General features: G+C 44.1%; 1 protein-coding gene across 1 annotated transcript; it reads right to left on the bottom strand.

Moving 5' to 3' along the window:
* Positions 1–16089: 16089 nt before the first annotated feature.
* Positions 16090–73792, bottom strand: RPS6KA6 (ribosomal protein S6 kinase A6). The gene is made up of 22 exons (XM_053274276.1): positions 73107–73792; positions 59150–59209; positions 53313–53429; positions 50659–50740; positions 48490–48570; positions 44918–44997; positions 43482–43588; positions 43181–43218; positions 38490–38632; positions 37153–37223; positions 35677–35765; positions 33989–34053; positions 31240–31342; positions 30635–30759; positions 26960–27085; positions 24990–25079; positions 24275–24433; positions 23454–23615; positions 22711–22787; positions 19084–19201; positions 17554–17694; positions 16090–17452 (listed from the first exon to the last, which is right to left on the bottom strand). The coding sequence occupies exons 1-22, from the start codon at positions 73257–73259 to the stop codon at positions 17327–17329; spliced, it is 2313 nt and encodes a 770-aa protein (XP_053130251.1). The 5' UTR covers positions 73260–73792; the 3' UTR covers positions 16090–17326.
* Positions 73793–110177: the final 36385 nt, after the last annotated feature.

Genomic DNA, 110177 nt, shown 5'->3' with positions numbered 1-110177 from the left:
GACTAGATGGACCAAGGTTCTATTACAGCTTCCTATGCTTCTATGTCCCTCCAAGGAGCTCTGGCCTCTGTGTGTGTGTGATATTATCCATCAGGCAATGACATAACTTTCCTAAATGCCTGCCTTGAAGCAGTAATGGGCTGGATGAGGAATAACAAACTAAGACTGAATCCAGACAAGAGGGAAGTGCTTACTGTAGGAAGCAGCAGTTCAGGAAATGGGATAAATCTGCTGTTCTGGATGGGGTTACATTCTCCCAGAAGGAACAGGTTCACAGTTTGGGAATACTTCTGGACCCAACCTTCTCTCTGATACCTCAGGTGGAGGCGGTGGCTAGGAATGCTTTCTATCAGCTTTGGCTGGTTTGCCAACCTCACCCTTTCCTGGACGTAAGCGACCTTAAAGGGCAGTGGTGCACATGTTGGCTGCACATGTGTCTGGTGGCGACTCAATGGCGCACCTTCTCTGTAGTTGCCCCAGGACTGGAATGCACTTCCTTCTGAGATTAGAGTTGCCCCATTCCTGTTGACTTTTATTTATTTAGTTTGTTTATTTGATTTATTTTATTTTATTGTGTATTTAAGGAAACAACTCCAGGCTTGACTACTGCAATGCACTCTACATGGGGCTGCCTTTGTATGTAATCCAGAAGCTGCAATTGGTGCAGAATGCTGCTGCCAGATTGGTCTCCAAGGCATCCTGTAGAGACCATATTACTCCAATTCTAAAAGGTCTACTCTAGCTACCAATAGGTTTCTGGGCAAAATTATTCATTCATTCACTCGATTTCATACAAAGTGCTGGTTATTACCTATAAAGCCCTTAATGGCTTGGGCCCAGAGTATTTCATTACAAACCCTGCTGCCTATTAAGATCTTCAGAGGAGGTTTGTCTGAGGGTGCCACCAGTTCATCTGGTGGCGACCCAAAGGCGTGCCTTCTCTGTGGTTGCCCCAGGATTGTGGAATGCTCTTCCTGCTGAGATTACAGCTGCTCCATCACTGTTGGCTTTTAGGAAACAACTGGAAATGCTTCTCTTCTGCCAAGCTTTTTAGTTAGTTGTGTGTTTATGGATATTTTAAATCCCCACGGCCTAGGGGGGGCCCCAGAGGCAAGTCACATGACTGACTCCCCCAGCCACGCAGCCGCCCGGGCTTCCTTCAGTTGTATTCATCCTCCAAAATTGATGTGAGTGTTAAGACCTGGAGCTACCAGAACAGCATGTCTTTCTCTAGTACCATTAAATGACTTGCATAATCCACAATTTACAAAACCTTTAAAAAAATAATTTAGGATGATGTTCTATAAATATATATGATTTCTTTACTTCATGAGCTGAGCTTCAGTGTCTCTGAGTCCACTCCAACCTTGCTATGCCCGTGTGTGTGTGTGTGTGTGTGTGTGTGTGACTCCCTGTAGGGATGTGTGAACCAGTTCAAATTCAAACCTGTTCAAATTTGAACTAGGGTGGTTCGAAGGTTCGAATTCGAACCAGACCAGCCATTAGGTTCGAGCTGCAGGTTCGAATTCGAACCAAACGGGGTGGTTCTATTCAAACTGGTTCAAACCTCCAAAAGTGGGTGGGGTGGTAGCAGGCACCCATGGGTACCTACTACCCAAGCCCCAAAGCAATCAGACACTTGTAAGATTTTTTAATGAATTTTTGAAGTATATATATTTTTTTCTCATAGGTTATAATGGGACTTGAACCAGCCCATTATTACCTATTGTGTAACATCCATGGGTGCCAATAACCACCCAAACGCCAAAGCAATTGGACACTCCTATGATTTTTTATGAATATTTGAAATATTTTTAATTATTTTTCTCATAGGGTATAATGGGACCTGAACCAGCCCATTATCCCCTATTGTGGAGCACCTAGGGGCACAAAAGTGAGTTAGGTGGTAGGCACTCAGGGGTTCTTTGGGTGGCAGGTACCCATGGGTGCCAGTTGCCACCCCACCTACTTTTCAAGGTTCAAACCAGTTCAAATTTGAACCGAACCAGGGGGTGGTTCGATTCAAACCAAAATCAAACCACCACCCCCTAGCTCGAACCTGGTTCGAATTCGAACCGAACCAGGTGAACTGGTTCTATGCACATCCCTAACTCCCTGTCCTCAAAGGGCTCACAATCTAAAAAGAAACATCAACCACTGGAGGGATGCTGTGCTGTGGATGGATAGGGCCAGTTGCTTTCCCCCTGCTCAATAAAGAGAATCACCACTTTTAAAAGGTGCCTCCTTGCTCTGTTAGTTAGTAGGGAACGACCTAGGATCCTGCCCTATTTAGCTTGAAGGCAGAGTGGACAGGCTGCGTTTCTTTCCCACATGCCTCTGTTGACTCAGCATTTCTGCAAGCTGTTCTTTGCACATTTTGAGTGCTGCTCCAGTGCCTCCATCATGAGTGCAGATGTGCACTGCATCCAGTGCACACTAACAAGCAGGCAGCACTTGTTAAGAAGCCCGCATCTGCAAATACTCGTAGAATAGATGGCTAGGCTGCATCAGAAATATGTCACGTTGGCATGCCTGCAAAATGATCCTTTCCAGTATTCTTTGGCCAGTTCAGTTTACACACAGCTCAGCAACAGTGATCATCTTGATTCTAGGGGTCCACTTTAGCTCTAGTGGTGCAAGTAATGATTTGTATCATGGCACCTGCAGATGCATGCCTTCTCTTCTATAAAGAGTGGCACAGAGAGATGATGTTTGCCAGGGAAGCACCTCCAGGAGTTCAGCTACAAGATCTGAAGTTTGGTCAAAACCATGGGCAGGGTACTACTGCTGTGAGGCTACCAGCAATCACCTATGGGCCTATTAGCCATGCTCACTCTCTGGCAAGCACATCATAGGAGAACAGGAAGCAGCCTTATACCGTTAGGCCATCGGTTCATCCAGCTTAGTATTGTCTACTGTCAAGCTCCCAAGTGCCCAGGTCACAGGACCACAACAAACACCGGCTTCTTCTCACAAGCCTCAGAGGTTTCAGGGTTACACCACAAGAAAGGGGTTCGTTTCAATCACACAACCCTGACTAGCACTCCCTTCTAGTTATTCTGAGTCATAGGGGAAGAGAGCTGGTCTTGTGGTAGCAAGCATGACTTGTCCCCATAGCTAAGCAGGGTCTGCCCTGGTTGCATTTGAATGGGAGACTTGATGTGTGAGCACTGTAAGATATTCCCCTCAGGGGAGGGAGCCGCTCTGGGAAGAGCAGAAGGTTTCAAGTTCCCTCCCTGGTTTCTCCAAGATAGGGCTGAGAGAGATTCCTGCCTGCAACCTTGGAGAAGCCACTGCCAGTCTGTGAAGACAATACTGAGCTAGATAGACCAATGATCTGACTCAGTATATGGCAGCTTCCTATGTTCCTAACACTCCCAGCACAGCCCTCCACGGTTACTGGGCCCTCCCTCATCACTGGCCTGTTCACTCTTATATAGTTCCTGACAGCTCTGTCAATTCTCTTGGGATTTCAGCCAAAAATGAGATCTCATTCTGAAATCTCATGAGACCTCAATACTTTCTGACAGTCTAGCTACTGCTCTCAGACAGGGCAGTTCTGGAGGTTGGCTGACTGCAGCCTCATGGCCACTGCTATCCAATCGGGCAGCTACACACGGTGAGCAGCATTATGGCTGGGCTCTTCCCTGTACCAGGGTAAATTTTTCCACATTTCTCCACCCCACGCCTGTCATGTCTTGACATCTACACTGACTGGCAGTAGGTCTTCAGAGTTTCAGTGGTAGCTCTACTATTCCCAATTCATTAGCACGTGAATTGATTCCTCCAACAGAGTGCTACAGCCTGCAACTCAGTAATCTTGAGACAGAACCTTCCAGGGAATGTTGTTTTTGTCTTGTAGGGTGTACTATAGCAGAGCACTCTCGACTGCTGGATGGCTTGCCCAAATGGTTGGGTACCAAACATAATGTAATAATAAATAAATCGCTCCAACATGGTATGTATAAAATGCTTGCCTATGGCATGTCGTTCAGCAATCTTAAGGACAGCAGCTCAGAAAACATTCAGAGGATCATGAAAAATGGGATCCTTCCCATTCTTGAGAAGACACGGAAGTCATAGATTCTGTGACATGGTCTCACACCAAGGGGTTTTACATGCAGTAGACTTACAGGTAGACCACCTTAAGTGGCGCAGCAGGGAAATGCTTGACTAACAAGATTGCCGGTTCAAATCCCCGCTGGTACTATATCGGGCAGCAGCAATATAGGAAGATGCTGAAAGGCATCATCTCAGACTGCGCGGGAGGAGGCAATGGTAAACCACTCCTGTATTCTACCAAAAGAAAACCACAGGGCTCTGTGGGCGCCCGGAGACGAAATTGTCTTGACAGCACACTTTACCTTAGGCTTACAACATGAATCAGAATCAAAACAAATTAAATAATCTCCTGTGGTTTGAATGTTCTCAGGTACAGCACCTGTTTTAGACCTACATGCATACTCATATTTACTCTTTAATTAGCAGGGTATTTACTCACATTTATTCTTTAAGTAACTATCCAGCCCCAGCACAGCATCCCTGCAGTGGCTGTTGCTGGTGTCAATCTTATGTTTCTTTTTTAGAGTGTGAACCCTTTGGAGACGGGTGCTATCCAGATTGTGAGCTTTACACCGTAAAAAATGGTGTAAGCTGTGACATTTGCAGGGTCGTCAAACCACAGTCAAAATCATGTTGATGGCGTGGTAGGGCAGGGCGGGCCATCATATACCTCCGTCCATTGCAATGCGTTTTCCAAGAAAGGACTATTCATATATGCCTCTCAGACCATATATGCCTCTCTCAGCTCCCTCCTCCTGCCCCGTTTTGGCCAATGGGGTTGCGTGGGCGGGAGGCAGGAGGAACATTTTATTTATTTTTTAAATCGGCAGAGTTTTTCACAAAACCACCAGCAGGGGGAAGCACTGCTTCTCTCCAGGGAAAGAAATATAATCAGTGAAATAAAGGTGGGATTGGTAAAATACAAAAGCCAAAAGCACAAAGCAAATAAAAAGGAGGTTGCACCCCAGCGCAAGATTCTGTGGGGGAAAACAATCTCATAAATGGAGAAGGGCTTTAGAAATCCACAAACCCTTGAACTGAGGAATGAGCCCACCACACCGCATTTGATCGCAGAAACTGGAGTAGCCGAAAAACAAATCTGATAAAAAGCAGGAAGGAAATAAGAAGGAGATTGCACCATTGCGCAAGACTCCCAAGTGTGTGTGTGTGGGGGGGGGGGAATAAAAAATGATGATGGGCTCTATCTGCAAAGCCTTGCACCATGATTTTAAACATCCAGACAACACCGCATTGCTACGCATGAACAACATGGCAGCCCTCCAACAACAGGAAAATAGTCATTTTTCTGCAACGGACTTGCAACTTTGTAGTACTACAACGCAGCAAAAACATCTGAAAGAAGGCATCAGAAATGTGAATGGCACCTTCCTGTCAGTGCAGGGACTTCCATATCACAACACAGGAAGTACGGAAGCACTCTTAGCAGATGCGTAGTGACATCGTGGCAACATGTAATCCGGAAAATGCCAAGGAGCCCATTTAATTTAATTTAAATTTAATTTAATTATTTATATCTGTGTAAACCGCTTTGGGAACTTTTGTTGGAAAAAGGTATATAAATATTCTTCGTATTCCTACCCAAATCAAATATGACTCTGAATTTAAGACAGCCCCTTTAAAAAATACAGGTTAAATAGAGGTTACACCAATACTTACCTGAAGGGGAGTGGACTCAAAATTTAAGATGATCCCCGATTTCTAACATCAGAGAACTGGGGGGGGGGAGGGACTAGTTTTGTTCAGGTAAATAGGGTATCTTTAATCTTATTTGGGGTCACTTAGGCTTATTTTGAGTAATTTAAAAGTAAATGAATGTCATATTTTAAAAGGGATGATTTCAAAACATCTTGGTTCTGTAACATGGGTGAAGGAACCTTTGTATATTACTAAGTGGACCAAAGATATAGGCTGCTTAGCTAGCACAGTTAAATGGGCCCAGTTATTTTCCCCATATGCTTCTACGTCCCTTAATATTAAACAACTCACTCTTAAGATGAAATGTTATTTTGGAAAATGGGATATGGTCACTGGCTTCTCTCTGCTAGCAGAAATATTTTATCTGATGCCAACAAGTTTGTACTTTTTAGTAGTTGTATCAGTTGCGTAACTAGGTGTATTTAAGAATATAAGGGGGGGGGAATAGACACACACATCAGGAGATAAACAGCATTACAATCTGAACAAAGAGTTAAGAAGTCCTTTACCATTTTGTATCATTTTTCGAAGATCAGAACACATTCTTGGAAGTTTAATTTCAATTTAGGGTTATTTTAATTTAGGGTTATTTTAAAAGAAGCATCTTTTTATTTTTACAGAGAAGTTGGCTGAAAACCAAGAGGGAGTTATCAACTGCTACTTTATAACATGCCCTAGGGACTTATCCTGACACCATGAATACAGCAGCAATCATAAAAGCTAGGCAATGGCTCCATCTCCTGACCAAAGGAGGAAATATTGAAAGAGAAAATACAGAGAGATTTTGGCATGAGGGCAAATATGGGAGGGAGGTTTTCAAACTCCTTTGCTTTAGAGACTTTTCATCATCAGCTCAACAGTGCCCAAGGAATATGTACAGGCACAAATGAGCAGATGAGCCAAGAGGCTGTGCCACAGCTCAGCAAAGGTTTTTTGCTTTGGAACACTTCAGAACCATACATGAGATCTGGTCACTCTGAAAGCCTTATGGATTGACATTTTAAATTCTAGTACCCATGGATTGGTTTCTTTTGGTTTTGAAACACTTCATGTTTTAAAGTGGCTCCTCTTGAACTTTCAAGAAAAAATAATAGATACAGATTTCTGAAGTTGTCTTTGGCATATGTCATGATTCAAGGAGGGAGGGCAGGTCGGTGAGCACACACACGCTCTTTGGACACAAACAACCTATCATGTAATACAATACAGGATACACCCTGAAGGAGAGTGCATAACAATGCAAATTTTAATGTCAATATATACAGTCTTCAAAGAAAATCTTTAAAAAAACCTGAATGGAATAAATACAATATGATACAAATCCACAATATGTTTTGAGAATGATAATTAACATTATTGACAACAAGGTTGGGGAAGACAACTTTTAGACCATTTTACCTTTAGACATTGTACCCCAAAATAGAACGCAATTGAGTTATACAACTGGGTTTCACACAATGCTTTTTTTGTGGTTTGAGATCCATGGGCAGTTTTGTGTCAGGACAGACGTAAATGTCAACCAGTCCATCAGTGCAAGAATGCCAAAGTGCTTGGGAAGTTGGAACAATGCAACATTGAAAATTGAAGATTGCCAAAAAGAAAAACAGAAACCCCACACCATAATATGAACAATTCTCACTTTTGCGTCTCTTCAGCAACCTCACCACATACAGTTACAGCTTCATAAATCTCTCAAGAGAACTATTTTTTTAAAAACCTATTTTAAAAAGGGAGCTGATCATTTGAATTGTAAAACTGCATTCTTACACATCCTTAAGAGACAGGCTCTAGACATTTTCGGTTTAATAAGATTATTTAGAAGTTTCAGCTACTCAGTATCTCTATCTCCACCTTACGTCAACGAATATAAATAACTAGTTTTATAATTATTTTCTACCAATATTGCAATGTAAGAGCAATGGTCAATTATGAAAGCCATGGAGACATATTCTTGTGTGCGCTCCATGGAAATGAGCAGCAACTGTGCAAGGTCTTTGAAAAGTATTCCCACGCAACGGCCATTCATTTTAGGAGACTTGTATTGGAGACATTCCTAGCTAGCTAGGATCAGAAGTCATTCCCCTTAGAATCTAAGCACTGAAAAAGCTGCACACCGCCAAGCACAGGCTGGATATAGAACTGTATAGGCAGGCACCACCCTGTAGATACAGACTGACCAACAGGACTATTCTAAATACAGCTAAGTTGGTGTGCCTAGAACTATACCTACAATTGGATAGTACAAGAAAAATAACCCCTGAATTCAATACTAAAATGAGAAACTATTTTGTTTAGGAGGTATTTATACATGCAGAGCTCCCATTATTGAGAACAGGTTTTATTAGGGCTGTAACACAAAAAGCTTGGTCCATTTTAGCTCAATTTAGTTTATTCAAGCCATCTCAGCATTACTTGTTACTTCTGTTTATAGAGCATCTGAGAGCATTCCCTCCTCAAATTGCTTACATTTGGGGAGATTTCACTCACACACACATCCCTACCTGTCTGTTGGTGCCCTTGTGGCACAGTCTGTTTGCTGGATTTGCAGATTTACTGGATTTGCAAGAAAACTGTTTCTACTTGGTTGTCAGGTAATCCCATTAGTGTTAAATGGACTTACAGTTTAGTTATATTAATTTACTTTAAAAAACAACAATTGAGCCAAAACCAAAGATTCTATACTGATATGGATAAAATGGCTAAGCTCCATTCCGGATATTTGCAGGGCTACCTAGATTTTCCAGCTTTCCACCAAAATTATGCCTGCCATTGTAGCAGGAGGCAAGAAAAGTGGGCAAGGGTGGGGCAGAAGAAGTTACTACTGGTGGAAAGAACAATACAGTCCTTTCCAGGTTCTGCCCTGATCTCACTTTGCTTCCGTTACTTCAGCTCCCATTATCCCAGAAGAATATGAGGGAATATAAGGCTGGAATAAGGTCAGTGCTCAATTTTTATCAGTGCAAACAGGCCAGTAAGACAAATACTTTTAGCAGTCCTTCAGCTCCCTGGCCTATAATTGGACAAAAAAGTTCACAGAGATCTCTAGTGTTTTACCTAGGAACAGGGCTCTTGGATCATCATAGTCCATTCCATCACGTAGCTTATATGTTTGTGAGGAACTGCTATTTCTCAGTGGGAGGGCTCTTTATCTCCAAATGAAGTTGGGGGTATTTTCAACCTCCACACTGCTTCTCTTTTGAAATTAGAATAGTGGGCTGGAGAGGTGGAGAATCTTCTCTTCCAACCTGTAATTTCTTCATGTGATTAAGTTAGTGAGGCACAGATGAGAATTCCCTGCATTCTAATACCACAAGAGAATGCTGCAGGATTTTGTCTACGGTTCCATAGACAAAATGGGCCAAGGCAGCAACTCTAACATGTCTGTCATTCTGCATTGGTGGTTTGAGTGCTGGAGCCTTCCCTTAAAACTAGGACCTCCAAGCAAGCTGGTCTAAATTCTGTACAAAGAAGAGTTTCGAGAAAGCATATTTCTAGACAAGCAACACCTTTAAGTAACAAGATTCAACAGGTTATAACTATTGTTGCATTTAAGGTTTTGTAGAATTGCAAAGAAATGCAAGGTAGTAAGAACAAACAGTGATGTATAGATGGGAATAAAGAAAAATCTAGGACAGAAATAATGAGCAACACAAACACTAATGGGCCACAGAGCACATAACCAAAAGCGCCGAAATGGGACTAGTTGGCCTGAAACACACTATCAATGCCCAATTTGTGCTGGCTAGTGGCCTACTAGCTAGTGGCCCTCATGCATGTCTCTTGAGAGTATACAAGGCCACCTCCAAGCCTGCAGCAAAGATATGAAGTGATATTTCCATGTATGAGCTCTGTATGTGGCTGGTACAACTTCCACAAAGGCCCCGATTCAAAACAAGACCACCATGATGGTTGAGACCATGACCTCTATACATGCACCCCCAATATGGAGGTGGCAGTTCATACAAATGGTATATTTTCAATTTGAGTAGCTCCCAACACTAGGCTCCTAAGGTGCTTGCATATAGGCCACTAGCTAGCGTGAACTAGCTTAGTATCACAAAATGTACACTTAAGGATAGAATGAGGATGGGAACCAGGTATGAGCTTTCAGATTGGTTAGTGCAAGGTAATGAATTGCCAATATGAATCCTCTGCATGTGTTGCCAGCTGACTTTCCTTTGTAGTAATTTTCAGAACTGCCTGCCAAGCTTTTGAATAAGGCACTTCACACATAGGCATCAGAATGGAAGGTAACAGAATTTTATTCAGCTCAGATGTACGGTTCATTCAGTGTTTCCTTGGGGTCCTGGAAAAGCCATGAAATCTGGATACACTAGTAAGAGCATAGATTCCACTCCCTGGCATTCAGCTCCCACGGAAGGTCAGAGGATTAAGGGTAATGTAATGTGTTTGGATTGAAACCCTGTTCGCCTATCCTAAACAAGAAAGTTTTTAATGCCATAATGTGCTGGATGGAGAGATTCTGGGATAGCCACGTTAGTTTGTTGTATCAAAACAAAAACACAAGAACCTCTCTCACAAAAGTCTTGGGGTACCCTAAAAGGCTAACATATATTGTACAATACACTATCTTGGGCAGAACCATTTCACACACAACAGTTTTGTGTTGGTTGGGTGTGTCTTTCTTTGGGTAAAAAAAAGATTTCTTTGGGTAAAATCTTAGACAACATCTAGATTTAATTTTCATGGAAGGTACTCTGCACCTTTTCCTGTTCTTCTATCTCCCGTCTCCCCCAAAAAGTAGTATGTTAAGAACTATATAGAGAGGTCATTCACAAAATCAAAACTGTGTTCTATCTGGGTTTGGGAGCTGTGTGTGCTCTCAAATTTCAGTTGTGTGGAAGCAAGGTAGGAGAAAAACCTGGGTAGAAGTGATTGTGTGGAAGCAAGGTAGGAAAAAAATCTACCCAGGTTTTCCTCCTACCTTGCTTCCACACAACTGAAAATTAGGAGCACACAGAGCTTCCAAACTTGGGTAGATCACAGGAAAAGGTCATTGTGTGAATGACTTTATAGAGTACTCAAGCTCTACGAATGCACCACCAATTTAGGATCTGCTTTATGTCTGAAGTAGTACTCGTCTTATTAACGGCCCTTGAAACTAAATGACTTTCCCATTCTACATTATTAGGAATTGCATAGCTCTAAACACTAACTTAAGAGTTGCACAGAACATGCTCTTAAACCAGAAGAAGTTTGCTTACTAAACTTATTTTGTATATTCTTATTCTCAGGAACCAAAAATGCCACTTGGCTACACCCACACTGAAATAATCAACCCAACGTCCAACGAGCCTTTGTGGGGATATGACACATTAAGCTGTTATTTTCATATCTACAAATGGCCAAGATTCTTTCCTCCATAAAGCCAATTCTGCACTGGACACTGCGTAATGAATGACCAATGTGAATCATGTTGCCCTGAACAAACCATTTTATCTGCAGTCCTATTCTTTCATTTTTCAGTTACCTTGTAGTCTCCCACAGACTTTGAAATGAATTCATTCACTCAGAGGCAGTATGCTGTAGTGGTTAGCATGTTGGACTTCAGACTGAGGAGATCCAAATCTATATCTCCATACCCAACCATGGCTTATTTGGTGACCTGGCCAAGTCACAGACTCCCTCAGCCAAACCTCCCTCTCAGAGCTGGTGGGGATAACCTAAGGAAAGGACTCCAAAAACATTGTCCTGTGTAACTTGAAGTGCAAGATTAAACACAAAATTGAAAGTGTAGTTCACTTATTAAATAAGAACGGAAAAAACAGCCCTGCTGGATCAGGCCCAAAGCCTATCTAGTCCAGGATCCTGTTTCACACCAGATGCCTCTGGGAAGTCCACAGTCAAGAGCTGAGAGCATGCGATGATTAGCTGGAAATGGGAGGATACTGAGGAACAGATGGCTTATTTCTTTCACACCTTTTATGCTCAAAAGCTAGAACTGTGCATGTGTGTTCAAGCTTGAGCCACCTTTTTTAATTCAAAGCTGCTCAACTTTGGCCCTCCTGCAGATGTTGGCCTACCATTCCCATAATCCCTGGCTATTGGCCACTGTGGCTGAGGATTATGGGAGTTGTAGTTCAACACCCACCCACTCCAAAGTCCTACTATGCTGCCTCATCATGATGGGGTGTGCATGTGTTCCTGGGAGGGATGAACAAAGTACGCCAGGAGGTATACTCCCAGACGTTGACATCTTGGGCATCAGTGAATTGGACTGGAATAGGACACTTTCTGTCAGAAAATCATACCATTTACTACTCAGGAGACTAAAAACAAAGAAGGAACGGTGTTGCTTTCATAATCAGGAAGAATATAGCCATGACAGTACTTGGGTACAATGAGGTCAGTGACCAACTAATATCAATTAGATTTTGTGGACAACCCTTTAACATGACAGTTTGTGAAGTCTATGCCTCAATGATTGATGCAGAAGAAGAGGAAGTTGATGAGTTTTATGCTCAAGTTCAGTCTGAAATTGACTGAACATGCAAGCAAGATCAGCTGGTGGTGGTTGGAGACTGGAATGCCAAAGTTGGAAATGGTAAGGAGGAAAACACAATCAGACAGTATGGCCTAAGAAACAGAAATGAAGCAGGAGAATGACTTATTAGGTGATTCTCTTTATTTGGCAGGGGGAAAGTAAATGGCCCTATTCACCCAAGCACAGTACCTCCAGTGACTGTTGCTGGTGTCTATCTTATGTGTTTCTTTTTAGATTGTGAGCCCTTTGGGGATAGGGATCCATCTTATTTATTCATTATTTCTCTGTGTAAGAGAAGCCAGGTCCCTTGATAAGTCCATAATGCTGGGGAAAGTTGAAGGAAAGAGAAGAAGAGGACGACCAGCAGCAAGGTGAGTGAATTCAATTACGACAGCAATGAATAAACCACTGAGAGACTTTAAAGGCCAAGCTGAAGACTGATCATCCTGGAGAGAATCTATCTATGTGGTCGCTAAGACTTGGGGTTGACACCGACTTGACAGCACTTAATCAATCAATTAGTTCAAACACAGTGGGGGGCCTTGAGCAGGCCTTCTCTAACTGAAGCACCAACGCTTAACACACACACACCAAAACCCCGATAAGCCCCGCATATTTAAACACTAGAAAGTTCTTCATATTTAGTCAGATGTATTCAACACATTTCCTCATCCTCTCACATTAGGGGATGTTCCAGGGACTCAATATCAGAAGGGCAATTATATGTTTTTAACAGGAGGATTTGGATTCGCAACCATAATTTGATATCACTTTGCAGTAAAGTAATTCTGAAGGCAGGAGTAGTTTCTCCTCTTTGGATGTAGGACATATATCGCAATCCCAAAACTAGCCAGTCATTATTGGGGTGGAATTCAGGGTGGGCCCAGCCTAGTTACTATGACTGCACTGCCCTGTTTTCCTGCATGAAGTTTTGAACCTTGAAAGAAGCACCATTGCGGAGCTTTACTGAGTGTGTTCCTCAAGCATTTTGGTTTTAAGAAACCTATCAAGGCTTCCAAGCTGTGATACAGTAAAGTCTTGGCAGTGGAGACTGATGGGAAGCTCAGATGGTCCTATAAGCATGCCAATTTCTGAACATGCTCCAGAGCAAATATTCTTTCAGAATGGCATTTCTTTGTATCCCATACTTTCTGCTGTGCCTCTCTTTAAACACCAGCACCCCCTCTCAAGTGCTTTTGCAGGATGGCACATGCTGTCCAAACTGCTTCCACTGCCCACTCGATACCATCCACAAAGTGTCCAAAGTTTCCCAACTTTTCTCAGAGTGGCTTGGACTTCCTCAGGACATCAATTCACACTGGATTCTGGCTGAGGCAAGAACTACAAAGTTCTTCCCAGGAAACACAAAAGTGAAACACTTTAGTGACTGTGCTACCAACAGCAAGCTGAAATCTATGTGGGGAACAGTGCCTTACGGCCCTCTCGAAGTTTTTCATGAGGGTTCTTGCACAGACATTTGGGGGCCCACGCAGACTGTGCGTGCACACAAGCTACACATCCTGGCTCCAAATGAAGGGTCTACCTTCTTCTCAAGTACAAATTACACCCCTGGCCTTACTAAGCCTCAGTGAAATCAATGCGACAAGTCAATAATGACTAACTTCAGTCCCATTAATTTCAGTGGGACTGAGCCATGATGCATTTAATCCAGATGCTGTCCATGCAGTTTCAGATGTATGTCTGCAGGGGTGCACAACTCCAATGCCTTCGTGGGCCGGAACAATTCATGACTTGGTGTGTAGGGGCCCAGGTCAATTTTCAGTCATTAGATTTACTATTAATGAAAGTAATTATTAGCTACAGGTGAAACTCGGAAAATTAGAATATCGTGCAAAAGTCCATTAATTTCAGTAATGCAAATTAAAAGGTGAAACTGATATATGAGACAGACGCATTACATGCAAAGTGAGATAAGTCAAGCCTTAATTCGTTATAATTGTGATGATCATGGCGTACAGCTCATGAAAACCCCAAATCCACAATCTCAGAAAATTAGAATATTACATGGAACCAAGAAGACAAGGATTGAAGAATAGAACAATATCGGACCTCTGAAAAGTATAAGCATGCATATGTATACAGTACTCGGTTTGGGCCCCTTTTGCAGCAATTACTGCCTCAATGCGGCGTGGCATGGATGCTATCAGCCTGTGGCACTGATGAGGTATTATGGAAGACCAGGATGCTTCATTAGCGGCCTTCAGCAATTCTGCATTGTTTGGTCTCATGTCTCTCATCCTTCTCTTGGCAATGCCCCATAGATCCTCTATGGGGTCAGGTCAGGTGAGTTTGCTGGCCAATCAAGCACAGTACACTGTATACTTTTCAGAGGTCCGATATTGTTCTGTTCTTCAATCCTTGTCTTCTTGGTTCCATGTAATATTCTAATTTTCTGAGATTGTGGATTTGGGGTTTTCATGAGCTGTACGCCATGATCATCACAATTATAACAAATTAAGGCTTGACTTATCTCGCTTTGCATGTAATGCGTCTGTCTCATATATCAGTTTCACCTTTTAATTTACATTACTGAAATTAATGGACTTTTGCACGATATTCTAATTTTCTGAGTTTCACCTGTACTTGTGGCTCTTTACCCCCATCCTGGGACCTACAATTTTAACCAAAGATAGTGGTGAGGTCCCTGCCCTGTCAGAGGGGCATCTGGAGTGCATGCCAGCCCCAAACAAATGCCAAATCCTCTCCTCTCCCTAAATTGCAGCTGCGTTCAGGCTGCAATGCTTACTAGTAAGCCATGCTGGGTGCACCATGGGATGTATTTCTCAGTAAACATGTATAGGATGGCACTGTAATTCAGTTTCCAGAGAGGACAGAGGATGGTCCCCCTTGGAGAAGAAGCAGCAGACCAAAGAGTGAGCTCTACCTGTGCTCGCCTGATGTTGCCACCACCATAGCTTCTGCCCCCTCCATCACTGCTGCGGCTGCAGTAGCATCAGCCTCCCTCCCTCATCAGTCCATCACTGCCACATGAATGTCATCTGGTCTCAAGGGCCCAACTGCACAGAGCCACTGTTGCTCATCAGGGGGACAAGCTAAGAGCTCTTCACGGCTTCTCTCTAGGGCTACCTGGGGGCCTGCAGAAAAGCCCCCACTGGCTGGATTCAGCCTCCGGGCCTTATGTTGTGCAGGCCTGATATACTGTAACTAAATATCAACGTCACTATGTGGTCCAAGCTGAAGGTTACTACAATGTGCTGCTTTTAAGAACTAGATCAGCTTGCAATCCATCCATAAGTTAAGTTGAACAGCTCCTGATTTTCCCAGGAACACAGGAAGCTCGCCAGGAGTCAGGCTCTTGGTCCACCTGGCTCAGTCTTGTCTACACTGATTGACAGCAGCTCTCCAAGGTCAGAGGAAGGAGTCTCTCCTAGCCCTACCTGGAGATGCTGCCAGGGATGGAACCTGGGCCCTTCTGATGCCACTGAGCTTATGGCTTAAAGTGAGTATCTTACAACATGCTGTGCTTACATGTAGTCACCCAGCCCAATGCAAAGAGGACAATTCACACTCACTACTGCAAGACCAGCTCTCCTCTAAGCCAGCTTTCTCCATAAGAAATACCGCAGCATTTCCAAGCTGCTATGCCACTTGAGCTAGATTTGGAAGCAGGATATTTTTCCTCAATGGGAGACATTCTCCAGCTGAGATCAGAAAAGGTTTAGGAAACATTTCAAAGCTTAGACATTGCCCTGCAGCTAGAGGAGTTTAAAGTAAAATGTGGAGATTAGCTTTGGACTTTTAAAAAAACAACACATTTCAAAACATGACATAACAGAATTTTCTATTAAGTTTGAATAAATAAAGCCATTGTGAAATATGCTATGTGATAAAAACATCTGTATCTTACAATGCTAGGTTAACAGCTATCCCAGCATGAGAAAGACCTACTAAATGGTAACTAAATCACAGAGGAAAGAGGAAAGCAAGAGCACAACACAGTGGGTCACCAAGACAGCTCAACAGGCAATCAAAAGAAATACCAGGTGCTCTTCAGGTTCCCACTCTGAAGGGTTTGTTTTCAGACCTCAGTGAGGATACAAGGTCAGCCCTTCTATGGTAAATGGAAAAGGCACAGCCCATTTTACAGACATGTACATAGCACAACACACCAACTCCCTTGTTGCAGAAGAATCATATTGTCGGAGGGACTCTCTGGGTCATCTAGATCTACCCCTGGCCCACGGATATTCTATAGCTAGATGTTTTCGTCTATACCTCAAAAATACCCAAAAGATGCCTACTCACCCTTCTCTTCAAATCCTCCAAAGATTGAGACAGCATGTACATGTTCAAATACAATACATCATCATCATCTTAACCAACTTCTAACAACCTTGCATGAAGGCACTCCAAAACCAAGCAACCCTATAGCTCAAACAATGGCTTTCACACTGTAACTGAAGTGCAGGTTCTCAGACCCCCGTCACCACTTCTCTTTGTGCCCTCTATCCAATGTCTAGGGCTCCCATATCAGCACTCTTGCACTGATAGAGTATTTGAGTGGGACTGCCTTGTTGTACCAATGGGTTAAGTCAATGGAGTCTATGGGTGAATTGACCAATTTACAAAACTAGAGAGCTTACAAGTTTCAACTTTTTACACAATAGGGCCAGGTAGCAAACATACTAAACAATATTTCCTTTTCTTTTTTTAATTTACAACTTGAGCATTGTCAGTGGTCCCCTAATTTTTCTTTATGAACTGGGCAAAAACTATACAGTATTTAGAAGTATTAACATAATGCAACAGATCTTGGTAAAAAGACAGCATACAGAAAATTCCTCATGATGTACCCTGATGTTTTGCTTCAATGAACCACTAACTCTTCCTACAAAAACGTCATGAATCCCCCTGAATCTGTGGACATGTTTTCTTCAACAGAATTCAAGTAGTGTAGGAGGAACTTGTATATGCCTTTTCAATCACAGGCCAGGCAGATACAGAGACGTTTATTGGAGTTCTTTCCCCTTATTCCACTTTGGCTGACGTGCCCCAGTGGAACTATAAGTCTGTTGATGTTAGCTTTTTCATGCTCCGCCGTTGAGCTAAGCTTGAAGCTGCGACAGGCTCTAATACAGGTTGAAAAGTCTTGTTATTCAGTGCAGAATATGTGGCAGCCATGGCCCCCTAGAAAACAACCAAATTAAAAAGAAAACATCATATCCGCAGCCAAAATACCACAAGCTGAACTTCCACAAGTGCTGAAAAATGGGGTTGAACTGTTTTACCTTGACTAGATGTGGCGCGTCTTGCCTGTTAAGTTGGTAATGTGGCAACTGGTCCCTGCAGGCTATCCACGAGTGCTTGAGAACTTGCTCTGCAGTATATCGTTGATGTGGATCCACATGCAGCATATGAGATAGCAAGTCCTGGATTAAAGTGAAGTTAAAGAGATGCAGCTGTTACAACCAAGTTTCTGTTGCTATTTTGGAGGAGTAAAGTTGGGCGTAATGGGTTGGACTTCCCCTTCCAGTCTCATCTAACTCAGAAGATACCATGACCACTGTTCCTTCTAACAAGGATTCCCAGATGTTGTTCACTACAACTCCCAGCACCCCAGCTGCAATGGCCTTTGGCTGGGGATTATGGGAGTTGTAGTCAACAACATCTGGAAATCCCTGTTAGAGGGAACACTGACCATGCCATAGGAACACAGGAAGCTGTCTTATACTAAGTCAGACCATTGGTCCAACTAGCTCAGTACTGTCTATGCTGATTGGCAGCAACTTCTCCAAGGGTGCAGGCAGGAGTCTTTCCTAGGCCTACCAGCAGATGCTGCCAGAGACTGGACCTGGAACCTTCTACATGCAAAGCAGATGCACTGAGCTATGGCCTCATCCCTAATATAGGGAACTGCCTTTTACTGATTTAGCTCAGTATTGTCATGGCTGGACGACTGAGGCCCTAGGTGTTTGACAACTCCCATCATCCCTCACAGCTGGCCACAGTGGATGGAGATGATGAGGAGTTGTAGTCTAACATCTGCAGGAGGGCAGAGGTTGTGCAGCCCTGGTCGACCCTGACTGGCAGCAGCTCCTCCAAAAGTTTCAGGCAGGTTCTTTCCCAGCCTCACCTGGAGATGTTGTCTGAGAGTGAACATTGAACCTCTGCATGCAAAAGCAGATGTTCTACCACTGAGCTATGCACAAGCTACTTACACTATGATATTCCAAAAGAAAAGGGGAGAGGGAAGAAGCAGGTGACGAAGAAGATAATCTGATCCTACCCCAACTGATTTCTTCCTGGTGGAAACAAGAGCTCCTAGGCTTGCAGAGACCCCACTACTGATTTCAGAGTGGAGTTTATTTTATTGATTTATTTATTACATTTTACATCCCGCTCTTCCTCCAAAGAGCCCAGAGCGGTGCACTACATACTGAAGTTTCTCCTCACAACAACCCTGTGAAGTAGGTTAGGCTGAGAGAGAAGTGACTGGCCCAGAATCACCCAGCAAGTATCATGGCTGAATGGGGATTTGAACTCAGGTCTCCCTAGTCCTAGTCTAGCACTCTAGCCACTACATCACGCTGGCTCTCACAGTTGCTTGTAAAGGAATATGCAGAGATCTGCTTGCCTCCTCTGATGTGAATAGAGAAGCCCAATTTACAAAGCACAACCTTGTACATATGGGATTTGCAATTTCGTATCACAAAGTCTAAATGCAACCCAATGCGGCATCGAGACTAGTGACGTGTTACCCCATTGTGTCTGCACAATTGCCCACCCCTTTAAAAGTACAAAATAAAATATATTTACACCTTTGCTGCATCTGAAACAGTATCCCAGTTGCCTCCGCTTAAAGAGAACTTCCCACTGCCTATTCGTAGGAGGATTTCTTCGGGGGTATCATTGGGACCGTTGGCAAAAGGAGTATACCTAGGTTTCAGGAGAAAAGAGAAAACAAGTGACCTCTGCCTCGGCTGTCTTTATGCTGCACGAGTGGTGCTTTGGGGTCTATTCACTCTTAAGGCGGGGGGGGGGGGGGAGAGACACGGAACTGACAGGTGTGGCAGTGTCCTCTCTAATTTTTTCTTCTTCTATGTGTGGAATGAGTTTTGTTTTGGGTGGCAGTATCAAGGCAGTGTGCAGACATCAAATGAACGGACATCAGAAATGTGAGTGCACGCATGTGCACACGCCTTAGAGGTAACACTGAGGTGTGGGTGTGCAATTCCTGAATGTTTTCTGCCCCAGAAAGTGAGCCCTTTCTCATTAGCAGTGAGAAAGGGCTACAAGGTTTGTGGAGAGGAAGTCCTAAAGCGCTTACCTCCCACAGATGATCATTCCGCCTTCCCTGGGAAGGTGGATCGCCTGCCCAGACAAGCACTGGCTGCTAGGGATGTGCACGGACTGCGGAGGCACGGTCCGACGCCGGTGTGTGTGTGTTGCTTTAAGGGGGGGTGGGATTGTACTTATGTCTCCCCTCGCTTCCCCCCTCCGGCGCTCCAGTTTTTAGGGAAATCTTCGGGGCGACAGCGTTCCTCACTGCCGCCCTGCCCCCTTGTTGCCTTCTAAAAGTGGAAGTAACTTCCGCGCATGCGCCTGCCACCGCCACGCGCGCACACATCACAGTGAAGTGCGTGATGGGTGCATGCGGTGGGTGCATGCACAGAAGTTACTTCTGCTTTTAGCAGGCAACAAGAGGGCAAGGGCGGCAGGGAGGAACGCTGCCGCCTCGAAGATTTCCCTAAAAACTGGAGAGCCGGAGGGGGAAAGGTGGCAGGAGGGGTATAAGTACAACCCCCCTGCCCTTAAAGCAACACACACACACCCGTGTCGGACCGGGCCAGCTGTGAACCAGTTCGCAGGCCTCTAACATGGTCTGCGAACCGGTTCGTGCACATCCCTACTGGCTGCTGCCAGCAGCTCTGCGGGTCGGGATGCCAGGATGTGTCGTCCTGCCCCCTAGAGCTCCAATCATGCACTGTGCCAGTGTGCGGTGCATTGTGGGGATCCCCCCTCCCCGAGTCTGCTAGCCGCGGCTGATTTCAGATGGTTGTCTGCTGACGGACAATCGTAAAAATGAGGCTAAGGGAGTGCTTGCTTCCTTAACCTCATTTTAAAGGGAGGCTTCATCAGCTTCATTTGCCACCATGGTGCCGCTGGGATCAGGCCCGATCCTGGCAGCACACGTGCATGTGCAAAACCGGGCTGAGCTCCATGAGCCCAGTTTTGCATGTGCATGTCAATAGCCTCAATGTGTGCTCATTTTCAATGGCTTTGGGGAGCTTTCCCAGAATTTTTTTCCAAGAGTCCTTCCTAGCAGACATTCTAACAACCTCCTCACTATCTGACATTTAGGCATCCAGGACAGTAGCAGCAGCCCCAGAACTCCACTGTGCACTGCCCCCTTTACAGCCCCCACTGCCTGAAATGTTAGCACCCTTTTGTTTGAAAAATAGACCCCTTCCTTGTGAAAAATCATGGGGTGTCATCAGATTTGACTACAAGAGGTTGTCAAGTCAAGTCAAGTTTCAAGAGGTTGTCAAGTCAAGTCAAGTCAAGTTTACGGTCCTAGACCAAACAATCCATACACGCAAAAGGCAAAATAAATTTATAAGAAACTCTATAGATTCTCATTATACATCTTAAAAGCAATATAGCAAAATTTAGGTACGGAGTTAAAAATTAAAACATCCTCATGACTACACAAGGTAGTTGCTGCATTAAAGAGAGTTGAAACCCTCAGTCTGAACTAGCTCTCTTTCTCCTCAGTGATGTTATAATGTAATGAGATCTGACAGGCTGCATGACATCAGAATAGAAGTGGCTACTATTCAAACAAAAAATGAGATTGAAGCTTAAAGTTTAAGTTTAAGTTTTGGGGGGTGAGGAATTTTTTTAAACCCCACCCCCACCCCCCATTTTATATCCCGCTTTTCCTCCAAGGAGCCCAGAGCGGTGTACTACATACTTAAGTTCCTCCTCACAACAAACCTGTGAAGTAACTTAGGCTGAGAGAGAAGTGACTGGCCCAGAGTCACCCAGCAAGTCTCATGGCTGAATGGGATAGCAAAACTCGTTGTTGCCCTGTTTTGTACTCTGAACGTTGCAGGGGCACTATCTACCAAAACAATTAGTTCACTTCAAATTATGTAATTGCTCTACGGATCTATAAGCCTTTTGCTTCTTTTTATAAACAAATAAGAACAGGAACCCTTTTGTTGTATTTATGTTCCATTTTCCTTTGGAAAACCCAACTGGTTAATTAGGACATTCATGCTACATCCCATAGTTTATTAAATCCCTCTCCTAACGAGTCAGTACATACCTCTTAATGATCTCTGACATACACTAGCTACTTTCTGTTACAATAACAAAGTGTTAATTCCTTCTGTTCTCTGTATCAGAAAGGCACATTTTGGGTATCTTCACATTTGATATCTCACCACCATGTATTCCTCCCGCCTCCAAGTATTATTTAGCATGTCTAAATTTTCATCACAAAAGTAAAAATCCTGTTTTCTTACATTATTGATGTATTAAAATATTTCAGTGTTAATTTTGTTTGTGCAGTTTTCCTAATCTATTTCCAGGAACTGCATATTTCTAATTTCTCCAGTAAACAGGATGACCTAGTTATTCGACTCTAACTGCATTGAGCAAAGATGCTGAAGAAGTCATAAGAATAAAGGATCTAGAGTTTGGGTGGAATAGTCTTCACACCCTGAATTATGGCATCCCAAAGTCCTCTCCTCACACTGACTACACCTTAGCTTATGCCTAAGCACCATATCCAACTGGATGCCAAGTTTAACATACATTGTACCTCTGTGCACTGCATCACATATCTGTACTGCATTATCCTAAGACCTACAACAGCTTGAAGCTATTGTTCACTCAGAGCAATTGAGTGGTGGTCATTTCTACTAGATTAGTAACTATTTAACTTGCATGGTTAATGCACTTTTCTTTTTAGATTTTATTTTAAAGAACATACATTACAGTCCAAGACACTCCCCAAAATGAAACATTTTCACATAAAGTTTTAAAAGAAAAAGAGATGGTTAATGCACTTAATAAACCTCCATATCGCAATCATTGTCTTGCTAATGGCAATTAGAGCTTCCAGATCCGGAAGCACAGGTTTACAGGTTATCCCAGAGGTCAACAGGCCCATGGCAGGTGTTGTCTAGAAGTGGCACCATCCATTATGAAACGGACAAGTGGAAAGCAAAGTTCGGACAAAGGATAGAATAAGGAGGGGTTAACTGAGAGCTCAGCTAAGGTGCGCACACAAACACAGGATGCGTTGGTTGCTTTAAACAACTTCTGATCACAAGCATAAGGTTAATGAGTTCAGTCTCACACTGCTGAAGGTATCATGCACAGTTATCCACACCTCTGAACAACAATGCTATAACCAGATGAGAAATGCTTCTTACCCAGCCAACATTGTATACAGGAGGACACCCAGGCTCCAGATATCACAAGCAGCATCATAGCCCTGTCTCATGAGAACCTATGAAAAAATAGATAAGAACATCTTGCTGCCTGAAGTACTATCAATGCAAAGCCCAACCTTTGCTGATTTAAGATAAATGTCACTGACACACATTTAACTGTGGTGGCCATCCTTTCTGAAGTGTTCCACCTCTTCAGGTGACAACAGTCACTGTTGAACTGGAATCTGGCTGTATGAGGCTGCTTAAAGAATCTTCTATCTGTTTCCAAAAGGGTTGGAAATGTTATGATCCTTATGGATACATAAGCAGAGCATCTGTGGGCAGGCGGGGGGTGGGTGGGACTGGCACAATCATGGTAACCTGCAGATGTGTCAGCTTCACAAAAATATGAAGAGAAAACCTAAGGGGGTCCTAAAGCCCCCAGACTGCTCCACTGTAACTCAATGCAACAAAATGTTTACAGGCTCAAAAGGGCAGTTAGCAGACAATCAGGTGGGCAGAGTTAATGGAACTCCGTGGTGACGAAGGAGAGCTTGAACAAGATGAGCAGGAAATTTCTCAGCTTGAAAAATATTCTCAAGATCATCACAATCGCTTCTGCTTCTGAGGTGGAAAGGTGCCCAAAACTTGCACCATCCTCAGGTACAGGCTCAGGTAACACATGTGGTGTTACTTGAGGTGTGTAAATATTGTGCAAGAATATGCAGGAAGTTCCAACCTACCTCTGGTGCTACAAAGTTGGCGGTGTAGCATGGGGTTAAAAGAAGCCCATTCTCCCCCCGAAGCTGTTTTGCAAAACCAAAATCGCAAATCCTGATGGAGTCGGCATTATTAGAGTCATCCATATACAAAATATTACTAGGTTTAAGATCTCGGTGCACTACCTTAAAAAGAAAAGAAATCCCCAAGTGTTTAAACTGAAGTTTGAAGAAGCAGAAACTACTAAAAACGGCTAGCAAAAGAGCAGGAGAGACAGAGGCAGTGCAAGTAACACAACAGTACACACACAGGTGAACTACAAATGTTTACAATGCAGGTGCAGCCTAAGCATTATGAATGGGCAACTCATTTAATTTGTTCAGCTGCATTAAATCACTTTTAAGAATGGATGCTCTCAATTCACAGATTTAGGTTACCAGCAAATAAAGAACTATGGTTGGGCCTAAATATCTGAATTTATGGAAACAACATTCATATTGTTTATTCCTGGATGCAAAAGTTATAACTTTGACCCTATCAGATATCTAACTGAACCCTTGAATACAATAATCTACCAAGCCTGAGTTACTATACAAAATAGTATCTAATTTACATTATTTTCACGAAATTAACATGCCTCCTAAGATGCTGGGATTCCCAACCTGCGATCCTCCAGATGTTGCTGAACTACAACTCACATCATACAACTCATTGTGGCTTAGGATGATGGGAGTTGTAGTTCATCAACATCTGGAGGAACATAGGTTGAGAAACCCCTGCTATTTGAAATAAGTTCAATTCTTATTATACAACATGTAAAATTATCAGAATGTGCAAAACTTACTCCTTGACAATGGAGGTAGTCAACTGTTTTAGTGATCGTATACAAGACAGCACTTGCTTCCCGTTCTGAGAAATACTTTTGCCTAAGAATACGATCCAGCAGCTCACCTCCTTTCATCAGTTCTGTGACAAGGTAGATATATTTACCATCATCGTACACCTGCAGAAGTTTAATACAGTTGAGTAATGCAAATATTCCAAAATACTTGAAGACTAATTCATATGGATGCATACTGAACAGTAATAGGAGAAAACCTTAGTCATACTCGAGTACCTGACCACCAATCGGTCTGTCCTCTTGCCCTATGGCTTGCAGGGTTTCTACTCTCCCTCTAAAACATCAGAACCTCCTATCCCAAGACTAATAGGGAAATCTGTGGCAGTTTTAGTATATTTAGCAAGATCTGAGTTCATTCATCAGTGGCAGCATTGAAGCTGAATCACGGCAGCAACCAGATAAAAATAATTGTATCTAGCATCTGAGCACACACTACTTTAGTTAATGCACTTTATATAAGACAGATTACATTCATTCATACATTACATAACATAAATGCTATACTGACAATTTTTTAAACTGAGAAATTCAGTATTTTCCCGACTATTAAAAGAAGTTGCCTTTTTTACATTCTGCCAGAATGAGAACCAAAGAACACTGGCTTCTTGAACAGTGTACAACCTGAAAACATTGATGTGCTGAAACAGAATATACATACATCTTTTAAAGTAATAATGTTAGGGTGCTGTCCATAGCGCATTAAAATCTCAATTTCTTCCGAGGGATCTCTCTTACTCTTGTCAATTATCTAGAAAAATCAAACAGCATGAATAGGTTACATAGTATTAATTCATTATTTGTTCTGTTACTTTCTAGCCCACTGAAGAGAAAATGACTCTCATTTTAAGGTGACCTCTTTTTAAAAAAAGGGTGTGTGTGTTAAATACAGGTTATACCTGTATTGACCCAAAAGGAACAGGACTCTGAATTTAAAATGAGATCCTGATTTCTAACATTAAAAAAAGGTGAAAACCTTGTCTTTGATTCAGGTAAATACAGTAAATAAGATACCAATTAAAAAACAGGCTATAATGAGTTAGGATTACCACTGCCATTAAGAGCCATCCCAAAATCTTACAGCACCTCTGGAAAATGATTGAGAGCAACTTTCAAGGGAAGGCATTCTATACCTAAGGGCTGGGTAGCTACAGAAGGTCTTTCATCAGGGCCTCTGCTGTGTACAGGTGATACAGTCAAGATATCTTAAAGATGGACTGTAGAATGAACACAGCCTCCAAAAGACCAAGTTGCTTAGACCTCTGTAGTTCAAAACCACACTCAAATTGTTCCTGGAACCCAGTTACAAGGAGCACATTAATTGAACTCTGATCCTTTAGCAAATGAAAATCGCAGTTGTCATACAGAGAAACAAGGGATACAAGAGTCTAGATGAAATCAATGTTTTAATTACCAAGAAAAAAACAACACTGCATGCTATGGCCTTATCTGCCCTCAGAACATCAACACGTAGTCAGTCATGACTCATATATTCCATTCTTATTTCCAGTTGCAGTTAATTACATGTTGTGACAGTTCAAGAAGGTGTAATCATAACAGTAGTGGGGATGTACAATCTGATCGTCATTCTGAGCATCCAAATCTTGCCTAGATTGGAGGTACATACAGAAGTGAATTGTATCCCCTCTCTCTTTTTACTTATTTCAACTCATAATCTACTTAATCCTCTAGGGATCAGACTGGTAACACCTTTAATGCATAGGCAAGCAGACCCTCTGGAACTCCCTGCCCCTTCATCTTGGGCTCACCTCTTCCCTGTTTATTTTTAAATGAAAGTTGAAGATGTTCCTATTTTAGCAGGCCTTCCCCTAACTATATACATACATCTATCTGACTGCCCTGTTTCAATTGTCATCTGTTATCATGATCATATTATTTCAGAGCTTTATTTAAAGAATTAAATATTCTTTTTATTAAAATAATTTTGTTGCAAGACTCATGTCTCTAAATTAAGTATATGCTTTGAAAATATTTGGGGGTACTCATGCTTATCTTTGGTCCATAATTCGAACCGGCAACCTTTGGCTTGCTAATCAAGTCATTTTCCTGCAAGCGGTATATAAATATTCACATACACAGTGGGATCTGAAAAACTAATTTTAAATATCTGAATGCTCCAACACCAGCCAAACACACATTTGCGTAAATACAGCCTCCTTCTGGTGTACAAAAGTGATGTTGAATAATTGTGCCTATGCAATGTTTACAGCAGGAGTAGGTAACCTTGCTTTCCTGTGGTTGCTGAACTGCAACTCTCATCATCCCCAACTGCAGTGAGTTGCAGCGGGGCATTATGGGTGTTGCAGTTCAACAATAGCTGGAGAACCAAGGCTGCCTACTCCTGGCTTACAGTTTTTAAAATCAATCTTAAGATCAAGATGCTCAAAAACATTCTGTTATTCAATTGGCAGACATTACCTATGCTAGTTTTAGTGAGGAGGGTATAAACCCAGTAAATGCAAATCTCAAAAATAATCAAATATTGCTAAAAAGAAAATTACCCTTCAAGATCTATAAAGCATTTATTGAAACAAACAAATGCCATATAGCAAATTATTGTAAACATTTGCAAGAAATTCCTTTATCAAGAAGGTCTCCCCAAAAGCCCACCTTAACAGCAAACTCCATGCTTGAAGCTATATGGATACATCGCTTGCACACAGAGTAGGAGCCAACACCAATGTCCTCCTTGAGTTCATAGGCATCTGTGAATAGTACACTGTTCCCATGAAGTTGCTAAAAGCAAACATAAACTGTCATTAGACACTTCATATGAAAACACACTGTTCTTAACTAAGTGTAACAGTTTCCTAAGCACCAGCAAAAGGTTCCACAATTCTGAACATGCTATCTATGTATTTCTCTAAGGTGTACCTGTCACTAATCCCATGTGTGGCAGCTCTCACAGGAGTTCGCGAGCGAGCTGCCAGTGGGGGAAGAGGACAGGCTTGTGGGCGAGGGGGGAAAGAAAATGGTGGTGGGGGAAGAAAACAGCGGTAGCAGGCAGGCGATAGAAAATGACGGGGGTGCCGGGCAGGGAATGAAAATGGCCACAGCGGGGATGTGTTTGTGAGAACAGAGGGTAAACCGAGAGGGAGGGGAGAGAACTAGAGGCCCAGCTGCTCTGTGCCCGGCCCAGCTGATTCCCAATAAACCTTTAAGACCCAAATAGATGCTTCGGTACTGTGCTCAAAGCAGGAGAAATGGAGGAGCAATAAGAGTCCACCCACAAAAAGCTGGAAGACAGCAGGGCTGCAACTCTACTGATCCAAATGGGCTAAACAAGTTTGACCACTCACAGCAGAGAGGATCAAGGAGAGCTGTTCTTGTGGTAGAAAACATGACTTGTCCCCTTAGCTGAGCAGGGTCTGCCCTGGTTGCATATGAATGGGAGACTACATGTGTGAGCACTGTAAGATACTCCCCTCAGGGGATGGGACGGCTGCTTGCAGAAGGTTCAATGTTCCCTCCGTGGCAGCATCTCCAGACAGGGCTGAGAGACACTCCTGCCTGCAACCTTGGAGAAGCCACTGCTAGTCTGTGTAGACAATACTGAGCTAGGTGGACCAATGGTCTGACTCGGTAGAAGGCAGCTTCCTATGTTCACCGATGTGAAATCAGGAATGAGAGCCAAGAGACACGTAAACCAGTCCAAGTTGTAGTTTGCCAACCTCCAATTCACAAAGAGCCAACACAGGCCAGACACTGCTCCCATCTACCATCTCTGGGGTCATAGCTTCTCATTCCGTTCCCTTCCCAGCAACAGCCCTAGGAGACTACATCTTGAGGATTATAGGTATGTTCCCATTTGACTACTGCACATCCAAATGCTGGCTGACACAGTGCCAATTCCAGCAGAGTTGCAATAGCAGCACATTCTTAGTTCCAGAGTGAACTAAGTAATTTTGACAGCAAGACAAAAAGTGCCGAAAATGGCATACGTCACTTGGCAGTCACTGTTAAGAAGAATCCTTCCCAGCCCTGTTAGACAGTAACTGACCAGAGATCCTAGACCCAAATGTCTAATGCTTCAAGCAGGATGGACAACTGCAAGGAACTGACCTGGGCACCCAGGCACCACTAGCTTTTATCCTAGCACTGCAGACCTGGGAGAAGCAACAGTCACCCCAGTTTGCTTTCCTGGCACTAACCCAACCAAAAGAAGGCCCACAATGGGCTGAGGTGGCATTCTGAACATAGAAAAATGCCTTAGTAAGACCTTTGGCCCATCTAGCTCAGTATTGTCTACACTGATTGGCTGCAGCTCTCTAAGGTTTCAGGCAGAAGTCTCTCCCATCCTTAGTGCTGCCAGGGATTGAACCTGGGGCCTTCTGCATGCAAGCAGATGCTCTGCAACTGAGCTATAGCCCCATCCCCTAAAGGGAGTATCTTACAGTAGAAAGTGCTCACATGTCTTCCATCCAAATGCAAACCAAGGAAATAACTGCTTAGCAGAAGGAACAAGGAGGAGAACTGGTCTTGCAAGTTCAAGCAAGCATGACTCGTCCCCTTAACTAAGTAGGGTCCACCCTGGTTGCATATTACTGGAGGTTACTGGATCCGGTAGGATTCCAAGAAGCCTTGGAGGGATTCAATGTTGGCTCTGCTGGTGATCCTGTTGATGCCCTGGTTGAGAACTGGAACAACTTGCTCACCAGGGCAGTAGACACGATTGCTCCTAAGTGTCCCCTCCGACCTGCTTCAAAATTGGCCCCTTGGTTTATGGAAGATCTACGGGGGCTGAAGCAGCAAGGTAGGCGAATGGAGCGCAAGTGGAGAAAAACTCGACTCGAATCCGACAGATTACAACATGGAGCACATTTAAAGATCTATGCTCAGGCAATACGTTCTTTTCTGCCTATATTGCCTCTGCGAGTTCACATCCGGCGGAGTTGTTAAGGGTTGTGAGGGGACTAGTATCTGCCCCCTCTCCCTTGAACCAAAATTTGGAAGCATCAGTTACCCGCTGTGGTGTGTTCAATGAATTTTTTGCAGACAAAATCTCTCAGATTCGGGCCGACTTAGAGGGAGACTCCACAATTAATTTGATGTCTGAACTGGAGAGGAGTCCAACAACTCCTCTTATACAATTCGACGGGATCAATTTCAGTTTGTGACTCCTGATGATGTGGACAAACTGCTTGGAGCGGTGAGGCCTACCACTTGTCCTCTTGACCCTTGCCCAACATGGCTTGTTCAATCTAGCAGGGAGGCTGTTGTAGGCGGCCTGGTAGAAATCATAAATGCTTCTCTGAGGGAGGGCAGGATGCCTCGTCTTAAGGAGACAATTATTAGACCTCTTCTAAAGAAGCCTGTGTTAGATCCCTCAGAGTTAAGCAATTATAGGCCTGTTTCCAATCTCCCATGGCTGGGCAAGGTAATTGAGAGGGTGGTGGCCTTTCAGCTCCAGGCGGTCTTGGAGGAAACTGATTATCTGGACCCATTTCAAACTGGCTTTCGAGCGGGCTATGGAGTGGAGACTGCTTTGGTTGGCCTGATGGATGATCTCCAATTGGCAATGGACAGAGGAAGTGTGACTCTGTTGGTCCTTTTGGATCTCTCGGCGGCTTCCGATACTATCAACCATAGTATCCTTCTGGAACGTCTGAGGGTGTTGGGAGTGGGAGGCACTGTTTTACAGTGGTTCCACTCCTACCTCTCAGACAGATTCCAGATGGTGTCGATTGGAGATTGTTGCTCTTCAAAATCTGAGCTTAAGTATGGTGTTCCTCAAGGCTTCATACTTTCTCCAGTGCTTTTTAACATCTACATATTAACATCTACATTCACCACACCTCTCCAGACTCCCAGTTTCAGCCTCCCAACCAAGTCAACTGTTATGGAGGGAGAGAGAAGAAACATGCATACTCTTCCCCACTGCAAGTCCAAGGCAATGTGTGTGACCTGGGCACCCCACAAGGAGGCCCATGTGAATGGAGATCTGACTGCACAACTCTTATACATGGGGAGGAGAAAGATCATCTGTGGCCATATGTAGTGTATGTGCATCACACCATGGCTTAAGTAAGTGGTAGAGAGGAGTGTATGTAAGCTCCCTCCAACTCAGGACAACAAGACGTGGCTTGATGAGTGCATGATCTGGACCCTAGAATCCAGAGCAACAAATTAATCTCACCAGGTTTATTTCTGAACCTGCTTAGAGCATCTATATTTACAGAAAAGCTGCTAATATTTCCTTAGCAAGCAAGTTGGCATTTGTAGTTTCACAATAATGCATGCAAGCAAAGCCCTGGGTGAATAAAAACAAAACAGAAAACTGCGTACCTGAACGATTGGTAATATATTGTTGAGGGGGGGAAATTTGTGATCTTCTATGGAAGTAGTTGCAACAAAGCTAAAGCCTTTGAAGAGCTGATGTGCATTAGCACTAGGTGGAACTCCTGGAGAATCTAATGATTAAATATATATGTGATGTTAAATTGCCAATACATCTGCGATACAATACACTAAATCACTTAAATTTACACTAAAACTTAAATTTACAGATTTTTAAAATACTTTTTTGAAGAGTATAAAAGCAGGCTTGGCTTAAATTCAAATATAAGAATTTTGATGGCTGGAAGAATGAACAACTTGATCTTTATTTGAATATTTGTCTGTCAAGAATAACTGTGTGGAGTTTATAACAAGAGACAAAATGGTGGCTAGAAACCAGATCAAAAAGCATTTTGAGATATATTTGGGATACTCTTGAGCTAGGGATTCTGATACAAATACACAATATACCAAATGTGTGTAGAGGAGATAGTTTTTAGCTGATTAGATCTGTCCCATATTTGTCCAACTACACAGTTATAGGCTGGAGAGCAGGGGGAGAAAATGGAGATAAGAATTCTACAACTTTTGTTTGTTTAACCCACAAATGTTACCTTTTGGTGTTTTTGCTGTGAATTCTGGATCAAAACAAAATGTATCTTCTGGTCTTCCAGAAGCAGGTTTAAATGGTGGTTGAATCTCTCTCCTGAATAATTTCTGGAATTAGAATCACAACCACAAAGTATTTTTCTCACAGATGATCACATATTATGCAAAAAAAAAAAAGGATCAACATTATTAAAGGTGCATTAAAGAATCAACCTGTAGATGCCTCCCTTTAAAAATGCTTTCCGCTATAAATCTGAGCAGCTCCAGAAGCCCACAATAAAAATATTCTGATTATTTTATTTTATTTTTTTAATTCAAGCACACTTAGTAGCAGTCTGTACTTTGAAACCTGTTTCAGATTCTGGTTTATTTGTAAGCTTTGGCTAGAATAAGGCAGCAGCTCAAAATCATGATAGATCCTGGTTTGTTTGGAGCTAGTATGGAATTAGAATCCTCCCTCCCTTCATGCAGAAAGGGGAGAGTCCTTGCCGAGGCTACAAGTAAAGGTAAAGTGTGACATCAAGTTGATTTCAACTCCTGGCGCCCACAGAGTGGTTTTCTTTGGTAGAATACAGGAGGGTTTTACCATTGCCTCCTCCCATGCAGTATGAGATGATGGTGCCTTTCAGCATCTTCCTATATCGCTGCTTCCTGATATAGTGCCAGTGGGGATTCAAACCGGCAACCTTCTGCTTGTTAGTCAAGCATTTCCCCACTGTGCCATTGGGTGGCTATGAGGCTACGAGACGTAGTGCAAAACTGGCTCCCTGGGACAGCTGAACTATGCCTTCCTCCCTTCCCTTACAGTTCATGATCCACTGTTGCTCAAAAGTGATGGGCCAGATGAATGCAAAGTACTGATAAATCAAGTCAGAGCGAGGTGGGTCCGATGACAGAATTCAGGGGGGACCAGGGAGCCCCCATGCTCCTCAACTGTTAATTCCCCTTTGTAAGACACTGGGCCTGTTCAGCTGTCATACAAAATCTAGAGTAAAACACTGGCTTTCCATACCATCTCTCAACGGCAGGAGCAGTCCCTCCTTGCCCACACATGAATTGGAAGAATTCTACTTCTAATTGCAGTTTGAAAAAAGCAAGGATCAGTAGTAATGTTTGAATCAACTGGTCCAGACATATTCTAGTAAAAGTGCTTAGAATAAACTATGATCTGAATTAAACTTCAAATCCGGGTTCAAATTATGACTAAATTGTACGGTAGCAAGTCTGGATTGTTCCTTTTCCTTGGTTTGCATTTTGATGGAAGACAACATGTGAGCACTGTCTGCTATAAGATACTCCCTTTATAGGATGGGGCTATAGCTCAGTGGCAGCGCATCGGCTTGCATGCAGAAGGCCCCAGGTTCAATCCCTGGCAGCATTTCTAACTAGGGATGGGAGAGACTTCTGCCTAAAACCTTGGAGAGCTGCAACCAATCAGTGTAGACAATACTGAGCTAGATGGGCCAATGGTCTGACTAAGGCATTTTTCTATGTTCAGAATGCCACCTCTGCCCTTGACTAGTCCAAGCTTGCTCCTGTTCACAGCTGAAGTAGAATTCTTCCAACTCACATGAAAGCAGGGGAGGGGAAAATGTATGCTCCCAATTATTGTATTATTATTCAAAATACTTATGCCCCACCTCTCTAGTACACTACTGCTGACAAAACCAGTAAAACCAGTACACTATAACCACCAATACAGGACTAATACAAGTGGTTCTAGTAAGAACTAATCAGCCTACTTTCCTTTCACTGTCTCCACAACCGGACTAAATTTGGTTCAAATTGAGGTCCACAAGTTAGATCTCTTGCGCCTCAAATGTTCATGCATCTGCCATCTTGGATTGGGGTGGGTGACATCATCACAAACTAAACCATTGAGGTGTCCCTATAGCTGCAGCAAATTTGGTTCAAAAAGGTTAAGCGGTTCACAAGTTAGCCCACTTGCACCTCAAATGTTTACGCATCAGCCATCTTTAACTGGCATGGATGACATCAACACAAACTATGCCACTGAGGTGTCCCTATGTGTCACTCACTGCAACTGTACCCAACTTGGTTTAAATTGGTTAGATAGTCCACAAAATAGCCCGCTTGCACCTCAGATTTTCATGTGGCTGCCATCTTGAATTGGAGTGGACACCATCATCACACACCACACCATTTGGGCATTCCTATGTAGCCAATTTGGTTCAAATCGATTAAGCGGTTCACAAGTTAGCCCACTTGTGCCTCAAATGTTTACACGTCTGCCATCTTGGAGTGGGTGGATGACATCATCAAAAACTACGCCGTTGAGGTGTCCCTACAGCTGTAGCCAATTTGCTTTATATTGGTCCAGGCATTGCAAAGTTGATGGGGTGGGGGGCACAAGGATACACACACACAGAAAGCTGGGTGATCTCATAAGCCTACTAGAAAGTAGGCTAAAAATGGGGGGGACGACTAAAAACAAGCCTCAGTTAAAATTATTATTATTATTATTATTTATTTATTCGATTAATTCAAAGATAAGAGATGCAAATGAAATCAAGGTTTAATCTTGACTCCACATGACATCTGGACAGACCCAGCTGGACACAGAGAACTCTCCCAGCTCATCTCTTCCACACTTCCTCAGTATCTTCTTTATTTGATAGAGACAGCCCTATACATGCATGTTATTGCACAAGGTATTCAGCACACTTCTCCCACGCTTAAAACATTTACAAAATAAGGGGTGAACATTCCAGTTATTAGAACATTATTCCTCACATTCCAGTCAATGGTTGAAAAAAAGGGATGTCTCTTGATTTCTTCAACTCCATCAGGACCAGCTCCTATAAATTACAAGAGACACAAAGTACTAAATTACTTTACTGTGGCATAAAGCAGCATCTAAACTAAACCCAAATCAGTGACTAACTTTTGCATACAGGAAACAACTGCACATTTTTAGAGCCTAAGGAAGCAGGGACGGGCAGCATGTAATCAAGTGCTATGGCCAGGATCCAAAGAGCTACATGAGTTTCATGCACACAGCCAGGCTTTGGATTTGAGCTGCTTAAACAGCACCCTTCTTCCCCATCCACTGCAAGCCATTTTTGAAACCAAGGGTATTTGCAAAACACTGCTTGTGATATGACAGTGATTTGCTGCTCAAAGTAAAAAATGCAACACCATTCACCAAGTATTTCTAAGCCACAGGGTGTAACTATAGAAGCTATTTGAAATTCAGCCAAAGTGTTTAAAGAAGAGTCATAATAATACTGAATCAATAAAAACAGATCTGTGTGTTTCAATAAAATTTATACAAAATAATCATTAAAGTAGTCTCTATGTTCAACTTAAAAAATTGGATCTAATAGTTCATTTTGAAGATATAATCAAATATAGATTATATTAAAATATTAGTAGATGATGCTTGGATTCGCTTCTTAATGCTTGTATATATTGTTAAATCCATACAGGGTTTTGTTTTCTCTTAAAAAGAGAGTGCAAGGCCATAAAGCAACTCTACCTACAGCATTTAAAAGAAGAAAAAAGATGCCAGAGTTGAGCACGTGCCCTTTTGCACCTTCAGATGTTTCACACTCATTTGGCAAGGTGAGCTTAAACAAAAACAAAGGCAAAAATAACAGATGGTTCACACAGTGATTAGCTGGGTAGGACAAGTGTTATACTCAGTTTCAGGAGCTGGGCTAGCTCTTATTTTCTGCTGGTGTCTGAGTAAAACAAGGTAGGAGGTAAAGACTATGATCATCAGCTAGCCTCCTTTTGGAATGGAGCCCTTCCACCCAGCTGCTGAAGGAGGTAGAGGAAAACCCTCCTACGCTACCTAGGGTAGAGGAAAACCCTATCACTGCCTGTGCCTGTGGCTTTCCCAGTGGCATCTGGTGGGCCTCTGTGTGAAACACGATGCTGGACTAGATGGGCCTTGGGCCTGATCCAGAGGGGCTGTTCTTATGTTCCTCCTACCTTAGTTTTTACTCACACATGAGTAGAAAACTGAACTGCACACAGTTCCCAAAAACGGGTAGGGCAAGAGTCCTGCCCAGTTAATAATCATGTGAATGAGCCTAAAGTGTAGATGGTACTTTCGACCTCAAAAAACAAACAAACAAACAAAACAAACAAAAAACCCACACACAGCACAAAAACCCTACTCACTCATTGGGAGGATTACCATCAAAAGTACTCTCAGTACTTTAGTTCTTTGTACTATGTGTCACAATTGCATAGATCTGAAAGGTTTTCTGGAAAGTCATGATTTTTGACTGCATGAGTGATGCCATTGAATGGTGGCCAATTATGACGAACGAAACCGATGACGATTTGTTACAAGAGCAACACAAGCAGTACTTGGCTGCTTAAAAAGAGAGCAGACTGTTCAGTTGATGTTGCTCAGTTGATTTTGCTGTACAGTACTCCGTACATACATGAATGTATATGCTCCTGCTCACCTAACCTATTTGAAGGATTCCTTTTAAACAGCATCCTCAGAAGACTTTGAGCTTCAGGGCTAAGGAACTGGGGCATTCCAAGTTTTGCTCTGGGGGGCAAAAAAGGTAGAATTCTTAAAATGAACTTATTGAACAAGAAATCAATGAAACTAAGCAAGAGTTAAGAGTTTCTAGGCTGTGCAACACAATTTTCAACTGAAAAGAAGTTACATGGTTAGTTCAACAACTCCAGAAGTGCACGTTTAAACTTCAGGGAGGACCTTAGCACCACAGCCTTCTCCTAAATAAGATCACTGGTCCATCTAACTCAGTAGTGTCTATAATGACAGGCAGTAGCTCTCCGCTGGGAACCGGCTCTTTCCTGAGCCTATCTGGAGATCTCTGTTGCCAGATTTGGCTTTTTAAAGCCAAATTTTGGGTTACGGCCCATTTGACCCACGAGTCAAATACCCCTTAGGTTTTGGCAACAGTGCTGGAGATCCCCACTAAGCTACTGTAATAATGGGACATAAAATGGTTTGCCCATTCATCATCCCAACTTTCTAAAATCCAGTATACAGGGGATTATGTGTGCTAGTTTAATATATTCCAGTGAAAGAAACTTGCTGGAAATAGCCACTGTGGCCATTTGTCTGGTGGAGCTACTTGCAAAGGTTTTCTTGCCTTGCAAAGGTGAGAGCCAATGTGGTAGAGTGGTTAGAGTGCTGGACTAGAACTGGGGAGATCCGAGTTCAAATCACCATTCAGTCATGAAATTCACTGGATGACTAAGCCAGTCACATCTCTCTCAGCCTAACCTACCTCACAGGGTTGTTGTGAGGATAACACAATCATGTACACCACTCTGGGCTTCCTGGAAGAAGAGCGGGATATAAATGCAAAAAAATAATTCTGTCCTCAACCTCTGCACCAATACCACAAGAACAGATGCACCCTCCCTTCTCAGAAGCAAGTCCTGAGAACTGAGAACCACCATACCTGGTGAGAGACCAAAACCCCTGATAAAACCTTGCAGGTAACCTGCTGTTCTTCGCTGCCCAGGAAATGTATCTGACATCAGAGATTTTTAAAGAAGCAGACCATGCAATAAATGTGGCAATTCCAATAATTTATACAAGAGCTAGGTATGACCCAGAGGAAGCTACCCTGATTATCATGGTTTGTAATACTGCAGCAACACCCCATGATTCATTCACCAGCTATGAAGATTAAGCCATGGTGCCTGCAAATCCATTTGCCTAAACACACACAGATAAGCCCTCTGATTATTTAAAGGAACTAAAATTCTTTTTTTTAAAAAAGAAACTGTGTGTATTTCTCAAACAATAGCTCTCGCTAATTTGTGCATATGCGTGAGAATTTGTGCTCCATCTCACTATTGCACACACAAAAAACTGCAGTTCACTATTTTGACTTGCAAGATACTGAAATAAAATAACTGCTGTTTAGAAAATAGAGAGAGAGATATATACTTACTTCAGTATCATATTCATAGTTTCGTTCCGATCTTTACCTTGAAATGGTAATGTACCAGTAAGCATTTCAAACTGGGGAAGGAAAGAGAAAAAGCACACTAGGCATTTAGAAAATCAACTGGGAACATTTTAAACAGTATATTGTCAAATTACCTTGAATGTGCTTTATGTAAGAAAAGTGGCATATGTTGTTTTGTTTGTAATTAAGTTAACTAGACAAGGAATTCATTATTCTGGTAAGCCTGAGAGTTACTAGTTAATATATAGAGACATACAGTAGGCTAATGACAGATTGTTTGTGCTCACAGATACTCAGTGAAGTAATATTCTAGACAAACACACCCCAAAGGCTGAAAATTCAGCAGAGCATTTTAATAGTTCAACATGCATGAGAAAAAAAAATATTCATTCAACCACTTTACTACAGTATATTAAAACATGCTAAGGGTTTCATTCTCAAGCACCATTTTGCACGTTATGTTTTCAGCTACTTTATGAAACACATTTAGGTTAAACTGCTTTAATCCAATTAGGAAGTAATTTTAAAAAAATCAAAAGCAAAGTAAACTTTAAAATGAGAACTTTTACTCATGTTGTACTCTGAACAAAACAGTCAAACATCAAATGTCTTCCATAATCTCCAGAATTTGAGAATGGGCTTCATATTTTCTTGGCAATAAACGGCAGATATTCATTTATTTAGTGACATGTATATACAGTCTTTCACACTATACCCTCAAACAATGGTATGTTAAAAGAGAATGAGAGGACAACTTCCTGTTCCAAGGAGCATACAACACACAATTTAACAGTTGAGAAACTGAAGAGGAAAATGGTGAAGATGGGATAAATGGGGCGGGGGGGGGGGAGACACGGGACAATTTCAGTTCCCCAAGACATCTGATGTTAGATATTGGGAAGTCATCTTAAATTCAAAGTCCTCTTCCTTTTGGGTAAACAAGTACAACCTGTATTCTTAAAGGGGTCATCTTAAATTCAGAGTAGACTTCTGTTCGAGTAGATACGGTAAATAAGCTTACAGCAGTGCAAGAACTAGAAGCTTGTTCCAAAGGCTAGATAAAGGTGGGTTGGAAGAGCAATTTGGAGTCAGTGTAGGTGTCTACAGAGGAATGTCAGAACTATGAGAAAGGTGAATGATTTTGGCAGCAGCATGCAGGATAGAGGCGAGGGACCCAAGGCGAGAAAATATGGCTCTAGGTTTTGCTAAAAGGGGCAGAAAGAACTGGCATTAGAGGATGCTAAGAAGTCAAGGGGAATGAGGACAGAACAGAGACCTCTGAATATAATGCAGAAGTTTGGCAATGAAAGATAGAGTACCATAAGAACGCCAAAGGACCACCAGTCAGCACTCTGGTTGTGGCCTCGCCGGTTTACAACTTCCGGTGCCATGTACTCTACAGTACCACAGAAAGAGTAGGCCTTCTTTTCTTGATCGACAGATTCTTTGCTGAGGCCAAAGTCTGAAAGAATATTATAAAGATATATTGAGTGAAGAGACTTTGGGGAACAATGACCACAGAACATGAAAAGTGAAGGAGTGCATCTATTAGTCAGGAGCCCGTAAAAAAATCAAGGAACTCTTAAATTAAAGAGGAAAATAACCAGACTCCTTTGTCCAAGCTCCACTGAAGTGCACACAAATTGTGTAAGAGCACAGTATTGCTTGATTGGATCGTTCCTTGTACTACACTGGTTTTATGTACTTAGGAATAAATAATATCCATCAATTGACCGCTCAGCCAACAATGTAATGACAGCTAAGATGCTGTTATTGTTCTTTAAAAATATACACTTGAATCTTAAGGACCTCTAAATGTTAAACATTCCTCCTCACTATTGTTTCACACAAACAAAACCTTGATTAAAAAACTTCTAAGAAATGACACACTGCCAGCTTAAATGCAATATATCTACAAAAGAGCATGTATATGCATGTGGTAGCTCACAATGGGGAGCAGATGAGTAAAGTTTTGTAATTAAATGTTTGGTCTGTAAAGCACAGCATAGTATAGGACAGGGGATCTCTGGCCAAATTCTTATATTGAAATAATATGTTCATTTCACAAAGCTCATAGCTCAAAACAGAGAGGTCTCAAACCTAGAACTGTCCTAGCAACTTGCAACTCATCCAAAAAGCCCACACACCTGCCACCAGTCTCAAATAGAGAAGTTGCTATTTTTTTTATAACAGAAAAGAAAACAACAAAAAAGAAAATGATAAAAAGAAAATTACACAGATGCAGCAAACAACACCTCACATTGCTATTTGAAGTTGCTATTTTAAAAGGCAACATGCTTCCTGCTGCTTTAGTAAAAGTTTCAAGAGCTGAATGAGTGGTGTGCATGGCTACTGCCAATTGTGTTTTCAGCTTCTTTGGGTCACAGTTTTGATCCTTAAATAGCTTCCATCAGCGTCCAGGAACAAACTCTGCAGGTCAACACAAGAGTACAATGATACCAGCCAGAACAGTCCTTGGTTTAAAACAGCTGGCTTTATCAAATAAAAATATTTCTAAGGAGTCCAGAAATGTACTACAGGGTCTCTTAGCATTGTATGCCAATTTACAACTATATTCTTCACACCTCGACATTCTCTCCCACAGATCAACTAACCTTGCTACAAATGCTACCCAGAAAGCTGAGCAAGCTCAAGAGGATACCTGCTTTCTCACTTCTTTTGTAATGGCCATGTGAAAATCGACCAAAAATTCACCTGTAACAGTTCATGGTGTCTTCCCGCCCCCACCTCCGTTGGGCTGGGGAGAGTTTGAGAATTGCTTACTAACCAAGATGAGACGTTTTAGGAGCATGAATGTATTTTGGAGCCTTTTTTCCAGTCGTTAAATCTACAAAATACAATACTACTGTAACCTACAAAATATAAATACTGTAGGTGGTTTCCCCTTTACTGCCTTAAACAAAAACTTGCAGTACTTTCTCTACTAATCTGCAGATACGAAGAGTCTCAAGAAGTCTCAAGTCTTAATCTGAATTGCTTTGAATGCAAATTTAAATTGATTCAAAACCAACATTTCTGTTTTGAACACCAAGATGCTTCCAGTTGTACAGATGCAGCATGGGGACTGGCCCCGCTAATCCAAGCATCTGATTATATGTCATAGGAACATAGGAAGCTGCCATATACTGAGTCAGACCATTGGTCTATCTAGCTCAGTATTGTCCCCACAGACTGGCAGCGGCTTCTCCAAGGTTGCAGGCAGGAATCTCTCTCAGCCCGATCTTAGGGAAGCCAGAGAGGGAACTTGGAATCTTCTGTTCTTCCCAGAGCGGCTCCATTCCCTAAGGGGAAGATCTTGCAGTGCTCACACTTCTAGTCTCCCATTCACATGCAACCAGGGTAGATCCTGCTTAGCTAAGGGGACAAATCATGCTTGCTACCACAAGACCAGCTCTCCTCTCTATGATTGCCCTGACAGTCTAGGACTGAACAAAATCCTACCCCGCTTTTTAGCTCTTTTCCTCAAGTACTGCTTCCTACACAACTAATTTAGTGCTAAACTGCACCACTAAACAAAATGGGAAGATGACATCTGAGTGGCACCCTTGGTTAGAACAGCTGGTAAAGTCAAATAAGTGAATTCAATGTCTAGATATCATGAAAACAGTTTAACCCACTACTCTGCTGCATCCCCTTCAGTTGTTTTCACAGTGCTTGTTAAGGATGTGCCAAACCGTGATTCGGCTTCCGAATCGTGGCACAATCCCTTTAAAACCGAGGGCTCCCACAACTCCTTCAATGCTCCATCCCTGCTCCTCCTCTGACACACGCTGACAGCTGTGGGGAGTGCTGCCAATACAGAAGTTGCTGCAAGCAGGAGGAGGAGGAGGAATGGGGATGGATTTGCTCTCCAACACATTAACGGGGCTGGGTAAACCCTTGATTTTAAAGGGATGGGGCCAGGATTCGGAATCGCATTTCAAGCACATCCCTAGTGCTTGTGCTAGGTTCCCACAGAAGCTCCACTAAAATAAATGCAAGAAACAGAGAACACATGCTTGGTGAACTGAGGCTTGAATCAGTCGCATACTTTTATTCTTCTCTCTGTGCAAATACGCGACAGTGAAGTCAAACAATATCAGATGAATCTGATGTAGAAACAGCCAGCTGATGCCAATAACATAGGTAAAATGTAAATGTGAATTATGAATCACCTGGAAGACAAGTGCAATACACACACTTTACGGTGACCCTGCAATGGTACTTGAATTTTCTCCTGAATGCTAGCTTAGTATTCTTTCATGTTGTTGGAAGCCAGCAAGGAATTAGGAGACCAATCCCTGCCTCACAATTTAAAAGAAACATGAGGAAATCTGTGATCGAAGCCAGAACCTTATGGATTAGATAAAAGTCATTTTTGAATCCACTCCTTTTTATGTCAACCAATGTCATACTGCTGTATTTAGACTGAAAATGGATACGCTTTCCATTTCTTATAAAATTCAGTTATTTGATCATTAATTATTGGCTATGAGTAGATAATATTAAGAGTGCCAAACTTTAAAAGACAGGGAACCTACACAGGCTGACTTTGTTAAAGGGTTCTTATTAAGTCTAGGTTTGAGAGCTAGAGTCACTTTGAACTTTAGACTGGAGACCTGACTACTTAGGATCTATTACAATCTCACCTTCTTATTTTTCTATTGTACATCTATGTAACCAGTCAAGCCCACTCAGATTTGAAAACCTTCAGCTTTCACAGAGAAGTCTGTGCTCTGGAACAGTACTTTGGATGCAAGACAGTGGTGCCACAGTAGTTTGGGCAAAATGGAAAACACATTGCTACTTTTTGTATAGATCTCAGAGAGGTACTTCTGAGTATTTGGACAAAATGGCCAGCTGACCTGCACAGTTTAAATTTATCTTTCTCCTTGCTAGCTGAGCAAAGAGGCACTTTATAAAGTGGTGATTCTCTTTATTGAGCAGGGGGAGAGAAACTGGCCCTATCCAGCCCCAGCACAGCATCCCTCCAGTGGCTGTTGCTGGTACATAGGGACATAGGAAACTGCCATATACTGAGTCAGACCATTGGTCTATCTAGCTCAGTATTGTCTTCACAGACTGGCAGCAGCTTCTCCAAGGTTGCAGGCAGGTATCTCTCTCAGCCCTATCTTGGAGAGATCAGGGAGGGAACTTGAAACCTTCTGCTCTTCCCAGAGCGGCTTCATCCCCTGAGGGGAATATCTTGCAGTGCTCACACATCAAGTCTCCCATTCAGATGCAACCAGGGCAGACCCTGCTTAGTTATGGGGACAAGTCATGCTTGCTACCACAAGACCAGCTCTCCTCTCCATGGTGTCTATCTTAGGTTTCTTTTTTAGATTGTGAGCCCTTTGGGGACAGGCAGCTCTTTTATTTATTTATATTTATATCTATGTAAGCCACTTTGAGAACTTTTGTTGGAAAGCGGTATATCAATATCCGTTGTATTCATATTCCTTAAGTGATATAAGCTGGCATCTCTGGGGTATGGTCAAGATGTGTTTGTCAATGCTGAGTAATGAGTTGACAGACTGCGAAGAGAATGAATGCATCAAGAGGAGAGTTGGCTATGTGTGATATTGATGCACTGTGGATCTGTTTGGTTCTTTGTTGTATTTTGTAAAGCAACATCCCTAAAGAATAGGCATAGAGTTAGGAAGAAACACTTCCACTCAGTTCCTGGAAATACCTCTAAATAGGCCTAAATAAATCCCTCATATAGCAAGACTGGGTTTGATCATTGTACTCTGTTTTAATAAAAATCCACTTGAACTTAATATGTGTCACCATGTGGAATGACAAGTCAGTTTGAAGGACACTGAAGGAAGATTCCAAAACTTAGAGACTGCTTAGGAGAAAGCCATTACTGGCAGTGAACACAACATTCAATCTAGACTACTGAAAACCCAAATGTGAAAGGATATTTTGCAATATCGGGACTCAATGCAAAGTATCTACTATTAACACAAATATGAAAAATATAGCTATACTAATAAGTTCTACCCACCTGTTAATTTGATATGTCCTGCTTCATCAAGCAAAATGCTGAAAATTAAAATTCACATTCACCAATACACATAACAGGAATATTTAAAAGACATTTTAATAAAGAAAACTGACATGCTAAACATTCAGTTAATGTCTATTTTCTGAAAATAAGTGCACAAATATTCAATTTTCAATACATATTTTAAAAAGTAAAATAGTAAAGCTACGTTTCCATATGATTATATATTTATATTACGAGGAATAGAAATAGACCTTTGAACAAAATACTGTAGTAGTGGGTAAAATACATTTTACTTTACTTTTCTGGCTTCAGGTCCCTGTATACAATCCCCAAGCTGTGCAGATGATCCAAAGCAAGGGCCAGTTCTGCGAGGTAGAATTTCACATCTTCCTCTGTAAACATAACCTAATAAGAACTATATAGATTTACATTCTGATCTTGTTAAGCATCTGCATGTCTCTATGATATTTAAATAGCATGAAGTTTACACTCTATGAAGTTTAAAAAGCAGGCAAAGCTATGATGTCGATTAGCAGCTATTGCAGGGGTACCCAGGGTTGGGTCTGCAGCTGTTAAACAACAACTCCCCTCATCCCCAGATGGGAGCTATAGACCCAGAGCAGCTGGGGAACCCCTGAGCTATTGCACATATTCCCGATAGTCCAGCATAATGGGGAGCTGGGACTGTGTGCACCCTGGGAAGGCATGTCCAAAGACTAAGCTTGCTGGCTTCCAACAGAATAGGCATTCTTCCATGCCCTGCCCAGACAAACAGATATGCACTGGGGTCACGCTAAACTCCCTGACAGTTAATATACTCTGTTGACATGTTGACTCTCCCGCCGCCGTTTCAGCATAGGAGGGCAGGCCCAGACCCTCCTTACCCCAACCATCCAGCCAGCAGGATAGGCAGAAACCCACAAGTGCTACTGTTGTCACAAATCTATGGACTGGGGCACATGTGTTTCAAGTTAGGACACTTAAGGATCTCAGTTGCAAAAACGGGTCTTGACACAGTAAGACCCCGCTCAAGACAGACATTTACCCCAGAAGCCAGTCACACTGCTGATATTTTGAAAGTAGGGCACTGGCAGAATGAGCAAAAATGTCATATGAACAAGTTTCCTTCAGCACACACACACAAACCACTTAACACCATCAAACCCGGAAGCAGAAGAGAGCCTGATCTTCCCCAAACCCATAGAAAAATGGAACAGACATTTTCATCTTATGAAAAGTGGTAAGCATATTTCTCAATTCATATACAGTCTTGCACAAGGTGAAATTCATCAGGTGAAAAACACCCATTGCTGGTGATTTGGCTAACCCAACCACTTATCCAACCGGTTTATTTGCTTTTTCAGCATTCAGGTTAAAACTAGATTTCAAAACCTAACTGGTTATTGACCCACGTGTATTTTATATTATAAAAGGAGAGAGTAACTTATTACTGCAGCTACCAGAACATGATTATCAGGCGAATTCCCCATATAAAAGGAATGGCTTAAGTCTAAAGAAAAGAAAGTAAAAGACAACCACCAGGCAATGTTTCTTTAAAATGTAATGAAGCCATGCTTTCCACTACACAGAAAGATACCTCAGTTTTATAATTACTGTAATACAAATATCTATTGCAGCCTTACATTTGAGTGGAACAGAATTCATCAGAAAAGCTAGAGAGACAACACAATCCTTAATTTTTCCTAATTTTAGTGCATTTCTATAAATACATACCTCTTTGGATAATCTTGTGAACACATCCCCTCCCCTGAGAAAATCCAATATTAAATATAGCTTCCCTTCAGTCTGAAAGGCTGATTTGGAAAAAAAAATAAAAAAACACCAAACACCAAACATGAATCAGTTACACCAACAGTTGTAAAATATGAAAGAATACATTTTAATCCAGGAGCGTTTGCATGTTTCTGAATTTCACATATTCAAACAAAAAGGGCGAATAGTATCAAGTTTTGCAAATACCACCCTGGCTGGGTTCACACAGTCAGAAGGATCATAGTTAAAAAGCTAATCAGGATTAGTGAGCCCAGCAGAGAGGATTCTGTGCATCCAGAATTTTAGGTCAAGTTGCTCTGGCCAAATAGCTCTAGTTAGTCAGCTTTTAAATCAGGACAGAGAGGATTCAATCCTGGCTATCTATTCTGGTTAGATCAGGCCTGCAAAACATCCGGCCCGCAAAGCCATTTTTCTTGGCCCACGGGGCCATTGCGCTTGCCCCCCACCTGCTGCGAACCTCAGTGTTATTTTTAAAGGAAAAAAAATTCCAATTCCATCCGCCACATGGCCAAGGGGATGGATGCCGTTGTGTGTGTGGGGAAGCCGGTAGTCCTTTAAGCCCCCCACACCGGTGTTGGAGGATAATATCAGAGCGATGCCGTGGCCTACCATTTTGCCCAGCGTCTCTTCCCAACTATAAAATCCCTGTGCAGCTGAGTCTCTTAACTGCGCAGGCGCGCCTCGTAGTTGGGAAGAGACGTTGGGCCGAACGGCAGGCTACAGTATCATTCTGATCTTATCCTCCAGCGTCACACACTGGGGGTGGGGGTAGAAGGACTACCGGCTCACATACACACCCCCAGCAGCCATCCCCTCGGCTGTGCGGTAGCTGGAATTGGAATTCTAAAAAAACACAGAGGTCCGCAGCAGGGGAAGGCAAGCAGCACGAGGTGCAGCGTGGTGGGCTGGCTCTTTCCATCAGTTTCTTTTTAAACTGTCTCTCTCTCCCTTTTGCAAGCCAAACCTAGCCACCCTCTTTCTTTCTTTCTTTCTCTCCCTCTCTCCCCTCAAGCCTGCCCCATCCCCTTTTCCTTTCCCTCCCGCATTCTCTCTCAAGCCAAGCCTGCCGCCATTCTTTCCCTCCTTCTTTCCCCATCTCGTTTCTCTCTTTCCCTCTCATAAAAGTCTGTGTGGTGAAGGATCAAAGTGCAATCTTCTTATCAAAAAATCAAGAGGAAAACTGCTCTAGTTTTTTCCTTAGAAGTACTCCATGTTAAGTGTGATGATTTGGCAGAGGTGCAAAGGAAGAACAATGCATTTTATTGTTCTGCATTTTGTATTTATTTTATTAGAATTTTTAATTCAATTTATTTTATTTTAATTTAAATTAATCTTGGCCTGCCAGAACTTTAAAAGTTAAATTTTGATTAAATTCATTTTAATTAATTTCACTTTAATTTGATTTAATTAATTGATAGATATTTAGTGCTACTTTAATAATCAGCACCCTAAAAATTGACCTCAGCCTCCATGAGCCAAGTCAGGGTCAGTTTCGGCCCACCAGGTCATTTGAGCTGTGCACGCCTGGGTTAGATGCTGGTTAACTGAAGCAGTTTGACCAGGATTGCCCTGAAATTATGTGTTCTCACAATCAGTTCCATGTGGCTCACTGATCCTAATTAACTTTTTAACTAGGATCCTTCTGATTGTGTGAACCCAGCCTTTACAAAATTTCATACTCATATGTTTAGATATAATTCCAATGAATGATTTACAACTTAGGCTATAACTGTATAATATCCTTGCATATACTACAAATTTACAACATGATGCACACTTAAGCTTTTAAAAGATATGCAGGTAAAAGTTGTTCATCATAGGCTTGCTTTTTTGTGTACATATTCATTCACAGAAGCAGAATCCTTTCTATAACTCTGTTGAACATGACTAGGGAAGAGGAGCAAATCTGTGCAACAAATATGCTTCATAAAGAATTGCAATTAACACTACAATTTGGTCATATCAAGACAAAAATCTTGCATATAGCAGACTATAGTGACAGGCTATCACTATGCCACCTATTATCAATGGTGCAAAATGCCCTTAAGCAAGGACAACTTGAAAAGTTAACAGCAATTTTAAAAATAGCTGCTTATGAAACCATCATTTTCATGTTGGCTAAATGCAACTTTGAGGGGAAAATGTAGGAGATCTTTGATGCACGATTCAACCCCTGACATTAATGCTTAGAAGATGATTTTTATATATATTCTCCTGAGGTTGCTTTTTCTAAGATGGTGGCAGAAGATGACCTTATTTCAGCAAAAAGACAGATGTGCAGTCCATTACTGCTTTGGATGGGAGAATTTCCAGACAGTGTTTGCCAGCAGCAGTGTTGTCAAAGTAACTCCTACACTCTTGACATATCCCAATTCTAAAGCCAGTTAAACCAGTAATTCCCAGACTATGTGGTGGTGGGCTACAGTCCTATGCTTCAAGAAATCAGCTGAGCAACAGAAAGGTCCTGTGATCCCAAAGTCATCCATTTACAGAGGAGGATTTCACTGTGTGACTGCATGAGTTCCTCCTCTGACCTGGCTGCTACCAATCAGGAGACATGTTCTAATCAGCAACTTTTGCAGAAACATAGTGGGAATTCTTCAGGGGGATTGTTGTGGTGGTGATTTTTTTGTGTGTGTACCTCAAAAAGCTTACCTTTAGTGTGCAAGAGACATTTATTTTTATAACGCCCCCATCTAAGTAGTTCAAGGTGGTTTACAACCAGGGATCCTCAACGTTGGGCCCCCAAGATGTTCTTGGACTTCAACTCCCATAATCCCTAGCCAAAGGCCACTGGGCCTCGGGATTATGGGAGTTGAAGTCCAAGAACATCTGGGGGCCCAACGTTGAGGATCCCTGGTACACAGTATGTAAAATTGGACATGTGCCACCAATTTTATACTGAGAACAAAAAGAAAATATTCTTTTTATTCAGAAAGAAAGAAAAAGAATGCCCTCAGCTATTGGAAGCATCATATTACAATAAACCTAGCATTAAGAAATGGGCTTAAAGAGCATCTCTTCTTTGGAAGAAGCAGCTGGTGGGGGAGAACAGAAAACCCGGATCAGGCCCATGGCATGAGGTTTTTGTTTTAAGCACTTTCTGTATGGACTGATTTCCTGCTTTAAAAATCCATTTGTGCCACAGTCTCTTCCTTGTGTGCCACGGTCCCAATCCAAATACTCTCCGCTACCAAGCGGCTGCATGCTCGCTCCCTTTGAAGCCCATCTCCTCATGACAGATTTGCCATGGCATGTTAATCTGGCCCTCAGTTAAGGTTCAAGACACTAGTGTCAATGAAGGAATCCAATTCCACTCAAGTCAACAGAACTAGATCAACCCAACTATTTCATACCCAGGTTCAGAATCACATGTAAATACAATCTGTTCCAAGATCTACTTTGCTGGTTTTATTAAAAACACAATTGCATTTCTAGAAGGACGACACTCAGAATGCTCTATGTGATCAACTTGCACCAAACCATGTAGGCAACTGAACATGAACACTCACCATAGTGCAGTTTGACAATAAACGGATGATTTACTTCTACTAAGATATCTCTCTCCATCTTTGTACGAACTCTGTCTCGAACTGCAAACAAATAGTAATTATCCTACACAAGCAAGCTATTCTATTGTAACAGTTGTGGAAGGAACACTCAGTTTCCCCCTCCAAACATCGACAAATGCACTTGCCATGGGTGAATGCCCTCAGTCCTCTGGTGAGCATAATACCTAGCACCACACAGGTCCCCACCCCAGAGGTCCCATTTCCACTGCCATTTTTAGAAGCTAGGAGAGCACAGGAATCCTTTGAGCATTTGGAGAGGGTTCCCACCATTTCTTACCATCTCCATCTCCCAGTGCAAATGACAGAAGACCTGCTTCTCTCCTAAAACCATGTGGCAGAAAAAGATTCAAGGGAAGAGAGGGGATTGGTGGCAGCCACAAATAATGGCTGGCAAGTGAGCTAAGCATACATTTGTGGAAGATCTTTCCTCTCCAACCCCAGTTATTTGATTTTATCAACAGTTACCTCCAAGAATGTCCAGAAAATATTTATGAACCGTCTTAGTAGGATCAATCCATTTTTGCTCCCGGTGGACAGCTGGGCCTAGTGACTGCATAATGAATCTACCACAGGCATCAGCCACTAAGGGGGCTTTCTTTGCAGAAGCTATTTAAAAAGTATGGTCAGTGCATAAGAGCACTCCCGTTTGTTTCCACAGGGACTTCACAGGAAATGTGCCAGGCAGCTACTGTGCTTGTCACCAACCAGGCAGACACAAATGTTTCAACCAAATTAAAAAGTCATGAGAAGTCCACAGTAGCAGTCTGATTTGCTAGAATAATAAAATGCTCTCCAGAAGCCATATTCTCAAGCTCATAAATCAATGTCATAGCCACATTTCTTTAAACCCATGTTAAGACAAGCCCTCCACATGTTGTCACTTAAGAACCATGGAATAAAGGCTTGGCTTGGAGAAAAAGGTCCAACGGAGTGCAACCTTAGACCTTGCTTTCCAGTAATGGGGATAAGTACCTCTGAGCATGTGCCAAGTCCCTTTTGTTTAACAAGGCATTAACCGAGCTGCACAGGAACAGAAAAAGGAGGGGGGAACTCCCCAGGTGCTGATGGATTTTTTCAAAATGTTTTTATTGATACACTTTCATTAATCACAATGTTTGTTTCTGTAGATTTGTTTCTCTGATTAATTGTATCTACCCAAAAATTACCTCTGAAAAAGAGCATTGGCTCAAAACACGTAAGGCAACACTTAACTAATTTAATCAAAGTGTATAAATAAAAACATACTGAGTAAATCCATCAGCACCTTGGGAGTTTCCCCCTCCTTTTTCTGTTTTTGATTTGCTGGTGCCGCATCATTTCTCTCTTTCTCCCTCCCCCCCTCCACCCGCTCTTTTGTTTCTGCACAGTTTCAGCCCTCCAACTGTGTTGGGGCTAACTCCCTTCATATCATCATCCCCAGTCAGGGATGATAGGAGTCGTAGACTAACACCTTCAGAAGCATCAAAGCTGTGCAGGCCTGCATTACTGCAACAGGGACATACATGGAGGAGACAAAGTGGGATGACGAGGCAAAGTGGGCTTTCCTTTAGAAAGACCAACTGCCAGGTAGCTTGAGCCCTAGGGGCTTTCATTTTAGAACCATTTTAGAAATGGTTACCGAACTGGCTTCACCAAAGGATGAAATAGATAGGCTATCATTGTTGAAAGCCAGAGTTATGTAGTGGTGAGAGTGTTCGACTAGGACTGGAGAGACCCAACCCCAATTCAGCCATGAAACTCACTGGGCAACTCTGAGCCAGTCACTTCTCTCTAAGTCTAACCTACCTCACAGGGTTGCTGTGAGGATAAACACAACCATGCACACCACTCTGGGCTCCTTGGATAAGGAGTGGGACATAAGTATACCAAAAATTATGGCATGTGCTTTGAAGCAATCAACACCGTAGCATTTGTCTGGCTGCAATTCTTCAGGGACCAAACACTCCAACCCTGAAGATGTTTACTGAGACTGGAGTGCACTACCTTCAACTGAACTTTTAAGTATTCATAGAGGATATATTATGCTACAAATATCGCTGTTTAGCAGCAAATCATTATACCCAGTCAATGAAAGTAACTTATTTGTTGTGTAAAAAAGAGGTGATATACCTTTCAAAGAAGCTTTCTTCAGAACTTTCATTGCATACAGCTGTCCAGCATCAGGACCAATAAGTTTCCTCACAAGGAATACCTAGCCAGAGAGAGAGAGAGAGAGAGAGAGCGCAGATGTTTTGCAAGTTATCACTAAGCCATATATACCCAACACTAAAGTCAAACACAGTCAAGTGAGCAATAAGATAGCCAAGACCAGGAATCATTAGACCTCTAATCAGTGAAGCAGGCTCAAGGATCCTATACAAGCAGGGTTCTCAAACTTTTTGATACTGTGACCCCCTAAAATATATAAAGCTACATGACCTCCATCCCACAAAGCTGCTTGCTAGAATTTGTCTCCTGAAAAGAGCATCTTTCGGCTTGCCAAAGTAGCTAGCTACTCTGTTGTGTCTGCCTTCAGCTTTGCAAGGTGTAGGGACTGGGTCGTTGTCAGTTCCAGTCTATCTTCTATTATCCCTGACTGTCCCCACACCTCTAAGACATTAGGTAAGGCCCCTGTCTCCCAACAGCTCCCTCCCGACCCCTTTTAAAGTTACTTGAGACCTCCTGGAAGAGGTCCTGACCCCCTGTTTGAGAACCATACTATTCAAAGTTCGCATAACACTTTCTGAATGACATCCAGACTAACTCACCTTTGATGCACCAGGGTTTTCTGTTCATGAGAGGGCAGGGGTGACTTCTCGCAATCTCTCCTTCCCTCTGCAGCTGTCTGTGCCTCTCGAAATCTTCCCAGGGATTCCAACCAGTGCTCCCTTTAAGAGGGATCCCCAGATGTTGACTACAATTCCCATCATCCCCAGCTGCAATCAGTGTTCCTTCTAACAGGGATTTCCAGATGTTGTTTACTACAACGCCCAGAATCTCCAGCTGCAATGGCTTTTGCTTGGGGATTCTGTGAGTTGTAGTCAACATCTTGGAATCCCTGTTAGAGGGAACACTGGCTGCAATGGTCTTTGACAGGGTTACGGAGTTGCAGTCAACAACATCTGGGAATCCCTCTTACAGGGCACACTGATACCAACCCTCTTCATTCACTAATTTAAGGCCTCATGCAGATGCCCAGCCTAACCACACTTAGGAGATTTGCAACATCCCAAAGGCTTTCAGATTTCTCTTCTCCTCTTGTATGCAAACACCCCTTTCAATTTTGAAGCCAACCATGTGCAGCACTAGGCCTAGGTGTTTTTGATCAAATCAGTTTGCAAACTCATTTCTAACAGAAGCTGCAAAATGTATCTTGGACCTAAACATTAGCGAAAATGCTAATGTGGACTTAACACTGCACCATGGTTAACTCTAAAAGTAGAGGGAGAAGGAACATATACAAGGAAGTTAAGGAGGGGCATACGTCCTTGTGGAATGCTCTGATCTAACACAACTAGATAATCAAGCAGCATCAAGTCTGTCAATAAAAGATACAACCAACAGTATGTCTATTATGTCTAATTTAGAAATAGGTATAGAAATGCTTCCATCATCACATGAACATATTTGTACTCTTGTTGACAATTCTGAATGTAATGCAGTGCAACAGTAAGATCTGTAAATATTATTATGATTGATGAAACCGCTACAGAAAAAGCAAATATGAAGTAACATCTTTAAGTTCTGTTCTGGTGAGTCTAGCAACATACTCGGAAAACTCACATATTTTAATGTTTCAGCAATAGTGCAACAGATGAACACACATATGTTTAAAGGACACTTTCATAGCTTTTCAATTATTTTAGCTAATCACTTACTCTCAACAAATAAAGCATGCCTTTTTCATCTTTCGGCTTCCACCCAAAAGATAGTGTACTATTCCTCAGAAAATGGCGAAAGAACTCTCAAGGAAGTCAGATGTTTTGTGAGAGAAGGCCGAGGGAGAGGGCCAAAGAGTTGTGTAAACCAGCAAAGAACAAGGTAGGGATGCGCAAACTGGTTCAAGGTTAAGTAATCGGGCCTGTTTGATGGTTCGCCCTTGAGCCAAACAGGGCCTGGTTTGGCTTAAGATGAGCCATGGGGTGTTGGGGGGTATGCAAAACTGAACATGCCCAGTCTGGTTCAAGTCTGGTCTCAAAATGAACCAGACCAACATCCCTAGAGCAAGGACATATAGGGCAGTTTCCAGAGTAAATTAGCCAACTCACCACGACAAGTTAGCCACGACCTGAATGAAGTCCCATTCATTTCAGTGGGACTAGTGTACATTGAATAGTTATTAGTTATTACCAAGATTGGCTTTAGCTATTTAAAATGTAAGTTTGCTTTCCTAGAATGACCTTCATTTACATCAATGTGATGGTGTTCATAAGAAATGTGTCACCATTTGGATAAGGTGCAAATTCCTCCACAAAGCCTAAGTGTATATGATTTACAGTAGTTATGGTTCTTTGCTAAAACTTAACTTGTGAATGTCATTGTTCAGAGAATGATCCAGTAAACAAGTTCTAGCTAAAGATGGCATAATTAGGATTTTATACAGCTATCTTCAGGTTGTCTAGAGTGAGAATTGTATGTGGGAAAACTATTATAATCATAACACTACAAGACACTGGAGAGTAATAAAAGGAATTAAGCATCTATAAAACTGATTTCTATGGACAACAAGAGAAATTGATATGCAATAAAAATATTCAAATGAAGCACTACTACTTTTGTCTTACCTTTCCAAACGATCCTTGACCTAGGACTTTAAGTAATTCAAATTGTGCAGGATCTGCCTTTTCGCATCCTTCCTTTACATGATGAGTAATAGGTATCTCTTTCACACTTCCTTCATCCTATTCAAACAAGAATCAGCCACTGAAATAAATACCTTTTTATGTATACATTGCTCTTTGTGAATGGCAATATGAGTGCTTATTCAAAATGTAGTATTTATGAACACACAACCAAATCATTAAAAAGCACATACATAAAGCCCCCACCTGAAGACTTACACTTTAGGCACATACATCCCTTTTCTTAATTATATGGCTTCACACACACACACTCTTGGAATCTTGAGGCCAAGCTGTTAGCCATAAGCCTTTCTAAAAAGGCAAAACTAGAACTAAAACTGGTAGACAGACTTCTTTGTCACAAAATGTATTGGAATCCAAGTAGAGTGATTACAAATTACCCAACAAGCAGGGGGAGAATTCATATGGGAGCCAATGTGCTTTCCCACCATGTTCCTTTAGTGGAGACAGCTTGTCTTTGTCACTGAAAGCAGGCTTGTGTCAAGAGGGTGTGAGGGAAGCCAGCACCCTTGCCCAAACATTCTCGGGGCAGGAAGTTGCACTTACTTAGGAACATAGAAAGTTCTTTAATACAGAGTCAGACCATTGGTTCATCTCACTCACTGTTGTCCACACTGACTGCTAGCAGCTCTCTAAGGTTTCTCCCAGTCCTACCTGGCCAGGGAGTTAACCTGCGACCTTCTGCATGCAAAGTAGATGCTCTTCCACTGAGTTATGGCTCCATTCCTTAAGGGGAATATCTTACAGCATGTAGCCTCCCATCCAAATGCAAAGCAAGACAGATCCTGCTTAGCAAAGGGAACAATTCATGCTCACTACCACACGATCAGCTCTCTTCATCTATGCACTGAAAGCAGATGCTCTACACAAATACAATTATCCATTCCCTGGTCCCAGAGCTGGCAACTGCACAAAGCCCTTTACTCCCAGGAACAAATAACACCACCACTTTATTTGTAAGCCATCCCATAACAATTGTTCTTTGAGTGGCTCACAACACAGCATTCAAACATGAAACAAAAACACATAACACATTAAACCATAACAGACCAATAAGTGTGTGTGGGGTGTGTGGAAGGGTACAAAATACAATACAATACAATTTAAAAACTATTTTAGAATTATATTAACTAGGTCTGGGCCATCAGAAATACTGGAAGCCTCGACAGTGCCACTCCCCCCAACCTCACTGGGAGGCAGCCATCTGTGAGGCAACCACCCCAGGCAATATGGCAGTGGGGGCTTTCCAACTTCTGACCTATGACCGGTGCGAGGGAAGCCGGACGGGCAGGGAGAATGCCGGGAAGCCAAGCAGGGGAGGCCAGGAATACTCCACAACAGTACGAAGCAAGGGTTGCCTTCACAGCCTTCAGTCAAGCAGTTGGGAGGACAACTCCCACCATTCAACCCCCCACAGTGGATGTCCAAAGCACAGCTTTTATCATTTTTAAGCAGTCTCACCTGCTTGAATCTGCTTTCAGAATACTCTGTGCCCTAGAAACTGCTGCACAAGCAAATAAATGCTCAAGGTACAGCATACCAGCCATTGTAACAATTCTATATTAGGGATCATGGTGTTACACAGAAAATGAAGGGTCTTGTCCTAGCATTGGCAACAGATTGTCCAGTGCAAATATATTTAGGTTTGAAGTAAAGGAATTGTAGGCTTTGTAGCCACACACATAAACACACACACACACACACACACACACACACGATCACTTTGCCTATTATGGGTGTCCTCTTGGCTTGGATAGCACTGTACAGAATCAGGTGAAAGCCATATATACCCCCAGCACAGTACCTCCAGTGACTGTTGCTGGTGTCTATCTTATGTTTCTTTTTAGTTTGTGAGCCCTTTGGGGACAGGGAGCCATCTTATTTATTTATTATTTTTCTGTGTAAAACGCCCTGAGCCATTTTTGGAAGGGCGGTGTAGAAATCGAATGAATGTATGAATGAATGAATGAATGAATGAATATATGAAGGAACCCAACCAGGGTTATAAACTGAGTAGGCATTGTGCTTGTAAATGCAGCATTTCCCTTGATTTTCAGCTAATATGTATCAATTCAACTGAAATTTGTTCCACGTTTCCTTAAGTACAAAGAATCCCCCTTGCCTCACAATGTTCCTTCCGTTTGTTTTGTGGTGTTAGAAGTTGTGTGTGTGTGTGCAAACTGCTTTGGGAACTTTCATGACAAAAGATTACCCAAAGACAGAATCTTGATGGTAGCAGTATTATAGGATTTCTTCTGCAAGGTTATCTCTGTCTAGCAATCTAAACATACCTCTCACTCCTGCAGCTTACTGCCAAAATGTTTCCAGAAGAAAATGAGAGCTATTCAGCCCATCTTTTTCATGTATCCAAATACTTCCAAATAAGTACAAAAGCAAGAACAAAGACAGTTGTACATTCACAACATGTGCAATAAAGTCAGATGTACAGTGTAGATGTTTGGGGTATCTCACAGAGTCCTACACACTAAATTATATGGGCCTACTGAATTTCAGTGTGACTAAGCAGGACAAGAACAGTTTCGTTGAGCTAGGCCTCTAAATAAAACACCCGAGGAACTGTGGAAGCTAAAAACCTGATACACAACTTATGGGGAATAAACCTGTCTATCAAAATGAATTATACTTGCATTTGCTGACTACCTTTCAAGATGGCGTTATTTCTCTGCAAAGCATGTTATCACGACAATATGCAGAACACATTTCAGATCCCTTAATAATTGCTAAATTGCCTCTGGTTCCTCATGGTGACAGGGGAGGTACAGGAGCTAAAATATTTTTTACAATCTGATGCATTTAAGATGCGCAAGAACAAACCTTCTTTGTTTTTTAAGTACCAAGTTGGCTTCCTACAACCAAGAACTACAGATAAACATTCCTAGCTCAATATTCCCAGTGTACAAACACACTTACGTCAGAGCCTCATTCTGCCTCTCACACAAGATTAGAAAGCATCTAAGTACTGATCTCATGCATATTAAAAATGCATCCTTCTCTTAGAAAAAAAGGAGTTTAAAAATGCTAGCGTTCAAGTTGCCTAGTGATGGCGGGGGGAGGGGGGGAACAGAAGACTAGAAGCCATATATCATTCAGCCCTAAGTTTTTTAATAGCTATTGACACCACAAACAAGGCACCAAAATATTCAACAGGGCTGCTGTTATTTTAATTTGAGCTGTTGCCTTAAAGTGCTGCTTTAAACTGAGCATTTGGACGAACAGACAATTTTGAGAAGATCTTCTGCTTCTATGCTCCTCACCCACCTTAAGTCACAATTCCCTGACATCACAATTGGTTTCTGTGGAAACTGATACAATAGTCATTAACTAGGAACTTGACAAATAAACTGGTTCTTCATGCTGCTGCCGTGGAAGTTACATAATTTTCTGCTACAACACAAATTCTGAATAACCACAGACTCGTGTTAATTCAGTTATATTCTTCAGTATATTCCCTTAGTGTGAAGGGCTACATCCCATGAATTCTAAATCTTAAGCAGCCACCATGCCCCATACCAGAAGAAAGAAACTGCACAGAACTTGGAAACTCAACAGCTGTTTAGCGTGGGCAGGAGTGACAGAAGCAGAGCATAACTATCTGGGAGAGTAAACAGGTGCTGGGCCACTTCTATAGTGTTCTCAATCCGTTTCTTTTCCCTTCTGATTCAGCCCTCTCTGCCCCTTTGGCTCTTTCGCTCACAGATGTCCCTTCTCTTTCTACTCACTTCCCGTTTCTACAGCTCAATCATGTAAAACTACAAGCCTGACCTGCATGTGCGAGTTCCTTCAAGTTGCAACACTTCAGCCCTTTAATCAGTGCTACAATCTGAAACCTTTGAAGGATAGGTGAAGATCAGGTGGGTGTCACCCAGAAGGCTGCCTAGATTAGCAGTGGGTAGTCATGAAGGCCTGCAGTACTGAACTTTCCTCCTCCGCTTCCCCCTGACTTTTTAAGAGAGAAGAACCAAGCTTAGAGCCACCCCACTTGCGATGTCAAGTCCCTTCAAAGCACTCTCTCGTTCCAGTCTTCCAACTCATGGCCTCCTTCTTCACCCTACCCCAGGGCTGCACAATTTCAGCTGTCCAGCTATTTATGGCCTACAACTCCCAACATCCTCTGCCCAAGTGCCTAATAGTGACAGATGATGGAAGTTGTAGTCCAACACCTTTAGGAGGGCCAAAGTTGTGCAGCCCTGCCTTACCCTTCTCGCAGGGATTTCCTGTTTTTTAGTCCATACCCTAGTCTGCACCATTCAGCCATGAAGCTCACTGAGTGACGCTGGGCCAGTCACATTTTCCTCAGTGTAACTTACCTCACAGGGTTGTCCTGGGGATAAAGGAGAGAGATCATGCATGCTGCCCAGAGCTCCTAAGAACAAGGGTGCGATAACAGCATAATACATAAATCTCAGACTAACAACTTCATGCTCCCCTCACAACTGTTGCCCTGCAAGCATTCTTTGCTCCCCAAATAGTTGGAGTGCTAAGAAGCAACACTCTGTGCCATCACACAAGCTCATATTCTATGCCAGAAGTTTCATTACCAAAATGCAATACTAGAAACATTGCCAAACGGAAGAAAAATTGGGAATATTCAACATCCATGCTTGGATATGAAGTGTATATCAATAAAAGCTGGAGCTGGAGTTTTAAGGTCACAAATAACAAACGCAGACACAATAGACAAGCTGTTAAAAAAAATGTGGGCTACTAACTTTCAGGACTTTGTAAAACAGTTTTCAATTACACTAAGATTAGTAATTTGAAATCAGTTGCACTTTTGCACTCAAGCAAAATGAATTGTTTATGCCAGCTTTTAGTGATAAGAAGCTGCCCTTCTTGAAAACACAAACAAGCATCAGATCCAACTACAACACCAATAAGATACATGTATGCAATACAACAGCAATTCACTCAACCACAGCTTCATCTGCAAATATTAACAGTGATGAAGAAATGTTGGCTCAGTTTATCAGGCAGACAAAATATTTTCCTAGTCAAGCTATGTTAGTACAGTGCTCATCAGGACTTCTTCCACTCGTCAGACATCATTTTTCACTCATCACAGACTAGTATGGAGCCAGCATGGTGTAGTGGATAGAGTGCTGGACTAGGACCGGGGAGACCCAAGTTCAAATCCCCATTCAGCCATGATACTTGCTGAGTGACTCTGGGCTAGTCACTTCTCTCTCAGCCTAACCTACTTCACAAGGTTGTTGTGAGGAGAAACTTAAGTATTAAGTACCGCTCTGGGCTCCTTGGAGGAGGATACATGTAATAATAATAATAGTAGTAGTAGACTAGTGGATTTCTGCAGCCCTGTATATTAATATTGAAAACCTTGGCAATGCCTACACTATTTCAGGCAAACTTGCACACTTTTGGGGGTACTTGCCTAGACTTAATTGTCTCTCCCTGTAGGTGCTGTAGTAAGCATGGACAAGCAGGAAGGCTTCCCAAACTCTAGACCAGGGCTGCTCAACTTCGGCCCTCCAGCACTGTGGCTGGGGATTATGGGAGTTGTAGTCCAAAAACAGCTGGAGGGCCTAAGTTGAGCAGGCCTGCTCTAGACTGTAAGAGCAGGGTGAGTTTTCCTTGCTTCTCTGTTACCTTCCATTTTATCCTCCAGGTTCCTGCTAGTTTGATTGCTCAATTAGTGCACAAGTCAACCCAAGTAAATCACATAAGACGATTTTAAACTATTTTGAGGGGGATTAATTATGAACTATTGCAAATATACTTACCTCATAGGAATATGGTTCTCCCTCCTCCATAGGTTCATCCACCATTTTAATGCCATTCAGCTGCAGAAAGAAAGTAGCAATATGATTAAACAGAAAAAGGTTATCCACATGAATCTGCCAGGGAGGTGTACTTTGGGGATGGGGCCATAGCTCAGTGGTACAGCATATGCTTTCCAAGCAGAAGGTCCCAGGTTCATCCCTGGCATCTCCAGATAGGGATAGTAGGGAAAGACTTCTGCCCAAAATGTGTCCTGGTTTGCATTTGGATGGGTGACTACATGTGCACTGTCTGCTGTAAGATATTCCCCCAAGGGAACAGGGTTGTAGCTCAGTGGAAGTGCATCTGCAGGCTTGCATGCAGGAGGTCCTAGGTTCACTCCCTGGCAGCATCTCCAGATAGGGCTGATCTGAAGCCTCAGAGAGCCACTGCCAGTCAATGTAGACAATACTGAGCTAGATGGAACAGCGCTCTGACTTGGTATAAGGCAGCTTCCTATGTTCCTCTCTTGCAGGCCCTGCCACTGAATTTTGTAGTCAAGCTCTAGAAAATGTCACAAAGGGTCAAATAATGCATATTTAAACAGCAAGATGCGTTTCTCTATGACAAAGAAAAACTGTTCTGCCCAGTAGCCACCAGCCCTTCCCCTGTGGAAAACTCTGGGTATTCTTCTTCTTCAAACTCCTGATCTTACCTAGCACCCTTACATGTGTATAGGCAGAATGAAGAGAGGCATCTGTAATTTCATAATTGCTCTTTTAAGCAGATGTAAATTCAAAAAAGGCATATTGACTGAATGATTAGTGGTTTTAGATCAGAGAGATGCTTAAACTTCTTTTTTTTTTGCGCACTCTGTGCAGACCACTTGAAAATTCCTTGGCACCTTGGTGAACCACTTAATAAATTGTTTTTGTTCTACAAATCTAAAAACACAGTGTGCACACAAAAACCAAGTGCAGGGCAAGCAACAGATATTCTCAACAGTTCCACAACCTTTCTGGACACCACCTGGATGGAGCTCATAGCCTACTGGTGGTCCATGAGCCAGAGACCACCTGTTTTAGACAATTATCCTGAGAGGATCTGTTTAGCTACAAATAGATTGGTTGTTATAAGAAATAAATCCTATTTTTCTACTTGTTTTGATTAAACAGTTGATCATTAAAAACAAGGATAAGAACTTGCCTCAACATGCAAAACATTTTAATTATAACTAGAAAAACCTGGTAAAGAAGGTAAAGATAATTATTCATTTTGCTATATTAATTACCATACAGATCAGTAACTACTCATTAGCACAACCTCTCCACCCTCCTATACGGCCTGTGTAACAACACATATAGCTACCCAACAAAAGATCTTGGGAAACGAGTATTCTGCGAATAGATTTATGTCGCTTAAATACTGGTCAGAGTAGATGGCCACCCTCACCAAACTAGAAGCAGAACTGTTCATTTAATAGAACCATTTCTACAAACATCTGTGCAATTTGCCAAGAAGTAATTCTTACATGAATGAAAGTGGATTTAGATTATACAGGAGAATCAACAGCAACAACCTATACAGAGAGATGTCATGGCTTATGTTAAATAAACCTTTTCCACAGAAAATTGTGGTGTTTTACCAATAATGAACACATTTACTTGAAAAAATTGCTTCCATTGGAAAGCGCACACAGAACTGGGACTTTCCCCCAATTAGCTCATTTTGGACTCAGGCCCAATATCAGCAGTTGTGGTTCAGTGGCAGAGCAGCTGCTTCGCATGCAGAAGGTCCCAGGTTCAATCTCTGGGATTCTCCGGGTTTTCCCAGGGCTGGGAAAGACTCCTGCCTGAAACCTTGGAGCCACTGCCAGTCAGTGCAGACAATACTGAGCTAGATGGACCAAGGGTCTGACTCAGTAAGGCAGCTTCCTATGTTCCTGCCATCATGGTCAGGTACCTGCTGAGGAGGCCCCAGCTGACTGGAGATGACAAGGAGGGGAAGAGTCATAGTCTGCTGCCACTCCCTAGGAAGGCTACATCTGCTTAGGGCAGGGCTGCGCAACTTCAGCCCTCCTTTGGCCCTGTGGGACTACAGCTCCCATCATCCCCAACTACTAGCCACTGTGGCTGGGAATGATGGGAGTTGTAGTCCAACATCTGGAGAGCAAGAGTTGTGAACCTCTGGGTTAGAGAGATTAAAGGCCAAAACACATGGCCTCACCACATGTTTACTGAGGCAACACGACTTTACTGAAGCCAGTTGCAAAGGGGTGCTTAACCCTCTCCCTTGAACCCTCTGGTTCTTCCCAGCAAATACCTTCCAGCTCCGGCATTACAAGGAAAAGACATTCTTGGGAACCAACATTTGGTGTGGCCTTCAATTTTAACAGCTCTGCTCAACTAAGATGCACTATGCTTTGTCTACTACAACCACTACTGATGGTTTGGAATGCCTCCAATAAAAGTCAAGGGAAGTTAGTTCCTTTAAAAAAAAAAAAAGGCACTGCATCTGACTTTTATAAGAATGTTGGCTGTTGCAGTTGCCTTAGTATGACAATATCAAAAACTGGTTAAAACTATTAATCAGCGGAGACAAGGCAGAGTTCTCTTGTAAAGCAAGTCCACCTTATTTCAATATAGCCTTGAAACAGTACTCAAACACAATGAAGAGCAGATGAAGTGGTTGCTATCAATAAAATGGCAAGTCTGAAAAGCTAACTGCACCTCTCACATAAGGCAATTCAGCGTTTCCTAGAATCAAGTAACTTCCTGCAGCTGCCAGTCTACCTTGTCCTGCAAGTAAGGTAAAGTGTGCCGTCAAGTCAATTTTGACTCCTGGTGCACACAAAGCCCTGTGGTTGTCTTTGGTAGAATACAGGCAGGGTTTACCACTGATTCCTCCTGCACAGTATGAGATGATGCCTTTCAGCATCTTCCTATGTCGCTGCTGCCTGATTTAGTACCGGTGGAGATTCAATCCGGCAACCTTCTGCTTGCTAGTCAAGCATTTCCCCACTGCGCCACTTAAGATGAAGCAGCTTATCAAGAAAAATAATCTACCTTTAAAAAAAAAATCTATTCTATAGACATGGAATTTGCTCTGGCAGAACAAGCGAACCTCGATGATTAGTTTTGGAATTGTAGCCTCCTGGCATCTACAAATCCACTTGCCAGCTAGCCAGTAGCACATGCTCCCAGGCAGGTAGGACACCCAGCACCACACAGATCTCCTCCCCAGAGGTCTCATTTCCAGTGCCACATTTGAGAAGGTTAGAAAGAACAGGAATCCCTTCTGAGCAGTAGAAGAAGGTCCCTCCTGTTTCTTACCATCTACTGGTGCAAAGGACAGAATCACTTCTCTCCTGTGTGCCAGAAAAGGGTCCAAGGGGAAAGAGGGGATTGGTGGTGACCACAAGTAACAGCCAACTAGTGACCTAAGCCTAAATTTGTGGGTCCCTGGTAACCTTGGTAATACACATGCTACCAAACTGAACAGTTAAGGCAAATCCTTCTCAATGGGATGATTAACAAGGGGCTAGTAGAAATCAATAAGGAAGGCAGACAGCTCAGAAACATTAAGTGAAAAATATTTTCTCTCAGTAAAAATTAGCAGTGCAGATCTCCCAAAGAGTAATGCTCTGCATGCCAGAACTAGATAATTACACAAATCAAGGTAATCCAGAGCCTCTGGAGTCAGGCAGTATATACATAAAATAAATAAATGTGGCCAACATTTTAAAACTTGTTCTAGACAAAGAGATGTGAAAGTCCAGCTAATGCTAAAATTTATGTGAAATTAGAGACTACAATTTGCAATATTTTAAACGCACATTGCAACAACTATAAAATCCCATGGCAAACAAAGAGAATGCCACATGGAGAAATGCATTGTTTTTACAGAATACATCATATTTGAAAAGCATACAGAATTTACTAGCCCACAACAATTTCTCATTAGCTTCACTGCCCACACACATATCTAGGTTAGTCATTTTAGAGGGTGGATTGATTTAAATCAAAATTTCCTGTTTGAAGTTCGTTTGTTTCCTGAAGAAGCAGACAAATTAAATAATTTAAATTTATTGATTTGCAGCTTGATAGACCCTTTATAGAGCCCAGGGTCACAATCCAAAACCTTTGGCCATGCAGTCCACATGCCTTTTGTACTACAAATGTTTGTTTAGAGACAAGAGACAGATACATCTAGATTACCTAGACCCTTTCCAATCTGGTTTTCGCCCTGGGCTTGGGACTGAAACTGCCTTGACCGCCCTGGTGGATTACCTATGACGGGAACTAGATAGGGGGAGTGTGTGTCCTTGTTGGTTCTGCTGGACCTCCCAGGAGCATTTGATGCCCATGGTATCCTTCTGGGCCGCCTCTCAGGTATAGGGATCAGGGATGCTGCATTAGAGTAGTTCTGGTCCTTTCTTGCAGGGCAGGGGGAGGTTCCAGAAGGTGTTGCTTGACTCCTTGGCCTTTGGCCTATGGGGTCCTGCAAGGCTCAGGGTTGTCCCCCATGCTGTTTACATGAAAGTGCTGCAAGAGGTCATCAGGGGGTTTGGACTGAAGTGTCATTAATATGCAGAGGACACTCAGCTCTAGCTTTTCCTGACATCAGATCCTAGTGAAGAAGTGGATGTACTGCATCTGGGGCTGGAAGTGGTGATGGGCTGGATGTTCGCTAGCAAACTGAGCTTAAGTCCAGACAAGACAGAGGTGCTACTGGTCAGCAGAAAAGCCAATCAGGGTAAGATGTTTCAACCAGCTCTGGATGGGGTTGCACTCCCTTTGAAAGAGCAAATGTGTTTGAGGGTGTTGCTGGACCCGGCTCTGCTTTTAGATGCTCAGGAGAGGTGGTGGCCAGGAGTGCCTTTGCACAGCTTTAGCTAGTACTCCAGCTATGTCCCTTTCTCAAGAATGCAGATCTGGACAGGGTTATCCATGCCTTAGTCACGTCATGGCTGGATTACTGCAATGTGCTTTACATGGGGATGCCCTTGAAGAATATTCAGAAGGTTCAGTTGGTGCAAAATGCAGCTGCCAGGGTTCTCTCTGGAACTGTTCACTTGGACCAAATGACACCTATTTTGAAAGAGCTGCACTGGCTGCCAACTTGTTTCCAGATCCAATTCAAAGTGCTAGTTGGTTTGGGTCCTGGATACGTGAAAGACCGCCTGCTTCCAAAGGTTTCTGCCCACCCAACAAGATCGTCAGGGGGCCTTTGCTCCATGCACCAACATTGAGAGAGGCTGAATTATCATGCATGTGGGACAGGGCCTTCTCTGTTGGTGTCCCCAAGCTCTGGTATGCTCTCCCAGTGAATGAATATTTTTTGACATCTCTGGCTGCTTTTTTGTTTTAAAACCAACAACTAAAGACCTTTTTATTTGTTCAGGCTTTTACCCCCGAGGGGCCGCCAGGTCTCTCAGCAATCCTGTTGTCTTTTTTATGGTGGTTTTTTTTTTTGGTGTGTTTTACGGTTTTTACTGTAACTTATTTTAAGGTTTTAAATGTGATTTATTTTATTTTAACTTTTGTAAACTGCCTTGGGATGCTTTGTGAAAGGTGGTATAAAAATTGAAATGAAATAAATACACACATAGATCTATCCTCCTGGAATAATGTATTGATTCATTTTGGTAGCAATCCAGCATTACTATTAAGTTCTTCACTTTTGATCTGCAATGCCACGGAGAACTCTCCTCACCTGTTCGCCAGGCCACTTGCCAGCCACCAGCAGAATTTCCTTTAATTCAACATACCAAAGAAAATTCCTCTGGTGGACAAGCAGCAGAGCGGTCAACAGGAAGGTCTGGGGGCAACAGTTTTCAGGACTTTGTATTTGAGCCAATGTGGTATTATGGTTAGAGTTAGGGCCAGGGAGACCCAAGCTCAAATCCCCACTGAGCAATGAAACACTGGGTGACTCTGGGACAGTTACTTCTCTCTCAGCCTAACCTACCTCACAGGGTTATTGTGTGGATATACAAAAGCACATACACTGCTCTGGGCTCCTCAGAAGAGGAGTGGGATATAAACAAACAAACAGTAAGTTTTTAGATTGTGATATCTGGTTCCTTTGCAAATGATTTACAAAAGAACTTTTGTCAAGTTCATCGACAATGTTATCAAGTTTGATGTCTACTTACAAATCTGTATTACTCCAACTTACAGGAGTGAAGAAATGTTGGCTCAGTTTATCAGACAGACCAAATATTTTACTCATCAAGCTATACTACCCCTCAGGAGGTAAATATTTTACTCGACAAGCTCTCAGGCTTTAAAAGGGACTTAGACAAATTCATGGAGGACAGATCTATCAATGACTACTAGTCTGGTGGTTATAGGCCACTTCCAGCCTCAGAGGCAAGATGCCACTAAATACCATTTGCAGGGGAGTAAAGGCAGGAGCGGGGGCATGCCCTCAACTCTTGCCTGTGTGCTTCTTGAAGGCATCTGGTGGGCCACTGTCATGTGTGAAACAGGATGCTGGACTAGATGGACCTTGAGCCTGATCCAGCAGGGCTGTTCTTATGATGGTACAGTGTTCATCAGGACTTTTTTCACTCATCAGGCATCATTTTTCACTTGTCACAGACTCGAAGACTAGTGGATTTCTGCAGCCCTGCCAGTTTAAATTGATGGTTTTTCAAGTGCATCTCTCCAAAGAGCTGTTGATGGGGAAGACAGGGTTCCTTTTCTATGGTTCCTTGTGACTGCATTCAGATAAAACAGCAAAATATGCTTAGCTGTTGTGTGCACAAACTGGGCTCAAATTCTCCCTCCTGCCCATTCCCCATTTGTGAAGGGAAAAGATCAGTTTTCCATGTGGCAAACCATGGTTTGCCATTATGCCTGAAGGTAGCCCCCAGCCATGTATAACTGGAAGTTGCTGAGTACTGGCACCATAAACCAGTGAGGTAAAGAATCGCCTATTTGCTAAAGCCTTTTCCTCCAGCAGCATTTTGCAAGTTAAACCCTGCCATGGATTCATTTAAGAGAAGGAAATACTGCCTGGAAGGAGAGAAAAAAACCACCTTTCACCAAGTTAGCCATATGCGCCAGCTGTATACCTTCCTGGAGGAAGACTTCACCAGAGTTCCCCATGCTTTGGTCACATACTGATTACGCTACTGTAACATTTATGTGGAGTTGCCTTTGAAAAGTGCCCTCAAACTATAATTAGTCCAGAATACAGCAATAAGAAAGGGATTTACCACAATGAACAATCAGGACTAGTGTTGATAAATGTCACACTGGTTTCCATTGTGACTCTGGGCTCAATTCAAAGTGCTAGTATTAACCAATAAAGCAATTGTGATTGCCAATTTATAGCAGTGACCTGAATGCATGTATTAACTATCTCAGACCAAACATCACTTTTCAGATTTATTTATTTATTACATTTATAAACCGCCCCATCCAGAGGCTCCCAAAATGTAATGCTTTTCAGAATCAATCCACACATTGTTGCAAGCCATAAGAGTAATCAACTCTTATGCAAGTGCCACCAACTGCAAACAATAATGAAAATACTGATCATACCTGCCCAGTGTGCTTACCAGAGATGTGGGGTGGAATGTTTTCCACAAAACATGTTCCCAACTGCAAGGTTTTCCCCATACTTAATTTTTTCCATGGAAAAAAATATTTCTAAAATTTCTACTCCGCTACATGAAAACTTTTGAGATACAGTGAGGGGAAATTAATATGGCGCAAGTGTTTGGTTTTTTAACCTGTATAAATAGGTCAAACGACAAGGCAAATCAGATCACAATCTATTTAAGGCACCGGAAAAATAAGACTTTTTGAGGGAGGGGAAGATGCAAATGAGGTGATGCAAGGAGAAGTTTACCAATTCAAAATTTTCTAGAATATCCAAACCTCTGTCACTACTTGAAATCAAAAAGTAAATAAATAAGATGTTCTTTTCATTTAAGAACATTTCCTCAAACTGGATATATGTAATCATCCAAGTTGCAAAGAAGCTAGATAAACTCTAGAACTACAGCACATAAGTAAACCTCCAAAAATGTAGTCTTTAAGACTGGCAATACACGATAATAAAGTCAAATACACAATAGGAAGTTTGAATTCCTCACAGTACACTTGTGCATACACGGTATTCTTTGGGAAGCACAAATTTCACTGATAAAGTTTGCCAAAATTGTAGTCTATATTTAGTGAGTGGACACCCTAAGTAAATGAAAACAAGTTTCACAAAATAAATCTAGGCAAGGAAGACAACTGTAAGGAGGAACCTGAATTATTGATTTCAACCACATAATGAATGTAGGAACTGAGTTGATAATCTGAGGGTGCACTCCTCTTTCTCACCAGTTCAACAATGAGAACACACAAAAGAAGCATTGATCTGACCAAAGCAACAGAAACAGCAAGGTTCAATTCATATTCATGGCAATATTTGCTGTCTCCAAATCCAACAGCATTGTCCTAAATAAACATCCCTTTTATTATGGCTGAATAATTCTATTTCAGACCATTGTGTGATTCTGGCATTTGATTTTCTTCCTTCTTTGAAGTTCACAATTTCCCATGTACAAATGTACTTTTCAAAACAATAAAAGAAAATAGTGTTAATGTGTCAGCTTAATAATCTATAAAACAAAAATATGCCAGTGAATCCAACCCACACTTGCACAAATTGGTTGCTAAAACACCAGTTTAAAAGATACCATTCAACATATATTCAAAATATCAAGAAGCAGACAGTTTTTGTAACCTTACCCACATATCAAAAGGGTAACTACTTGCAAAACGCTTACTGATCTGACAGCATATGATTGGCACTGAAGGTAGAGGAATTCCAATCTATGCAAAGTTAACCAATAATTGTCTTCAATACTTTCTTATTTTTCCCATATGTGCAAGTAAATATTTCATTGCTATTTCTATGTTATTATTATTAATGATGATGATGATGATGATAATTCAATTTGTATAACACCCTTCCAAAAATGGCTCAGGGCAGTTTACACAGAGAAACAGTAAATAAATAAGATGGATCCCTGTCCCGAAAGCGCTCACAATCTAAAAGAAATGTAAGATAGACACCAGCAACAGTCACTGGAGATACTGTGCTGGGGGTGGGGGGAATAAGGCCACTTAAATCCCCCTGCTAAATAAAGAGAATCACCACGTTAAAAGGTGCCGCTTTGCCAAGTTAGCAGGGTAAACATATAACCAGGAACTGAATATACCCCATTACAGAGATAATTTTAAAACAATTTTTGAATTTTAAACTATTCTCAGCCTGTTTATACTAGACAAAAGCCTGGACAGCAACAATTCAATATATCATAACAGCAGCTAAGAAGAGATAAGATACAACAGAATTCACATATAAATATTTAAGTTTTAAGCAACTGCTGATGTTTCGAAAAACACTTTTTAACATTTTGGTGTGAAGTGTCAGGATTCGTACACAGGAGTCCACACTTTAGTGTAAGATGATCCAGTAATGCCTGCAGTAGGCTTGCAAGTGATGTCCTAAACAGCTAGTGCCTTTCTAGCAGCAAGAAAGGCAGGAAGGAAACTGAAAGTGAAGCGAGGTACAAATAAAAAGACATCGAGGAAAGAGACTCTGTGTAAGCTTTAACATGCTAGAAGACTCCTGGTAAGAAGAACGGTTTAAAACTCATGGTTCTTCAAGTGGAAGACAGACCTCATAGGAACATAAGAAGTTGCTGTATATCAAGTCAGACTATTTATCCATCTAGCTCATTATTGTCTACACCAGGGGTTCCCAACCTGTGATAGTTCAGATATTGCTGAACTAATATCAGGAGTACCACAGGTTGGGAATCCCTGGTCTACACTGACTGGAAGTGGTTCTCCAAGGTTTCACACAGGAGTATTTCCCAGCCCTACTTGGAGATGCTGCCAGTGATTGAGCCTAGGACGTCTCTGCATGCAAAATAGATTCTCTACTACTGAGCCACACAGCCCCAGCCCCCTTACATTTTACAGCAGAGGGTACTCACATGGAGTCACCCCTTCAAATGCAAACCAAGGAGGACCCTGGTTAGCAAATGGGGCAATTCATCACAGAATAGTGTGAAGGGGAGGGCAGCACAACTATAACCACCCAGAGATCCCCCCAGCCAGACTTTGTTACCCGCTGCTTATTCTGATTGTTAGCTCCAAGAGGGCAGTAACTATTACCAGAAGTGTGAAATACCTATTAGGAAAGCTAACCCTGTAATATATAAACAAAAAAAACCCCAACCTAACACCACCTTTCACAGAAGAAAAAGGCTAGAATTAAGAGCTTTTGCTAATGCTTCTGTGTTATATTTTAAACAATTTTCAGCACAAACACCAATTTCCAGCACACTAGAGGGAACACATTGTTGTCATAAAGATAACCAATAACCAATAATGTAATTTTATTATAGTATTTCCCTAAATTACTATGGCATATACACCATGATTAAGTATTCAATCACTGAAATATTTCAAAGTGCATACAGCTATAATGGCAAAATGCTAAGTAATTACTGTGCTTAGGAACAACACTCTATGAACACATAAACAGAGAAAGGATAAAATATGCCTGCTGCAATCCTGCACACAGGCTGCTTAAATGCTACTAACTTCAGAGGTACACATGCTAACCTGGGAGTCAAATCCCATCAACTGATGTAGGACTTACTTCCAAGTACACATGGATAAGATCAGGTTGTATTTAATACTGTACTTTGTATGCAATAGAGGACTAAAGTTTCAACTTATTTCCTCACATCTGCAGCATAAAAGGAACAACTTTCCCCTAACTGCAAGGAGTCCCTCTAATAGAAGTGGGCCATTCAAAACTATTATATTAAGACAAAAAACTTGTAATACAACCAGAGGCAAGTCTGACCAGTTTTCTGAAAATGTATTTAGATAAGATCTTTCATTAGCATAGCATGTAAATTAATGTTTAAGGCACATATGCAATACTTCAGTTCAGCTCTCATTTGGCAATTCCAGAAACCTGGGGTCTAGCACAAAGTCTAACCTCATTTGTATTATTATAGCATAAATTCTTGAATATCATGTAGCACTCTGTAGTAAAATATGATTATTTGCACAGTGTGATTTTTGAACTCATACTATGAACTCAATTTCCAGTAATAATCATTTTAGGATTAGGGGGGTGCCAAGAGAAATGACAAATATTTAAAGAAATTGTTGCTGAGGTTGTCAATTTATTTTTGCTGTGAAACTGCCAAATATCTTTTTTAAAACTGCCCTGACTATTGGAACTGTCACTAATTTGATGCATCCAGCACATTTGTTTAGTGAAACCTCTAGCAGTGTCTGGGGCAGTGAAAAGAGTCCGTAGCCAGATTGCTAGAATTAAGCCACCGAAAACAAAACAGAAGTCATTCTAACAAAAGAGAGAGCAAGCTATAAGTGAACACAGAAAATCCTGACAATGTTGTATTTTCTAGCATCTTGGCAATGGTAGCACACATACAAGACTTGAGCACACCAGAGTCACACAGTCTATCAGGCTCTATTCAACTGAACACCACCTTGCTAAGTTGTAACCTTGTACAAATTGTTTTCCATAATAAATGAGCCCTTGAGAAGGCAAGAAGCTTGCTAGCTTCTCCTTGGCCTAGAAACAGTAACCATATAGGCTCACAGATCCTCCAAGGACAAGCAAGACCCAAAGTGCAGATAAGATGCAGAACAACTGAAAAGGATCTGAAAGCACAGCTAGAGCTGGCCTTGACCAAAAAAATGTTTTGTATCTGGAAGTCAGACCAAAAATTAAAGAGCCAGACAATGGAGACTTGAGAAAATTATCTGACTTAGTGACCAACACTGTGGAATAGTTTATTTCCTTTTCTTGGAACAGAAACAGGGCTGCATGGGACAAATAAAGATTTTTTTAAATAATTCTAGCTCTGAATATCCTGGTCTAGGTGCCATGGCTCCTTTGCGCCCAAGACTTATCAGATTTGAACCAGATTTTCTTCCATTTTCTTAATGGAAATCTGGACAGTGCTTAAGAGGGAAGACCACCTAGCGATGACTCTCTCATACACACCACCTTGCCCCATGTAAACCAATTGGAGTTCTACTGAAGAAAGGAAGAACATAAATATATAAGTATTATTTGAGGTGGCTTGGTAGGAACAAATCAGGACCACCTAGGCAGGCTCAGGACAGCTTCTACAAAAGCTCTACAAAAGATCATCAATGGACTCTTATTTTTATTTTCAGGTTTACAAACCAGTTCTCAAGTCAGCCGCCAAATCAAGAAGCTGATAAGCTCTACCACAGCTCATTGTTTTAAAACAATGTCAACAGCGCTTTGGCAGCACTGATAAAAATATGGCTGAAATTTGTAGGACATGAGGGCTAGTCAAAAGAGGCATCTCAAGGGCAAGGCAGGATGGCACCTGCACTCCGGGGTCTGATGTTCAAATAAAGTTTGTGCAATTTGGGGGTGGGGGGGAAGAGGAGTGCCGGAATTCTGCTAGGAACTCAGAGCCATTCCAAGTTTGGGCACAATCTGCAGTAGTTTGATCCAGCAACCTAGTAGTTCATTTCAATAGGTGTGTATACACACACCCTGCAATAGTTTGTGCCTCTTTGTATTGGCAATGCAGACAGCGCTATATTGCTGGAGTAAACTGCTGCCAATTTTAGGATGTGTGTCACTGTGAAGGTCCCTGTATCAGCAGGGGTTATAGTGACACAGACAGGAAGAGCAGTGTCTCTTTTGGGTAAGAACTGTCTGTTCCAAAAAGGGAAAGGCCTCAATCCAAAGGTCAAGGATGTAAACAAGTTCAGTGCCCTGCTGCAGAGGTAAGGTAGTCATCAGGGTAGAGAGGATTGATTGATCAGTCCTTGGCATTGGGCAACTAGCTAGCAGGGAAACTAAGCTAAACTAAGCACAGGATAGTTATCCTGTGAGTGCAGGGTTAGGGTGGGGGCACCACCAGCTATGGTGCCTGGCAGGAGGAAGAGGCATATTTAGAACATGGGCCAAAGCTGTCAAGTTAAGGGGAGGAGACAGACAGAAACTGGGTGGGCTGATGCTACCAGAGAGATTCCTCCAAGGATGGTGGTGTCACGTCTGGGAAGGGCACTGAAAGTTTTGCCAGCTCAATGTGGGTGTGGGTGGGGGTGGGGGGAAGAAAAAGAAAGAAAGACCACTTCAAAAGCAAAGATGGTATTTCAGAAGTTTGGGGCACCACTGGATGCAGTCTGAGAAACTGGGAAACAGAGCTGGTGCCTTGTTTCTTTTAAGGCAGGAGCTCCCAACCTTTGGTCCCCAGATGTTGTTGCACTTTGAGTCCCACTGTCCTCAGCCACCACAGCCTCCAGGAATTGATAGGAATTGTAGTCCAACACCACCTGGGGACCTCAAGTTTGAGAATCCTAGTTTCAGAGCAAGGGGAATGGGGTCAGTTCCTGTGGGGGGGGGGCATGCAGGCCAGTCCTATCTAGGCTGGGGATGATGGGATGTGTAGTCCAGCAATATCTGTGCACCCAGTTTTAGGGCAAGGAGAATGGGGCATAAGGGGAATGAGGTCAGAGGAATGGGGGCATGGCAAAGGATAACAGGACCTGTAGTCCAACATCAGCAGGGAACCCATGGTTGAAAACTCCTGTTACAGGGCAAGGGGGATAAGGTCCGAGTTACCGGGAAGGGGTGCCAGGCCAGCCCCACCTAGGCGAGGAACAGGGTTTTTTTGGTGGGGGGGAGAAAGCAAAAGTTCGGGACTGGCATTGCGTGGTACGGGGGGACGCAGAGAAAAGGAGAAGAGGGTCGGAGAAGGGGGGCGCAGAGAAGAAACCTGAGTGGGGGCGGAGGCGAGAACAAGGTGCTAGAGGGAGAGGGCGGGGGGAGAGGGCGGGGGGCGTCGCTTCTCACCCCCCCCCCGAAGAGCAAGAGAGCCTCTCCCCTCCCAGCCCCTCCCCTCCGAGGAGCCAAGCCGGGACTCACCTCGCCACTGCTGCCTCCCCCTCCTCCCGAGGAGACCTCCATGCGGGCGGGAGGCGGCGGCTGAGGCGCGAGCCGGCGAGGCGGGCAGGAGGGCTCCGACTCAGGCTCAGGCTGAGGCTCCTCCGCGCCCTCCGGCGGCGCGAAGGGCACCATGTCGTCGCCGGCGCCGCCGCTGCTGTCGTCGTCGTGGTGCTGGTGGCGGCCGCCGCGGCGCTGCTGCTGCTGCTCTCGCCGAGGCTGCCTCTCCGCCTCCTCCTCCGCCGCCGCCGCCGCCTCCTCGCCCTCTCCTCCTCCTCGCCCAGGCGGCGCCGCGGCGGGCAGGAACGGGGCAGCCGCTCATGCTCTTCCCTCCCCTCGCTGCGAGGGGACGGGAAGGGTGGCGGCGAAGAGGGGGCTCCCTCCCAGGTAGGCACTGGTGGGGTGGGTGGGCAGGCTGGCCGGGCGGGCTCCTCGCTCCGCCTAGGACGCGGCTCTGCTCAGGGCTCCCGGCGGCGGCCCGGCTTCCATGCAAGCGCTTCAGCTGCTAACGCTGCCGGGCGGGCGAGCCAAGCGGGGGCGGCTCCTTGCTCTGCCGGCCTCCCTTCCTCCTCCTCCTCCTCCTAACATGGCGGGAGGGGACAGCAGAGGAGGAGGAGGGGGGGGCGGCCCCTAAGCAGGGGGAGGGGCAGTGACGTCAGGCCGGGCAGGAGAATCCCCTGCGGGAGGGGGAGCGGCAGGCGCCGCACGGGGGGAGGGGACAGGCGCCTCCGGGGGTGAGGGGCGGGGGCGTGACGTCGGCCCCTGCGTAGGCACCGGAGGGATGACGCCAGTGGGGGGGATGACGTCGGTGGCGGTGCACGCCTCCTTGCCCCCCCTTCTTTGTGACATCCCCCCCCCCCCGCGCCCTCTTCCCTGCAAAGAGAGAAGATGCTCGTTTGAAGCGGGAGCCAGCGCCGCAGTCGCGAGCAGCGTGCGGGGTTTGCGGGAGATGGTGGGGAGGACGCGAAGAAGGGCAGAGGCCCGGGGGCGCCCCTCAAAGGCTGATGCGCCCCAACTGGGTGAAGTTTTTTTAAGGGGTGCAACGTGCAAGACCTTGCTGCCGCTGACTCACGTGGCTACCCCTTTCTTTAATGGGTTTATTTCTATGGCATGTGTTTATACACACACACCCATATAAATTTCTAGGCAGTTTACAATTTTAATTGTCATAGGTTTCTAGGTTGTATGTAATCTATAAAATATATTGTAGAGTGTGTGACAGAGAGAGAGAGATGCAACAAACCTGTTATTTCAGGCTTTTTTCCTAGCATATAGGAAAGCACAAGCATTTAGGAAACTGTTTTATAGCAAGTCAGACCCTTGGTCCATCTGGCTCAGTATTGTCTACCCTGACTGGCAGCAGCTCTCCAATGTTTCAGGCAAGAGTCTTTCCCAGCCCTACCTGGAGATGCTGCCAGGGACTGAAGCTGGGAGCTTCTGCATGCAAAGCAGACACTCTAACCCCGACTTGTAGCTCATAATGTTTTCCTCCCAGCACTATCCGTATGACGACTGTTTCCAAGGTGAGTAGCCCATAAGGGACTAGCCACAAGCGAGATTGCATGTTCACCACACACCATGGACACCTGGAAGGAAACGCAGGAACTACAGCTCAGTGGAAGAGCATCTGCTTTCCATGCAGAAGGTCTCAGGTTCAATTCCTGGCAGCATCTCCAGCCAAGAAGTAGAACTGGGGGAAACTCTTGCCTGAAACCGAGGAGAACTGCTGCTAGTCAGTGTAGACGATACAGAGTTAAATGGACCAACCGTCTGATTTTGTATAAGGCACTCCTTCATTCCTATGCAGAACCATGATTTATTTTAGTTATTTATTTATTGGCCACAGTGGGATACTTCTGAGTAAATATGCCACGAAATGGGCTGTGTGATCTCCCAGCTTCTTTATACCTCATTCTCTTAGCCAGCCATCATCCATGCATAGGGATGTGGCAAGGCTATGCATGCCGGTGAGGGAGGCACCTGATTGGCCGGACTCATGGCAGCAAGGAGAAGCAGGTGAGGTGGCGACAGGCCCAGCCAAGTTGGGGAGGCAGCGGCAGCGGGGAGATTGCAGTGGGCCCGGCCACGGTGGCAGGGGGACGGCAATGGCGGGTCCAGCCACGACGGGGAGATGGCGGCGGGCCCAGCTGTGGCAGGGAGGTAGCAGCAGTGAGGAGGCAATAGCGGGCCCGGCCACTAGGGTGAGGAGGTGGCGGCAGAAGGCAAGGGGACGGGACGGCTAGTTAGGTAAAAATGCCCCTCCACCTCTATGTATGGGACTGAGAAGTAGGGATACTAATAGGTCAAAGGAAGCAACATCCAAATAATCTTGACTGCTTCTTTTTTCACATTGAGTTTGGTCCTTCAGCGCTTTTGTGTAGGGAGAGGGAGACAGTGGCAGATTAGTGGGCCTCAATAGGGCAGCAAGGTGCCCCCCCTGCTTTTGCCACTGGGGGAGCTCTTTGACCTGTGCAGAACACTAACTATATATCTATATATTTAATTCTTCTAAACATACCCCTCACTAATTCCATGTGTGGCAGCTCTTGCGAGAGCAGCTGCTTGGGAGATAACGACGGGGACGAGAGACAATGGCGGCAGCGGTGGTGGGCCAGCCTGGCCCGGCCACTGGTCGGCCAGAGAAGGTGGGGGTGGGCTGGCCTGGCTCTGGCCTAGCCAACGAGCCGATATGGCCCGGCTGCCCACCAGGGGGTGGGTGGGAGGAGCTGGCGGGCTGGTTTTCTGGCCATGCACACTAGGGGTGGGGGGAGAAGCAGTTGGCAGTGGGGGGAAGGAGTGGCTAGCCAGCCAGAAAGCCAGGCATGGTGGCGTGGTGGTGGTGGGGTACGGTGGCGGTGGATGGGCCAGCCGGAGGTGCAGATGCTCTGCGCCCAGCCCAGCTAGTTTATATTATTAATTTTATATCAAGGGAGAGTGCAATAAGGCGTGATCACGAGTCGAGGCCCTGTCCATGTACAGGTGTGCACATTGAGAGCCTGTTTTCTGACAGAGGTCAGCGGCAGGGCCAGAAGCTACAAGCCACATTCACTCTTCACATGGGATGGAAGAAGAGGACTCTTGCTTCCATCTTAGAATACAGAGCAAATGCAATGAGCACCGTGCTTTCACAGAGACTAGTGGACAGTACAGCACACCAATGGATTTTGGAAACTTCATTTTCAACATCAGTCTTCTATTATCACCAAAACCCTTGCTGCTGCTGCTGCTGCTGCTGCTGCTGCTGCTTCAGCATTCTGACAGTCAGAGGGGTACATATGGGAAGCTAGGGAGAAGAACTAGTCTGGGGAGGAGAGCTGGTCTTGTGGTAGCAAGCATAAATTGTCCCCTTTGCTAAGTAGGGTCCACCCTGGTTGCATATGAATGGGAGACTACATGTGTGAGCACTGGAAGATCTTCCCCTCAGGGGAAGAGCACCTGCATGCTTGCAGGCACAAGGTGCCAAATTCACTCCCTGGCGTCTCCAGGATAGGGCTGAGAGAGACTCCTGCCTGTAATCTTGGAGAGGCTGCTGCCAGTCTGTGTAGACAATACTGAGCTAGATAGACCAATAGTTTGACTTGATATAAGGCAGCATCCTATATACTTCATTATGGTTGAATTACACTCTAGTCAGCCTTCAGCCATTGTGAAGAACTGGTCTTGTGGTAGAAAGCATGAATGGTCCCGTTTGCTGAGCATGGTCCATCCTGGTTTGCATTTGAATGGGAGATTACACGTGTGAGCACTGTAAGATATTCCTCTTCGGTGATGGGGCCATTCTTGGAAGAGCATCTAGGTTCCAGGTTTCCTCCCAGGCAGCATCTCCAAGCTAGGGCTGAGAGAGAGTCCTGCCTGCAACCTTGGAGAAGCCACCGCCAGTCTGTGTAGTAGAAAATATTGAGCTAGATGGACCAATGGTCTGACTCTGCATGTGGCAGCTTCCTATTTTCCTAAGAAAAGCTTCAGAATTAACACAAAAATGCTGGGCACACCTGCAGTTTGTGCACACCTGAGAAAACAGATTGTGGAGCAGTTGGAGGTGATCCTTTAAAATCAACAACAAAAATGAAACAAGACATTTGGGTAGACTTGAGTACCTGTGAAAAACAACAGCTGACTACTGTACCAATATATTAGATGACTATTTGATCTGGTTAAGGTAACATTTTACTTTATATTTATGAGAAATGCAGTATTCTCCCCCTGCCCTGCATCTGCCATTACTGTAATAAAACAAACAAACTGGAGCCACCTACTACTAGTAGTAGTACTACTACTAGCAGCAGCAGCATAGATTTTATTTCCATTTATCCATAGAGCACAGCAAAACAAATAGAATACATCCAATAAAAGCAAGATACACAAAATATACCAGTAAAACAGCACATAGCCCACAACAGAAAGCTAAAAAAATGAGTAAGAATACAATGAAATCTAATAAAAACTACTACTACTACTAAATTTATGGACCACTAAATTTATGGACAAATTTATGGACCACGTGAAGCGCGCGCAATGCACTCCTGGGAGGTTTTGCAAGTAACGTCGGGGAAGGGGCAGCAGGGAGGTATCCTGCCGCCCCAATTACTCTACAGATTACAGCGGCAAGTGGGAAAGCGGCGGGAGGGGTAAGTAAACCCTCCCGCCGCTCTTAAAGCGACCCCCCACCCCCAATCCGAACCACCCAGGTCTGGACCGGTCCGGATGCCTTTTCAATGGCCTCCGGACCGGTCCGGTCCCATCCCTACATTTCAGTGGGCATTCCCTGTCATCCATCCTAGTGTCTAATGATATTTGATTTCTTGTAACAGAACCCCCCCCCCCCCAATTTTGCATCTAAGTGGGGTGTGTGGCCATTGGGATGGTCTTGGCTGTCAGGCTGAGTGTGACTATGGGGCTGTCATGGAGGACACTTGCACTTCTGAATTTGTTACTATATCACTGGATGTGCCAGAGGTGTGCATTCTGCAGATTTTACAAGCATTCCACCTTCTCTGGAAATTATGTTTTCTGGTTCCCCTTACATTTGTGTGCATCCATGGATGGGCGGTCTGAAGCCAGCCATGACTCCACACCAAGTAACACAACAGGGGCCTCCAGTGCAAGAGAAAAATGCCCTGTTGTTTTGATTCAGGCATGGCTTAGCTTCAGCAACACTTTAGCGCCCTTCCGATGATTAATGATCTCTCCCACCATTTCCTGTGTCATAGCAGAGGAAGCGGGCACTGCAATAACTGGTTTGGGCATCTGGCCTTGGCGTCTTTGTAGGAGCTAAAAACTGTAGGAGAGGCAATATTTCTTCCTCCCTCCTTTGCCATTTCCACATGGTGACTGGCTAAAAGTAGTACCTCAGGGGGAAGCTTTTAGGATAGGTTTTCACAAGGATTTCTGCATCTAAAAGGCCTCAGGCACTGGCTTATGAAGTTGATGAGTTAGAAAACTGAGAGCATTGCTTTTTAAAAATGAAATGAAAAAGACGTGAGAAAGTTTGCTTAGTCCTCTAATGGATCTGATTGAACTTAGGATTGAATGGTTGCAACTCAAACACGTTCAGCAACTGTTTGTGTCTGAACAGGTGGCTAAGGTGTTATGGAAAGGAAAGTAGTGCAGAGTATTCCTGCATAGGGGTGCACGCTGACATTAAAAAAAACCCCAACACAAATGCATCCTCAAAGCCCCCATGAGGCACAATAGGAACTGGGGCTGACATCTAGAGTAAACTACTCCTGAGTAGTCCTGTTGAAATTAATTACTGTAGTCATTAGACTACTCCCTGAGTGGTACTGTTCAGTAAGTTAGTCTCAGTGCCAGCCACTGTTTTACCCATGGAGGGAAGGGACCAAGAAAAGGGGGATGAAGAGATGCCCTTGTTACTGAAACTGCCCCAAGGGTGTTTGGTCGGCACCCCTAATTTAACTCAAAAGGGAGACAGTTCCAATCAGCCTTAATTTGTGCAAGCGTATGAACACAAGAAAATTGGCTTGAGAGGTTTGAATTAAATCAAAAAGGAGTTTATTTAAAGCAAAAAGAATAAGACTATATAAAGTAGAAGCAATACAAATATGTTTAAAAATAGTAAAGCTTAAAGTTCCAAATTATGTGTAAATCCCCAGGCATAGAAAGGTACTTTAAGATAGAGGGGCAAGAAGATTTCAGAAATAAGAGAAAGGCCTGAAGAAGCCAGGCAAGAGGCTGTATCACCTGTCCTGCAGAGGGGAACACCAAGGTGGTCTGCTGGAGTTTCTCTTGTTGCCCCGAGTGAGAGGCACCGAGGAAGCACACTGGATCATGGAGTTAGGGATACTTCTATCCCAAAACATGCCTTGAGTGCACATTTCTTTTGTCCTGCTCTGCTGAATAGGGGAGCCCAGACAACCTTTTTTTGGAATGCATTGTGTCTTACTCCTTCCTGGGTAGGAATGTGTGTGAATTGGCTGATTGTGAGGACAATTGGAGCCTGCAGGTACATTTAAAGAATATATTGTGCTGGGAAGGGCTTCCCAATAATTCTGTCAAGATGGGCACCTCTTCAAAGTTACGTCACCGACTCATCCCTATTGTAATGGAGTCTGTTTTTGGCCTTCTTATCTGCCTTTCCCGTTAACAAGAGGCGTTATCTCTCTCTGTGAGAGGAAGAGGGGAGTTTAGATTTCATTCCAAGGCTGAGATTATCTTGAATGCCAGACTCTTGCAGTAGCCAATTCTGGGGTCTGCTTAGACAGGGCCCTCTCACAGAGAGGGAGTGTGAATCTAATCCCCCTCCCAATTTGTGGGGCCTGTAGCCGAATCTAGGGCCAACCCATCCACTGCCAACTAAGTGACTTGTCCCCATGTATAACATAAACTGGGAGCTCACTATGCAGTGCAGCTCCTGAGCATAGCAAAAGTGCAATCTCCAAGCCTGGAGATGCAGTTGCAACCAGGGAGGCTTCTGGGAGCAGGCAGAATAAGCTCAGCTGGTAACACCCTCCACCCTGGATTGAGCCAGTCGCATTGAATTCAATGAGGCCTACTCCCAGATGAGAGCTGGTCTTGTGGTAGCAAGTATGTATTGTCCTCTTTACTAAGCAGGGTCTGCCCTGGTTGCATTTGAATGGGAGACTTGATGTGTGAGCACTGCAAGAGATTCCCCCTCAGGGGATGGAGCCGCTCTGGGAAGAGCATCTGCATGCTTGCAAGCAGAAGCTTCCAGGTTCCCTCCCTGGCACTTCCAAGATAGGGCTGGGAGAGACTCCTGCCTGCAACCCTGGAGAAGCCGCTGCCAGTCTGTGTGGACAATACTGAGCTAGATGGCCCAAGGACCTGACTCGGTAGAAGGCAACTACCTATATTCCTATGTCCAGATAAGTGGGTATAGGATTGCAGGCTTCCCCCCCGACCCCCAGGGAAATCCTGCGGATGTCCATGCTCTTAAAAGCCCTGTGGGGAAAGTGCGAGGATGAGCTACACTTCCCAGCACTCTGTGCATGCCTTCCAAGATAATGTAGGGGCCCAAGAGGGCTCCATTTCCCTTAAAGGAGCCCCCGGCGCTGGACAAAGTGCAGCACTGCATGGCGAGATTGGAGCCAGGGGGACTCTGCACAGAAGCGGAAGCTTCACACAGATCCACTCAACAATTAGTCGGGGGGCTGCAGCACTTAGAATAGGTGGGGGCCACCACACTGGCCCTCAAGCTTTACCATGAAGAACACTGGTGTATATGGACCATGGGAGTGTATGCAGTACCCTGTAACCTGCCTACAGTAACCCATTGCCAAACAGCATGGAAACGTTGCCCTTAAGGCCGCTATTTCCTGTGTAGCCTTTGCGACTTTGCTTCTGTTTGGCGTTGTTTCTGACCAAAGAGCGCCACAGAAGCAGCTCGCAAGTGAAGCAACAGCCAAGGGACTGCTTTGGCCTGTCAATTTCTTTTCCTTTTTGTGAAATTGGCAGGAAGGATGGAGCGCTCTGGTGCACCACATGGTGCTGGAGAAGTGCTTCTTCCTTCCTCTCTCCCCCCATCCCCCCCCCTTTTTTTCAAAGTCTGTGTGATCACATTTGCAAATCTGAGTACAGGCTGTTGTGGTGTTTATTTAAATAGGTTGGGAAGAAGTACGTGTAATGCACTGTAACACAGCTATATGACTCCAAGAGAGGGCGGCGTATCGTGGGTGTTGAGAAATCTGCCTGCACGTAGCCATACCATGACTGACAAGATCTGGCTTTTTAGCAAAAAGGATAGTGACTTCTTCAGAATCTTATAGGCCCAGTTCACATGTACACTTAGACTGCAGTTAAAGCCGCCAGAGGTTGTAACTGTAACACGCCTGGACCCACAAAACCTTAGTTAAGGGTCTAAGTGAACTCCAGTTTGCCCTGCCAAACTCCAATTGGAACCTGAGGTTTTCTCTAAGCTTCGCCACTGACAACCACGGTTTTGCTTCTCAGACGAAAAGCAAATTTTCACATATAATGCTGCTAGGTTCTCCGTGGCAGTGTGCAAGATCCGTCGCACTCTGACTGCCAGCCGATAGCCCGTGATTTTAACTACTGGCCAATTTACCTTATAGTACATCCTAACATGTCTTTTTAAATACTTTTACTTTTTAAGATGCTTTTAACTCATAGATAGTTATATGTACTTATATAATTATACTATGTTTTACCTCAATTTTACTAGTCATCCCATTAGAGTTGTATTTCCCTATAGACCAATTTTAAGTAGATTGCACTATACTGCTTATACTAGTTAGTTATCAGTTTTATCAGTTCTATCAGTTAGCTGTCTTCCCTTATTTTTTAGCTACCTTGCTTTTACCCTTTAGTATATCTTAAAGCTTATTTGAAATATTTTGTACTTTTTAGGCTTTTTTATATTCATTGATAGTTGTATGCATTTTTGAATCTATGCTGTAGCAACTTTCAATATGGCTCTATTATCTATTTTACTGTAGTATTTATTACCTATGCTGGTCTTTGTCCGTAATAAAGTTGATTAATTGATTGGTTGTTTGGTTGGTTTTACCACCGAAAGGTTATGCCTGAAGGCAGACTCGGCCATAACTGCAGTTAAGAGCTCATTTCGAAACCCAAACAATAGAGGTGGCAGTGGAGACCCGCCTGAGGGTGTGGCAGCTCCAAGCTTTCAGCGCTTCTCGCTGGTGGCCGCTCAGAAAATCAGCCACTCCCCTCCTGTCAGCCCTGCAGCTATGGACACGCCCCATGCCCGACTGGCCAACCTGTCAAGCCCCACAGCTGCTCGGGGGCAACAGACATGGATGTCCACAAGCACAAACACTCCCCAAGTGGCAGCACAAGCCGGGCATCCCATCACGGCACCAGGAGGGAGAAGCCAAAAGGCAGAGCCAAGCAGGGAAGCGAGAGCAGACCAGTAATATTTTTCACACAGAAAGGGTGGGGAAGGGGGGCCCAGCCCCTTCCCCAGGTGGGGAGATTGTCTCCCATAGTCTTCCTCATGAGAAGAGTTGTCTGCAGGGCACAAGTGCAAAATGTACAGGTTGGTACTCACGTTGTAGGAGCTGGTGCTCTCGTTGCATGGTACAACGCCAGCCCATTACCCCACGGACCACTGTCTCACGAGAGTACCAGACTGGGAGGGAGGGAGGGAGGCTGCTCGATGCAGGAAAGCTGCAGGGACGGGCACTTGGGCAAGTGCTGTCTTGGTCTCAGCTGCTGCTGCCGAACCATATGCCCTACCAACCCACCCACCAATGTGGAGATGTGCACCTCCATGCATGGCACCCATGGATGACACAGCCATCCCAGGGAGACTGGAAACTGGGGCTCTCTACTCTCAGGAATTACTGTGCCTGGAGATCTACATTTGCTGGTCAATGACCGAATAAACTTCTCTCTCTCTCTCCGTGGAGATCTACATAGGCTGCTATGCCGTCCCTGGCCCAGGGATTTCGAATGTCTGGCTCTGCAGCCCACAGCCCACACCCTCCATGAAAATGGGTTGTGTGTAGGTGCTATTGGCAGGGTCTGAAAGGCAGCCCCCCAGAAGGGATTCCCAAGCAGACAAGTTCTGTTCTTTTTACAGAAAGGTTGCGGGGGGGGGGGAGTAGCCCCTTCAACTTTGGGGGGTTTAGGCCCCAATGGCTCATGAAAGGCAGCCTCCCAGAGGGAATTGCCATGCAGACAAGTTCTATTCTTTTGACAGAAAGGCTGGGGAAGGGGGCCCCAACCCTTCCCCCTTTGGGGGGTTCATGCACCCAGAGGCTTGCTGATGATCAGAGCAGGTCACTGAAGACAGTCTTGGGTCAACTGTGAACCTTTTTCAATGATCCAGCCACCTGTCCCCTGGCTCAGTGACCAGGCATGAGTGACAGGCCACAGGGACACCCCTGGACAGCTCATGAGATGGACCATCAGCGTGGAGAGGTAAGAAGCAAATAGTGCGGACAAATCTGCTCTGATGCCAGATGGCAAAACATCCCCTTCTCCACCTACACATCCCTCACAGGAGTGTCAGGCCATGGGTGCTCTGAACAGAGCAAGCATGGTGTGGGTGCTATCCCAGGGAACACATTCCTGGTCTTGGGGACTGGGGACAAGCTGCTGCGGTAATGTGCCCCCGCCTGCCCCTATGTCCATGTGTATACGTATACCCATTTGAGGGACCTGTATTCAGGTTCCCTTTTGAAATCAATGCAGGTACAGTTGTTCACACAAAAACATGTTTGAGTGTACAGACATTTTTATTCAGGTTCAGCAAAATGTCTGGATAAGGCTTATGACTGGTAGCCGTAAAACCAAGACCAGAACCAAAGCTAGACATTTGTAGGTGGTGCGACTCTTGGACCCTGGTTTCAGCTGTACCACTCCCGGCTCCTGAATATTGCCTCCTGTAGTGACCAGCCTCCCAAAGAGTTGACAGGAAGTGAACCCTTGTCTTGACTGACAGACTGGTGAACTCCAGGGCAACTAATCAGTTCAGCTGGTAGGTGGGACCTAGAGCTGCTGCTGGGATTTCTGGGAAGAAGAAGGGAAGTCTCTGCTGGGAGAATGGAGGAGGACATGCAGCAATGGAGTTTGCTGCAGCAGGATGACTGTAGATCCTTGTAAGACAGGATTGAAGGAGGCTTGATTCTCATCAGGAGTTTGGTGAGTCCAAGGACAGGAAGCCAGGGCTTTGGATTCAGGAATTTAGCATAGGAAAAGTGTGTTTAGTCAGACTTCATGTCAGGAATTTATATTTCTTTGTGTTTGTGCTTTGCATTGTCCTAAATATCTGTTCTTTACAACTGAGTAACTAAGATTTCAAAGTGTGCCGCCCCAAAATCATCAGCACTTTTGAAGTATTATTGTAACCAAGTCTTTTTAAATGTATCTAAAAAGCTAAAAGCCTTAGACAGAACTAGTAATTTTAATAAAAAGTCTCTCCCCACACCACCATTTTTTACTTTTTACAAGCCTCCAAGGGTTGGTTATTAACCAGCAGGAGAAAGGTGGGCCATAAGGGGGATTTCCCTGATACAAAACACATCTCAATGAGAATTGGGCCAAACTCCATGTGCAGTCAGACTGTCAAGTGCGCACACTCCCCCAATGAAACAAAGCAATAGCTGGAGTGTGTGGGATTCGAGTTTTTACTAGCAGCAAAGTGAAAGCAAGTGTATGTAGGGCAAAGTCACTGGAAGTTACCACATTTGAATCGTCAGTCCATAAATCACAGTCAAGTGCCAAGTTCAATATGGGTCAATGTCAGGAGAGGGGTCCATTGACAGTTTCGTAGTCCAGTGGGTTCCAGAAAGAGTCACAAGTCAATAGCCAGGCACAGGGTCAAGATCACAGGAGCAAACAGGGACAAGGTGCTCACAAACAGGGAGCTGGTACTGCATGCCAAAGCGATCAGTTGAAACCAGTGTGGTGCAGAGTGAGCAGTATGATTTTATACCTTTTCCCTGAATTAAGGCCCCACCTGTCTTCAGAGCTACAGAGTCTGACCTCCCTGGTCAGACTTTGCAGCCAAATGGCTGCTTCTTCTCTGCACAGAATGCTGCTCCTTTCTGCAGTCATGCTGACACACCATGTGGCTCACTGGTCTGCTGCTTGGTCCTGGCTTTTCCCCGTTTGAAGAGGGCAATGGGTCCCCAGCAGCATCCTGCTGTTCCACAATAGATAAGCTCTCTGTCCGTGGGGCTTCCTCCACAGTGTCCTGCAGCAGGACTGTATCAGGGGGCTGTGGATCAGGCAGTTCCTCCACAGAATCTTCTGAACTGGACCACTGAATTGGACACAGACATCTGGGAGAACAACTGGATGTATACACTTGCTTGTTAGCAAAGATGAAAAGGCAAACGGGGATCTTTGATCACTCCAATGCTCGTTCAGAGTAGCATGTAGGAGAGATCTGGTGGCAGCAGTAACCTATCAGAACTTCTGGGTTTACCAGAATCTTTTTCTTAGCTTTCCAGGTTTTGAAGGTTAAGGATTTTTAACAGTTCATAGGCAGCTTCTCTGGGCACATTGCAGAAAAGACTCAGTGCTGAAAGGAGTCATTTCTGAGCTAGTTGACTGAGAAGGCTGCTTAGAGCTGGTTAAAACCAGTTCAACCAGTTTATTCATTAATTGATTTGAGTCAGGAAAGGACATTTCGAACACCAATTCGCCTCCTTTTAGTCCCTACTGACTTATTTCACTGGCATGGGCTGCGCCATCCTATGGTCCTGCTATGTTGCCATCCCAGCTACACCAGAGTAATGCCAGCAAAATATAGGCAAGTTTCTTATAGTGCCCAGCACAAAAACTGCAGAGAAAACTGCCCTCCTTTAAAAACAACAACAACAAACAAACCACAGACTGGTGCCTGGCTTCTGGATTCCCCACCTGGCCAGACACCCTGCACTTTTACCACATGGGCACCCCCTTGCACCGCAGGGCACATGCCACACCAAGGCTGCAAATGGGATTCATGACAGAGGGAGCAGGAGCAAAATTGGGAGAAGAAACAAAATGCAACAAAGCCTGCTGCTGAACAGAAACACATGTGCTTGTGTGCATACACACACACACACACACACACACACACCACTGATGATGTCTCAGCTGGGAGAGGACCCCTAGGAATCACTCCCCTCTTTCTTTACAGTAGGCCTACTCAACTTAGGCCCACCAGCTGTTTTTGGACTACAACTCCCATAATCCCCAGCCACAGTGGCCAATAGCTAGGGATTATGCGAGCTGTAGGCCAACATTCGCAGGAGGACCGAAGTTGAAGAGCCCTGCTTTACAGGGATGGGGCCAGAGCTCAATGCAAGAGTGCTCTGTGGTCTCTAAGCAGGGTCTACCTTCGTTTGCATTTGGATGGGTGATTACGTGTGAGTTCTATAAGTTATCCCCTGTAGGGGATGGGGCCATAGCCAAGTGGCAGGGCATCTGCTTTGCATGCAGGTGGTCCCAGGTTCACTTCCTGGCAGCATCTCCAGGTAGGGCTGGAATATACTCCTGCCTGAAAATTTGGGGAGCTGCTGCCAGTCAGTGTGGGCACTACTGAGCCAGAGGGACCAAGTCTTAGGCCGCTTCCGGTGTGACAACCTACACCTCAGCCATGCTGCACCACAAGCAAGCCCCTGACAGCAGTGCTCAAAAATATTGTAAAGATATAATGAAGACCCCCACCCCGCATGAAGAGTTTGCCTCCAGACTGGCATAAAGTCATTTCTCCTGCTAACTGAGAAAACAGACACCTTTTCAAGTGGTGATTCTCTAAGATTTAGCATGGAGAGAGCAACTGGCCCTATCCAGCCCCAGCACAGCATCCCTCCAGTGGCTGTTGCTGGTATCTGCCTTATGTTTCTTTTCATCTATCTATCTATCTATCTATCTATCTATCTATCTATCTATCTATCTATCTATTAAACTTCTATACCGCCCAAACTTTCGTCTCTGGGCGAAAGATTGTATGTGTGTATGTGAGCCCTTTTAGATTGTGAGCCCTTTGGGGAAAGGGGACCATCTTATTTATGTATTATTTATTTTTCTATGTAAACCACTTTGGGAACTTGGGTTAAAGACCAGCATATAAATATCTGGGGGAGGGGGGATAGTTTTATGGTGCTATGGCATTGGACTGGCTGGATTAATTGCCACTCTGATTTACAGCTTGCAGTAGTACTGGTGGTGGTGGTAGTAGTAGTAGTCGTCGTCGTAGTCGTAGTCGTAGTAGTAGTAGATTATTTAATATGTGTCTACCAGCTGAAAGAGATCCATTCCTACCTCACTGGGGAAGGATAGGGCCCAGGAGGACCTTAGCATGGCTATGCACCCTGGCCATATCTTGCTTTGGGGCAGGTATTGGAGTGCATGAATTACAGCTGGTTTCCACTTTGTAGACCATGATCCACTGTCATGCCACCCTTGAATGCCCTCTCACTTGATGCTACATTATGGTATGAAATAATGACAAGTGCACTTGTGCTGTATAACCACCATTTATAATTGCTAATCTGCACCTTCCCTAGCCCAAGTGGTGGTGTTCTATTAACTGGGGGCAATCTCTTCATTTTAGAAAGACTGGTTGCTTCTCCACTCCGTGAGCTTTGTGTTATTAGCGAGAAGCTTGGTTAGGTTTATATGAGAGCCACTCTCTCCTTCTCTCAACGAACCCCCCACCCACCATCCGTATATCATATCTTTGCAATGTCAAAACATTGTGGAAATAGTGCATCTTTCAGTGACTGCTTGTACTACTGAACAATGAGATCTGATTGTATGCTACCGATGTCTGACAGGAGGACAAATAAACAGCAGCAGAGGAGAGGATAATGTAGAATGAATGCCCAAACTCGGGATCTTTATTGGGGCATTATCCATAAGATGTGGTGGCACATCTAAACAAGAAGACTGCCTTAGTGTGCTGAGTAAGCAGAGATCCAGAGGGAGGAATATGAATATGGCAAATACTTATGTGCTGCTTTTCGACAAAAGTCCCCAAAGCAGTTTACAGAGATGGAAATAAATAAATAAAAATGGCTCCCTGTCCCCAAAGGGGTCACAATCTTAAAAAGAAGAAGCAGCAGCAAGAAACATAAGACAGACACCAGCAACAGCCGCTGGAGGGATGCTGTGCGGGGATGGAGAGCTTGCGTGGCAGAAGTAAGTGGAAAGACAGGCCAATCTGAAGCCCTGCAGCTGTTGTTGGACTAGAACTCTCAGAATCCCTTGGGATTTGTAGTAGTCGTATGAGAGCTAGAGCTTCATGAAGGACATCTCCAGATTAGGCAGTGGGTTAACTAGGGAGCATGGAGAAGATGGGTGGATGGGGTGGGTTCACATTATTTGCCCACATGTAAGAAGGAGGGAATTGGTGGTTTGTTGGTTTGTTTGTTACATTTATAAACCACTTTACACCTGAATTCCCTGCTAACTGAGCAAAAAGGCATCTTTTAAAAGTGGTGATTCTTTTTATTTTGCACGGGGAGAGCAATTGGCCCTATCCGTCCCCAGCACAACATCCCCCCAGTGGCTGTGGCTGGTGTCCATCTCATGTTTCTTTTTTAGATTGTGAGCCCTTTGGGGACAGGGAGCCATTTTAGTTATTTATTTATATCTATGTAAACCGCTTTGGGAACTTTAGTTGAAAAGCAGTATTATTTGTCATATCCATATTCATATCAAGTTTTGACACAACTTAAAACAACAAATAAAACTCAATAAAAACCATTAAAACTTTAAACAAATGATTATTTTAAAAATAGTTTTAACAAAAGAATTTTTTAAAGAGTTTAGCACAAGGCCTGAGAAAACAAGTGCATCTTAAGTGATTTTTTGAAGGCAGCCAGAGATGGAGAAGTTCCTGCTAACTGGGCAAAGAGGCACCTTTTACCATGGTGATTCTCTTTATTTAGCAGGGGGAGAGTAACTGGCCCTATCCACCCCCAGCACAGTACTTCCAGTGACTGTTGCTGGTGTCTATCTTATGTTTCTTTTTAGAATGTGAGCCCTTTGCGGACAGGGTTCCATCTTATTTGTTTGTTATTTCTCTGTGTAAAACGCCCTGAGCCATTTTTGGAAGGGCAGTATAGAAATCATATTATTATTATTATTTATTCACACAGTCAGATAGGTGTTATTGACTGGTTTGTTTTATCCAGACATCGAGTCCTTCCCAAGGACCTAGGATGGCTGAATTTTATTGTCAATGTTGTTGCTGTTATAGATATCGTCGCAGAATATAGGCTGTTCCCAGTAAAGCTGCTTTTTGTAACTGGCTGATGGTGATTTCTGTGGCCCCTATGGTGTTGAGGTGCTCTTCAAGGTCTTTTGGAACTGAACCCGGGGCGCCAATTACCACTGGGATTATTTTGGTCTTTTTCTGCCACGGCCTTTCAATTTCAATTTGTAGATCTTTGTATTTGGTGATTTTTTTCTATTTCTTTTTCTTCTATTCTGCTATCCCCTGGTATTGCTATGTCGATTATTTTGACTTGTTTTTCTTTCTTCTTGACAACAGTTGTATCTGGTGTATTGTGTGGCAGATGTTTGTTTGTAGTCGGAAGTCCCATAATATTTTTACATCTTCATTTTCTTCAACTTTTTCAATTTTATGGTCCCACCAATGTTTGGCTACAGGTAGCTTGTATTTTTTGCAGATGTTCCAGTGTATCATCCCTGCTACCTTGTCATGCCTTTGTTTGTAGTCAGTCTGTGCAATCTTTTTACAACTATTATTATTATTATTATTATTATTATTATTATTATTATTATTATTAATTTTAAATGGACAGGGAGCACATTCCAAAGTCCTGGGGCAGCCACAGAGCATGTCCAGTCTCACCTTGCCACCAAACAAGTTGGTGGCAGCTGTATCCACACCTCCCCGTGAGATCTCAGTAATACCCTGGAGCCAAGGTTGCTGGGGAGTGTGTGCTCTTGGCAGGCATGTCCTCAAACCCCACCCACTGTCTGTTCCTTCCCATCACCTCCACCTGACATTCCCCCGACATTCTCCACCCAACTTCCCATCTTGTTTATGGAAGTCGGGCAAAAGTCAGCAGAAGTCTCGGGAACCGGCAGAGTTCTGGTCTGTGCCTGGATGGGATATAGGCTGGGAATCCTCTGCATGCCATCTTGAGTTCCAGGATGAAAGGCAGGCGGGATAGAAATGAAATTATTCATTAATAGATAACTAGCAAAAAAATTGGCTGCAGGTCTAAACGTATTACTAAACATGTTTTATCAGCTAGTGCTATCCCATTGTTTCCATTCCGTTTGCATAATTTACCCCAAATACTTTCTCTTTTTGCTAATAACAGTTTCTTAGTTGCAAGCCACAGCTCCTGTAAGGCCCAGTTGGATTCATCAGTTCTTTATCTGGGCCACATTTCTTTGGTACATCAGCTTTCTTCTCAATGATGTCACCGCTTAATGGATTTTTAATCCTTTCTTCACATTCCAGTTTCTCGCTTTGATTTACTGTCATAGTACCCAGAATCCTCATTAATGCTCAATTTCAGGAATGCTTTCTTTTCCAAGAAAGCATTTAGGAAGGTTTATGCCTGTGGTTATGCCCAACACGAAACTGAATGGGTCTTAAACATATGCTGAAAGCTAAATATGTTCTTAAATGTTTTCCTATATCCAATTACCATTAAAAATTAATAGGAGGAAAAATCTAAATGTTCTACAGCCTACAAAGCAGAATTTAAGGGGGAGAGACATCAGATGTAGACTTACACTCTCACATTCTCACTCCCTTTCCAGTGAACTCTTGCAGCATATCTGGAATTATTATATGTATGTATGTATGTATGTATGTATGTATGTATGTATTTGACTTGTATACTGCTTCTCATTAAAAATAATCTCAAAGTGCTTTACAATATAAATTAAAACAATGCATAATTAAAATACAAAAGTACAGATAATATAAAAATAAAAATAATATCTATCAAAAAATATAAAAACCCATTTAAAACAATAATACATAAAAGCACAAAGCAGCAGCAGTAAAAACAATACTTTCATTTAATAGCCTGAGTGAAGAGCTGCATCTTTACTTGTTTCCTGAAAACTGTCATGGAGACCGAGTAGCAGATGCCAGCCTGGAGAGCATTTCAAAGCCTGGGGGCAAAGATTGAGAAGGCCCTGCCCTGTGCATTCGACAACCGAGCCTCTCTCATCGTCAGCACATGGAACAGAGTCTGATGATCTGGTCAAGCAGGCAGAAACTCTTGGGAGCAGGCGGTCCTTCAGATATCCAGGGCCCAATCTCTTAAGGGCACTAAGGTCAAAACCAGCACCTTGAATTGGATCTGGAAACAAATTGGTAGCCAGCGCAGCTCTTTCAGAATCCTTATATAATATAATCCTTATATTAAACCTGTATGTCAGGACATCAGGCTAGTTCACACAATGGAAATCCGGTAGGAGAAGCACCTAGCCAGGCCTGGAGAGCAAGGTGTGCTCCCAATCGGCAGTCGTGTGAACTCTAAAATCAAGGTAGGAGGCGGGGAGAGTGATAGTGTGTGATGCAGGAGCTCGGTAGGATGATTTTTTCTCCACCCTTGGTAAAATGCTGGGGAGAGAATCTGGGTAGAGTGTGCCCATCATCATCCTACCCAGCTCCTCCTCACACATGATCACTCTCCAATCCTCCTACCGGGATTTTTGAGTTCACACAACTACCGATTGGGAGCAGCTACCAACTTGGCTGGCAGATTTGTGTGTGTGTGTTGACCGGGCAGCTGTTTGGGTGGGGGATTGTCTCCAGGTGAGTCACACAGCTTGTGGGGGGGGCCCATTCCTGAGGTGACTCAGCTTGAAAGGAGCTCTTAAGGAAACAAGGCTCCGACCAGAGGAGCTTTTCTCCCTGGAGGTTTTCTAACAAGAGCTGCCTGGAGTCGCTGCCAGAGAGTGAACCTGGATTTTCTGCCTGCAAGCAGATGCTCTACTACTGAGCTACAGCCCCATCCCCTAAGGAAATATTTCATAGCGCGCACATGTAGTCTCCCATCCAAATGCAAATGACCCTGATTAGCAAAAGGGACAATCCATCCTTGCTACTGCAAGACCAGCTCTCCTCCCCTGATCATCATAATTGAGCATGCTGAAAGCACGCTGCAGGAAGTGTGAAGCAATCTTCATACTTTCTCAACTGAATGGAAAAATAACTCAAGATTATTCTTACAAGGTTATGACTAAGATAAAAAGGTTGGTAGATATTGGCAGACTATCATTCCTAATATAGAAATCTAGCAAATCTAAAATAGAGGGGGAACTTGTCAATCAGATATGGTTTGACTAAAGTCTTGAAAGCAGATACTTCTTCTTGCTGCACCGTCTGCAAAAAAAAGAAGAAGAAGAAAGATAAAGTTCATGGACAATTAAAATGATCCTGGTTATCATCAAGCATAGTCACTCTGACCAGCACAGAATGGAGTAGAACTAATACTTTTTGTGATCTGGACACTATGCCTCTATTAATGCAGCCCAAGATTGCATTTGCTTTTGTAGCAGCTGTATCACATGTCTGGCTCATGTTCAATTTATAGTCCATTAGGTCACCTTGATCCTTGACCCTATACTTGTGATCTGGACAACAAGGCCACTTTTGTATATAACGCCAAGGTAGATGAGCTAGAGGTTTTGTTTCATGGGCATCCAAATGAGTGAAATCACAGTTTCATCACAAAAGTGACCTGAAGATTTTGAACTGAAACCATAATCTGAACCTTCAGTTTGTAGTGAGATTTGCTGCTCCAATCTGAGGTCTGAAGGCAGCAACGTGTTGTCCAAATTCTGCCACGGCAATAACCTGGGATTTGTGCTGTTCCTGCTGCCAAAACCATAGAGAGAGAGAGAGAAGCTCAGACCAGCCTAGAAATGTGCCAGGTCTATGCCTGCTGCGCTTCTCATTGGCCGCCTTTCCACATACTTGCCCTGACCCTCGCTGTCTCCACACTCCCCCAGCCCTTGCCCAGCAACAGGGAGGCCATATCGCCCCATTCCAAGCTTCAAAGCATGTCAATCTGCAGACGGGCACTTTGTGGAGAGGTCTCCACAGATCAAGTGACGAAGAAGTATTTGCACAAGCACATAGAGTCCCGCTTGCACCATGAACCAAGCAACCTGGTTGTCTCCCAACAAAGATAGCACAGGCCAGGGGAACGATACCTGGGGTCTGGGCTGAAAGGCAGCCCCTGGAATTGTTGAGCGGCTTTGCTCTATTTTTTGGACAAATTAATGGGAGGGGGGCAGCCCCTTCCCCTTAGGTGCAAGCATGCAGCCTCTGGCATTACTCATGAGAAGAACTGCCTTGGAGTGCATTGGGATGGTGTTTCAGGGGCTGAATAGTTAATAATGGGCAATGACACTCCTTTTCCCAAGGACCATGCTCTCATGAGAGTGGCAGGTCATAGAGACACACATGTGGGCCAGAGGGGCTTTTGCTGCCCATCCATGTTGTTAGATCCATGCAAGCCCCCCTGGGGAAGGGCACCACAGCAACACTTTCCCAGGTCGTGGTGACTGGCGGACAGCAGGAATGAAAACACTCACTCTGGCAGTCTGGTCGTCCCCTGGCACATATGCAGGTTGATTTTTTTTTGCCCAGTATGGACACCTGGCTTGCAACAAACTGCTGAAAATAGGGGGACCCCTCACCCATGCTTCTTCGCAGCAGCCGATCTGCAGACATTGAGATGCTGGTCCCAGCCTGGGAATGTTGAATGTGTACTAGGAACCATCCTTGATCTTGCCAGACTGAGCCCACAGGGAAACATGGAGCAGCCCAGACTCCTTGGGGGTCTGTAGGGCTGAGTATAGAGGGGGAAGTGAGGAGTATGAGTTCTATTTTTAAACAGATATGCTGGGGTATCCACATCAGCAGACCCCCTACAGCTGGACAGCCTAACACGGGAGGGTGCAGTCTGACAGAGACCCACAGCTCATGGAGCCTCTGGTTCTCCCCAGCAGACTGGCCCTCTCATGAGAAGGCTAAGACCTGGCCAGCAAGCAGACATGGTGGGGCAGGAGTGTGTTGGGAGTTCCTGGACAGCTTTGACTGGGTCTGCCATCACAAGAGCATCTTTTATCATTTTGGAACAGGCCCCAGGATCCTTTGCCTGCCCTCATATACAAATTCCCTCCTAGGAAGTAATCATGATCCCTTCCCGGAGTAAAGTAAAATAGTGCCCCTCTCCACCCCCCCTCCATTTCCAATAATCATGCTTGTGGGGCTCTTGCGAGGGAAATTCATTCATTCATTCTTTCTTTCTTTACATTTATAAACTGCCCCATCCAGAGCACATGTTTTGTGAGGAAAAGCATTTAAATGCCATCTAAATGCCCTTTCTCTGCCGAGGGCGGGCAGTCCATGCCGAAGAGGCATGATCACACGGGGCATGCCCCCTTGAAGATTGTGACCTGTGGCGGCTGCCCTGCTGACATCTTGCCTGCAGTCTGGTGATGCGGACGCTACAGAGTTTTCTGGGATGTGGCCTTGGCAGACCAGGGAGACAGAGGGGCTCCTCTGCCCAGAAACCAGTTGTTGCCCAGTCTGGGTTTTAAGATTGTCTGTGGGACAATTCCCAGTTCAAGAATTATCCTCAGGTTCGTCACCCCAAAGTTTGGCGTTATGTGCGAAGGCGGCCTTTGCCTTTATTAATGCACTATGCCTCTATTAATAGATTTTTCTTTAATATCCAGTAAATCCAGGAATTTACATTTGCCTCTGACCCTTCATCTTCCTGGTTTTGGCCCAGTGATCAAGCTTGTCCATATTGGTTTGAATTTTGATTCTGATGCTAACTATTACTCTCACCCACTTGTTCTCATTTGCAAATTTGAAAAGCTATTCTCTTCTCCAAGTCATTTATGGAAATGTCACACAACATGTGGCCCAGGACAGAGCCTTGTTCTGCTCTACAGCTCATTGGTTCCAATTAGGATAGGCCATTTTTGGAAATACCATATTGCAGAGGTTCTCAGCCCTGGGTATCCAACTATTGTTGGGCTACAACTCCCATCATCCCCAGCCACAATAGACAAAGGTCATTGTGGCTGGGGGCTGCTGAGAGTTCTATTCCAGCAACAGCTGAGGACCCAAGTTTGAGAACCCCGCCATATTGGATTCTGCTGGCTGTTCTGATCGCAATGCCACTGACTTCTCTGTGGTTGCCCAAGCAAGTCAGTGCTGTCAAGATTTCCATTAAAACTTGTCTGATTGACATCTTTTTGTTTGCAAGATTTCTATTTCCAGAACAATAGCTTGGCAATTTCTATCAATCTTTATATCTTAGTCATAACTTGATTACAGACTAATCACAGCTCTTTTCCATTCTTTTCTTCCTCTTCCTGAATAGTACTTTTAATAAAACCTTACACAAGCATCAAAAATAATTAGATACCTTCAGAACAATCTGTTAATGAAAAGATGGGTATATAGCACTAAACATACTTTTCCAAGATTGTTCTCAGCAAGGTAGCATGGCAGACCTGAATCTATGCTTAATGTGTGCATACACAGACCTTGTAGAAAATGTATATAAACACACACACAACTGTAGGGCTTTGAAGACAACTACTTTTGCAAAATATATGTAGCTTTTTAGAACTAAAGACTAAGGGCCAAGCCCCAAAATACATCTGTCCTTATTACTGGGGACCTTTCTGGAAGCACTTTTCAGTTTCCTAATCCAAATTAAGAAGGGAAATATTAAAAATACATTCTTCAAACTAGGAAAGTAGTTGAGCATGAAAATTCATTTGCTGGGTACCGGGGGAGGATCTTTTTGGTGATGGTGCCACCACATATGGGGAATTCACACTTCAGGGGTATGTGTCAAGCCTCCACATTAGGAACATAGGAAGCTGCCTTATATAGAGTCAGACCAGTGGTCCATCTGGCTCAGTATTGTCTATTCTGACTGGCAGCAGCTTTCTAAGACTGCAGGCAGGAGTCTTTCCCAGCCCTACCTGGAGAGATGCTGCCAGGGAGTGAATCTGGGACCTTCTGCATGCAAGCAGATGCTCTAACTCTGACCTATGCCCCCACCTGCCTTAGGGGGAAATATCTTTCTGCAGACAGTGCTCACATGTGGTCACCCATCCAAATGCAAACCAGCTGCAGAGCCTGCCTAGCAAAGGGGACAATTCATGCTTGCTATGTGCAAGATGAAGGCATGTTTATTCTGCTTAGCTTTTGAAGCTGGAGTTTTGGAGTCTTCTTTCTGGTTTCAATGCTGGGACTCACCTGATTTTAACTGGACTTTTTATGCTGCTAATTCTTTGCTGTTTCAAGGAATTAGCAGCCTGAATTCAAGGAATGTTTCAAAGCAATATCTACACAACAAAAAACAAAAAAACCAAGACACCAATGGGAATGAAATAGTGAGGTTGTTTTCACTAGCAGTCAAGACTGGGTTAAAGAAGCAAAGCCTAGGCTTGGCTGCCCGTAAGAACCGCTGGGCAGCTCTGGCCCGCACATTGGTAGCAAACCTGCCTAAGGAGCCCGCCTTGTAGACTAGGTTAAGGGAGTGAGTGCTCCCTTAGCCACGATTCCCTGATCGTGTGCCAGCCTGATTGTGCGCCAGTGCTGAAGCAATGATGGGTGCCTGCCCATCCCTGGAGGGCACCATGCACTTGTGCAGTGCATTCTGGGATTTCCAGGGGTTGGGTTGCATCTGTTCCCCTGCACCTCCACACTCCCTGGGGCAGTGGCGAATGGTCTAGGTGTATGATCTATGTGCCCAGAAGGTCCTTGGGGATCATCTGCAGGGAGCACGGGTTTCGGCAGCCCTCCCCAGCCACCTGCCCACCCAGTTGTGAGAATGACCTCAATTATTCCATTCAATCAGGCCTCACTCTGGAGCGGAAAGCCTTCCCAGGCTTTGTTTATGCTGTCCAGTGTCACGACACCGCGAGGAGCTCAGTGGCAAGCCCCGCCCCCTGCACTGACTTGCTCCTTAACTATGCCCCCTGCCGTCCACGAGTCCAGTGCTTTTCTGCAGAGACAGATTCTGAACCCAGGAAGTCGGGGTGGTGCGAGCTATTGCAGTGTCTGAGGCAAGGGACCAAATCCTGCCTTGCTCCAACCCTTGCAGATTTTGAAAGTGGTGGTGGGGTGGGGGTCTAACAGCAGCTTCATCTTCTCTGCTGTCACATCTTGCAAAGGTTGTTAGGGCCAGAACAGTCCTGAAGAGCTCCTCTGGTGGCAGCCGCTGAAGCCATCTGCCTGCCCTGCTGGCGAACCAATAGGCTGCCACCTGAAGTGGCTGCCATCCCTTGCCTGCCAGGGAGAGATGGTTGGGGGTCCAGCAGCCTTAAAATCTCAGTGCCACAGTTCATCCCTGGTGGATGCCTGCATGGAGTTGAGGTTAGTGTGTCTGGCTAGGGCCAGAGAGATGAAGTTTGACTCCCCATGCATCATTTGGGCTAATCACGAATCTCTCCATCTAACCTACCTCACAGGGTTGTTGTGAGGACAAAAAGAACCATGTAGACTGCCCCAACCTCCTTGGAGAGAGTGGGGTACAAATAAAATATGAGCAAATGATAAAGCAGGAAGGATTCCTAGATGTGTTCCGAGCATTTCCCCTTCATCACTGAATACCAGAATCACTTTACCCACATCTGCCACGTGGCCAAGGGTGGATTTCTATGGCAAAGTCTGAAGTTCCAAATTAGATGTGGAGTTCAAGTCTCTCTCTTTTTAGGAGTGGAAGGCTGGGATTAATGGCTCTAATTAGCTCTGCCTTGTGCTGAAGCGTTGTCCACAAAAGCGGGCCCATTTGTCTCCCTCTCGTTCGGCTTTTAAAGGTCACATCCGAAGCAACAATTACTTTTGTAATGTATTTTTAAGTAATGTCTTCAACACAGAGAAGGATGACAATGTGATTCACAGCACATGTAATTGTCTTCTTCCCACTAGTGCCTTTATTTTTTTTAAAAAAAAAATTAATAAAAATTACAGAAACCAGAGGAGTCAAAGGCTAACAGGCAATCCCCAGTTCTTTCGGTGACTTTTAATTGTGTGCAATAAACTGAAATGGTGATGGGCAGAAGACGTGAATAATGTGTTCAAGGGCTGGTTTCCTAATTAATGGGTAGAGCTACGCAGAGCCGCCTTGCAGGTTGCCACACGTCAGCTGACTTCTCTGGAAGATCCAGTTTGAGTGGTATTTCATGGAGCTCAGAGGGGCGGATAACTTTCTGTATCACTGGCGTCAAAGAAAGCAGCATCTCTTACTTAATGCAGCGTATTCTGAAGGATCAACGCTGACAATAACCCTCTACTGGCACCATCCCCATCCTACGGCTCAATTTAGGACACAACAGCTCAAAGAGTGGCTTGTGTGAGGGTGTCAGAAGTGCAATCCTGTGGACCAGGTGGAGCCCAAGTGCCTGGAAAATTTCTGCCCCCGCCCCCGCTTTGATTAGGCCTCTGTGTGTCTCCCACAGCACAGTCAATCCCCTGATAACTGAGCAAGGAGGCACCTTCTTAAAGCAAACATAAGAACAGCCCTGCAGGATCAGGCCCAAGGCCCATCTAGTCCAGCAACCTGTTTCCCCCAGTGGCCCACCAGTTGCCTCTGAGAAGCCACAGGCAAGAGGTGAGGGCATATCCTCTCTTCTGCTGCAACTCCCTTACAGCTACCGGTATGTCTGGTGGCGACTTGGAACTGGGCCTTTTCTGTAGCTGCCCCTGGTCTATGGAATGCACTCCCGGCGGATATCCGCTGTTTAGGCTCACAGTCGGCCTTTAAGAGAGTCCTAAAAACCTATTTGTTTGGCCTGGCCTTCCAAGGCTTGTAAAGTGTTGTTGTTGTTTTTAAAAGTATTTTAATTGGTTTTAAATGGTTTTAATTGCTTTTGAATTGTTTTTATTTTGTTTTAGCACTGCGTTTTGAACTGTGTGTTTTTATCTTTTTAAAAGTTGTTGTACACCGCCCAGAGCCTCTGGATGAGGAGGTTTATAAATAAATAAATTAATTAATTAATTAATAAACTGGAATTAGAAGTCATCTTGCCTTTGAGGCTGGAGGTGGCCTATAGCTCTCACACTAGTAGCCACTGATAGACCTGTCCTCCTGATGCTCTCTATCGAGCAGGGAGAGAGCAATTGGCCCTATCCATCCCATCACAGCATCACTCCAGTGACTCTCTTATGTTCCTTTTTTTTAGATTGTGAGCCCTTTGGGGACAAGGACCCATTTTATTTCTCTATGTAAATAGCTTTGGGAACTTTTCTTGAAAAGTGGTATAAAAATCGTATTCCACGACTCCAATGGGCACACGTGCAAACAGGCTACTACACACAGAGGTCAAAGGAGATACTGCTTGCTACACTGTTTGGGACTTTTTAGGTTAGGGGGAAAAACAACTAAAGGGAGGCATAACAGAGGTCTGTAAAATTATGCATGGTGTGGAGAAAGCAGAAAAAAGAGAGACATTTTTCTCCCACTCTCATAACACTAGAGCCAGGGGTCATCCCATGAAGCTGGTGGTCAGAAAATTTAAGTCTGACAAAAGGAAGCACTGTTCACACAGCAGATAACTCATCTACAGAATTCTCTGCTATGGGATGTGGTGATGGTCACCAGCTTGGATGGCTTTAAGCAGGTCTATCAACAGCTACTAGTCTTGATGGCTAAAGGCGTAGGCACATTCACACATAGGAATCTGCCAGGGCAGTTTACTCATGATCTGAAGAGCTGCTTGTGGCCCTGCCATTGACTGAGATTCAGTTGGCAGGGACAAGAGACAGGACCATTTTGGTTGTGGCCCCTCGGCTTGGAATGTCCTCGCAAAAGAGCTTCGCCATGCTCACCCCCTTAGGTTTTTTGGTTTTTTTAGGTCTTAAAACCTACTTGTTCAGTGATACTTTTTAATGTGTCTTACTACAGCCTGGTAGGTTTTTAATTTTAATTTGGTTTGGTTTGTTCTTGTTCTACATTGTGCTATATTTGCTTTCTTGTTTCCCCTGTTTTATTACTTTTCCTGTTTTCCTGTTGTGAGCTGCCTGGAGCAGTATTGTGCTGGAGAGGTGGGATATACAGATTTTAAATAATAGTAAGAAGAGCAAGAGGTTACCTCTGGGCGCAGAGGCAGGATGCCTCTGAATCCCAGTTGCAGGGGAGCAACAGCAAGAGAGAGGGCATGCCTTCACTTGCCTGTGGGCTTCTCGGAGACATCTGGTGGGCTGCTGTGGGCAACAGGGTGGTGGACTAGATAGGCTTTGGGCCTGATCCAGCAGGGCCTTTCTTATGTTCACTCCGCAACAGAGCATCCTAATACAATTGCTCAAGAGAGGAACTACTGACAGCAGATAAAGTGGAGTTAAAAAGAATAGCCTACTCTTTAAAAAAAAGTAGTATCTACAAGCTGGCGGCCATTGCAACATCCAGTGGCAAGGCATTCTGCAAGGCAGCTGTTCTCAGACTTGGGTCCCCAGATGCTGTTGGACTACAGCTCCGATCCCATGGGGATGATGGAAGTTGTAGTCCAACAGCCTCAGAGGATCCAAGTCCGAGAAGCCTGTTGTTAAGGGTAAGTATGCATTGTGCGAAGTTTTTCTTTTTTTCTTCCCCATGATCAAATCCATTTCAGTGGATGGCCCTCAGTTCTAGAAATGTGAAAGGGAGAATAATGCCTTCCTCTTGATTTTCTCTGCACAGTTCATAGTGCTATACACATTTCCATGTCACTCTTTGATTTCTTCCTAAATCTGAAAGCTTCAACTTCTCCAAGTTCTTCTTCATAAGATCCCCCCCGACCCTTAGAATTGCCCTTTTCTTTGTAAGAGTGAAGAAATAACAAATCACCTAATGCAGCATGTAAAAGAATGAAATAGCAAGCTGAATTTTCTATCCACGCCTGCAGAGAAGAGATAAGTTAGACTCAGGAATATTTTTAAATCCCGGATACAATACATGGAGCAAATACAATCTCTAGCAGATTGCCACTAGCCTAAAATTTCTACTTCCTTATTGTTCATTCCATTTAAAAGCTTTGTAAAATAATTACTAATAGGGCTCTTCTGTAGGATAGCTGCTTGTTGATTTATGTGGGTGACCTTATACAATTGCTTTCTTCCACTTCCCATGGGCTCATGGGGAATTGTATACAATGGAGCATTAAATCTTTCCACAAAATCCAACAAGCCCTCCCCTATCCCTCAATATACAATAAATGGAGGTGCATCCCCCGTATCCCAAACAGCTTGCTTTTCACTGTGAGCTGATATCTGTCGGATTTGCTAGCAAGGCACAGACAACTGAATCTGATTCTTCCTCAGCCCTTTATTTCATAGTACTGAAGAGTTATGATTTTTTAAAAACTAGAAATAAGTGCATCAACATTTATTGCAGACAGATTTAAACTGGAACAAATGCACTCTCCTTGAGCTTGCGTCTTGTTGTTTTATAAGGGAGTGTTGTTTTATAAGGGAGTGTGCTTGATCAGCCTCCTGGATTTCCTTTAAAAGAGGGAGAAAGAGAGAGAGAGAGGGAGAGGGAGAGGGAGAGGGAGAGAGATATGACATTCTCAGGATGTTAAATTCTTTGTAAGATATGATGGATGTGCTAGATGAAATCTGTAGTCTGATGATGGATGTGTGAAACACATACTGTATTGATTGAAAGGATCAGCCCTATCTTGCCAGCAGGGTGGGGCTCACCCCACCCCCCCGTGAATGGCTCAGAGCCCCAAATGTCATCAGCCTTTTCATAGGAACATAGGAAGCTGCCATATGCTGAGTCAGACCATTGGCCTATCTCGCTCAGTATTGTCTTCACAGACTGGCAGCAGCTTCTGCAAGGTTTCAGGAAGAAGTCTCTCACAGCCCTATCTGGGAGATGCTGCCAGGCAGGGAATTTGGAAGAAGAACTTCTGCTCTTCCCATAGCAGCTCCATCCCCTGAGGGGAATATCTTCCAGTGCTCACACTTCTAGCCTCCCATTCATATGCAGCCAGGGTGGACCCTAAGGGGACAAGTCATGCTTGCTACCACAAGACCAGCCCTCTTCTCCTCTTGAATGTGGGGTGGGCAGTCACCGGGTCTGCTTTCTCATCTCTATCTCCTCCCTAGAGGGTGCTGTACTGCAGGGGCAGAGCTGCCATTGGGCGAATGGGTTCAAAGAACCCGGGCCGTGTCCAATCAGGGGCTGTGCCTCGTGGCCCTGACACCCCTCCCAGTCTGATGTCAGGGGGATGGTTTAGCTCCTGCGCGGGGGCCACGCGGCCCCTCTTTGGGAGTTAAATGGCCACTGCATTTGCGGTGCGGTCAGCAGCGGCTCTTCCCTAAGTAGCTCCTGAGTAGTCTTTCCCTAAGTAGCTCCTGAGTAGTCTTTCCCTAAGTAGCTCCTGAGGGGGCCGCGCGGCCCCTCTGGGAGTTGGGATCTGTTCGGGCGCCAGACCCCACCCCCTGTGTCTGACATCAGACGCGGGGACGTCATGTGGCTACCCTGCATCTGATGTCAGACGCAGGAGGTGGGGCGAGCTGGTCCACCGCCGTGGCCACACACGGACTGCCAGCGGTCAGGCTCCGCACCTGCTGTACTGGGTACAAAACACATGCCTTAGCCCCCCCCAGTCCAGCCCTTGATCCCTCCAGTTTTTCTTTGGGGAGGAGTCAGGCATAATTATTCTCGATGGGGTGTGTGTGACTGAGTTGAATTATCAAAAGATAATTGGCTAATAATGGAGTTGAATTACCTTGTGGGCCTAGGCCCCAGACCTTTTGAGTACCTAACGACACTCCTGTTCCTGGCCCTGACAAAAAAAGACCTTTTATAAAATATCCATGCAAGTGGATGGCGCTCAGTCTATTGGAGTTCAGAGGCAGCTTAGAATTTTCGCAAAAAACTGACACAATCTGGGTGTCAGATGCAACCGTGAGCCTCTCGCTGGCTATTGATTCAAGCTTCGCGTTCGACTTAGAAGCGACCACCGGGACACCATGGCACACTGGTGTTTTGTGCTATGCAGATCCCAGCCCCTTTTGTTCTTGCTACACAGGCACTTTGCAGACGCACATACACAACATCTCTCCAATGATAACATCAGTTCTGCAGGGACAGGAGGACTATAGGAAAAACCCTGCCGACGGATTCTGGATGTTGCATGGCTTGACTTGTGCACCGGCTTGGTAACCAAATGGCAGGCTTCTGTGCCTTCGCGACGCACAGATTAATGACACACTGAGTCAACATATTGCTTCAGCGTGGGAGAAGTGAGTCGTCAATGATGTCACCCTGCACTCTGTCGTGCAGCCTGGAAGGAGCCGGCGACAATTCTAATGCTACTGGGCACAGAAAGCCAAAGTATTCTGAGGGGAGTTAGCAAAAACCCTGCGAGGCATCTAGTCAGCAGCGAATTTGTTCGGCATCTGGAGAGCTTGCTCTGAGCCATAGGGTTGGAGGGTATAAATATAAAGGCTTATGGCTGGGGTTTTTTTGCTGGGAATATAAACAAACAGAGGTCACGTTCCATAAATGTCGCATGATCACTAGGAAGGGGAATCGGGGGGTGGGGGAGGGACTGCTAGTGTTATAATGCCTTTATACAAATCTATGGTACAACCATAGCTGGAGTACTGTGTAGGGATGTGCACAAATCAATTTTTTTTTATTCAATTCGTGCCCCAAACAAATCACCCCTGATTTGTTTTGTATCCAAATCTACCTCCTCCAATTGATTTGTATTTGCTTTGCTTTGATTTGGATTCAGACCAATTCAGATCACTTAACAAGGTCCTAGGAGCACCAAATTTGGGTGGTAGGTACAGTGAGGGAAATAAGTATTTGATCCCCTGCTGATTATGTCTGTTTGCCCTCTGACACAGAAATGACCAGGCTATAATTGGAATGGTAGGTTTATTGTAGCTGTGAGAGACAGAATAACAACAAACAAACCCTCAAAAGCCCAGTGCCCAAAAGTCAGCGATGGATTTGCATTGTAGTGAGGGAAATAAGTATTCGATCCCCTATCAACCAGCAAGATTTCAGGCTCCCAGGTGTCTTTTCACTATATGCAGGTAACGAGCTGAGATGAGGAACACCCTCTGTAAGGGAGTGCTCCTAATCCCAGCTTGTTACAGTACCTGTATAAAAGACACCTGTCCATAGAAGCAAGCAATCACTCAGCTTCCAAACTCACCACCATGCCCAAGACCAAAGAGCTGTCGAAGGATGTCAGGGACAAGGTTGTAGACCTGCACAAGGCTGGACTGGGCTACAAGACTATTGCCAAGCAGCTTGGTGAGAAGGTGACTACAGTTGGCACGATAACTCGCAAATGGAAGAAACACAAAATAACTGTCAATCTCCCTCGGTCTGGGGCTCCATGCAAGATTTCACCTCGTGGAGTTGCAATGATCATGAGAACGGTGACAAAGCAGCCCAGAACTACACGGGGGGAACTTGTCAATGATCTCAGGGCAGCTGGAACCATAGTCACCAAGAAAACAATTGGTAACACACTACGCCGTGAAGGACTGAAATCTTGCAGTGCCCGCAAGGTCCCCCTGCTCAAGGCAGCACATGTACAGGCCTGTCTGCAGTTTGCCAATGCACATCTGAATGATCCAGAGGAGAACTGGGCGAAAGTGTTGTGGTCAGATGAGACCAAAATCGAGCTCTTTGGCATCAACTCAACTCGCCGTGTGTGGAGGAGGAGGAATGCTGCCTATGAGCCCAAGAACACCATCCCCACCGTCAAACATGGAGGTGGACACATTATGCTTGGGGGTGTTTTTCTGCTAAGGGGACAGGACACCTTCACCGCATCGAAGGGACGATGGACGGGACCATGTACCGTCAGATCTTGGGTGAGCACTTCCTTCCCTCAGCCAGGACATTGAGAATGGGTCGTGGATGGGTATTCCAGCATGACAATGACCCAAAACACACAGCCAAGGCAACAAAGGAGTGGCTCAAGAAGAAGCACATGAAGGTCCTGGAGCGGCCCAGCCAGTCTCCAGACCTTAATCCCATAGAAAATCTGTGGAGGGAGCTGAAGGTTTGGGTTGCCAAACATCAGCCTCGAAACCTTTCTGACTTGGAGAGGATCTGCAAAGAGGAGTGGGACAACATCCCTCCTGGGTTGTGTGCAAACCTGGTGGCCAACTACAAGAAACGTCTGACCTCTGTGATTGCCAACAAGGGTTTTGCCACCAAGTACTAAGACATCTTTTGTGAAGGGATTGAATACTTATTTCCCTCACTACAATGCAAATCCATCGCTGACTTTTGGGCACTGGGCTTTTGAGGGTTTGTTTGTTGTTATTCTGTCTCTCACAGCTACAATAAACCTACCATTCCAATTATAGCCTGGTCATTTCTGTGTCAGAGGGCAAACAGACAAAATCAGCAGGGGATCAAATACCTATTTCCCTAACTGTAGGTCTCTGTGGGTGCCACCTACCACATGAATTTCAAGGAAATGGGACACTTGGTTGATTTTTAATGATTTCATTTTAGCTTTTACTGATTTTCAACATTTCCGCCATAGGAAACAATGGGGATTCGAAGTTGCCATAGCCTAACCCTAAAACGGATTCCCAGCTTTCATTTTTTAAGAAAGCTAAGCTCTAGCCCTTGTAGAAGAGGAGTTAGGGAACAAAATGTGCAGTCAATATATTTCAAGTGTTTGGATTCTTTGGTGTATAATAATAATTTTCCTCATCATGAATCCCTATGATGATTCATTGCACACCTTCATTTCTTCTGTTCATTTTGAGTGCCAACTGTCAACTGCCATGTGCCAACTACACCCTCCCCCCCCACACACACACCCCTGCATGGCAGTGGTGTACTCATTTTAATTTTTAGGAATATTGAACTGTTTAGATTCCTTGGTGTCTAATAACTTTTTTTCATAATGAATCCCTATGAGGATTCATTATATGCCTTCGTTTATTCTGTTCATTTTGACTATCATTGGACAGTGCCAACTGTCAACTGCCATGTGTCAACTACATTCTACACACACACACACACACACACACACACACACACACACACACTCAGTTTATTTCTTAGGTATTTTTGAAGTGTTTAGATTATTTGGTGTCTTCATTACACACCTTCATTTCTTCTGTTCATTTTGACCCCACTGCTTTGCCCATGGGGGTGGGGAATTACTGGCATCCCATGTTCTAACTACCCCGCAACCCACAAGCCGCTGGGTACTCACTTTATATTTTAGGAATTTTTGAGGTGTTTAGACTCTTTGGTGTGTAATGAATCTTCATAGGGATTCATTATGAGGAAAGGTTATTAGACACCAAAGAGCCTAAACACTTGAAAAAAATCCTAGAACATAAATGGAGTAGTAACCCACTGCTTTGCGGGTGGGAGTGGGGTGTAACTGGCACATGGCCGTTGACAGTTGGCACTGTCGAAAAGACAGTCAAAATGAACAGAAGAAATGAAGGTGTGTAATGAGTTCTCATAGGGATTCATTAAGGGGAAGTTATTATACACCAAAGAATCCAAACACTTGAAAAATAGTGACCACACATTTTGTTTCATAACTCCACTTCTGCAAGGGCTACAGTTAGCTTTTTTTTTTTTTTTTAAAGAAAGCTGGGAATATGGGGGAATTAATAGGAGGGATCTGAATTGAATCAGGTGCGATTTGATTTAAACCTGAATCTAGCCAATGGACCACAGGGGTGATTTGCTTTGTCTCCAAATCACCCAAATCAGCTAGATTCAGGTACAAATTGATTTGTACCTGAATCATTTTGCACATTCCTAGTACTGTGGTTCTGCTCACCATATCTCAAAAAGGATATTGTAGAAATGGAAAAGGTATAGAAGAGGGCAAGCAAGATTATCGGGGCCTGGAGCACCTACCTTACGAGGCAAGGCCTTAACATCTGAGGCTTTTTAGTTTAGAAACAAGTTGTTCTGGTAAGAACTAATCTGCCTACTTTCCTTTCACTATTCCTACAACTGGACTAAATCAGTTAGGCAGTTCACAAGTTAGCCCACTTCCACCTCAAATGTTCATGTGTCCACCATCTGGAATTGGGTTGGATGACATCACCACAAACTATGCATCTGAGGTGTCCCTATGTGTCCCTACGACTGTACCAGATTTGGTTCAAATTGTTTCCCATTTGAACCTCAGACATTCACATGTCCACCACCTTGAATTGGGGTGGATGACATCATCACAAGCTTTCTACTGAGTCAGAGACCACTGGCCCATCTAGCTCATTATTGTCTACACAAACTGGCACTGATGTTGCCAAGACTGGAGGTAGGAGTCTCTCTCAGTCCTTTCTAATCTGGGAGATGCCAGGCAGGGAACTTGGAGCCTGCTGCAGGCAAGCATGTAGGTGCTATTCCCAGAGGCTCCATCCTGTAAGGGGAATATCTTACAATACTCAAATGTAGTCTCCCATTCAAAGGCCAACCAGGGTGGACCTTGCTTATCAAAAGGGGCCATTCATGCTTGCTCCCACAAGTCCAGCTCTCCTCCCATAGCAATGGGCCACCCAAAGCCATCGGGAACTCCCACACTAGAACAGTCTCATCAGCCCCAAGTTTTGTGCACATCGCTAAGGCTGTGGCCCCATCAGTCAACTACAGTGTTCTAAGATAAGCTTACAGAGCTGTGAGTTGCTGAAAGAGCTTGATACCTGGCTGTATCAAGCCATTGGCAGAATGAGAACAACAGGGAGAGGGGTGTTGGTACTGGAAGGAAGGCTGAATTCGAGAAGAAATATTTGGCAGAATTATTCCAACATGTTTATAGTACAGATGGGAATGTGTGTATGATTCACTTGCTGAGCAAAGCAGAACAAAAAAAGAACCATTGTCAACATTACATGCTGAAATGGACGTCAGAAGCAGCTTCTGAACAAGGCAATGCCCCCCCCCCCCACTTCCCAAAAGGGGTGTCCCCATTCGTGCCAGCCCTGAGTGGGGTGGCTGGATTCCCAACCATGCCAACAAGGTAGGAATCTGTCCAGCAGGGCAATGTGTGTCTAAGGTGTGCTGAAGCAGTGGGGAGCTGTCATAGGAACGTAGGAAGTTGCCTTATACTGAGTCAGACCCTTGATCCATCTATCTCAGTATTGTCTACACTGACTGGCAATGACTCTCCAAGGTTTCAGGCAGGAGTCTTTCCCAGACCTACCTGGAGATGCTGCCAGAGATTGAACCTGAGGCCTTTTCTGCATGCAAAGCACATGCTCTACCACTATCATACAGTCCCTCTCTGGAAAGTTTCTGCCCTTAATATAAAGGTACCTATGATGCCGCCTCCTTAGCCAGACCATTGGTTCATCTAGCTCAGTATTGTCTACACCAGGATTTCTTAACCTTGGGGCCCCAGATGTTGTTGGGCTACAACTCCCAGAATCCTCAGCTGCAATGGCTTTTGCTTGGGGATTCTGGGAGTTGTAGTCCAACAACATCTGGGGGCCCAAGGTTAAGAAACCCTGGTCTACACTGACTGACAGCAGCTTCTCCAAGGTTTAAAACAGGAGTCTCTCAGGCTCATCCATTGATGCCAGGGATTGAACCTTGTCTCTCCTACATACAAATGCTCTTTCCCTGAGCTGCGTCCCCATCCCCTAAGAGGTATATCTTGCAGCACTCCCATGTTGTCACCCATCCAAATGCAAACCAAGGCAGACCCTGCTTAGCAAATGGGACAATTCATGCTCACTACCAGAAAACCAGCTCTTCTCCCCTGTGGTATCAGGCTAGGTAGGGAACAAAGAGCTGAGACGAAGGAGGCATTGCACTAACTGTTGAGAATTCTCTCTGGTAAGAGATACCCTTCTATCACAGCTGAGTGCACTGAGGCACAACACAGTGGAGTCTGCCTAGGCATGCGTGTATGCTGAAAGTAAAGAAACTTGGAGCCAGTTCATAGTTTCAAATCAATATAAGGAGTCTTTATTGGTGAACTCCATTCTAGATAGTAAAGTGGAGAGATAGGATCTCTAATCTAGCTAGCTGGCTGGATGCAGAGGGATGGTTTCTGCATCTCTGCACACATGGTGCAGGGAGAGAGGAGCATGGGTGTTGCAAGGGAGAAGAAAGGGAAGAGGAAGTCCCTGAGAGTAGCAATCTACATATAAAAGGGATAGTGTCAGAGCAGTAGAGAAGGGATGACCAATGTCTTGACCCCTCTAGCCCTCTGACTCACTAGTCTGTCCCCCTCTGTCACTGAGGCATGAGCCAGAAGAGTCCTTCACTTCCAACACTAACAACATTCAGGCAGCTACAGGGTAGCTTTATAGCTGCACCCATTGGCCCGTACTTTCCTGGAGCAGCAGCGGCCTCCTGACCTGCAGAAAGCATCAGCTCTTGCTTCCAAGTGGAGCTCAGAGGTGGGAGGCCTTGTGCCATCAGACTTCTGGTGTGCTTCCTGTTTGGCCTTCAACTTGGTCCCATTGTTTGGGTATCTGCTCCTGTGATCGTGGGGGTGAGGAGGGGGAGGAGGTCTGGAGCTAGGCTGGGTCATCAAGCAGGCCTGACTCTGCGGGGCTCCCAGGTGGTTCATCTCCTGGGATGGCCACTGGGAAGGACACTTCAGTCCCAGTACATGGTGGGTTGGGGGCAATTGCTTCTATAGCAGAGCATTTCAGGAGCTAACTCACTCCCATTTCAGCAGAAGTTGACAGGGTCTCAGGGGCAACAGCTTGTAAATGATAAGCATGGAGGTTTGTCTATTCTTAAGTCAATCTACTTTATTCAGAAGTACATGATGATAGAAAAGAGCTATATCTAACTGCTGGGTACATGGCGTTCAGAGAGAGTGCTGGAAGCATTCTGGGAGGAGGAACTAGGAAGAAGAAGTCACTCCCAGGAAGTTATCAATTGAGGGATCATAGAAGCAGAGATAAACAGGAAAGAGAACGAGACCCTAACTGACTATCTCTGCTCCCAATGCCCCTAGTGGCCATTAGAGTTACTGGTGCAAAAAGGTTGATGCCTTCTGGAGCTGGATCTCCAACATGGTGGGATAGGAAGAACACAATCCAAGCCAGATGGGCCCTCTTCCTTCTGCAAGGAGGTCCCACCTGGTTCCGAGTCTGGGCATGGGCTGGTCCTGACAGAGGGATGATTCATCTTCAAATAGGGA

The sequence above is a fragment of the Hemicordylus capensis genome, chromosome 11 (genome assembly GCF_027244095.1).
Source record: "Hemicordylus capensis ecotype Gifberg chromosome 11, rHemCap1.1.pri, whole genome shotgun sequence".
In the NCBI taxonomy this organism is placed as follows: Eukaryota; Metazoa; Chordata; class Lepidosauria; order Squamata; family Cordylidae; genus Hemicordylus; species Hemicordylus capensis.
This window is presented reverse-complemented; position numbering and strand designations above follow the sequence as displayed.

Excerpts from the sequence above, each read along its gene's own strand:
- RPS6KA6 (XM_053274276.1), bottom strand. The coding sequence starts at position 73,259 with ATGGTGCCCTTCGCGCCGCCGGAGGGCGCGGAGGAGCCTCAGCCTGAG. Across the intron at positions 37,224-38,489 it reads GGTCCTTTGGCGTTCTTATG|TTTGAAATGCTTACTGGTAC; the intron begins GTACTCTATCTT and ends TTCCTTCCCCAG. Across the intron at positions 27,086-30,634 it reads ATATATTACCAATCGTTCAG|CAACTTCATGGGAACAGTGT; the intron begins GTACGCAGTTTT and ends GTTTGCTTTTAG.